The sequence below is a fragment of the Hemicordylus capensis genome, chromosome 3 (genome assembly GCF_027244095.1).
Source record: "Hemicordylus capensis ecotype Gifberg chromosome 3, rHemCap1.1.pri, whole genome shotgun sequence".
Lineage (NCBI taxonomy): Eukaryota > Metazoa > Chordata > Lepidosauria > Squamata > Cordylidae > Hemicordylus > Hemicordylus capensis.
In genome coordinates, this window is record NC_069659.1 from 20461272 (window position 1) to 20573077 (window position 111806).

Consider the following 111806-nt stretch of genomic DNA (forward strand, 5'->3'; position numbering starts at 1 on the left):
GCCACAGAGCAGAGTTCGAAATGGAGACTGCAGATAAGGCACAGCATAAGATCTCCATAGCAAATCTCAGGAGTACTATGGTAAATTTTGTCTCACTTCCACCATTATTCTTCGGGCACAAACCAGCTTCAGATGTCATACTGTTAGCAAAAATATATCACAACGCACAATATAATTCTGGACCCAAGATCTCTGCATTCTCATTCCTAGCTATTCCTCTGTGTGAAATGCCCACAAAGACACCAGCAGTTCCATTATGATAAGGTTGTCATTGCAGGGGGGGAAATGGAAGACTCTGAAGTTTATTAAAGCGACTCAGGAAAAAAATAAGATAACGTTTACATCTGTCAGAGGCTTTTTCTTCCCTTCACAGACCTGGAATGGATAGAATCTTTAATAGGAGATGAGCAGTTTCAGTGAAATGGCAACAGACAAGGAAACAGCATGACGTCTGGAAACCAGAAGGAATGAAATCCCCAGCCTCGAGCTCATCTCCCTTTGCCACTATCATCAGTGCTTTCTTTTAAAGACCTCAGTGCAAGGAGATAAAAACTGTCTTTGTCACTTGCCAAATAATTAGGAAGCCCCAGGGTTCTGGCGGTCTGGAGCTCACACATTAAATATTCTTTATTTCATCAACAAATAAACTCCAAAGCAAGGATTCACAACTGACAGAGAACCCATACAGGCCACCATTTTGCCACTGCAGACCAAAGTACATGTACATGCAAACTTGTGTGCTTTTAACCAGAAGTGCCTCTTTTATTGTCAAAAACAGCCACACTCAATGCTGCACAAGCGCAGGGAAGCGGTTCACCTGCTCCAGGCCTGGCCAGGGCCAGCCCAGGCCCAGTGCCTTAGCCGCTGCGGAAACAGGTGGGTGCAGGCTGGCTGCAGGCACCCTCTTGCCGGCTGCACATGACCGGAGATTGGCAGGCAGGCCACAGTTCCCCTCAAATACCCTCAGTCATGCAGTCAGTTGTCCAGCATGGGTTGGTACACAGCCACCCTGGACCCCGGCAGGACATTTTTTGGGGGGCGGGTCAGATCTAACCCAGGCCCACTGCAGACTGCATATTTCAGTGGCAGGACTGTCCATGCCAAATGTGGTATGTACAGGTCAATGGGAAGTACCATATTTATAATTGCTTCTTTAAAAAAATAAATGTTTCCAACTTTCCCTGAGCACGTTCTGGTGTAAAAAAAAAAAGTTCATTCAGGTAATTTAAGGGACAGGACTGTCCATGCAAAATATAGCTTGTGCAGGTCAGTGGGAATTACCTTATTCATAGTTTCTTCTAAAAATAAATATTCCCAGCTTTCCCTAAGCATGTTCTGGTGTAAGAAATAGTGAATTGCAGCTTATCTTGTGGCGGTGGGGCGGGGGGGGAGGCCTTTAGGTTCAGGCTCCAAAATGACCTAGAAGCACGTGTGCATGTGTGTATGTGCATGCATACGTGCGCGCACACACATATCCACACACCAAATATTTATATACCACTTTTCAGCAAAAGTTCCAAACACGGTTTACATTGGTATAAATGAATGAATGAATGAATGAAATGGCTCTCTGTCGCCAAAGAGCTCACAATCTGAAAAAGAAACATAAGCTAGACAACAGCAACAACCCCTGGAATGATGCTGTGCTAGGGATGGATAGGGCCAGTTACTCTCTCCTTGCTAAATAAAGAGAATCACCACTTTTAAAAGCTGCCTCTTTGCCCAGTTAGCAGGGGATGTGCTAAATGGGATGTGCAGAGTATGTGTGTGAGCATGCTTCATCATGCGTTTGGGTGGACCAGTCAGGTGGTATCATTCAAACAGGTTTTTAAGTGGCAGTTGGGAAAGGGAGAGGCTACTTCAGCTAAAACAGGGATTCCCAACTTGTGGTACTCCAGATGGTGCTGAGCTACAACTCCTGTCATCCCCAGTCATGATAAATTGTAGCTGACAATGATGGGAGTTGTAGTTCAGCAACAACTGGAGTACCACAGGTTGGGAACCCCTGAGCTAAAACAACTGGGAGCTGGGTGATATTGAATATGTGAGGTCAGCAGCACATACCAAATGTCTTCTAGTAACTCAACTATTTATTGCTTACAAGTTTCAGTAACCAGAGCATACAAACAATTGTGCCGTGGAGGGGGGGGCAGAAACAAAACAATCACAGCTTTTGTGAGGCCTGTCATGGACCCTTTAGGGAACAGTGGCCACAGTGCAATCAAATTCAGCATACATGCAGGGAGAGAAGCGCCAAGGAAGTCTAACACAGACTCTGTGAATTTCAGAAGAGGAAACTTCTCCCAAATGAGGAGTATGGTGAACAGAAAACTGAAAGGGAAAATCAGGAGAGTCACTTCGCCCCAGAATGCATGGAGTTTACTTAAAATCCACAATACTAGAAGCCCAGTTAAGGTACCACCAAGACCGGGAGGGTACCAGCATGGCTAACAGTTAAGGTCAAGGAAGCTATAAAGGGGAAGAAGCCTTCCTTCAGAAATTGGATGGCCTGTCCAAATGAAGAGAACAGAAAGGAACACAAAAAGATAGTGAAAAGAGAGTTTGAGGAATATTTAGCTGAAAGCATCAAGGGGAATAACAAAACATTCTTTAAATACATCAGAAGCAGGAAGTACCAGTTGCAGGGGAGTAATGGCAGGAGAGAGGGCACGCCCTCAACTCCTGTCTGTGGCTTCCAGCGGCATCTGGTGGGCCACTGTGCGAAACAGGATGCTGGACTAGATGGGCCTTGGGCTTGATCCAGCAGGGCTGTTCTTATGTCTGTCTTCACGGCAGAGGATACTGAGCATATACCTGTTCCTGAACCAGGCTTTTCAGGGACAGAGCAGAGGCTAAAGAATTGAGTCAGGTAGAAGTGACAAGAGATGATGTTCTAAACTGTCTGGAAAAATTGAAAAGTAGCAAATTGCCAGGGCCAGATGGCATCCATCCAAGAGTCCTTAAAGAACTCAAATGTGAAATTGCCGACCTCCTTGCTAAAATATATAACTTATCCCTACAATCAGGCTCTGTACTGGAGGACTGGAAAGTAGCAAAGGTAACACTGATTTTCAAAAAGGGATCGAGGGGTGATGCGGGAAATTAGAAGGCTGGCTAGTTTAACTTCTGTTCCAGGCAAATTGATGGAAAGCATTGTCAAGGATAAAATTGTAAAGCACATAGAAGAAGAGGCCCTACTGGGAGAGAACCAGCATGGCTTCTGCAAAGGTATATCTTGCCTCACAAACATTTTGGAGTTCTTTGAGGGTATCAACAGGTGTGTGGATAAAGGTGATCCGGTTGACATAATATACCTGGACTTCCAAAAAGCTTTTGACAAAGTTCCCCATGAAAGACTCTTGAGTAAACTTAGCAGTCATGGGGAACTGGGACAAGTACATGTGTGGATTGCTAACTGGTTGAAGAAAAGGAAAAAGAGGGTAGGTATAAATGGAGAGTTTTCCCAATGGAAGTAAGTAAGAAGTGGGATCCCCCAAGGGTCTGTACTTGGACCGATGCTTTTTTGTGTATTCAAAAATGATCGAGAAGTTGGGGTAAGCAGTGAGGTGGCCAAATTTGTGGATGATACCAAACTCTTTTGGGTCGTGAAATCCAAAACAGATTGTGAAGAGCTCCAAAAGGATCTTTCCAAACCGGGTGAGTGGGCGACAAAATGGCAAATGCGGTTCAGTGTTGGCAAATGTAAAGTGATGCACATTGAGATGAAAAACCCCAACTTCAAATATACGCTGATGAGATCTGAGCTGTCAGTGACTGACCAGGAGAGGGATCTTGGGGTCAGGGTGGACAGCTCATTGAAAGTGACGACTCAATGTGCAGCAGCTATGAAAAAGGCCATTTCCATGCTAGAGATAATTGGGAAGGGGATTGAAAATAATACTGCTAATATCATAATACCGTTATACAAAACTAGTATACAGGTGTGACCATACCTGGAGTACTGCGTGCAATTCTGGTCACATCTAAAAAAGGACACTGTAGAACTGGAAAAGGTACAGAAGAGGGCAACCAAGACGATCAGGGGCCTAGAGCACCTTCCTTATGAGGCAAGGCTACACCACCTTTTTAGTGTAGAAAAAAGATGAATGTGGGGAGACAAGATAGAGGTCTATAAAATCATGCATGGTGTGGAGAAAGTGGAGAGAGAGAGAAATTCTTCTCCCTCTTACATAACACTAGTACCAGGGGTCATCCCATGAAATTAATTGCAAGAATTTTAGGACCTACAAATGGAAGCTGTGTTTTTCACACAAGGCATAATCAACTTGTGGAATTCTCTGCCACAAGATGTGGTGACAGCCAACGATCTGGATGGCTTTAAGAGGGATTTGGATAAATTCATGCAGGAGAGATCTATCTACGACTACTAGTCTGAGGGCTATAGGCCACCTCCAGCCTCAAAGGCATGATGCCTCTGAGTACCAGTTATAGGGGAGGAACAGCAGGAGAGAGGGCATGCCCTCAACTCCTGCTTGTGGCTTCCAGTGGTATCTGGTGGGCCACTGTGTGAAACAGGATGCTGGACTAGATGGGCCTTGGGCCTGATCCAGCAGAGCTGTTCTTATGACTATTCATGCCCTAAAAAACATCAGGACCGAATAGGCTGCTGCTGAAAAACTGAAACTCTTCTTCCGAGTTCTCTCTCACATGGCCATTCTCATCCTGAAGTCTTCTGTGTCTGGCTCTTAAAGAAGCAGTACAGAATAGATGCTGAGCAGTTCATAAGGCTGTTCTGTCTTCACTCTCCTTCCTTCAGGGCAGATGGTTCTTCAGTAGCCCCATGTCACAATTTCATGTAGTAGGGCTGGGGATTTCACTTGATGTCTCAAGGAACCACTGGCTGTTAGACCAGTCAATACTAGATTAGATGGGCCAACAATATGATTCTGATTATGGCAATTTCATGTGACCAGAAAGCCTAATATCAGCTCTCCACACCCTGAAGAATAATACCCATTAACTGCCCACTGGGAAGGAAAAGGAATATTCGGAGGTCAACCTTTTGTCAGAGAAAGCATTTCATGCAAGCTTTTTGCAATGTCTTATGCTTTCATGTTCAAGGCAAATGTTTTATTCTTCAAAAGTTAGATTTTTCTCCCTATGAAAACTTTCATCTAGAAGGCTAAAAGGAACTCCCAGTAGGTACTTTCTGCAGCATCCTTTCTGCTCTTCTCATCTCGGCCCCCTGTTTCATTGGCCATAATCATTCCTTCATTTTAGGGAGCAGTTCCTTGAAACTTCTTTAGATAACAAATGAGCTTTTTCATAGCCAAGCTGGATTAAAAATAAAATAAAATCTTTGTATTGTGCTCAGATTTGGCTACCCTGGGGGGAACAGTTGTCCTAACGAGTCCTGGTGTGGAGCTGGGTAAAGGACCAATCCAAATGTCAAGCAACTGTCCCAATAATACTTGCCATGGTGAAACCACAAGTCACAGGAATGTGTTAGCTGCTTTCTTAGTGGCAATAGGGCTACTTGCTGAACCCAAGAAAGACAAAATTCTACACACTGTGACAATGGGGTGAAGGAGAGTGGGTTCAGAATGGGTGGGAGCTGAAACACTGAGCTTGGGACTTGAAACACAGAAGTTCATATCCCCCTGTCATGATGAAGTTTACAATCACTCAGCCTACCCTATCTCACAGGGTTGTTGTGAGGTAAAGTCCTTGGAGGGGATGCAAAATCCAAGTATAAATGTCCAACTATTCTATGGAAATGTTCTCTCTTAGACAGTGCTCAAATGGCAGTATTTATTTTTAAATGATGGCCTCCGTAGCTCCTTTTTATTTTTATTTATTTAAGGCTACAGGGAGACATTATTTAGTGAGAATTTAGGGAGTGTCAGCGATCCTTCAGACATTGCTCTTAGATGCATGAAGCAGAAAATCCAAACTGCATCCCTTTTGGGTGATAAAAATATAGTGATAATCTATAGAATTTATAATTTGCATCCCCAAACTCTATAGCCTGAGGCAGGCCTTGCCTAATGGTTGAACCAGCCTTGGCTACATATCAACAGCTAGGGTTGGGAGAAGAAATATATATGTTTGAGAATTACAAATTCTGTATTTAGAAGCCTTTCAAACACAAAACACTAATGTAGGCAATTCCCTAATGTATTTCTGAAGCGCAACGCGCATTCAGTAAATAGCTTACTGTTTTTGTACTTTTTGTGAGCAGCTCTGAGAGTCCTTTTGAGGGTTGAGGAGCAGGATATAAATATTCAAAACAAATAAATTAAAATGACTTAGTTGACATGCAGTGTGATCCTATGCATGTTTACTCAGAAGTCCCACTGTGTTTAATGGGGCTTTCTCCTTGTGTGTAGTCTAAAAACATGACATGTTTCACTTCTGTTTAGGAATGCAAGATTTGGAGCATGAAGAGAAAAGCACAATTCCTTTAACTTTCCATCCACATTTACACAATACCACTGTTTGACCTACCAGAGCCTTCTTTGAGCCCATAAAATGATACCTGTCTATTAAAAACAGTCCTGTCACAGAGGTCATCATAATATCCATTTTACCATAGTGTGTGAGAACATGACTTGTATTACATTATGCAGCTTTTACCTAACTGAGAAGGAATTTGAAGATGAGTCCATTCTTGGGCAGCATTTCTCTTACGATTTAATTTTGTGAGTGTAGGTGCCCAAATATAAGACGTAAACACACTACATCAGTTGTGAAGACAGCTGTGAAGATATGGATAAGCAGTCTAATTTCCCTCACAAGACAGAAACAGAGGACACTTGCTCTTTCCTCAGTCCTCATTTCCATCTATTTTAAAGAGAAACACTATTAATATATGCTGAATCATTCTGGCCTGCATTATTTAACATACCCAAATATTTCCAATTGAGATCAATGTCTGAAAAATGCTTCTTTGATTAAATCATATCCAGTGATAGCTGCAGGATCTGTCCAGTCAGTAATAACAGGGAACTGTATACCATTACTAAGTAAATAAAAGAAGCAGGTACAGCAAGAAGAAGAAAAGGAAGAAAGGAACCTGCCTTATACTGAGTCCATTTGGCCCATTGAACTCAGTATTGTCTACACTGATTGGCAGCATCTCTACAAGGTCAAGTATAGCAGTCTCTCTCAGCCCTATCTGGAGATGCACAGTTGAAATTTAGTAGCCCTTTAGAATAACTCCTAGTAATACTGAGAAACTTAATCTAGATCAGGGGTTCTCAAACTTGGATGATGTTGGACTATAACTCCCATCATCCTCAGCCAAAGGTCATTGCAGCTGGGGATGATGGGAGTCATAGTCAGTGTTCCCTCTAATAGGGGTGTGTAAGGTCCGGAGTCCCCCCCAGTCTGGCACGGGGGGGACTGTTACTTTAAGCGGGGGAGTGGGGTGGTAGTACTTACCCCCCCCCCGCCACTCTTCCCCCTCTGGCACTGGTCCGTTTAAACATCTTCTTGGGGCGGCAGAGTTCCTCCCTGCCACCCCTGCCCCCGTCGTTGTTCCTTAAGGTTTAAAAGAGACAAGAGCTAGCGGCGCGCATGATGTATGTGGTATGTGGCATACATCACATGATGTATGTGGCATGCGCGCGCCAGCGTCAGAAACGAGCGCGCGTGCCGCTAGCACTCGTCTCTTTTAAACCTTAAGGAACAACGACGGGGACGGGGGCAGGGGCAGTGGCAGCAGGGAGGAACTCTGCCGCCCCAAGAAGATGTTTAAACGGACCAGCACCAGAGGGGAAAGAGCGGCGGGGGTGCATGGTTCGGTCCGGGCACACTGTTACAGACCTCCGGACCGGTTCGGCAGTCCGGCGGTTCGGATGGGCGGGGGCATGCCCCCGCCCATCCAAACCTCCAGACTGCCGGACCGGTCCGGAGGTCTGTAACAGTGTGCCCGGACCGAACCATGCACACTACTACCCTCTAACAGAGATTCCCAGATGTTGTTGACTACAACTCCCATAATCCCAAAGAAAAAGCCATTGCAGCTGGGGATTCTGGGAGTTGTAACAACATCTGGGAAGGAATCCCTGTTAGAGGGAACACTGGTAGTCCAACATCTGGGGAGGACCCACGTCTGAGCACCGCTGGTCTAGATGTCAGCCAGTGGGATTTACTTCCGAGTAAACTTGCAAAGGACTGAGTGGCACAAAACAGTCACAACAAATCAGCACAACTAGAATCGGGTTTGTTTCTGATAATCTAATACTAAACTGGAACATTTAGATGTAATGGGAAGCCAGATGATGCCGCTGATTAACAGCCATACTTTCAAGCACAGCTGGGCAGTTAAATCGCAGCAGGTCGAACATGGGTGCTGTGGCCAGGGGCGGATTAAGCTATTTGCCGCCCCAGCAAGGGTTCTCTTTTACAAGTAAAGGGCTTGCGGGGAGGGGGGAATACATCTATTTTTAAAACTTTTTCAGCCCATTTCGGGCCTCAGGTGTGTGTGTGTGCGCGCCGTGGCCCAAAAAACCTGACCTGTCTTTTGGGAGGCAGGTGGGTCTGTGGGAAGAGCTCTCGCCTCCGTCTGGCCACCATCTCGTCCTGCCACGTGCTATTACGCCCGACGACCCATGATTTGGAAGAGGAGGCAGGCTAGGAGCTCTCGCTGCCTTCGCACAGGGTGGTTTTAAAAGTTTTCGAAGTAGGTTTAACTCCCCCCTGCCCCCCAAGTGCAAGTAGCGGATTAATGCACACAGGCAAATTTGCGGCCGTAGGCAAGTGCCTACTTTTTTTTTGCCTGTGCGTTAATCCACCAAAGAGCTGCGGCCAGCACAAAAAGGAAAGCAACTTGCAAGCAGCATCGGCCCTCAAATAGCCAAGACTCCCCAGTGCCCACCCACATCCCGCCCCCCCCCCCGCGCCCGACGACTGCGAAGGACCGATTGTATCTTGGCGGTTTGGGACACACACGTGTGTGGCCTGGCTCTCTTCTGCTGCCTGCCTTGTAGCTGCACAGCGACCAGGCAGCCCCTGCCAGTAGGACGGGATGCCGCTGCTGCTCTGGCCCAGACTCCCTCACCCGCTGCCTGCCGGGTTCCCTTCCTCCTCCGAGGAAGGCCACCGGGCAACCTGGCACATGCCCAACGTGCCCCTCGCCCGTGCGGCGGCCCTCGTCGAGGACCAACTGTCTTGTCTCGGAGGGAGCAGAGAAGAGGGCGGGCCCCCAAGCCTTCCCTTCCCTGTCGTCTGCCGCCGCCGGTCGACCGTGGTCCGCCCGCTGCGGCTCCAGTCTCCGCTCTCCCCAATCACACCCCGCGAGAGAATCACACCTCGCCCGCCCCGTCCCTTGCAGCCCGCTCAGGCCCCGCCCCCTCGCCCCCAGCCCCGCCCCCGGGCTCCCCCTCGGCCGACTCGCCGCAAGGCCCCTTCGCAGCGGCTGCCCGTTGCCCTGGCAACGAGAGACGCCTGCAGGCCTCTCCTGCAACGGCCGCCGGGCCGAGGAGGAGGAGGAGGAGGGCGGGATGTGGGGGAAGGCGGCCGCCGCGGCGGGAGAACCAGAGGGCTGAGCGGGCAGCCAAGAGCGCTCGCCTGCGCCCCGACGGAGCGTGCGGAGCCGCAGCGCGCGACCGGTGCAGGGGAGTCCCCAGAGCCCAGCAGGTAACCCCCTCCCCTCCTCCCCAGAGACTCTTGGGGCTCACACGCCTTCCTGTAAGGAACGCCCACTGGCCTCAATCTCAGAAGTGTGGGAGGGTCCCTGCAGTGGGTGACAGTAGAAGAGAACTCTGCATGTGCTCAGGGGCTCTCTTTCCCTCAGTGGGTGACAGTAGGAGAGAACTCTGCATGTGCTCAGAGGCTCTCTTTCTATCCATGGGTGACAGTAGAGAGCCTCTCTGCATGTGCTCAGGGGCTCTCTTTCCCTCCCTGAGTGACAGTAGACAGAACTTCTCTCACTCTTTCCCTCTTCTGTTATTGTTCCACGTATTTCAGGAGGAGCTTGGGCACCGGAAAGGTCCTAAGGCTCAAATCTAGTACTTTAAACCTACACTTCCTCCTTCTTCCTTCTGTTCAATAGTGGCAGCACCCTGGAGAAATAGTGGTACAGAAAGGGCAAAGTTCATGGCAGAAAGGGAAAAAGAGGCACAATTTTTTTTTCATATGGGAGATTTCTGCAAGATAAATAATAGTGTCTTTTGCATTAATGCTCCTACCCTAATTGATTTTTCCCCCTGAAGAAAGGTCCATTTGGTTTTGATAGAGTTGATTTCCAAGTAAACATGTTTAGAACTGCAGTCTTATTTTAATACCAGTTTATGATCCAGCAGCTGGGTCCAATAATGATGGTGGGAGCAGAGGGGAATGAGCTATTTGTCAGAATGGCATTTGCCTCCCCTCTGGTGTCACTTAAGCCTTTCCCAGCAAAAATAACAAAGTTTCATGGCTCTTTAAAGACTTACACATTTATTGTGTCATGAGAGTTCACAGGTCCACTTTGGCAGATGCTTAAAGTTGTAACATCAATTTCTTTGTGTGTTTCCGTTTGTATTGAATGTGATGAGGGGAAAATGTGGAGGGGACTGATAAGTTTTTACAAAGTTAGGCCAAAAAGGACAAGCAATGCAAGAGATTCCTTTGCAGAACATAAATGAATCCAGTCAAAAAACAAAAGAAAAAGATCCAATGAGAGTGAGTACAACAACCCTCTCCCACTAGTGATGAATTGGCAAAGCAAGATGAGCTGTTTACCCTGGCACGCCAGGAATGAACAAAGTGAAATCTGAAACTGGACACTGCTCCTCACTTTCATATAATCTCACTTTGTCTTCATCTCTAAACATCACTTTGAGCGAGGATCAGAGAGAGGAACAAGAGAATATCTGTATGTGAGAATATAATTATTTCGGAGGAGTAGCTGCATTAGTCTGTTGCATCGAAAACAAGAAAAAGTCTTTAAGGTGCTGCTGCATGACAGTTGCATTATGATCAGTATCATGATTAACCCCAGAGAGCTTCTGCCACTTCCAATGTTTCTATTGCTTCTTTTCCCATAACACAAATTCAGGAGCAACAAAAACTATCTGTCCTAAAAAGGGTGTGTACTAACCACCCTGGATAGTACAAAAGGGTGTTTAAAATGTGTAAAAAGGTAATTAATCCTTATTAAGTGACCATGATTAGACTATGTTAGTAATTTTGTTATCTGTATAATTTGCTCCCTGTCCATTCTGCTTGATGAAGAACCCGCTATTACTTGAAAACTTGCATATCATTATGCTAAGGTATCAGCTTTTTTCCTGCTTTGAGTCAAAGAAAAGGTGTTTTGACAGCAGGATATACCTGCAGTACAAACTTAAATCAGTTGTATATCATTTTAAGTCTCCAGTCCTATTTATGTTTACTGGGACTGTGCGTTCAGTGGAACTTAGTCCTAGGTTTGTGTGCAAAGAATTGCAGCTTAAGGAGTCATGGATTCCCCCAAAGAATCCTGGAAATTGTAGTTTGTAGCCCCCTATGAACAATTGCAATTCCCAGGTTTCATGAGGAGAGAGGTTGATTATTAAATCATGTTAAGTATTTAGTTTAAATCTGCCTTCATTAGAGTTTCATACTTTGCAAAACAGATGGTATATACTCAACGGAACTTACCTTGAATCTGTTGTTTCCCTTTATATTTTTCACCACCCTTGGCTTTCTCGGTTTTTCTTTGTTTGCATAAGATGGCAAAGCAAATTTTGAATTGTTCTTTAGACAAATTCTTGTTGGTGGAGGAAGTTTTAAAATGTATTAGTGATTGTAGATATGGAACTAGGAGTAAAAGTGACTGATCAGTATACATCAGTGACATCCTACCTGGTAGCATATTTACTCAGAGGTATACCCCTTTGGTCCTCTGGGATTTACCCCTAGGTAAATTGCACAGAATTGCAGCCTTCCCCATACATCTGGTTATCCTACTCTTTATCCTCAGCTTTGTTAAATAGGGGAGAAGAAGTTTAAAATACAAGTCAGCATTTCCCCCCGCAATACTAGTAAAGCTGTAAAGAGAGCAAGTGTGGTGTAGTGGTTAGAGTGCTGGACTAGGACCGGGGAGTCCAGAGTTCAAATGCCCATTCAGCCAGGTGACTCTGGGCCAGTCACTTCTCTCAGCCTAACCTACTTCACAGGGTTGTTGTGAGGAGAAACTTAAGTATGTAGTACACCGCTCTGGGCTCCTTGGAGGAAGAGTGGGATATAAAATGTAAAATTTAAAAAAAAATCCAGACCTTTCTTCAAACTGTTGGACAGGATGCAAGGCACATTCTTTCAGCAATGGGAAATAAATATCACTCTAGAACTGCTTCACTTTCTGTTAGATTTACCTTGACATAATTATTTGTCTTCAGAATGAGTTGTTGAGTCTAATCATTATGGCTGTTAAATTTACTATTGGGCAGACCTGTAAAAATAAAGGTCATATCTCAATTAGGTGTTGTTTTTTTAAAAAATCTGATCTATTTTGATAATGGACAAAATTTCTTCGTTGTTGAAAACTAATCAGTCATATGATCAAAAATATTTTTATATTGTAATATATGAGTTCCTTTTTGGTCTTACATAGAATTTTAAATACCTCTTATTAAAGCCTCTTTAAATTTTATCTATTCATTATAACAAAACCTGTTGTTACCATTGTCAGTGTAATAAGCATGTACCTTAACCTGACACACAGTATTTTTCTAAATTCTAAAGATCATTTACTATGTAAATAAGCAGTTCATTGGTGGAAATAATTTTCAATATACAAGTTGTTATGATGTTGAAAATACTTAATACATTAAAAAAAAAAATTTTTTTTTAAATTGCAGCCTTCCCACAACTGCAACAGTACTGCCTGGGTTAATTAAATCATGGGTTTAGAACAGTCTTGAAGCGTTTTGCCAAGAAAGCAGGACACTCTGTCACAAACTCTTGCAGATCAGGTTGATCATACATCAAACAAAAACAGTATAACATGTGAATGTAGCCACATGGTATACTGCTTGTCTGTAATCTTCTGCAAAGTGGCAAGGAACATTGCTTTGTCAGTCCCCTGCTTCCTTGGATTTCTGATCTGGTACAGATGTATGCCTAAATTCTCCTCGGCTGGATGTTGCAGATGACCAGTTTAACCAATTATGTGCACTCTGCTGTTTACTACTTAGTAAACGATTGTCATGTGCTATAAACAGAGAAAAGATGCTGGTGGAATAAATAGCTATTTATTCCACTACTGATCCACTGATCTTCACCACCTAATCCAGGCTTATTTATATTGACCATCCTTCACCATAGTCTCTAAACAGCCTCTAGCATTAATTATGACTCTGTTGTACAAACAAGAAAATGACATTTTCTCTCTCCCTTTTAACAGATGGAATAAATTCTAAAATGGAAAAAAGGTTAGAGGTGCTGCAAGAACAAATGATATCTAGGTACGTTGATAGTTAATCCTCATTAGTTCTCAATATGTGTGTATGTATGTTCAAAAATTATGTAGAACATAAAGCCTTATTATTCAAAATGTCAGCATTCTTTGACCTTCAGTTCTGCTTCTACCATAAAGAAACATATGGCGTGGTTTTATTTATTTATTTATTCAATTTATATACTGCCCTTCCTAAAGTGGTTCACAGTGGTTTACATTAAAATCAAAAACACATAATAAAACAATTAAAATCAGAAAACGTTTAAACCAGATTAAAACTCATTAAAATTAAAATTCAAGCTAGATATTAAAAGCCAGGCTAAAAAGATAGGTCCTTAAGGCTCTCCTGAAGGCCTCCAAGGAAGTTAATCCTCTCATATCCATGGGGAGCATATCCCACAACCTAGGGGTGACAACTGAGAGGACCCGATCCCAGGTCGCCACCAGATGAACTGGTGGCACCTGAAGACAAACCCTCCTGATGATCCTAATGAGTGGTGGGGATATTGTAGAGAAAGGTGCTCTCTCAGGTAAACGGGACCTAATGGTCTGGTTAATGGTCTAGGGACCATTCAGGGCTTTAAAGGTAATAACTAGCACTTTGTACTTTGCCCAGAAACATATGTGGTCTATAAGAATACCAACTCCCTTACCAGGATCCCTGTCAAGGAATTGGCTTATGTTGAATGTGTGTACCTAAGTCTAGAGACCAAGGATAGACTGGGACTTCTGTTGGTGTACCGATTAACCCGCTGCCCAACGGAGTGCCTAACTATGCCAACGGACCTGATTGTGGAGTTGACATTTTGGAGTTGACATGCCCAGGTTGTTGATAGTAGGGGACTTCAGTGTTCATTTCAAGACCAGGTTGTCGGGAGCAGCTCAGGCTTTCATAGCAGCCATGATGACTATGGACCTATCTCAGTTTATCTCTGGACTGACGTGTGATGCTGGTCACACTCTCGATTAGGTCTTTTGCTCTGTTTAGGGTGGTGTTCTGTGGGTTGTTGCCTATTATGATCTTCTGGAGAGGTCTGGTTACGGTTGCCACTGGCTTGTTTCATTCATTCATTCATTCATTCATTCGATTTCTATACCACCCATCCAAAAATGGCTCAGGGCGGTTTACACAGAGAAATAATAAATAAATAAATGGATTCCTGTCCTCTAAGGGCTCACAATCTAAAAAGAAACATAATTTAGACACCAGCAACAGTCACTGGAAGTACTGTGCTGGGGTGGATAGGGCCAGTTACTCTCCCCCTGCTAAATAAAGAGAATCACCACATTAAAAGGTGCCTCTTTGCCAGGTTAGCAGGGTGGCGACTCGGGACCAGGCCTTCTCTATGGCTGCCCCAGGGCTTTGGAATATGCTCCCTGTTGAAATAAGAGCATCTCCTTCTCTGTTTGCTTTTTGGAAGACCCTCAAAACAAACCTGTTTTTGCAAATTTTTAACTGAAATTAATTTTGAACTGTTTAGTTTGTTTTTATTAGACTGTTTTTATAGTATTTTGTGAAATTTTAACTGTTTTTACTCTGTTTTATATTGTCTTTTAAATTTTGTACACTGCCTGGAGTTGTATATATCAGGAGATATAAAACTATGATAAATAATATTGGTGGCCAGTGCAACTGTTTAAGAACAGGCATAATGTGGTCTCTCTGGGATACCCCAGAGACCAATGTGGCTGCCACATTTTGAACTAACTGAAGTTTCCAGACTATGTACAGAGGCAGCCCTACATAGAGCGCATTGTAGTAGTCCAACCTGGAGGTTACCAGCTAGTGTATCACTGTTTTCAGGTCATTCTCTTGAAGAAACAGGCGGAGTTGTCAAATCAATCCTAGCTGGTCAAAAGCGCCCCTGGCCACAGCCTCAACCTGAGACACCAGGGTGTGACCTAGATCCAAGAGCACTCCCAAGCTACAAACCTGTTCTTTCTGGGGGAGTGTAACCTTGTCCAGAAAATGATGTTCTATCCTGTCTTGCAGATTACCATGCCTCCCTTAGTTGCTTTTTTTTTCTGAACTAAAAAGCGACAACTGTTGTAGCCTTGCCTCATAAGGAAGGTTCTCCAGGTGTTCTGCTGTAATATCATGAATGCTGTAATATCATGAAATGTAGCTAATGTACCCAAACTCAGCTCTTTAGCAAAGCTGTGTCCCAGTTGCCTCTCCTCCATACACACATCTGTATAATCACTGACCCTTCTATGCCCTATCAAAATTACTTCTTTATTACTCCTTTATCAATACACAGTCTTTGGGACTCTACACATGATCAGTGTGTAGAGCCTGCAGGGCTTCTGCAGGGAGAGCAGGATTGCAGATGAGCATCTGGCCATACCTGAGTGGCTGCACTGGTCGCCCACACGATTACTGACTCCGTGATGGAGCTGGTGGGGTGGTGGGAATTGGGGGCTTCCCGGTCCCCAGAAGGCCTAGAATGCTCTGCGCGAGTGCGCGGGGCATTCTGGTGAGACCCCCAAGGCTGGGAGGCTTGTTAGAGCCTCCAGGTCGGGGGGGGGTCTCCTCGTGAGTTGCTGTGGTGTGGAGTCGCACCGTGGTGACTCATGATTGCCAAAATGGGGTTAGCGGAGTGCTCGTTCCACTAACCTCATTTAAAGGGCGTGGAACCTAAGCGGGCTACCCCCCGGGGGCTGCCCAGCTCCCGGAGGTTCTCACAACTGCTCGAAAGCAGGCTGGGCTCCCTTAGCCTGCTTTTGAGAGGTCATGTGAATAGCTTCCACATTCTGTTACCTGTTTCTGACCAGGTCCTTTGCATTTTCCCTGCATGATGGGTGTTGGAAAGCCTCAGATTGGCCATCCCTGATATACTTGTAACAAATGGTCACTGCTGAACACTGTCTTTACCATCTGTTAAATTTATTCCACTTGTCTCTAAATAGGATGCAGTCTTTAAAAGTCTCTCTGTGGACTAAGCATGAAAAGTGGTTTAGAAGGTTGAATAAAATCAAATATGCACAGCTCTATTGATTAATCTAAACTGTATTTTCATGATCTGCAATCTTATTAACCTCAGTGGCATTGCATAGGTTTAGCCGCTGTCTGTGAGAAAAGCTAAATAGGAACAAACGAGAAGAGAATGTGAAATAGCCCAGTGTAATACCTTAAGCAGCCCCTTAGGAATCAAGCATCAGGAATCCTGGGGAGATTCCAGACAACTAGAAGGAAGGAACATCGTGCTACTATTTCAAATGAATAAGTAAAATAAATCTGTTATCTATAGCCATAATGCTTGACACTGATGAGTTTAAGATTCCGTTTATTAGTCAAGCCATGAAGTCATAATGTGACTTACTGCTTTTAATGAAGAGTGCATTCCTAATTGACCCACATTTCTTGCTGAAATTACTTTTCAAGCCTGGACAAAGTAGAAGAGGCTTCTTTTGTTTAAAACCTTTGCCATGAATAACCTTCCTAATTAGGAAATGTTATGATCTGGAAATTGCACTGTAAAACGCTCACCCTGTCAAAAGAATCTTGTTGAAAATAACCCCCCCCCATATCATCACCTAATTAGAGTACTTCAGAAGCTTTAACGCAAATGGAATAAGATTAGTGCATCATAAAGACACCCTCCTCACACCCAAGAATTCCTTTTAAAGACGTTTTCTGTAAAGGTGATTTCACTGGCTTCTTGCTTCTGCTTCTTTTTAGCTTTATTTGTAACTAGCTGGGTCGGGTGCAGAGCATCTGTGCCTCCGGCTGGCCCACCCGCCACCACTGTCCCCACCACCACCACGCCCAGCTTTATGGATGGCCAGCTGGCTGCTCCCGCCCCCTCTCTCCGCACGCTACCCCGCCCCCCCCGCTTTCTGACTTCCACCTCCTCCCAGCAGCCGGGCCAGGCCAGCCCGCCACCACTTCCTCTGGCTGACCGGCAGCCGGGCCAGGTCAGCCCACCGCCACCATTGTCTCTCATCCCCAGTGCTATCCCTAGGCAGCTACCCTCGCGAGAGCTGCCACGCATGGGATTCGCGACCTGTACATTTAGAAGAATTAAATATATAGATAGATATTTATTGACCGTTCAGAGTAAGTACACCTGAGCTCAGTGGTATTTGCTTTTGAGTAAACAGAATGTAAGTAGGGCTGTCACCCAATAAAAGAAATCTCAGTCAATTACATGGGTGGGTTTTAGATAATTCATCAAATAATTAATCAATTACATTTGCATATGGGTAAAAGCAATAGTTCTGAAGCATGCTTTCTCGGTTGGTGCTGTCAAGGCATCTCATGAAGATGGTTATCCCTGTCACGTGCTCCTAGGCAGGACTATGCAAATTAGTTTAGAAAGGCAGTCCTATATAGCTCTGACGGGGATAACCCCGCCCCAGTTCTTCTAGTCCTGTTGCTCCTGGCAGGCTGTGTTCCTCGGCTCGTCCAGTTCAGGCCTGTATTGCTTCTGCTTCTTACCTTTTCCCCGTGGTTCCTATTGTTTCGTGTACTTTTTTCACTCCAGATATATATTTAAAAAAAAAAAAATAACTGTCAGTACTTTTCGGCGCTTTTCACTCCAATCTTGGTTTGTTGGTTCCCCCGGTTAGCCCCTTCCCCTCCTCCCCCCTCTCCTCTTTCAATTAGACAGCTTTTTATGGGAGATCCCTCCAGGGGCTCAGAAAGTAGGAGGAGGGTATTGCATGTGCTAGTGCCCGCTGGGCGTCCGTCTGAGCGTTTCCCGGGGCACACTAGAAAACTTGGCGATCCAGCACCCCAACCCAGCCCAATCGCCACAGTTCAGTGCACAATTGTCCTCCCTGCCCCAGCCCCGGCTGACTCTGTTCTGTCCGGGCAGGCAGTGGGAGCGTTCCTGCATTTGATCGCCCCTTCGGGAGGCGAGTCCTCAGGAAGAACGGAGGGCGGAGAGAGCTTAAATCACCCGAGGCGCTTGACGCGTAGCTCGGCCCTCGCAGGCGACTTTAATCTAGTTGAGCCTACGTTCGGCACATTAAACGAGGCCATCAGGGTGGGCAGGGTTAGACCGATCTCCAACCCCCCCACACACACACACAAGCAGAGATCCGCGCCTTGTGCTCTCTACCTAAAATGGCCGCCTCCACTAGCGACGCTCTACCGCCACTAAATGGCGCCGCACCAGAAATGGCGGGAACGGCTTCGGCTGCTCCCTCTACATCCTCAGCTAGTATTACAGCGAGAGTGTCCCGATCGGAGGGGCGGGAGGGTTCCCCCCTATCGGAATCTGTAGCTAATCTGCCAATGCCTTCCCAAATGCCCACGGAATGGCAAAATTGGTTTAAATCAACAATGAAAGAGGCCCTGGGTCTGCTGAGGGATTATAACAAGCGTAAACGCTCTAAGAGGCCCACAAAATCATCTTCCTCTTCTGATGAGGAATCTTCCTCCTCCTCCTCTTCCTCCTCTCCCTCCCCTAGGAGGTCCAAGCGCAGAAGGAAACACACAAAGAGGCATAAAAAGCATAAAAAGACTGCTAGGGCCATTACCTCAGTACACTCATCTGAGGGATCTGGGCAAGAATCTGGGGACCCCACGGCAAATGACATCCGCCCAGTAGGAAATAAAGCTCCACATATTCCACCCCCCCTTCTGGAGGAGGAGGCGGAAGACACCACAGCTGATATCAGGGGAGCTGATATGGCCTGCGAGGGTGACCAGGGACTAGAGAGAGATGAGGGAGACTGGTCAGGGGCAGAGGAGATCGAGCAAGCACAAACTTCCCAACGCCTTTTCTCCCCGGAAGATTTTAACCCCCTCATGACCAAGGTGTTAACTACCATTGGTCTACAGGCTAAGCCCACGCCTGAACCGGGCCAAAATCCCAAAGGCGATCTGGTCTTTCCGAAGCCACAGCCTCGAGAGCTTCCCTTACCCATGCCCACCTATTTTTCAGAAGTTATCAAGTCGGAATGGGCGGTGCCAAGTGTCCCGAAAAAAGCTTCCACTTCTTCCACTAGATTCTACACGTTCCAACAAGAACCTACCACACTTCTCCAAACGCCGACCACCGATGCACCTATTTCACAACTAAGCAGCGGATCCCTGGTACCGAGAGATGGGGAAGGGTTCCTCAAAGAACCATCCGATAAGAAGGCGGAGTTCTCGTTCCGACGGGTCCACGACAACGCCTCACTGGCTACACGATCAGCTGCAGTGGCCTCCATGACGGCCAGGGCCAGTCTTCTGTGGATCAACGACCTCATCAACGAGACTCCACCGGAATCTACGCGCCTAAGACAGCAGCTGTTGAAACTACAGCGAGCACAGGCACTCATCGCCGATACTTCCCTCGACACTATACGTTACTCGGCAAGATCCTCGGCAGCTTCAGTGATCGGTAGAAGGCATCTCTGGCTGAAGGCGTGGCAAGCAGACTCCGTATCCAAGAACAACCTATGTGCTCTGCCTTATGAGGGGTCCAAGCTCTTCGGCGATTCAGCCCTAGAGAACATACTAGTCGAATCGAAAGATAAAAAGAAAACCATGCCTTCGGCCCCCAGGAAGCCCGATAAACCAGCTTTCAGAAGAAGCTAGCAACAGCCTTTTTGTTCCTTTTGCCCCGCCTTTAGGGGCAGAGACAGAGACTTCCGCGGCTCCAGAGCCTCCTGGCCCCGCCAGCGATTCACCAGCAGGAACCCCAACTTCCGCAACCCCGGCAACCAGGGGAAACCTCAGGCAAAGAATCAGTTCTGACACAGGCTTCCTCAGCCTGGGGGGTCGCCTATCCAACTTCCTCCCAACATGGCTACGCGATATATCGGATGCATGGGCTCTGGAGGTCATTCGTTTCAGTTACAGGATCGAGCTGGGCTCCTCCCCTCATCCACGATTTCTCTCTACTCCCCGCTCTCACTCCGCTTCAAAGCACGCGGAAATGTCCACAGCTATCCTACACCTGCGAGACATCGGAGCCATAGAGCTTGTTCCCAGGGGGCAGGAGGGGAGAGGAGTCTACTCCATCCTGTTTACGGTACCCAAAAAGGACGGGTCCCGCAGAGCGGTTCTAGACCTAAAATATTTGAACTCCTTCGTCAGAACACGCAAGTTTCGCATGGAGTCCCTCCGCTCCATTTTAGAATCTCTGCAGCAAGGAGACTTTCTGTCCTCAATAGATTTACGGGAGGCCTATCTGCACATCCCCATACATCCCGACAGCAGGCCGCTACTCCGCTTCAAATACGCAGGGCTGGACTATCAATTCAAGGCCCTCCCCTTCGGCCTCGCCTCTGCACCCAGGACGTTCACCAAGATCCTCGCCCCGGTCCTCGCTCTGCTTCGTATTCAGGGGGTACACATAGTGGGGTACCTCAACGATCTACTCCTAAAATCGGAGTCCTGGGATTCAGCAGTAAGGGATCTGGAAAGGACCATGACAACAAATCAACACGGTTTCCTAATCAACATAGAAAAGAGTCACCTCTCCCCGATGCAGAGAATTCGCCACCTCGGGGTAATAATCGACACTCTATTGTGCAAGGTCTTCCTCCCGGAAGACAGAGCCCTGGTGCTTACATCAGAAACAAAGGAGGTCCTGGCGAGGCTGAAGTCGCCTTTACTGTCCTTGGCTCAACTCCTGGGGCTAATGGTGTCAACGCTGGAAGCGGTCCCGTGGGCAAGGCTACACCTTCGGGTCCTCCAATGGTACCTCCTGAAATTCCAAGCGTACATAACCATGAGGCGCAACATCCTAGTCATTCCGCCTCCACAGGTGATAATGTCCCTGACCTGGTGGACCAGGTCTCGGAATCTCCAAACAGGCAAGTGCTTCCTCGAACTTCCGAAACTCATTATCACAACAGACGCAAGCAACAGAGGCTGGGGGGCACACTTCCTACAACACTCAGTCCAAGGACGATGGGAGAGCCTAGAAAGATCCCATTCTATAAACTGGCTCGAGCTGAGAGCCATCCGTCTGGCCCTCTTACATTTCCAACCCCTGGTCGAGGGGAAGGATGTCCTAGTGAAAACGGACAACACCACAGCCAAGGCACACGTAAACAGACAGGGAGGAACTCGATCGCGTTCTCTGTTCCAGGAATCAGTCCTCCTCCTATCTTGGGCCAAGAAGCACCTCAATTCCATCACAGCTCACCATGTCAAGGGAGATCTGAATTCAGTCGCGGATTGGTTGAGCAGGGAGGACCTCCTCCCGGGGGAGTGGTCCCTCAACACGGAAGTGTTCGATCAGTTGGCGTACAAGTGGGGGCGGCCACAAGCAGACTTGTTCGCCACTCCCCTCAACGCAAAGACAGAGATATTCATCACCAGGTTCCACTGTCATGCAGCATGGGGAACGGATGCCCTGTCTTGCAGATGGCCCCAGGGTCTCCTGTACGCCTTCCCCCCGATACCACTTCTGACCAGAGTACTCCGCAGGATACGGAATCTGAGAGCAGAGGTCGTCATGGTGGCCCCGTTCTGGCCCAGACGTCACTGGTTCACGGACCTCGTAGGCATGGCAATAGACCAGCCTTGGCACCTCCCCACGAGACCAGTCCTCCTTCTCCAGGGGCCAGTTCACCATCCCAATCCGGGCTGGTTTCAACTAGCCTCCTGGAGACTGAGCGGATCCGATTGCGAGCGCAGGGACTTCCTCCCAAAGTGACTGAAACCATCCTGGCTTCTAGGGAAAATTCCACTAATCGAATCTACCAGTATACATGGAGGATGTTTCTGCGTTGGCTCCACAGGAAAAAACTCCCTAGTGACGAGGCGACGCCACTACATCTCCTACAATTCCTCCAGGATGGGCTTGATAAAAGACTGAAGCCCAACACCCTCAAGAGGCAAGCTGCCGCATTATTGCCAATGCTGAAGGGGAAGGCTAACTCACAGTATTGTTCTCTCCTAAAAAGGTTTCTCAGGGGGGCCACCCTATTGTCTCCCCCAGTTATACATCGTTTCCCTTCATGGGATCTGAATTTGGTGCTTCAAGCATTACAAGGCCCTTCTTTCGAACCGATCCGTACCATACCACTACGCCTCCTGTTTCAGAAGTTGGCTTTCCTGGTGGCACTCACCTCTGCTAGAAGAGTTTCAGAGCTGAGAGCGCTCTCAGTCCACAAGTCGTTCTGCGTCTTCTCTGAGGACTCGGTCAGGCTGATCCCGGACCCCTTCTTCCAACCAAAGGTGGTATCTCATTTCCATGCATCACAAGACATCTTCCTTCCTTCCTTCTGCCCGCATCCAAAGCACCCCAGAGAGAAACTGTGGCACAAGCTGGACTTACGTAGATGCTTGAGATGCTACATAAAACGCACGGCCAGTTTCCGTAAGACCGAATCTATGTTTGTCTCTTACCTGCCCACCTCTATGGGAGAGGCAGTATCTGCAAGAACTATTGCTAAATGGATTAGAGCATGCATTACCTTAGCTTATGAGACACAAAAGGTCCCTCCTCCGGCCAATATTTGGGCACACTCCACCAGGTTGGCAGCTGCCTCGGCCGCCTTCTCCACTAACGCTTCAGTACAGGAGATTTGTAAGGCAGCGGTATGGAAAAATCCATCCACCTTTATAAAACATTATAAACTGGACACATACGCTGCTGCCCAAGCGGCATTCGGTAGGAGAGCACTCCAGAGGGTTCTTCCCCAGGAATGAGCAGCGTTATCCCTCCCTGACTTGGAAAGTTTGCTTTGGTAAGTCCCATCTTCATGAGATGCCTTGACAGCACCAACCGAGAATGAAGCATTGGTTACTCACCGTGAAGGCTTCTTCTGGTTGCTGCTGTCAAGGCATCTCAGCCCACCCTTGTGGCTCGCTGTCTTCTCTAGGGGAAGAACCCTCCTGGGACCAAGTAATACGCCCCCACACATATCTGTTCCTTGCAGGGCGTATGCATCCGATTCTGTGTTATAGGGACATGTCTGTATGTTTCCTCTCTCTTGTATTGTTCTCTCCATGATTTCGCTTACTTCTGGTTCGTTCGGCCTAGAAGAACTGGGGCGGGGTTATCCCCGTCAGAGCTATATAGGACTGCCTTTCTAAACTAATTTGCATAGTCCTGCCTAGGAGCACGTGACAGGGATAACCATCTTCATGAGATGCCTTGACAGCAGCAACCAGAAGAAGCCTTCACGGTGAGTAACCAATGCTTCATTCTTTGTAGGTGATGAATGCCTGTGTTGTAGTGGGCATTCCCTCTGTGTCCGAATGAAAGATGTTGGAATGCCTCTTTTGAGATGGTGCTTGCCATCTACAGTTTGTTTGTTTGACGTATGTGTATACCGCCCAAAACTTACATCTCTGGGCGGTTTACAACAAAACAAAACAAAACACAAAGGTTTAAAAAAATTACAATAATTTAGAATTTAATACAATGTTAAAAACTATTAAAACAAGTACTTCTAAAAATCTGCTGCCCTTTTAATCAGGGACACCTTTTTAGAAGTTTTAAATTTAATAGTTGTAGTCCTACAAGTAAGTGTGTTACTTTATTATTTATTTATTTATTATTAAAACTTTTATACCACCCTTCCAAAAGGCTCAGGGCGGTTTACATTAAAACACCTTAAAATCAGTTAATAATTAAAATAAACATTATAAAACATAACAATGATTAACAATTAAAAACATCATAAAACTACAATTAAACAATCAAAACAATTTAAAAACAAATTTTTAAAAAGCTGAGAAAGCCTGGCTGAAGAGATGTGTTTTCAGGTGTTTTCTGAAAATTGCCAGAGATGGGGAGGATCGTATCTCAGCAGGGAGCGCATTCCACAATCTCGGGGCAGAAGCCGAAAAGGCCCGTCTCTGTGTAGCCACCAAACGAGTTGGTGGCAACTGGAGACGGACCTCCTCAAGTGACCTCAGCGGCCGGTGGGGCTCATAGCGAAGAAGACGCTCTCTTAGATACCCGGGGCCTAAGCCGTTTAGGGCTTTATAAGTAATAACTAGTACTTTGTATTTTGCCCGGAAACCTACTGGCAGCCAGTGTAACTCCATCAACAAAGGAGTAATGTGGTCTCTCCGAGATGACCCAGAGACCAACCTGGCTGCCGCATTCTGGACCAACGGAAGTTTCCGGACTATGTACAAAGGAAGCCCCACGTAGAGCGCATTACAGAAGTCCAGTCTGGAGGTTACCAACAAATGTACCACTCTTCTGAGGTCACTGATCTCGAGAAATGGGCGCAGCTGGCGTATCAGCCGAAGCTGATAGAAGGCACTCCTGGCCACCGCCTCAGCCTGAGAAACCAAGGAGAGACGTTGATCCAGAAGTACTCCCAGACTGCGAACCTGTTCCTTTTGGGGAAGTGTGACCCCATCTAGAACAGGCAGATCAAAATCGTCTCTAGAGTTCTGACCCCGCGCAATAAGTACCTCCGTCTTATCTGGATTCAGCTTCAGTTTATTCTCCCTCATCCAGCCCATTACTGCTTCCAGGCAGGCATTTAGGGAGGATATGCCAACTCCTGAAGAAGTTGACATGGAGAAGTAGATCTGGGTGTCATCAGCATACTGGTAACACCCAGCTCCAAATCCCCTGATGATCTCTCCCAGCGGTTTCATGTAGATGTTAAAAAGCATTGGAGAGAGTATGGAGCCTTGAGGAACACCATACCTAAGCTCAGATTTTGAAGAGCAACAATCTCCAATCAACACCATCTGGAATCTGTCCAAGAGGTAGGAGCGGAACCACTGAAAAACAGTGCCTCCCACCCCCAACCCCCTCAGACGTTCCAGAAGGATACTATGGTTGATAGTATCGAAAGTCGCCGAGAGATCCAAGAGGACCAACAGAGTCACACTTCCTCTGTCCATTGCCAATTGGAGATCATCCATCAGGCCGACCAAGGCAGTCTCCACCCCATAGCCCGCCCGAAAACCGCTTTGAAATGGGTCTAGATAATCAGTTTCCTCCAGGACCGCCTGGAGCTGAGAGGCCACCACCCTCTCAATTACCTTGCCCAGCCATGGGAGATTGGAAACTGGCCTATAATTGCTCAACTCTGAGGGATCTAATGCAGGCTTCTTTAGAAGAGGTCTAATAATTGCCTCCTTAAGACAAGGAGGCATCCTGCCCTCCCTCAGAGAAGCATTTATGATTTCTACCAGGCCGCCTACAACAGCCTCCCTGCTAGATAGAACAAGCCATGTTGTACAAGGGTCAAGAGGACAAGTGGTAGGCCTCACCGCTCCAAGCAGCTTGTCCACATCGTCAGGAGTCACAAACTGAAATTGATCCAGCCGAATCGTATAAGAGGAGTTGTCGGACACCTCCAGTTCAGACATCAGATTAATTGTGGAGTCTCCATCTAGGTCGGCCCGAATCCAAGAGATTTTGTCTGCGAAAAATTCATTAAACACACCACAGCAGGTAACTGATGCCTCCAAATTCTGGTTCAAGGGAGAGGGAGCAGATACTAGTCCCCTGACAACCCTGAACAACTCCGCTGGATGTGAACTCGCAGAGGCAATACGGGCAGAAAAGAACCACTTCTTTGCCGCACGTATCGCCTGAGCATAGATCTTTAAATGTGCTCCATGTCGTAATCTGTCGGATTCGAGTTGAGTTTTTCTCCACTTGCACTCCAGTCGCCTACCTTGCCGCTTCAGCCCCCGTAGATCTTCCGTATACCAAGGGGCCAATTTTGAAGCAGGTCGGAGGGGACGCTTAGGAGCAATCGTGTCTACTGCCCTGGTGAGCAAGTTGTTCCAGTTTTCAACCAGGGCATCAACAGGATCACCTGCAGAGCCAACATTAAATCCCTCCAAGGCTTCTTGGAATCCTACTGGATCCAGTAACCTCTTCGGGCGGACCATTCTAATAGGCCCCTCGCCCCTGCAGAGGTGGGAAGTGGTTGTAAGTCCAACCTTAACCAGATGGTGGTCTGTCCATGACAACGGGGAGATCGAAGGAGTCCCCACCCACGGAGCACCACCCTGATCAGAATAAAAGACCAAATCAAGCGTGTGACCTGCAATATGCGTCGATCCAGAGACTGCTTGGGATAGGCCCATAGTCGTCATGGCCGCTATGAACTCCTGAGCTGCCCCGGACAAATTGGTCCCAAAATGAACATTGAAGTCCCCCAGCACTAAAAGTCTGGGAGACTCCAACGCAAGTTCTGTAACCAAGTCTGTGAGCTCAGTAAGGGATTCAGTTGGGCAGCGGGGCGATCGGTACACCAACAGAAGTCCCAATCTATCCCTGGTCCCCAAACTCAAGTACACACATTCAATATGGTCCGATACCCTAACAGGGACCCTGGTAAGGGAGATGTTATCCTTATAGACCACAGCCACTCCACCTCCCCGCCCACGTCCCCTCACCTGCCTTTCTACAGAATATCCTGGCGGGAGAAGCTGGGACCAAACTGGACCACTAGCCTCCCCCAACCAAGTCTTAGTAATACACATCAGGTCGGCCCCTTCATCCATGATCAAATCATGGATGAGTTCTGATTTATTTTGGACCAACCTGGCATTGCAGAGAAGCAAGGTAAGGTTATGTGGGATGTTGGCAGTGCTCCCCGAGATCAAAGAGCTGGCAGGAGAGCCGGAAAGGGGGACAGCTATTAGATTTCTGACCACCCTTCCCCCGGAACAGCCTGCTGACCTGCCAGCGTTTCTTCTTCTATTCCCCACCACCACAGGAATAGCTGCCCCACCTTCAACGAAGGCACTCCCTGGCTCCCCATCTCCAGACAAACCAGCAATATAACATCTATCTATATTATTAATTCTCCATGATGGGCCATGTGTGGGGATGTGGTAGAAAGGAGGCGATTGGCTGATAGAGTTTGCAAGCAGAAGCACCTGATTGGACAGTGGGGATTCCATATGCAGATAGGGAGAAGGAACCTGTGAGAGCAGAAGCACCATGGTGATTGGGCAGTGGGGATTCCATATGCAGATAAGAAGGAGGAGCCTGTGATGGTTAAGGTCAGTTGTAATGCAACTGTTACTGGTCGGAAGATGTTCTTGATTGTAGAGGAGAGGAATCTCTCTGTATAAAAGGATAGCAAGCAGGGGTCTGCAAAAAGACAGGTCGTGAGGGAGGAAAGAGCCCCTTCAGGAGAAGGAGGATGCCGTTATGTAAATTAAACAACTCAGGGAAGGAGGGAGGGAGAAAGAGAAAAAATATGAAGGGAGGGGAAAGAAAGAGTGGGGAAGAGCAAGTGGAGGAGAGAGAACGAGAAAAAGAAGGGAGGGGGGAGAGAGACAGAAGGAATGGCAAGGGATGGGCCTGAGCCTGTCAGCAGCCTGAGGGGAATGAGCAGCCATGGCAGCACTAGCAGCAAGGAAGGGCCCAGTCAACCACTGCTGCTGTTTAGGGCTACCAAGGTCATTGTCAGAGGGAGGCAGGCAGGCAAGGGACAGGCCTGGGCCTGGGCCTGTCAGCGGCCTGAGGGGAACGAGCGGTCATGGTGGTGGCAGCAGTGAGGAAGGGCCCAGTCAACCACTGCTGCTGCTACTCCTGTGGGGACAAGCAGGAGCAGGGCACAGGTGAGGGTGGAGAGGTCTCTGGGGATAGGGGGCTGCAGCTTGGCCAATAGGCAGCAGCAATGCTGCAGCCACAACCAAGAAGGGTGAGGGGGATGGAAGCAACAGGATGGAGAAGGAGCAGAAGTGCAGCTCAGGTGAGGGTGGGGAGATCTCTGAGGTGAGGGGAGCAATCAAGTACTAACGCGCAGATGCTCTAGAGCGTGCAAGAGTTCCAGCATTGAAGCAGAGAGAAATAATGGTGGCGGCCAGGATGCAGAGGTGGAGGGCCAGCAGGCAAAGCCCCTCTGGCCAGACAGAGGAGGCGGTGGCGGGGAGAAATAATGGCGGCGGTGAGGAGGTGGGCAGACGGCAGGCAAAGCCCTACTAGCCGGGAGGAGGAAAAGGGAGGTGGTGGCGGGATGGCCTGGCCCTGGCCCGCCCAATGGGGAGAGCTGTGGGGGGGGGAGAGCAAGCGAGCTGTGGGGGCGAGCGAGCAAGCAGTGGGGGGAGGGAGCGAGAGCGCTGCGGGGGAATGCCACAGGCTCAGTGCACAACTGCACAGATGCTCTGTGCGGGGTCAGCTAGTAGTAATAGAATGCAGTGGGAATCCTGAACCCAAAGATGTTGCTGGTTATTTGCAAATCAGTGTGCAAGAACACTGCAGTTCCTGATCATGTGGGCATCTCCTCGCTGCCCATGCTGTCTTCCACTCCCCCTTTCTTCCCAGCCACCCCCTTGACTCTCATCTAACATCCTCTTCTTCTCTCCTTTTCACTGGACCATTTCCTCTTGCTACTCTCCTTTCCTTTCTTCCCAGCCACCCCCTTGACTCTCATCTAACATCCTCTTCTTCTCTCCTTTTCACTGGACCATTTCCTCTTGCTACTCTCCTTTCCTAGTCTCTCCAGTTTTCCCTGGCCCGTTACATCCTCTTTTTCTAGGCCTGTACCTCTTCAGCCCCTACGTTCCCTTGAACCATCTGCCTGCCCTGCCGCCCTGTAAGAGGACAGAACCCTTCTACCTGCCTGGCCCCTCTTTATCATTAGCCAGTCACTGCCAGAGGCTTCACCACCACCAAACCACATAGTGGGCTTGTCCATACAGCCGTTAAGTGACCTTGGGTTAGGGAGGTATAAAAATGTGCTAAATAAATAAATAAGTGGGTAGGGCAAGCATCCTACCCACCTTTGGTCACTACCCTGTTTCCCTGAAAGTAAGACCTACCCCGAAAGTAAGACCTAGCAGTAATTTCTGATGTACCGCTAATATGCCCTAGTGCATTTTGGGGGGCTAAAATTAATATAAGACACTGTCTTATTTTTGGGGAAACACGGTATGTGTGCTCCTGATTTTTGGTTGTGTCTGAATTAAAAACTTTAAAGGTTGGAGAAGGAGGGGAAAGTGCTTGTTTGGGAGGTGAATGCAGGTTCCAGCAGTGTCTCCACTTACCTTGGTAATATGCGTGTAGGACGATCCATCTCCCTCACAATCACTTTCCTCTCCTCTGACCTAGCTTTTAACTCACGCCTGACTCAAAATCAGGAGCATGCACAGCTCCTGAAGGTGAGTAGTGCACTTGTCCTACCCACTTAAAGGTCATGTGAACAAAACCAGAATATAACAAAGAACAATGTCTCAAATCCAGCAGCTGAAGATACCACCAAAAAGGCATAAATCTTGTGGCTGGTGTGGAAAGTGCTGCAGCAGCTTGTTCTGACCCTGGAGTAGATTTCCTGTGTGAGTAGGGAAATCACAGAAGCAACTCTGGGTGCAATGGGATAGTTTTAGCAATTATATTTTCCTCAGGGAAGAGATCCCCCCCCCTTTTTTTTTTTTTTGCATGCTTGAGTGCTTTCATTCATTTCCTTCAGCATTTGCGCTGTCAGGTTTTCACAGCAGGACTTTGCCTGTGCACAGCTTGCTTGCTGAGCTGGTGTGCAAACCAAGCCCCCCTGTAGCTGTTAAAAGCATAGTTCAAGAGCACTGAGGAAGATATGACAAAAAGTTCTTGGCAGAAGGGCACAGCACTGTTTCATTCCTCTCTTCACTGCATGTCTCTCGAACAGATGATGTCAGGCCTGTCAGTCTAGGCACAAGGCTGGTCACCAACATGCAGACTAACTATGGAAGATGAAGCTGAGTAGGCAGGCAGACCGGTGACTGGACATACGCAGTCTGACAGCAGCTTGGTCTTGCTGTATACCAGGGTAGACAACCTAAGGCTTTCTGTCCATTGTTGGACTACAACTTCCATCATTCCCTGCTGCAACTGGAGGGGCGGGGTATAAATATTTAAAATAAATAAACCAGGGGACTGTGGGTGCTGTAGCCAACTATAGGTGGAAAACCTACGTTGACCATCCCTATTGTAGATAAATCACTTAGACCAAAGAGCCAGACTGGAGTCAGAGACTTTATAGGAACAGGTGATCTCCCACTGATCATATTTCATCTAAAAACCACTTACTCAGAAAGCTGCTGTTCTTCCTTCTAGCCTTCCGTGATGGTGGCAGCCAAATTCAATAGACAGCAGGCTTGAAACACTTCTGCCAAGCCGCTATAGTGATGCAGAATATAAGGGTCAAATTACATGTTAAGCATATTCTTGATGCTGATATACTTTATTTTAAAAGAACTATTTAGTTCAAAATACCAGGATCAGGCCCCTGGTGGATCAGGTTCACAGTGTGGACAAGCTGTAATCCTACATCCACCGTGGTTCCATCCAGATTGTAGCCCACTTTCTGCCATGGGGGAAAGAAGCTCCCCTTGCTGCCAAGGAAAGCAGCCATGAAGGATCCATATTGGTACTCAATATGGTGCAGGGTGCAGAGTTCTCTGCAAGTCATGGTCCCCATCAGTGTAGGGACTGTTCTGACTGCTATTTAGTTTAAAAGAAGTACATCATTGTTAAGCATGTGCTTAATGTAACATGCACTTTAGGGCAGGTGAGTCTAGCTGCCTTGTTCCCTGATTCAGGCCCCTTGTGCCTCACATGTGGATCCACCAAACTGCACAGCATTACACATACTCTTGTAGAAAGACTGGAGGAGACAAAGAAACTTTAAGAAAAAAACATAAACTAGCATTTTATGAAAAGGAACATTTTCACCTATTCTGAAGGTAAAACCAACTCATTTGGGGGGAAGTGGTTCTGTGAACCAGATTACATTTATGTGAACTCTGTGCTATACATTTTTAAAATATTAAATGCATTTCTTTTTTAGATCGGTCCCATGTGATACTGAGCTCCAAGAACTAATGTATCAAATTGACATAATGGTAAGCAACAAGAAACTAGAATGGGAAAAGAAGATGCAGGCTTTAGAAGCAAGGATGACTGTCCGGGATCAAGAACTAGCAAATGCCCAAAGCAAGTTAGACCAGAAAGGTCAAGAGGTATAGTATACTATCTCTCACATTAATTCAGCACTGAACTGGAGGAGCTACTTAATAGTATGCTGTATGAATACACTATAGATTCTCAGATTGCAAAAAAGGCCACAGTCCTGTTCCCAGTAATGCATACTAACTCCCTTTTGAAATTAGTGGAGCCTAAGTGTGCATAATCTTACTCCCCCTAGAACTTCTATATGCAATGAAGTCAGATTTGCATATCCAGCTCATGTGCATCCCCACTGTGCATAGAATGTAATGTCTCAACTGGGAGATACCACATTTATTTGAAGATTGGATTTCCCTAATCCCATCCTATGTTTGAAAGAGTGATATACAGGAGAACCCCGTTATTTGTGGGGTTCCATTCCTTGGGGGGCTGCAGATAGCGAATCCGTGGGTGATGGAGCATTAGGACTATGGGGATCAGGAGCTTAGGTTCCCAGACGGCCCAAAATCCACCAGAATTTGCTGTTTTCTCCCTAAATTACCCCCCAAAGTGCCCTACCATGCTCTAGTATAGTCCACAGTGCTGAAAAATGCCCCAAAATTGCAGTTTTTGCCACATTTTGAAAAGTAAATAAGCCATAAAATGGCTCCCGAACACAAAATGGCAGCTGGAGATGACCTCCGAGGTCCTTTGTGGCCACCTCGACCCACAGATAAGCGACTTTAACCCTCTTGCCAATTACCTCCCCCCCCCATGCACGTTTACCGACTTTGGGTGCTAATTACCCAAACGCAGATACATGCAACCATGAGTGCTGGACCTACAATTAACGAGGTCCTCCTGGGCACTTTCCAGATTATCTGCTTAACAGCAGCAAAATTCTTCCGTTCAGGCAAATCACATTTGAAACGTAAACAGGGGGAGCACTCTAGCGGAAACTAACAACCCCCCAAAACAGCAACCTTTTTACACCAGCTATACGACGTCATAGCACTATATTGCAGTGATTAAATTCGAAACAAGGCATTGGAAATGTGAACGGAGAAGAGAGCCAGTATGAAATGATCGGTGTGATCTATGGTGTGGTTTGGGCACAGCGCCATGCATAACCAGCTTATGTTCTGACTGAGGGCTCCTCCCCCTTTATTGTATTGGTATTATAAAGGATATTGAAGCACATTTAATATTACATACTAAGACATATTTGAGACATACATTTGAGATACATTTAAAATTACATATCTATTTTAGAGTTCTTATTAGCAGGATTGAATTCATGAATTCCATTTAGATTCCTTCATCATTTATAACATTGAAATTCAAGTGAAAATAGGTGCAACTGAACTTTATAGCATTTTGCTGGTGAAGTCTGCTGCTGAGATTCCTGTCGTAAACCTGTTACACCCTTGTTTTGATAGAACAAGGATTTTAAAATTCACTGAACTCATTTTTTGGTTTTGCTGATTCATGGATGTTTTTTGATCATTATAGATTCTTTCTGTTCATCAGCTTAATATATAAGATAATATACTATATTTTTCATTTAATGCAGTCCGGACAGAAAAGATCAGAAGATCCAAGACTTTTTAGAAATCTCCTCTTTGTTTAGTATCGGAGAATAATACATAATAAAACATATTTTATTAAACATATACATTATAAGATTCAATTAATTCACCTAATGAAAGTTTTTGAATGAATTTTAGGTTTTCTTACTCCTATTTATACAGGTTTCAAATCAGATGTAGGACAAAATTGGAGCAAGGGAACTTATACTTTTTCCTATAGAATATAGAAACTAATCATTAATGCTCGACAACATATTTGAGCTTGTGGGTTTGTGGGGTGGAGCCCATACAGCAGAGCATTGGGGGTGTCTGGTTCTGTGCTTAAATTATTCGCATTATTTCTATTTTGTATGTCATAGCTGGGTTGGTTCTCTCCTCTTTAGACTGCCTGACAGTATGATGACCAATCAGGTAAGGGGAGTTTTTTTTCTTTGTGGGGTTCAAGATTCTTTATTGATAGCTATTGATGCCTAGTTTGGGATCTTTTAGACACAATTAATACTATTGTATTTTTCTTATGTTTTGGTTTTGATGGATAAGATCTTGTATGTAAACTTGTATGGTTTTGTTGGACTCTCAGAGATGTAACCTTTCTGTTTCTACCTATAATACTAATAAAAGCATTTATTTAATTTTAAAAATTTTTTAAAAAACAGCACCCTGCTGTCAGCGTAGGGACTATGATATCACAACACAAGAAGCGTGGAAGCACACTTCCTGGATCTGCCGTGACCCCTGCAGGGTGTAATTTGCAAAGCACCCTGTATATAAACCTGATCCAATCTTACTGCACAGAGGTTCATGGGATGCAGGAATTAGGCAGACCTCTTATGCTTCATGTATGTTTATGCATGTGTTGTGTGTGTGCATACACCTGTTTCCAGCATTCAGTCACACTATTCCCTGAAAACTGAGCAAAGAGACACTCTTTAAAGTGATGATTCTGTTCTATTCAGCAGGGTGAGAGCAACTGTTCAGATTGTCAAGGGCTGATGGGGCGGATCCACCACTGGGCCAATGGGTTCAAAGAACCTGGGCCACACCCAATCAGGGGCCACACTTTGTGGCCCCGACACCCCCCCCGTCTGACATCAGACACGGGGATGCAGGTTTAGCTCCCGGGCGAGGGCCGCGCAGCCCCCATTCGGGAGTTAAAGGGCCGCTGCGTTCGTGACGTAGCCAGGAGCAGCTCTTCCCTGCAGGGAAGAGCCGTTCCTGACTGTGCTGAGAACACAGCCCCAGCAGAAGTTTAACTCCTGAAGGGGCCATGTGGGAAGAGCCACTCTGGGACGCACTGCGAACGCAGCGCCAGCCCGAGTCTAGCTCCCAAAGGGGCCGCGGCCCCTTCAGGAGTTAAACGGCCAGCCCTGCGCCGGCCTGACTCGCCCCCGAACAGAGCTGCGGGGCTCCATTCAGGAGCCAGGTCATGCCCCCCGTGTGTGACATCAGATGCAGGGGCGGGGTGAGCCGGGCCGCCGCCGCACACAGGCCGCTGGCGGGCAGGTTCCACCACTGAGGGCTGACTTTCAGTAGATCGCAGCGAGGGAGCTGCTCTGCTACATACAAAACCCTGACCCAGAATCAGTCCCAGCACATCAATCCTCCTGTTTGTTGCCTTTGGGTGAGCTCCCAAAGGGCTCACAGTCTAAAAGGAAACACTTTATTTATTTATTTATTTTTCTATTTTTCTATATAACATTTAGTCAAAAAGCAGTATCTAAATATTTGTAGTAATAGTTAAACAAGAACCCAGGATAGGGTTTTGCAAGATGACTCCAGACAGGAAGGAAGGAAGGAAGGAAGGAAGGAAGGAAGGAAGGAAGGAAGGAAAGATATCTGCAGAAACACATCAATTGCAGTAATAATTATAATATAATATAATCTATATATTTAATTCTCTTAGCCAGCATGCGTGTCCTGGATTTGGTGGCGGAATTATCGTGACACGTTGTGAGAGTTCCGCCACCAAAGGGCGAGAGTTGCAGGCAAGAAAAATGACAGTGGGCGGTATCGGTGGCGGGCCGCAAAATGGCCTGAGGAGGCAGGCTCGGCTGGCTGCCGGGAGGCAGCAGCCCAGCCTAGCCTGGCCACGGGGAGTGAGAGGCGGCACCGGCAGCAGGACTGCCAGAGTAGGTGCCGGCGAGAAGGGTGAGTGGGAAACATGCGACGGAGCGAAGCTCCGGCTCCCGTTGGAGGCTGGGGTGGGACAGAAACAGGTGGTGGGACTTCGCCTCCCGGGAGGAGGTTCCCTGTTCGCCACCCACTGAGGTAAGATGCACAGTGCAGGTGGAGGGGAAGGAGGAGAGGAACGGAAGGGGAGGGAGGACAAGAGAGAGTTTAGGGCAGGAGGGGCAGTGGGCAAGAGAGTGTGGTGTGGGAGGGGGAGGGGGCAAGAGAGGGAGCAGGAGGGAGGAGGAGAAGGGCGGTAGAGGAGGTCAGGGAGCAAGAGAGAGGGGAGCAGGAGGGAAGGGAAGGGGAGGGAGGGAAAGAGTGGGGCAGGAGGGGGGAGCTGGAAAGAGAGAGGGGTGGGAGGGAGGGGAGAGGGGTGGGAGGGGAGGGCAGGGAGCAAGACAGAGTGGTGCAGGAGGGAGGGGGCAGGGGGAGGGAGAGGTCAGGGGAGGGAGGACAAGAGAGTGGGGCAGGAGAGAAGGGGAGGGAGGGCAAGAGAGAGTGGGGCAGGAGGAAGGGGGAGGGAGGGCAAGAAAGTCTGGTGCAGGAGGGAGGGGAGGGGAAAGGAAAGTAAGATAGTGTGGGACAGGAGGGAGGGGAAGGGAGGGCAAGAGAGAGTGGGGCAGGAGGGAGCAGCCAGTCCACGGAGGGAGGGGGAGAGAGGCAGGAGGGAGGGGGAGAAGGGCAGGAGGGGAGGGCAGGGGCAAGAGAGAGAGGAGCAGGAGGGAGGGGGAAGGGAGGGCAAAAGAGTGTGGGGCAGGAGGGAACAGCTGGCCCCAAAAAGTGCACAGATGCTCTGTGCGGGTAGGCTAATATAATATAATCCTATATAATAAAACCCTAAGGTACCTGCGTCCGTGTCTCTTGAGGGTGTTCTGCGCATGCGTGGCACACGCGTAAAGGCGTCCGGCGAGGAGGCGGTGGGGGAAGCCGGGCGAGGCAGCAGTGGGCCCAGCCGGAGCCGCGGGCGGCGGCGGGTGGCGGGCCCGGCTGGAGCTGCGGGCAACTCTTCTAGCTCCCGTTAATGTAACGGGCCTAATGTCGACTAGTATAATATAATATAATATAATATAATATAATATAATATTATATTATATTATATTATATTATATTATATTATATTATATTATATTATATTATATTATATTATATTATAAATTAATAAAAACAGCTGACAGTTTGACGATCCTTATTTATGGCAGATGTTCCCAATGTGTTTCGATTTAAGAAATCTTTCTCAAAGGAATTTTCAAATTTTAAGGAGCAATTCAGTGCAACTCCATACAATCTTTAAAAAAATGCAAGTGTTGTAGTTTGCATGGAGTTGTCTTGTATTGCTTTTTAAGCTTTCAAAATTCCCTTGGGAAAGAGTTGGAAATAGAAACAACAAACACCAATCCTGTGGGAGAGGGATAGCTTGGCCCTCCTTCTCTCAGAAATATGTGCACATACCCTCAGTGCCTTGAGGTGCCTCTTTGATCCCTTTGCATTGTGCACTATATAGTCATATATTCCTTTAGGATGTGGCTTGCATATTGCTCATGCCTGCATATGTTATATGAAATGAAGCCCCATTTCAGAGCTTCACGATCACTCTGAGGCAGGGACAGAGACAGTCATACATGCAGCGGATTTCTTGTTCATTCCAATGCTAAAGGCAGCTGTGTGTGTGAATAAGAGTTTCTACATACACAAGGAGACTTTGCATCAGGTTGCAGGACTACAGATCTAATTTGGATTTATTAAGTCCTTTGAAATAGAATACATCCCTTTGGCTATTTAACTCGGTAGCATTAATCAAAGTAAAGAGGAGTGCTAATTCATTTTTGTAACTAGTAAAATTGATGGCATTTTTATTGTCACCTAAAAAGAAGATATAACATATGTTTACTCGAATTGTGGCCCCCTCTTGCCATTCATATAATCTTATTCATACTCTTACATCTTCTCAATATATCAGTATGTGCCTTTAGAATAAAAACCTCAAGCCGCTTATTGAAGAATCATCTCTTTGACTATGGACAGCTTCAGAGTAATGATTTTGGCCTTAATCACATATAAAAGGGTTTTATAATCACATATAAAAAGAAATGCAACATTTTGGGACAGTTGCCTTTTATGATCAAGAGGCACTCAGACTCCCACTCAGATAATGGGATCCCATTTTCTGCCTGTTGGCAACAGTTTATGCTCATATGACTTCTCATGAACAAAGCAGTATATCTTGTGCCTAAGATAAATCTAAATTTTACATGTAGAATAAAACACCTTTAACATCATTTTTCTGGCTTCCAAGACAGAGGTTCTTTAACAAGAAAAATCCAAGCGGCAAGAGAAAGTCATGGGCATTGCCTCTGATCCAACAGAGCATTTGTGAAGCATTGGGGCGGTTAGAGGTTTTTAAAAAGCATAAACCTGCCAATGAGTTGATTGGCATGGAAGGTGAATACAGCGGGGAACACTGAATGCTGCCCCCTACTCCACTTTTGAACTGTTGGGATTTCAGTTCTGCATTAAAGGGCTATACCTGCATAGTCATAGCTTTTGTATCAAGCTAGAGAAGTTGTGTGCACAGCACTCATTTCTGTGTGCATTTTCCCATCCAGCCAAGGAGATCCAAGTGGAAAACTGCTTCCACTGGTTTCAGGGCAATTGTGGAGAGTGCCAGCATAGGTGCAGAGAATGCACACAAAGAGGGAGCCATATAACACAACAACATTCTTCACCACCTCTCTACAAATAGAAGCTGTGCACAGTGCCATTCTAACTCCTAAGCTTTGCCTACATGTTTCCAACTTGTCTGTTTTGTCCTGCCTTTTCATGGTATAGCTTACAAGATGGCTAACAGTTTTAGATGCAACTCTAAACAAAAATGTAAAGTGCATTAATACCAGAATAAAATAACCACGAAGTACCTATAACATGCTAACAAGAGAACAAGCTACCTAGACTTGTTCTGCTACAAGCTACCTGGGTCTGCTCCCAGTGGCTGATGGAATCTGTTTTGAGAGTTTCCAGCTGGCATGGTTGGCACACCTGTCGAAACCCGAGTCTCCCTATGGGAAATGGAGATGGCTCCAGTGGTTGACATAATAGCTCCCAATTGACCTCTCCCGTCAGAGTCTATTCAGCAATTTGGATCACCAGGGAGTTGAAGGCAATGAAGCAAATAGGAAGATGGCGTGAATCCAAATGGATTCAAAACTCAATGCAAATCTGACTGAACACAGGTAAGAACTCATCATCGAGCCTATTCTGTGACAGGGCAACAAAGAAGCAATGCTTCTCCACAATCATTGTGTCCTCATAGTGCCATCCAGAAGAGCTTTCCTGACTGGTTTCAAGCCTCTTCAGTTTGGGCCACAAAATGATATAAAACAACCCTGGATGGTCTGCTGTGACTTGTTTGCTAAGCATTTCAAGGATCTAGTCACTCATATCCACACTGACCTTTACAGCATAAGTTCTATATGACTGTGTGCAAGGCATTGTCTGGTCCACCTTTACTGGATGATCTTCAGATCTGGATTGTGATCCATTGGCCATCCATAAGTCTGGGGTGAAGGACTGCATGGATGGAATGCTCTATCTGCTCGTGGCACCTGTGTTCCATCTCACGCACTCAGTGCATCGGTTATTTAGGGTGGTTAGTGCGCCATTTTGCCTATGACCACCAAAGCATTAAGACCTTGTTTTTTTGCTGCTCCTTGGTTCGGACTGGTTCTTCAGTAAGTTTTTTAGAAAAGAAAAGTAGTGTTTGTTTTATTATTTGGCATTGACTCGGACAGTTTAAACATTTATTCTATCATTCTAATGGAAATAAAGACTCTTAAAAGGTGCATGGAGTGCAGCGCGAAGTTGCATTTGACCGCCACGATTCTTGCTTATTATTTCTTGGCAAGGAACATAACACTTCAACCTGCAAGATATGTACTTCATTTTCAAAGCAAACTATGAAGAATTGGGCATTTCGATTACAGGCGGCCCTTTACGATGAAGCGTTAATGGCCACCAATGCCCAGACCAAAAACTACATAGATATCCACATCGGGGGCTGCAGCCATTGCACAGTCGAAACCCTTGGTGTCAAGTGCCCCACGAACTTCAGGTGCTGTATTTAAGGAGCCACCACCTCCAAAAGGTTCAATGTCTACTCATCATAAACATAAAAAGAAAAAATGATATTTGGATGAAGAGCCTTCAACTCATGCTCCAAAAAAAGCATAGAGATCGAACCCCATCTCGACAAAAAACCTCAGACAAAACTCCCACTCTGACAGGACTCCAGCATCTGAACTCCTATAATGGACATCCAAAGCCATCGACATCAAAACAGTCTGGGATTCATGACTCAACAACGCACCACAATCTCTTGACTCCAGTGGCTTCTTTGATATCAGCATCTAAGGCTTCACAGCGTTCTTCGAGATAGTCATCAGCACCGACTATGATGACTGCTGTTCCTTCACTACCGACATCAATATCGACAGTGCTTCAATATTCAACATAAATCTTTCCAGCAACTACACCTCTTCAGTCACCTTCGCTGCCATCAACAACCAGGATTCTTTTCTCCCTTCTAGATTCAGATGAAAGTACTCCTTCGGCATCAGCATTCAAGAGGTTCCTAAGCCAAGGATTGGATAAAGACCCCAATGCCGAAGAGATACCTGTCACAGTACCCAAGACACCATCTATGTCTCCTATGTGTACCTTCAGTTCTACACAGGGGCTTACATACACGTCTGCAACTTTCACGCAAAGAACAACTGTACCGTATGTAGGCTCAAGTCAATGGCACTCCTGAGGTTTTCCACACACCACTGCTGCACCAAGTAATTTGAGTGCACCTAGAAGTGTGTTTGGGGTGCTCTCTCCAGGACTACCCTATGACTACCATGAATACCACCTCTGAAAGGCCTAACAAACTAGGCCTGCACTGTGAACCTGCCAGCTACCATCACTCATCCTATGCATATTGTCACTCAGGCTGTGGGTGAAGCTACAGCAAAGTCGTCTTTAACAGTGCCTAAAACTATAACCATTCTGATGCTGCTTCTGATGCTGCTGTAACTACAATTTCAAATTCATTACCTTCACCACTCTTAAATCACTCCTAGTGACATCAACTGCTCAGACAGCTGCTTCTGTGAGTGAGTGTCCAAAAGCACCTTCCACAACCTCAAAAAGCACTACTGTAGTTTCCTCAGAAGAGGATTGTGACTCATCTCCTGACTCTGGTTCTCCAGATGTACCCATTACCTCACCAACAGAGGAACTTAAATCTTGTCACCTTCCAGTGAAAGAAATGGCAGAGACCTTGGGCCTTGAGTTGAAAACAGGTCACAAACATAAAAGACCCTGTCTATGATTTTCTGTCCAAATCACAATCAGCACAACCTGTGGCATTGCCAATATTGCCCATAAACTTCAGAGCTGCACAATCAGCGTAGGAAATAATTAATACTTCCACCCCGACATCTAAATGCCCAGAGGGACTATATTACATCCAAGAAGAGGAGTGTGCCTACCTTTTGTAACATCCAGTGCCTAATTCCTTGGTTATTGACTGTGCCACTTCCTCGAAGTCAGGGTGATGCCACACTCCTTCAGATAAAGAGAGGAGGAAACGAGACATTATGGGCAGGAAAGTTTATTCAACTGCTTGTCTGTCAGTTAAGATTGCAGACTATGCTGCCTGTATGGAGAAAAACAACCATTCCCAGGGATATGATTCAATGCCTCCTGAAGAGTTTAAAAAATGCTTCGCTGAAACAATGGCAAAATCTACAGCAATCACTTGACAGCAGTTGAGTAACGCAGAGCATTTGGCAGAGACGTAGTCTAGGACCATGACTATTGCAATCTTCATCCACAGACATGCCTGGCTCCGCTTTGCTAGCTTACAGACAGATATGAAGGAGAAGATAGAGGGTTTACTGTTTGATGGGAAAGGTCGGTGATGACATTGATAATATCACAGAGAAGCTAAAAAAAAAAAAAAAAACCCCACAAAACTTATCACAGTCATTCACTGCATCTTCTTCTTCCAGTTACTCTGCCTCCAGATACAAGCCATACAGTAGGCAATTGCTCTTCATATAAGCCAACAGAGCGAAAACAATTCTGTAAGCCCTACCAGCCATATCAGAAGTGACGCTACGGGCGTAAGGGAAAGAACAACCAAGGTTCCCATAATAAACAACAGGAGGCATCTAAGCAGCACCTTTGATGCTTTGGTCAGTCCACTGCCAATTCCACAATCCATTGCCGATTCTATCTCACTGGTGCCACAAATACCATCTATAATTGTCAATACCATCAAACTGGAAAGCTATGAGCAAGCATGACACCACATAATCAGACTGTTGGGTCCTTCAAATTGTTTTGGTGGGATCTGCAATAGAGTTCAAGACTCTGCCGGTTTTTACAGGCACCAAGTACATCCCTGCTACGCCAGCCTTGATGGAAAAAGTGAAGGATCTTTAGGGAAAGGGAGCAATTGCCCCTGTGCAGTGGACATATTGAAGGGACGGCTTCTACTCCCATTACTTTCAGATATCCAGACAGGGTGGAGGAATGCATCCCACTGTGGACTTGAGACAGCCCAACAAGTTTGTCAGTGTGAAGAAATTTGGCATGATAATGTTGCAAGACATTCTACAACTTCTATTCCTGGAACAGTGGCTTGCAACGTTGGATCTCAAGGATGCATATTTCCACATAGGCATCAGAGAAGACCACCGGAAGCATCTAAGGTTAACTGTGGGAGACACAGTGTACCAATACAAAGTGCTACCAATTGGATTATCAATGGCACCAAGGGTCTCTTCTTAAGCTCAAATGGGTGGTGACATTGCAGCTCCAGGCTCAGAGGGGTGAGACTGATTATCTGGATCCATTTCAATGTGGTTTCAGGCCTGATTTAGGTATAAAAACAGCCTTCGTCTCCATGTTGAATGATCTGTACCAGGAGAGGGACAGAGTGAGTGCATCTCTGTATCCTGTTCTAGGCCACTGTCTGCCCCATCCCAAGGTCAGAGTCTTGCTGGGAAGGGATGGGCTTCAGCCAGACAGGGAAACAAGCAGGGGGAAAGGAACCCAGATAACATCCAAGGCCAGATTCAGGTACAGGACAGCACACTGCAGAGCTGTGTACGGGCATCTACCATAGGTATAGCAGATGTTGCTTCAGGAGAGGTCTGTAGCTGACTGAGATCTTGCCTGCTTGCTGGCTTTGATTACACACGTCTGGCAGGATTTGTCAGCATTAAAGGACCAGTGTCTGGGTCTGCAGGCGCTTGCTTCTACAGCATTGTGGGGCCTCCACTGTGGTGGGCTGGTCCTTTAAGGATCCCTCTAAATTAGGGCTGCTCAACTTCAGCCCTCCAGCAGTTTTTGGACTATAACTCCCATAATCCCCAAATGCAGCAGTCTTTAGCCAGGGATTATGGGAATTGTAGGCCAACATTTGCAGGAGGGCCGAAGCTGAGCAGCTCTGCTCTAAATCCAAGGACAAGGGGGTATCTTCTAGCCATGGTGGAGGGACTGGGTCCATTTCCCCTGGGAATGCATCTACTAGTATGGAGGCTTCTCTGCTGGACTCATCCCTGGAACTCTCCTCCTCATTCCCCAGTCAGAGGGATCCCGGGGCCTGGGTCATGACACTTTTATTAATGGGGGAAGACAAAATGTTCACTCCTGGGGGGAAAGGTAGCTAGCCAATTTATCCACACCCTTGCAATATCTAGACAATATTACTATGAAGTGTTATTAACATGCACTTTGTTATTGTTCAGTGTTGGTACTTGTTTCATTACTTTGTACTTGTTTCATTATTTTGTGGTTGGATGATCCAAAACATGTCAATTTCAAATGCAGGTCGGACTGCTAAGACAGAAGCTGGACAGCTTGCAAAAGACAAAACATGAGATGGCTCAGAACTATGATGAACAACTTCAAGCTTTGAAAACCCAAGTAAGGAAAATAGTCAGATTCCTATTGATGGTTCCAAATTATGATTCAAGGGAGGTGGGGCATATACTAGCCCTCTAATGGCCCTAAGCAACTCTGCTGGACATGAGCTTGCAGATGCAATATGGGCTGAAAAGAATTGTTTCTTTGCTACATGTAATGCCTGAGCATAGGTCTTCAAATGTGCTCTATGTTGTAATCTGTCGGATTCGAGTCTTTTCCCACTTGTGCTCCAATAGTCTATCTTGCAGCTTCAGCTCCCGTAGTTCTTCCCCATACCAAGGGGCCAATTTTGAATGGAGTCAGAGAGGATGCCTAGGAGCAATCATGTCTACTGCCCTGGTGAATGTGCTGTTCCAGTTATCCACCAGGACATCAACAGAGTCACCAGCAGAGCCAACACTAAATACTTTCAAGGATTCTTGGAATCCTATTGTATCTAATAACTTTCTTGGGTGGACCATCCTAATAGTTCCCTCACCCCTGCGTAGGTGGTGCGTGATTGTGAGTCCAACCTTAACTAGATGGTAGCCCGTCCAAGATAATGAGGAAATCACAAGCGTCCCCACCCACGGAACACCACCCTGATAAAAGAACAGATCAAGCATGTATCCAGCAACATGCATCGGTCCCAAAACTGTTTGGGATAGGCCCATAGTTGTTATGGCCTCTATGAACTCCTGAGCTGCCCCAAACAAATTGGTCTCGAAGTGAACAAGTCTTGAATTCCTGGGAGATTCCAACACCAAGCCCGAGACCAAGTCTGTCAGCTCAGTTAGGGACTCTGTTGGGCAGTGGGATGTTTGGTACACCAACAAAATTACCAGTCTATCCCTGGTCCTCCAATTTAAGTACTGTACACACATCCGATATTTTCAGACACTTTGACAGGGATGCTGGTAAGGGAGTTGTTACTCTTATATACCACAGCCATGCCACACCTCTCCATCCACATCCTCTCACCTGCTCCTCAACAGAGTACCCTGGAGGGAGAAGCTGGAACCAGACTGGGCCACCAGCCTCCCCCAACCAAATCTCTGTGATACATACGGTAACAGGTTGGCCCTTTTATTGATAATTAGATCATGGATGATTTCAGATTTATTCTGGACTGATCTGGCATTAAAAAGGAGCAAGGTGAGGCTCTGTGGTAGTTGGCACTGCTCCCCAAGGAGCTAGCAGGACAGCCAGAAGGGGAAACCGCTATTAAATTTCTGATTTCCATTCCCTGTAACAGCCTGCTGAATTGTTAATGTTACTTCTTCTCTTCCCCGCCACCACAATAACCACCACATAATCAATGGACATGCCCCCTGTCTCCCCATCTCTAGACAAGACTAGACACATTGTAGACTAATCTCACCCAAAACTCAGACAACAGAAGCTATCTAAAATTTACAACAGCTTCTGTTTCTAAAACAGCCCTAAAAGAATATATGTCCCAGCCCTCAGTCCCACGCTGAAGGCCCGGCACCAAAGGCTGGCCTCTTTTGGCAGCTGGTTTTGGCAGCTATCTGCAGACTGCCTGCCTACTACTGGCCACGCTGCCAGCTGTGCCTCTGGCACGCCTCCTTCCTTATAAGCTCCAGAAACCCACAACATGTTTATTCATGATCATGTCAGGATTACCATGCCCAGATTGTGAGTGGACTTCCTGTAAGCCTGCCCACAATCTGGACATGTTAATGAACAAACACTATTATTTGTGGAAATGAAGTATTGTCATAGAATGTTTTTTTTTTAACCTACCCAGCTTTGTTCCATTTCCATTGATTAGATTATCCCTGGCCTCCCACTAGTATCCACCACAGGAACATAGGAAGCTGCCTTATACCAAGTCAGACCATTGGTCCATCTAGCTCTGTGTTGACTGGCAGCAGTTCTCCAAGGTTTCAGGCAGAAGCCTTTCCCAGTCCTACCTGAAGAGGCCAGGAAGTGATCCTGGAACCTTCTGCATGCAGGCATGCAGATGCTCTTCCACTGAGCTGTGGCCCCATCCCCTAAAGAGAATATCTTGCAGTGCTTCCATGTAGTTTCCCTTCCAAATGCAAATCAAGATGGACCCTGCTCAGCAAATAGGACAATTCATGCTCACTTCCTATATCGGGCAGCAGTGATAAAGGAAGATGCTAAAAGGCATCATCTCATACTGCGCGGAGGAGGCAATCCTGTTTCGCACAGTGGCCCACCAGATGCCTCTGGAAGCCACAGGCGAGTCAAAACTGACTCGATGGCACACTTTACTTTTTTACCATAAGGCCAGCTCTTCTTCCCCTCATAAATGCCCCATAATCATCTGATTTACCTTCTTCTACTTTGTGCAGTTATCTTTATTCACCTTGGCTGACATTCAGACTGAGTTACTCAGTAGTACTACTCAGAAATTACTCTGCAGGACTACTCAATTTCAGTAGGACTATTCAGGAGTAACTTTCCTTTTGTCAATGATTCCAATAATTTGACTTCCATGAACAATGGAAGAGTTTGGTGTCTCTTAAGCCAAAAATAATGAAGTTATTGTGTCCCTAATATTGTTCCCATTTTCATTTAACTGAATGCTGTTGTTAATCTACATGATGTTTTCAAGAACATTGGTGGAATATAAACTTGTTAATCCAGCTCTCTAATTCTGAATAACTGTTAAACTGTCAACACAAGATGGCACTAAACAAATGCAAAACAATTCATACAAACATTGGGCAAGAAATCGCTTTACATAGCACTGTGAAACAGCTATCAACTCAATCTGTGTTTAACTGTGCAGTTAATTAACACCACAAGCTATATGAAAGCTCAGCCTTGTTCATCCTTAACCGTTTAGTTGTAATAACTGGTGCTTTCCCCCGCTTTTTTCAGATTGGCTAATTAGAATGTTTAGGCTTAACTGCCTTTGCCAACCATGCCTTAAGTACTAAGGGTGAAATAAGATACTGCCTGACATTCATTTCATTTTTAGTTTGCCAGGCTGACACAGAGCTATGAAAAACTGCAGCTGCATCAGTTGAAACAAAACAAAGCTCATGGCAAAGGAAAATGTGCAGAAGAACCACCTTTTCAACTGAGCAGTTTAAACCAGAAATTGGAAGTAGGTATATTTTATCTAAAAGAGCATCTTCTCCGTGACATGTTCTTCCCTGTGCTTTGAGATCATCCAAGAATGCACTGCTCTGAGTGCCCCCCATCATCAAAAGTACACCATGTGGCTACAAGGTGTAAGGCCTTCTTGGCTGTGGCACCCATGCATTTGTGCAACTCTTTGCCCAGATAGGCCTGCCTGGCCAGGTCTCCCTTCACCTCCTGCAAATCTCAAAGACAGTGGCTGACATGCTGTGCAGTCTTCCATCAGTGTTTCTGATCAGACTGTGCTGCTACAGGCATTGAAGGAGAAGCTGAATGTGGCACTGAAGGAAGCACAAATACCTAAAGTTGAGCACATGCACTTTAGGAACTCAACTTCCATTGCTTTCCATGGAAGTTGTGTTCCTGAAGCGCATGTGCAAAATGTTAGATATTTTCTCAAGAGCAGTTGTGCTCTATCAGTTAAACTCTTGCACAAGACCATTGGTTCTTCCTTCAGTGTCACAGCAGCGCAGGCTGATCAGAAAGGCTAACAAGACTGTGCAGCATGTCTGCTCATGCTCTTCTGCAAAGCATGCGTGCTTTGGGAGTGAACGTAACAATTATTTTATTTTGTGGCAAAACTGTGCAGAGATTTGGAACAGAGAGATGCTTTTATTGTGGTAATGTTTGGCATGGTGATTTTATTTTAAGTTGCATTGAGGCTATCTAATAAATAGACATTTCACTAATGTATGGGCAGCCAACCTGTGGCACAAGCAACTAGCTTGTTGCACTTATAACAAAGAGCAAAAGGGCCCCTTGGTCTGGCCATAGCATAAAATCAGGTCTCTACTTGTGCTTGTCTCTCTCACAAAGTTCTGCTGCCTGCACACTGTCTCAGTACGGAATTGGCAAAACCACAAGAAGGCACTGCAGAGGACAGTGCGGGCAGCTACACACAACATGCTGAAAGCCAAACCTCTGGTTTCCAGCAAGTGCATGCTCCCAGCGCAGGCAGCAAGGTCCAGTCCTGGCGTGATTAAAAATGTCGAGTTGCCAATGTTGGGTTCCCTCCACCACCTGACATTTGCCACCTAACTTCAAAATGCTGGGTGGAGGGAACATGACATTGGCGACCCAAAATTTCTGGGTTCAGACAACTTGTCGGGACTGGAACTTGCACCCTGTGCCAACAACATGCACTTGCTGGGAACCAGAGATTCCACTTTGGGCATGTCGTGTGAAGCCACTCCAATTGAGGCCTCCTCTTGAACTGGATATAAAAGTGGCACTTTTGAACAATTTAAGGTAGTCCATTTGCCAAAACAGTTTGGTCACTATGGCACGGATGTCACATACTGATTGGGGCTTAAGGTGGAGATAGACAACCGTTCCTAAGAGAGTTGAACATGGTTCAAGAGCAACGTTGCTTCCATGATATGCACACATTACTTTTGTCCTGCTGTCACCTCTGCTCAAACAGAAGCAATACAAAAATCTGCCAGACCTGTTTACCAGAGGCAAAAGTGGAATGAGCGTAGGCGCCACAAGCAGCAAATGTCCATTCAGCCTGCCTTTGACTCTCTGGAAATATATCATCTGTCTCCAACCTTAGTTTGCAGCAGCAAGCTATAAATATCTGAGAATCAAGAATTGCTTCATGTGCAGTCTTTATTTTTCTGATATTTTATTGGGACCATCCAGTTTAAGCATGTTTATGAATTATTGCTCTGAGGTTACATGTGGACTGGCATTTAATTGCCAGTTTATTGATGGATCCTTCCCTGGATTTGCCTTTGTTGTAGAATTTGCATTTGGCCTGCAGGAGTTTGTCGCTGCCCCCACCACACCACCCCCAGCCTGCTTAAAAGAGACAATGGTTTTGAAGTAGTGGGGAGCTATTTCTGTCCTCCCAGGCAGAGATAGTTGAAAACAGTTACCTTTCAAAGGCAGCATCCTCCTTTACTCAATACAAGGGAAGAGGAAATAGCCACCACTTTTTCTCCATTTATAAATAAAGCAGAGAAGAACAGCTGTTGTTTATTTTCCCCTCTGAAGTGGTCATGGAAGAGTACAGAAGTGAAGAACAGTGCTGGTGGTATTAATGCGAGAGTATGCTATTGCTGCTATAAAAGAGAGATTCACACACACTCTGTGTTTCACAAAATTTATGTATTTATTTCCTGCTCTATCCCATAGACTCGGAGCAGCAGATTACAGCTTATATATACATACACACAGAGAGATATAATCACACACACAGCCCCCGCCACCACCACCCGACACACACATACACACAGACATCCTATATAATAAAAGGCTAAGTGAGTGGCCGTGGCTTTGGAACGTTGGGGATCTGCGTCCCTGCCTCCCTGGGCTGTTCTGGGCCTGCGCGAAGCGCAGGCCCAGAAGAGCCCAAGGGACACAGGACCTCAGACACCAGTGTCCCACAGCCATGGGCGGCCATTAGCCGGTGTGTGGCGGCGGGGGAAAGTGGCCGAGGCGGCGGCAGAGCCGCCGCCTCGGCCATGAGCTGCGGCACGGCGAGAGGAGGCCGAGGCAACCAGAAGCGGCCGCCCTGAAAAAGGCGAGGGCAATGGCGACGGGGGAAGACCGAGACGGGGGACAGGGAAGCTGGGCGAGATGGTGGCGAAGCCGCCAACGAGGCCCCCGCCCGCTCACAGCCGCCGCCCCCGCCTGCTCACCCGCCCTCCCAGCTGCCCAAAATCACCTTCCCCGCTCCCCCCAAAAAAAGATTAAGGGCCAAAATGGCCCATGAGAAGGTCGCCGCCCCCGCCTATCACCCTCCCAGCTGTTGAAGACCACCTTACCCGCTCCAGCCCGAGGGAAAAGAGAGGAGCTCACGAGCAGAGCTCCTCTCTGTGCTAAGTCACTGCTCAAACTGCCGCTATGGACGCAAAGGACGCCTATTGCATCCATTGCGACAGTATGGGCAGTAGCTTAACACAGAGAGTAGCTCTGTTCCCGAGTTCCTCTCTTCTCCTTCAGGCTGGAGCGGGTAAGGTGGGCTCCGGCAGCTGGGTGCGCGGGAGGGCGATAGGCGGGGGCGGCCACCTTCTCATGGGCCATGTTGGCCGTTATTCATCCACACACACACACCCCCAAAAAAGTAAAAGCAAAATAAGGAAGAACAAAAACAGAGACAACAACAAAACAAAAAACAAAGAGAGGGGACAAGGGGGGGAAAAAGAGACAGAAAGAGAGAGAGACAGAAAAGACGGGATAGAAAGCTAGCGCCCGTTATCATAACGGGCTTAAAAATACTAGTATTCAAATATATAATTTCCCAATTATAATTTGCTCTCATGTATTCTATGTAGTGCTAACTTCTAAGAGAAAATGGAGGAAAATCATTGTTCCAATTTGTTATGCTAGCAGACTTGGACTTGTTTCTCTTCCCCTTTTTTGCCCCTGAGTTACCTGGACAAGGAGAGCTACTGCTAGTTAGTACAAATTCCATAACTTGCTGTGACAGGAAGGAGGAAACAGGAAACAGTTTTCTTGCTGGCAGGGTTAATAACTTACACTCTATGGTACACAGTACATTGACATAGGGAGGCAGGCAGATCACTGACTGGAATGATTATCAAGGCATTCATAGCTGATTTGAACCCAGTGGTTTGGGGAGACGAGAGGGCGGGAGCATGTGGCTGAGGGGCAGAGAAAGAAGCAGCTATGTGAAGCAGGTATTGTTTGTAAAAATGCCTCATTTCCCCCTGAAATTTATATTTCTATGTATCATGGACTGAGGTGGTTATTAAGTGCGGGGGAAATGCATTATAACTGGAAGATTATGGTGTGGTGTGTGTGTGTGTGTTTTATATATTTATATATGAGAACAGCCCTGCTGGATCATGCCCAAAGCCCATCGAGTCCAGCATCCTGTTTCACATAGTGGTGCACCAGATGCTGCTGGAAGCACACAGGCAGGAGCTGAGGGCATGTCCTACCTCCTGCTGTTACTCCCCTGCAACTGGTACTCAGAGGCATCCTGCCTTTGAGGCTGGAGGTGGCCTATAGCCCTCCGACTAGTAGCCAATGATAGACCTCTCCTCCATGAAGTTATCCAAAACCCTCTTAAAGCCATCCAGATTGTTGGCTGTCAACACATCTCGTGGCAGAGAATTCCACAAGTTGATTATGCATTGTGAGAAAAAGTACTTCCGTTTGTTGGTCGGAGATTTTGTGGCAATTGATTTCATGGGATGACCCCTGGTTCTAGTGTTATGTGAGAGGGATAAGAATTTCTCTCTATCCGCTTTCTCCACACCATGCATGATTTTGTAGACCTCTATCATGTCTCCCCATAGTCGTCTGTTTTCTAAACTAAATAGCCCCAAGTGTTGTAGCCTTGCCTCATAAGAAAGGTGCTCTAGGCCCCTGATCATCTTGGTTGCCCTCTTCTGCACCTTTTCTAGTTCTACAATGTCCTTTTTTAGATGTGGTGACCGGAATTGTATGCAGTACTCCAGGTGTGGCGGCACCATCGTTTTGTATAAGGGCATTATAATATTAGCCGTTTTATTTTCAATCCCCTTCCTAATGATCCCTAGCATGGAATTGGCCTTTTTCACAGCTGCCTCACATTGGGTTGACACTTTCAACGACCTGTCCATCACGACCCCAAGATCCCACTCCTGGTCAGTCACCGACAGCTCAGATCCCATCAGCATATACTTGAAGTTGGAGTTTTACGTCCCAATGTGCATCACTTTACACTTGCCAACACTGAACTGCATTTGCCATTTTGTCGCCCACTCACCCAGTTTGGAGAGATCCTTTTGGAGCTCCTCACAATCCGTTTTGGATTTCACTACTCAAAAGAGTTTGGTATCATCTGCAAATTTGGTCACGTTGCTGCTTATCCCTACTTCTAGATCATTTATGAATAAATTAAAAAGCACTGGTCCCAGTACAGATCCCTGGCGGACCCCACTTCTTACTTCCCTCCATTGCTGAAAATTCTCCATTTATCCCTACCCTCTGTTTCCTGTCCTTCAACCAGTTAGCAATCCACACATGTAGTTGTCCTCCTATCTCATGACTGCGAAGTTTTCTCAGGAGTCTTTGATGAGGAGCACAATTGCTGGCACTCTCAAAAAACTACAAAAGTTTTGTGAGGCAAGATTTACCTTTGCAGAAGCCATGCTGGTTCTCTCCCAGTAGGGCCTCTTCTTCTATGTGCTTTACAATTTTATGTTTGACAATGCTTTCCATCAGTTTGCTAGGAACAGAAGTTAAACTAACCGACCTTCTAATTTCCTGGATCACCCTTGGATCCCTTTTTGAAAATCAGTATTACATTGGCTACTTTCCAGTCCTCCAGTACAGAGCCTGATTGCAGGGTTAAGTTATATATTTTAGCAAGGAGGTCAGCAATTTCACATTTGAGTTCTTTGAGGACTCTTGGATGGATGCCATCTGGTGATTTGCTAGTTTTCAGTTTTTCCAGACAGTTCAGAACATCATCTCTTGTCACTTCTATCTCATTAGCCTCCATCCCTGAAAAGCCTGTTTCGGGAACAGGTATATGCTCAGTATCCTCTGCCATGAAGACCGACGCAAAGAACTCATTTAGCTTTTCTGCAACCTCCATATCCTCCTTAATAATCCCTTTCATTCCCTCATTGTCTAATTCCAACCGCCTGCCTGGCAGGTTTCCTGCTTCTGATGTATTTAAAGATATATTTGTTATTCCCCTTGATGTTTGTAGCTAAATGTTCCTCAAACTCTCTTTTTGCCTCCCATATTGTCACTTTGCATTTCTTTTGCCAGAGTTTGTGTTCCTTTCTGTTCTTTTCATTTGGACAGGCCTTCCAATTGCGGAAGGAAGTCTTCTTCCCTTTTATGGCTTCCTTGATGTTACCTGTTAGCTATGCTGGCATCCTCCTGGACTTAGTGGTACCTTTCCTCCTTTTAGGTATACAGTCTAACTGGGCTTCTAGAATTGTGGTTTTGAGTAAACTCCGTGCATTCTGGAGTGAAGTGACTCTCCTGATTTTCCCTTTCAGCTTTCTTTTCAGCATACTCCTCATTTTGGAGGTTTCCTCTTCTGAAATTCAAAGTGAAGTTCTGAACCAGCATGGTGTAGTGGTTAAAGTGCTGGACTAGAACCAGGGAGACCCGAGTTCAAATCCCCATTCAGCCATGATACTAGCTGGGTGACTCTGGGCCAGTCACTTCTCTTTCAGCCTAACCTACTTCACAGGGTTGTTGTGAGGAGAAACTCAAGTATGTAGTACACCGCTCTGGGCTCCTTGGAGGAAGAGTGGGATATAAATGTAAAAATAAAATAAATAAAAAATAAAGTGTCTGTGTTAGACTTCCTTTGTGATTCTCTCCCTGCATGCATGCTGAATTTGATCGCACTATAGTCACTGTTCCCTAAAGCGTTGATGACACTGACTGACCTCATGCACCAAGTCCTGGGTGCCACTCGGGATTAAGTCCAAGGTCACCTTCTCTCTGGTTGGTTCCAAGACCAACTGTTCTAGGGCACAGTCATTCAGCGTATCTAGAAATCTGACCTCTTTGTCATTACCTGACTGTGAATTTACCCAGTCTGTGTGTGGGCAATTGAAGTCACTCATTATTACAGCCCTGCCTCTCCTTGACGCCACACACACACACACACACACACACAAATAATTATTTTTATTTCTTTATTTTTATTTTATATTAATATAAAATAATATATGTTTTTTTTCTGGGAAGTGCACCAACAGGACATGTAGAGTTTGTCCTTAACATCTAGTATTCAGATAGTGTGAACACGGGAGTTCCATTTAGCTATTCTGGCTAATCGCTGTTGGTAGACTTATCCTCCATGATTTATTTATACACACACACACACACTGTATATTTATTAGGCTGACATCCAGACTAATGCTTTTCCATGGAAAAGCATATGCTTTGTATCTGGAGCATTTTAAGCACTTATATACTAAATATTCCTAATGGCTATTAAAGTGCTTTTTGCTTTGCAGGTACTATAAACAAAATACTAATAACATCTAATGTAAGAAATTTTAAGTGCTCCCAGCTTTTCACATTAATAAGTACATATATTGACAAACTTTCCTAAAACATGTTTTTCAAGTTCTTTTCTCCCCTTTCCTGGTGTTCCCTCTACCTTCACCTCCCTCAACCCTTTCTTCTTCCCCCAACCCCATCTCAGTTGATGAGATGACTGCCCTGTTGTCCTCACTGAATCCCTCCACATTTCCCCACAAACAATACTGTCCTCTTCTGACTCCTGGTCACCATCTCCACAGACATTATCTCTTCTTTCTACCACATCACCAACCTCTCTCTGTCCTCTTGCTCCTTCCCTGCAGAATTCAAACATTCTGCTGTCTCCTCTATTCTCAAAAACTCACCCTCCCTTTCTGCCCAGTTTCCCTTCTACCTTTTATTATGTATTTTTCCACTTTGAATACCACCCCAAACTTGCATCTCTGGGTAGTTTACAACAACATAAACAAGTTAAAACATAAAAGTAAAAACTTTAGAACACAGTTAAATTAAAAGGTTTGGGTCAAAAGATAAGTCTTTAGGGACTTTTGCTTCCAGACTGGAATATGCTGGTTACTCCTGCAGCTTGGATTTTAGTTCCTCCAGCTCTGTTCTTGACCCTTCCAAACTGGCTTCTGCCCCCTGCACTCCAGTGAAACTGCCCTCACAACATTCACCAATGGTCTTCTCAATCAAAAGGTCTCTATTCTGTACTCATCCTTCTAGACCTCTCTACTGTTTTCAATACAGTTGATCACTTTCTTTTGCTTGACTCCTGTTCTGTAGGTCTCTGTGAGTCTGTCCACAAATGGTTCTCTTCCTATCTTATTGTTCTTTCAAAAATTTTACAGCAGGAAGTTGTTCTTCCTCTTTCCATGGGGCCCCCTCAGGCAGGCTTTACCCCTGAACATTTGCCCTCCATCCAGTCCCACTTCTCCAAATGTCTGTCTGACATGAGTTTGGATGCTTCATTGTCGTCTCAAGCTTAAGATGTCCAAAACTGAACTCCTCATCTTTCCTCCCAAGCCATCCTCTCCTTGTCCATTGACAATACCACTATCCACCCTGTTGAACAAACTCAAGGCCTTGACTTTATCTTCAACTCCTCTCTCTGCTTTATTCTTTGTATTCAGTCTGTCACCAAATCATGTCACATCTCCCTTTACAATATCACGATAATACAGCCCTTCCTCTCTACCCCCTCGACAAAACTCTAGCCTAGTTTTTAGACCGTGAGCCCCTTTGAAACCTGGAACTTTTGTCTCTTCATTTCTCTGCTATGTAAACTACTTTGTGAAGTGTTTGATTGAAAAGTGGTATATAAATAAATAAAAGGATGCCCTGGTCATCTCTTACCTTTGACCATTCAAGCACCTCCTCTCTGATCTTCTCATTGGTTCATCTCAGCCCCCTCATCTCCATCCTGCACTCTGTTGCTAAAATCATTCACTTCTCTCTTCCCTCCAAGCACATCACACCCCCTTGCTACTATAAATCAATTGATTGATTTCCAAATCCAGCACTATGCTCCAAATCCAGCACAAGCTCCTTGCCATTACCTCCCTGGCTTTGCCCTTCCCTACCTCTCCAACCTCATATCCCATTATATTCCCGACCTTCATTCCTTCAAATCTACCACCTTCAGCAATCCCAAGAGTTCCTGTTCCCCCCCAGAACTCCCTCTTTTCAACCTTTCTGTACCTTATGCTTGGAATTGTCTCCTGGAACATTTGCACAATGCCTTTTCTCTTCTTTTCTTCAGATCCCTTCTTAAAACCTACCTTTGTAATAAATCTTTGGCATTCTGGCTGACATGATGCACAGTTCACTGTCGGCATTTCCAGCCCATCAGGGCTGCTGCCCACATGTAAGGCAACTCTAGGGATGTTGCAGAGGCAGGCAATTGCATAGTTACTTAAAGCAGTGCACGGCACTTATGTCACATTACTTATTTTTATTATTATAAGTAATAATAAATGAGTTATTCTATATTATTACTTTGCTATTATATTTATTTTATTGTAATTTATTATAAATTGTTTATTATAAATTACTTAGTTATATAATAAGTAACAATATATTACTTATAATTATATATTTATAATGTTTATTATTACAAATATTTATATACCTGGGTTTTTTTACTTAATTTATTTAATGCATTTATATACCTCCCTATATAAAAGCTCAAGGCAGTTTACAGTTCAAACAAATAGCAACTAAAACTTAAGAATAATTAAAAACAGATTAAAATTACCATAAATCTAATTTTGAAACATCATAGACTAAAAGCCTGATGAAACAGGTGTGTTTTCAAAAGTCGTTTAAAAACAACCAGAGATGGGGAGATTCTTATTTCATTTGAGAGTCTTTTCCAGAGCTTCGGAGCAACCCTAGAGAAGGCCCAGCTTTAGGTTGCCACCAAGATAGCTGGTGGCAACCACAACTGAACCTCCCCCAATGATCTTTATTGAAAAATAGAAATTTCAATTTAAAAATATCTTAAAGGAGTTTCCATAGGAAAAGAAAATGGAAGGTGGTTCCTGTCCCAAAAGGGCTCACAACCTTAAAAACACACACAAAGAAATAGAAAACCGCCACCACAAGAGAGCCTCTTCAGAACTCCTGAAGATGTTATGATGGGTTCAGTAGGGTCAGTTGCTCTCCTCCTGTTTCCAAAGGTGGCAGAAGTTTTAATGTGTGAACCGCCTTCAGATTGTTTTAATGAAAGGCGGTATACAAATTTAACCATAAATAAATAAATAAATAAATTCCTATGTGCTATTTTAAGCAGTTCTGCAACTGCACAGCTCTGCAACACCCCTGGAGCTGCCTTTCATGTGCACAACTGCCCTGGCAGAAGATACCAGTGTTGTATGTGTCATGTTGAGCAAAACCTTGTCCCCATTTGCAACTGTAGCTAAGCTCAAGTTTGTATAACTGAAACTTCTGCATATGTTCTTTGTTGCATTTTTACCACCTTTCTGCATTGACCAAGGCATCCAAAGTGGTTTGCAATATTAAAAATAAACAAATCACATAAGATTTACAAAGCAGCATTGCCTTGGGCTATTGATGGTCTTCAGGAGTGGAGGACAAGAGTTCCCTGGACTGGGTGTCTCAATTCTTGCCTTCCTCTCAGGGCACATGGTTCTTTCAGAACTGCTGGGAAGTTGGGAGAGAGGCGCTGCCCCCATAGTACTCACAAGCCAGTGCTGGGCTCTGTGGGAACCCATGATATGTCCCCCCCTTGCCTGGGCACCTCCTTTCTTGCCACCTTCTCAGGGTACATAGGTCTTTCATTACTGCTGGGAGAGGGTTGCCTCAATAGTCCTCACAGAACAGTGGTGGTCTCTGTGGGAACCCATGTTATGCACTCCACTTAGCCTGGACTTCTTTACCTTCGTCTTGGGGCACACAGGTCTTTCACTACTGCTGGGGAGTCCCCCCCTGACTCAGTTTCACACCCCTTCCTCTACTGTTTCCCCTATGTTGATATCTAGTGTATAAGTCCTTCAGGGTAGGGACATAACCTCTTAATCCTTATGCAGTCCCCTGTACATTGATGGCATTATATAACTAATAATAATAATAACTCCCCCTCCCTACCCCCAGATTTGCCTCTTGCTGTGAATAATAAATACATATGAGGGAGGTTTGGTTGTCGAGCATGCAGGACAGGGCCTTCTCAGTCATTGCCTCCTGGCTTTGGAATGCTCTCCCAGATGAAATCCACTCCTCAGTCTCCTTGACATTTTTAGGAGAAAAGTAAAGATGTGGCTCTTCACCCTGGCTTTTGAATGAGAATATGTTTTTTTACTCCTGCTGCTTTGTGTTATGTATTATTATTTTATGTATTATTAAATTTTTATATAAAATTATTTTAATATTTATATTATCTGTACTTTTGTATTATGTATTTTAATTTTTGAGATCATCTGTACCTTTGTATTTTAATTATGCATTGTTTTAATTATATTATAAACTGCTTTGAGATTATTTTAATGAAAAGCGGTATATAAATTGAACAATAAATAAATAAATATTGTTAATTACAGAAACATTTTTCTACTTGAAATGGCACCACTCCTTGTAAGAATACATAATCAGAATGTAGATAATCTGTAATGTTATTAGTTACTTTCTTCTGTTTTATTTTTTAGGAATTTAAAGCAAAATCTAGAGAATGGGATAAACAAGAAACACTATATCAAAACCATCTAGTTTCCTTAGATGCTCAACGAAAATTGTTGTCTGAGAAATGTAATCTGTTTCAGGTACTGTTATTTCTCTTTTGAAAAGCAAATTAAATGAAGCATGTGAGGTCTGGACAAACGCTTAACTAAAGTCACACAGTTTTCTAAATAGTTTCTAAGTCTTAAAAATGATTACATGGATTTCATTGCAGATTTATGTTCTAAATTATAAGTATTTGAATATTATTCAAGGATTTTCCTATGTTAAATGACAAAACATTAAATAAAGTATCTCTTGGCAGGTCTGGCTCTAGCTTCGGGGGCCATAGTAGTGGGCTTCTGGTGGACCCCCTTCTTCCTCAGTGGGCACCCTCCAACCTTGTTGCAGCCCCCTCCCTTACCTTGACAGTGCAGTGAGGTTTGATTTACTCTGCCACTGCAGAAATAGAAACTATTGTGTTCTAGCCAGGAGTCCTAACAAACTGTATCAGTTGAAGATGGGGGTGTGGAAAGGATGCAAAGTGCTTTCCAATGGAAACAAAATTGTTTCTATTTCTGCCACTGCAGCAGCCAATGAGATGAAGCACATGTCACAGAGGTATGTAAGGAAAGGGAGGTTCACCTGTCTACCTCACGGGCTCAGTACTCTCGGGGAGGGAGCCGAGTGAGGCGGGAGTCAAGGGCAGTTCCAGATGGAGGCAAAGAGGGGCAAATGCCCCCTCAGAAAAGTCATAGTAATTGTAGACCTCAGAAAAGTAGTTCCCTCCCCCACTTGCCCCACTTATTTCAGTTTCAGAAATTTTAACATTACTACTCATACACACATGGAAAGGAAACATTTTGTGGGGTCAGAAGTTTGAAGTCTGCCTTCAGCTGTAATTCGGCAGCGAGGGAGAGTGTGTTTGTGTTTGGGAAACACTGGTACAAGTGTTCTGTTGGTTACGGGGACAGGGTATCAAAGGAAACCCTGAGAGGAAAAACTCATACAAGCATAATCTTTGAACACTCTAAACTGTCTTTAGATGCCTATGATACTTGAGCTCAATGAAATGCAACCATACTTTTTCTCAATGCACCAAGTAACGGTTACTGAAATTGATAACTAAAGTAGAAGAACAAGCTAGAGAATAATGGACTGGGTCACTCGCATGTTCATGTTTAATGGACTCTGCTTTTGATGTGAAGAATGCAGATGCCTAATGTTCTCAGAGAAGTATAATTGCCATAGTAACATCCCTTTTATTTGTTTGTTGAGTGTTAATCAGCTAGTCAACGGTGCATTTCTGTCCTTCAAGGCACACAAAGAATTCTCGGTGAAATGAAACATAATCAAATTAAACAATGTTAAGAGATGCCCTAGAATCCTTTTTATGTAGCTATATTATATACCTACCTGTATTATAGTATATATCCAACTGCATTATTATTATCTATTGTACCTTTATTATAGTGTTTGTGTGTGTTTATTTTATTTTATTTTTATTTATTTAAAATATTTACATCCTGCCCCTCCAGCACACTACTGCTCGGGGCAGCTCACAACATTAATAAAATAGATACAACTAGTGGGCCCGTTGGGCCCAGCCATTTTCTCCCACACGCCCACTTACCTGTCAGCCGCCTCCGGCCGGCCGGCCAGCCACCTCCTCCAGTTGGCTCTCCGGCCGGCCACCTCCTCCAGTTGGCTCCAGCTCCGCCGGCCAGCCGCCTCCTCCCACCAGCCCTTTTTCTCCTGCCTCCTCCCACCAGTGTGGCTCTGCCACTGGCCTCCCCCTCCAGCCAGCCGCTTCCTCCCACTGGCCACCTCTGCCCACTGGCGTGGCTCTGCCTACTGCCTCCATCCGTCAGCAGCCTCCGCCCGCTGTCTCCAGCCATCAGCCGCCTCCGCCCACTGGTGCAGCTCCACTGGCCACCGTTGCTATTTTCTGTCCTGCTCGCGAATTCTCGCAAGATTTCTGCCACACATTTCTGTCTTGCACGTGAATTCTCGTAGGATTTCTGCCACGCATTTCTTCCGGCACATCTTGGAAAATTAAATATATAGATGTAAAATAAGATGTAAAATAGTAACGTTAACCAAATTAAGTTAAACAAGTTAAAAGACCAGGCTAAAACCACAATTAAAATTACATTTTTTTAAAAGTTGCAAATTAAAAGTTATTTTAAAAGCTAAAAACTGAGAGCTATAAAACTAAAGAACCTACCAGATATAAGCAGCAGATGAAACATTAAAAGCCTCTTTTAAAAGATGCATTTTAAATTGTTTTTTAAAAACACCGAGGGAGCATGGTGAAGCTCTTTCGAGAGGGCGCTCCAAAGCCAAGGGGCTACAATGGACAGAAGCGTATCTAGGGAAAATAGCACCTAGGGCAAGCACTGAAATTGTGCCCCCTGTCCAAACATCTGACACCCATCTTTCAGATAACTTTACCATAATATCAGCTCAAAAATACAAGTCAAGCTCGTTAATCTTTTAAAATTTCAAAAACTACTTAGCAGTGGACGTAGCCAGACCAAAAAATGCCAGAAAACTACAAATTTCAGTATGCTGGGGCTCATGAAATACCAACATACTATGTGGAGGTATCCTGGGAAAACTAAACAGAAGTGCCTGTCTAATTCTCTACTATGCATTGTAGCATCACTATTACATAAGTTTTAAAAATAAATGGAGTATTTTGCTTTTCCCAGATACTCTGAAAATAATTAAAGGATATGCGGAGTAAACGGTGTCACTGCTTGGAATATATTCTAGTATTTCAGAAAGACAGTTAAAATGAGAGAAAGAGAGTAAGAAACTCCCAGTGGCCTTAATACTAAGGATTTCACACTGATTCAAAGACAAACTCACCATAAACAGCCATATTATTAAGACATCACATTTAACTCACTTATCACAAGAAGCAAAGTAAGAGCAATTAAATACAATCCTAGCTCACAAGCTTCATCTCCTTATTCACAAGCCCTGATTCTCTGTACATAGTGCCAAATTGAATATGTGTACAGTGACTTATATTATATTAAATTTTTTTAAAAAATACCTGTAGCCCCTTTGGGGGGCTTCCTAAAGGCTGGGGGGGGGTGTCTGCAAAAGTTTTCCCTCCCCCCGCCAGCCTCTTAATTCACCGCCACAGCCCATCCCAGGCTGATTTTCAGGCCTGTTTGTGCCTGCAAAGATTGGCGTGGTGGCCATTTTGGAGGTTGCCATGCATGTTCAAATGGCCTCTGCGAGGCCTGGCATAGCCTAGGGTCTCATAGAAGCCATTTGAGCATGCGTGGTGGCCATTTTGTTTTCGGTGGCCTTTTTTTTCTTTCATTTTTTCATTTTTAAAAATGGCGCCCCCCTTCAAGTGACGCCCAGGGCATGTGCCCTGCCCTAGATACGCCCCTGACAATGGAAAAGGCCCTGCCTCTAATCCCTGCCAACCAGATTTCTGTTAGTGGCGGGACCATGAGAAGGGCCTGAGATGATGATGATATTTTATTAGGCAGCTTTGCACAATAACCTGTAAATAAGTAGGAGAGAATAGGAGGATTCCACAGCATGTGAGTTTCTAGTGGGCGTGTTACCTGAATCCACTGATGTTCCCGATTACTTACTTCCACTCAAGATTGTATTAAGCATCTCCACTCAACTTCAGATCTAAGTGTCAAGTTGGGCAGAGATTCCCAGAAGAATGTGGGTGAGGGGGAGAAAAGCGGGAGTCAGTAACCAAATGTGTTGGCAGGTTCAGACAACACGCCCACCAGGAGTGCACTCAGAGCAGAAACCTACGATTCACTCCTACTTACTGAGGCTCTCCACACGAGCAGTGTAGAGAGCAGTAAGGGATTTTGCAAGGAGAGCGGGCTTGACCCTCTCTTCCCGCACACAAGCAGGCAGCTTGCCCTGGGTGGCCAGATTGGCCGCCCACATGATTACTGGCTCCGTCATGGAGCCAATTCGGGCAGTGGGGATCGGGGGCCTCCTGCCCCCCGGGAGTCCCAGAATGCCCAATGCGAGTGCACGGGGCATTCTGGGGAGCCCCCAAACACCAGGAGGCTTGTAGCCTCCCGGTCAAGGGTCTCCTCGTGAGTTGCCGTGGCACAGAGCTGCAACACACAATCAAGAGAAATGGGGTTAGCAGAGCACTCGCTCATCTAACCTCGTTTGGTGTGTGTGTGTGGGGGGGGGGAATTAAGCAGGCTTGTTGCCAGGAGCCACGCAGCTCCCGGCAGTTCACACGGACAGTGGAACTGCCGGGACGCACAATGGAACTGCCAGCCCACGATGGCTGAGCTCCCTTAGCTCGGTTTCCACCACACGTGAGAATAGCCTCACTTTGTTTTTACTTGCAGGTAATTGTTTAGAGCTGCTAATTGGCACATCAACCCATAAATGCAGATATCATGCAGAATCATGGCTTAATCCTGGTTCAGCACAGCATCCCCTAGCCTCAGGCATGTGCATTTCCCTTCAGATACAAGGGGAGGAAGGAATCTACTTCCAATTCAAGCTTAGAGCACCCAGGATTTGAACAAAGTAAATCCTGGCTTCTTCTAAACAGAATTTGCAAACAAGCCAAACCTGAAGCTGAGATACAGACCTAGGCTAGGATTTTCTCTGGCTACTTCTGGAGAGCCTCACCTGGAGGAAAACTGTTGTTTAAAAAAAAAGCATTTGAGAGGGAAACACAGGCAAGTGTTATTTTTCATGCTCAGACTGCATTTTAAATCTCCACGTCAACCTTGCTTTATAGATAATTAGTGGCGATCCAGTCCTGACCCACAAGCCTGCCACTGTCACACCTAATTTGTCCCAAGTGCACCATAATTAAAGCACCTTTGGGCCTCTGGTCACATCCAGGCAGGAACCTGGACTAGGCCTCAGGGAGGGTGCATGTCTGAAACCACACCAATAACATCTTGTGTACCAACCTTCTGGTAAAAATTTGCTTTAAACACAAATTTTAAAAACCTCTGGTTCTCAGGTGTAAGATTTCTGCAGCAGTCTAAATTCCTGCATTGCTGCATGGTTTCATGTTGGAGATGAAGTTGCAGTGCATTGACCTTTTGCACCAACTGTCCTAATGACCACTAGGGGCATTGGGAGTAGAGACAGTGAGTCAAGGTCTCCCTGTTTGTCCCTACTCTATGACGCCTGAACTGACTCTGCAGCACTTCCTGTGCTGAGTCACAATCCTTCCTTTCCTCCTAGAGAGCAGATGGAAACATCTCTCTCTCTCCCTCTCCTTACCTATCCACTATGTAGTCCTTTAGATTAGATATAGGTCTTTCCTATCCAAGTGTATTTAACCAATAAATATTTAGTTTTTAGCTCTACAAGGACCTCCATGTGTTTTCCCTAAACAGCTGCAATATCCAAACCATCCTCTGCTACCTACTCTGTAACTGGAGTGTGTGCTCATTCCTTAGTGCTCTGCTGTTTTACCTATTGTGGGTAAAAATCAACAACCTCTAACATTTCATGGGATAGGAGATACTCTTTGCCGAAAGAAATGAATTCCAGGCAGTCTGCTTCCTTGTTTTCCAGAAACAAGCTCAGAATTGTCAAATCCAGATAGGTTGTCAAAAGCTAAAATGGAAAGAGGGTGGTACCTGCAGCCAGTGCAAAACAGAGCACCTCAGCCTTCAGCACAATGTTTTTGCTGAGCCCACCGACAGGAAGGAACACTTTATGGAAAAACTGAGGTCAACTGTGAGCGAAATCGCAGTGAACAGGAACAGATTGCAAGAGGAAAACCTAAAGCTTCAGCAGGAAGTGAAAATGTACCAAAGGAAGTGCCAGGTAACGAGCCAGTTCCTAGAAAAGTTGCTGTCTATGAGAAAGTTGCTTTGAATTCTTATGTGTGAACAATGGGTAACACAGCTGTCTATAGTCAGGCATGGAACATCTGGTGTTACTTATGAGTCCTGGGCATTATTGGGCTTGGTACTTGTTCAGATGTATGAACTTGGCAGGATCAAGAAGTGGGGTGGAAAACAGAAGCTTACTGTCTCTTACAGGTGGTTTTAATGCAACATTCCCCCAAGCCCAAAAGTTTACCCTGAAGTAAAAAACACATAGGGAAATAATAATGTTTGAATGAAAATGTATTCAGCTTTTCCAGAAATGATCTATGAGCAGGTATAGGAAGCTGGTCTCCTGACCGGAAATCGTTTTTGTGGAGCGATATAGGCTTTGCATTTCGACCTACAAGGCTTTTCATAAATATTCTGTGGAGGAAAATAGGCATGTTGGAATCAGCCTATTGTCCGGGTTGTTCCTGGTTTGTGCCTTTCTTTTAAATAACAAAAAACTGTCCCTTTGTCTCTCATTACTCTTGATTTGTACCATCTGCCTCATTTTCTTCTGTATTTCCGGCAACTGTGTGAAATGTCTCCTAAAGATCGCTGTGCTGCCTGCCAAGCTTTCAGCAAAAGGGTCTTTGCTCAGCTGTTTCATGCATAGAATAGAAGGAGCAGCAGAGGGAGAGGTAACAGCAGCTGCCCAATATACTCTCTCCAGCACAGTTGGTAGGAGATGCTGAGACTGCAGCTAGACATGACGACAGACCCAAAGCTTCCCCCACAGAAAGCAGCGACCTGCCTCCTCTTTTCACCATACTGTCTAGGAATATAAAACTTGTGGCATGATGTCATGGCATTGCCAGTTTTGTCACTTTGTTTCACTGTTTGATGTTTCCAGGGCTGGAAAACTTGATCAGGATTTACACCAAATCATTAGTGCTAACTGAACTGAAACTTTTGCCCCTCAGCAAATCTTAGCCGCAAGGAGGCCCAAGTATCAATCAGGACCAAAGCAGTTAAAGCCCCTGTACCCTGCTTGTATGTTTCCCAGACTATGGGAAATACCTATATCGGGCAGCAGCAATATAGGGAGATGCTGAAAGGCATCATCTCATACTGATGATGGCAATGGTAAACCCCTCCTGTATTCTACCAAAGAAAACCACAGGGCTCTGTGGTCACCAAGAGTCGACACTGACTTGACAGCTCACTTTACTTTACCCCCTTCCAGTGTTCCCTCTAACAGGGATTCACAGATGATGTTGAGTACAACTCCCATAATCCTCAAGCAAAAGCCATTGCAGGTGGGGATTCTGAGAGTTGTGGTCAACAACATCTGGGAATCCCTCTTAGAGGGAACACCGCCCCCTTCTGGTGTTCTGATCCACAGGGCCCCCCAATCTAGCTTCTGTTTTTAAAAGGAAAGCCCATCAGCACTAATGATGGGCTTAAGAGTTTGAATTCCCAGATGTTGAAGTACATCTGGGGATGTAGTCCAACATCTTCAGCCATTGTGGCTGGTGATGATGGGAATCGTAGTCTGATAACATCTGGAGTCTCAAGTTTGAGAACTCCTGGATTACTATATATTATAGTTTGGCCCCTGGAGTTCAAGATACTTTCCAGATAATATTTGAGACAGTTGTTGAGGAGAATCCAGGTGTGTTTTCCCCCACACCAAGAAAATCCAACTGAAATTATTTTTCAGTGGGACTGAAAAATGGGACTGGGATTGGGCTTTATGCAGTGTGACTTACTTCCAAGTAAGTATGCATAGGATTGCATATTTAAGTGTTTTATTTCTAAGTGACTTTTCTGCAGAGTTGACTTGTGAGAAACCACCAAAAGAAGTGAAGAGTGGAATCAAATTTAAAGCTGCTTTTCAAATAAAAGAATCAGAATTAGTGTCCATGCCGGAAATTTTAATGCTATACAACCATGTATTATCAAGCAACTGCTGGATGAATTATTTCAAAGTCAGTCTTTGAATTTGTTTAGAACATTGAAGCCAGGCTTACAGAAGTGAAGAATGAACTGCAGTCACGTGAAGATCTCTTGAATATGGTTGAACTAGAATGCCAACAGCTGTATAAAGAAGTAGCCAAACTTGAAGAGTATAAAAATAAGGAAGAAAATGAAGTGAAGTACGTATTAGAAACACAGGTCTGCACTGTGGGAGACTGTAACAGTGGCTGACTTTCTGTGCAGCCTCCTGAGAGCTTTTATAACACCATGGGAGCTGCTGCATACTCTTTTAAAAGTGTTCTTGCAATTGTACAAGAGCACTGTTGCAGAACACTGGAATTGCACAGAGTTGCACAACGCATTGATTGATTGATTGATTGATTGATTGATTGTTAGATTTATATACCACTTTTCATTAAAACAATCCCGAGGCGGTTTACAGCAAAATTTAAAAACAAGATGGTAAAAAAGACACAATTAAAATATTAAGTGAAAAATATTAAACAAATCTGATTAAAAATTTAAAACAAAAGCATAAAAGCAATACAGAGTACAAAGTATGACCATTATTTCCAGTTCCTGTATATCAGATCTGCTCAACTTTGGCCTCCCAGCTGTTTTTGGACTACAATTCCCATAATTCCCAGCCACAGTGGCTAATAGCTAGGGATTATGGGAGTTGTAGACCAGTATCTGCAGGAGGGCCAAAGTTGAGCAGCCCTGCTGTACATCATGCAACTGCATTTGCGCTGTCCCAGAGTTTGCTCAAGAATGCTCTTGCTCAATTGCGTGAACTCAGAAGCTCCCACAGTACTAACTACTACACTTGCAGAAAGCTGTATAGCATATCAGCCATCATTCCTCCCCACCCACTGCCGCATCTGGTAGATCTAGAATGCCATCCAGATACATTTTTAATGTAGGTGTTGAAATAAATAAAAGCTCTTTCCTCTGTGCTTATGCACATTTATTTTAGTGGGGTTTCCCTTTGTTTGGGCTGCACCCCTGGTGTACTAAAAGCTATTCTGGAATAGCTTGTTGAATTATTTTCCATTTTGGAAGCAATATTTCCAGTTGTATATAGAAGGGGCGTCTGCTAATTTCCCTATATCGAGCATGGGAATGGAAAAAAAGACCTCCAAGGTCCCTTCCAATTTTATGGGGCTACACATGCTTTTGGTGCATAAGAAGTTCCGCTGAAATGAATGGGAACTGTGCAAGAACTTCTGCACTCTTGCTTAGATCTCAATCATTTATCATTGCATAATTTTTTGCCATCTGGAAGAATGTGTGCCTCCCCCGGCATGTGTGCATTCTTAGTTTCTTTTTCTGCCAACACTTCTAATAGTATATGAGCCAGCTGGAGTGGTCAGTACCATCTGGGGGATGATTGCCTGTTGTGATTTTTGACAAGGTTTACACCGCTAGAAATGGAAAACAGGTGATAGCGTTGCTGTACTTTCAGTGTGTTCTCATGCTTTTATTACCATGACCAACAGGTCTTCAGCGGCAACATTTGCAATGGTGTTTTAGAAGCTTTTAGGGCTTTTAAAAACACAAAAACTACTATAAAAATGTTTCAATGTTGTCAGAAGAATAGAAATGAAAATTGGCAGGAGTGTCCCCCAAAGATTACTCCATGGAAAGAGTACAACCATTTGTTACCATAACCTTGATCCTAACCCTTTTCTTCCATGCAAAAATGACAGCAATTTTACTCTAATCATTTAGGGGTAGAGATAAAGGAGTGATAAACAAAGAAAGCTGTCGGTACAACAGTGCAATTGCCTCTTTTCCATCTCTAGAAGGGGTAGACATTGCCAAAAACTACAGTGACTATTCGTCCCCTGAGATGATCCCAATGGCCAAAATGTGTGGGCCTGGCTCATGGAATATAATATTTTGTTTCTGATAAACCTTAGGCTAGTGTTTCTCACACTACTGTTGGCAAGCAAGGCATTGGTTCCTTTTGACTTAAAACTGGAAGCGGCTTTCACTATTAATAACCCAAATGGTTTACTTTTAGAGTATTTTGTCAGAATTACCCACCCTTAAAAGAATACATGCCCTGTGTTTTGGTGGGCATCAGCATTTTTTCATGTCTTTCACATACTACTATGTGCTGCCAGACAGTTCAGGCCTAGTCAAAAAGTCCTTGTACTAGTTTGCAACAATAATTTAAAATCTTCCATACAATAAAAAATAAAATGGGATTAAAAATGATAAATAAAATCTACAATATAAAAACATTGCAGTCGTAGACAGGCAATAGCTTCTAAAACCATCACAGGGAATTAATTCAATAGCTCCAGTTAAATTAAAACCAGTCAACAGAGGAGTTCTGAACATCTGGCAGTGCAGCAGATGCCTTCCTAAATTAGATCTTAGGCTTAAACTACGTGTTGTGTGTAAGCTGATAGACTGTAGCTTAGTGGCAGAGCTAAGATCCCAGGATCAGTTCCTGGCATCTCCAAGTCAGGCTGGGAAGGACCTGTTTCTGTAATCTTGGAGAACCATTGTCAGTCAGTGTAGACAGTACTGAGCTAGACTGAAGATGGATCAGTGGTCTGGCTCTGTAGCAGGCAGTGTCATATGTTCTTAATATGCGATCTCTCCCTCTCTTTTAAACCCAAAGCTGCCTGGGGGTGCCGCATCGGAGCAGGAGTTGAATAGGAGAAGCTGCTTAACTCTACCCCCTCCCCCCGTCAATTTTCAGTTTAAAATCATCCTCCCACAACTGTTTTTGTTTCATCTGCAGGGTTTATTTATTTTATTTATTTATTGTTAGATTTATAGACTGCCTTTCATAAAGTATCTCAAGGTAGTTTCCAGTAGAAATATTAAAACAATAATAAAATAAATGGCTAATATACTGCACAATGATATGTCAATCTAGTAATGTGTGCACACAAGTTGCATTGCATTAGAGTATTCCCATTCGAAATTGTGGGCTGCTTAAGTGGCACAGCGGGGAAATGCTTGACTATCAAGCAGAAGGTTGCCGGTTTGAATCCCCGCTGGTGATTTTTCCCACCTATATCAGGCAGCAGCAATCTACGATCGTCTCACACTGCGCAGGAGGAGGCAATGGCAATCGGTTTGACTACTGCAATGCGCTCTACGTGGGGCTGCCTTTGTACGTAGTCCGGAAACTTCAGTTAGTTCAGAATGCAGCAGCCAGATTGGTCTCTGGGGCAAGCCGGAGAGACCATATGATGCCTGTTTTGAAACAGTTACACTGGCTGCTGATATGTTTCCAGGCAAAATACAAAGTGCTGGTTATAACCTTTAAAGCCCTGAACGGCTTGGGCCCAAGATATCTTAAAGAGCACCTTCTTTTACATGATCCCCACCGTACATTAAGGTCATCTGAGGAGGTCCATCTCCAGTCACCACCGGTTCGTTTGGTGGCGACTCAGAGGCGGACCTTCTCTGTAGCTGCTCCCAGGCTGTGGAATGCACTCCCAGCAGAAATTCGTAATCTTAATTCTTTAGTGACCTTCAGGAGAGCCCTTAAAACCCATCTGTTTGGCCTGGCATTTCAGAGTTTTTAATTTGTTTTAACTGTTTTAATGTTTGCCCTGGTTCTCCAGGGTTTTCAGCTGTTTGAATGTTTTAATTGGTTTTATTCTGTTTTTATAGTTTTGATTTTAATTGTTAACTGGTTTTACTTGTTTTTATTCTGTTGTAAACCACCCTGAGCCATTTTGGAATGGCAGTACATAAATCAAATTAATATTATTAATAATAATAATAATAATAATAAATAAACCCCTCCTGTATTCTACCAAGAGAAAACCACAGGGCGCTGTGGGCGCCAGGAGTCGAAATCGACTTGACAGCACACTTTAATATAATTTGCAGTCACCTAATGGCACAGCGGAGAAGTAACTTGCCTAGGGAACAAGAGGTTGCTGGTTTGAATCCCCGCTGGTAGACTATGGGAAACACCTATACTGGGCAGCAGCGACATAGGAAGATGCTGAAAGGCATCATCTCATACTGCGCGGGAGATGGCATTGGTAAACCCCTCCTGTATTCTACCAAAAAATCCACATGGCTCTGTGGTTGCCAGGAGTCGACACCGATACGACAGCACAACTTTACTTTACTAATATCATTTGTACAATTATGGCATTTGTGCAGCATTACTAAGCTGATGTACTGTTGTGCAGTATGTCAGCCAATAACAATTAAAAGCACACCACAGTGTGGTAAAGATTTTACCTTCCCCGTATGTGCCCCTTGCCCCTGCTTTGGGTGAAAAAGCAGCTTGGGGAGGATGATGTTGAGCTAGAGATGACAAAGGTGGGTCAAAGAGTTGAATAGCCTCTCTCCACCATCCTTATGCTATTTAGACAAAGCCTGCCCAAGGCTGTTTTGTGTTAAAGAAAAGAAACAAGAAGAAGGGAAGGACTTATGGAATTCTGCTTAAAATATAGTTGGAACCTTACCCACGTTCCTAAGTGATATGCTACATCGTGGTCCATGCTGTTCTGCTTGCAAGATAGCCTGGATGGTAAGGGCTAATTTTAAGAGTTTTCTCTAGTACCAAAACAAATCATAAAATACGCTTCTAGGTACACTCCCCATGATGTATCAATAGTGGGGAGAAGGAATATCATGAGAAGAAATTTGAAGCAGAGCAACTGCTCCAAGAGCGAAGATTTGTTTTAATCCAGAAACGGGAGTTTGTAAGGACAATTCCCGAGAGTCTTGCTTAGTAGACTACATCACTTTTGTTTTCTGTGACAGAAAGATATATTCTCTGTAATGGTATTTTTCTGTCCAGTTGGGATTTTTTGTTTTTAAGGGAGCATCTGGGCTTGTAATATTTTAATGATTCTTGTTTTAAAGGCTTCGGTCAGCTTATGCAAAATGTATCATGGAGTTGGAAACCAAAAAAGCTCAGATACTCGTCTTGGAACAACAGCAGGAAAATCAACAGAAAGAGCTAAACCAGGTATTCCCTTTAGAAATGTTTCAAAACCTGATCATTACTAAACACATACAAACACACACACCTGGGAACACAATGAGGGCAAAATGTTGACCCAAGCTATAAAACCACACTAGAATTATATACTTGGAGATGAGATTGGAAAGAGGCTTCCTATGCTAACTGTGTGCCTGGGATATCTTTGGTAAGTTTATGCCCGTTCCTGCAGGTGCTCTAAATCAGTTGTTGTCAAACTTCCTATCCTCAGGGAAACCTAACCAGGGCAGACAATTAATTCACATAGGCTGTCAGTCAGGTGTATTGGCCTTTGTCCTATGTGAATATGGAGAATGAACTCTAGAACATACTCAGTACTCACCTGCAGCTCTAAATTGTGTGCAAAGACTGATGAGAGTGAACAAGCTATTTTTCAGGGATGCTTCACTGCTGTTGGTTTCAGGTTTTGAAGCTTTGATGAAAATATGGATTGAAGAACTTATGGTTCAGCATCTGACCCCTAGAAACCACAGCTTGAAGAGTTAAATTGTGGATTCTGAAACCTAAGAAGAGGCTCTCAGAATCTGACACAGATACTGTAGCTCAGTTCACAAATGATGATCAGGGTTTGACTGTCAGGATCATATCTCACATGTGCATGCTCCCACCCTATTTAATTTAATTTAATTTAATTTAATTTAATGGATTTCTATTCCACCTGAACTCATGTCTCTAGGCAGTTTACATCCTAAAACATCATAAAAGGTTAAAACCAGTAATACAATTTCAAAACAACAATAAATGGTTTTAAAACAATTCAATTTAAAACAATTTTAAAACAATTTATAAATTTTGTGGAATTGTATGTGAAATTAATTCATTCACAAACATGCTCTGAGGCTCTTCCTGGTTCAGGCAAATAAAAGTTTGTTTTTACATTCAAGTCTGCCAAAGCAAAACTAGAAACCATGATATGAGGTGCCAAATATATATGCCTGATATTGATGTGCAGTACTGACAAACTATAGTTTGCCTGATCTAAGTAGTAAGAGAGGAAACTGAAATATGCTGCAGCAGGAGGAAGAACCATAGCCAAAGCATGATTTATTTATTTTTTGCTGTTTAAAATTTTTATTGGTTTTTACAATATCTTAACAATCTTGTTACATCTAATTAAGTAAATATTGACTTCCCGCTCACCAATCTGCGCGATTCATTAACTATACAAGTCAACCATTGCTATAGTAATTCAAAACATATATCCTACACATTGCAAACTCGATTTTACTCTACCCAACCTGCTATTATTACTAAATTTCAAACCCTGCTGAAAGGTCCATATTAGAAAAATAGTTCTTTAAGTATAGTAAGAATGGTTTCCAATCTTCTTTAAAACATTCCAAGTTTTCATCCCTTATCAGTGCTGTAAGTTTTGCCATCTCAGCATATTCCAAAATTTTTATCAACCAATCTTCTTTTGAGGGCATTTCATTGTCTTTCCATTTCTGTGCATATACTATTCTGGCCGCTGTGGTTGCATACATAAAAAATGTTAAGTTTCTTCTGGAAAACTCTCCTTGCATTATTCCCAGCAGGTAGGATTCTGGCCTCTTAGGAAATGTCATTTAAAATTTTTTCTTTAACTCATTCCATATCATATCCCAAAAGGCCTTTGCCTTCCAACAAGACCACCACATATGAAAAAAAGTTCCTTCACAATGTCCACATTTCCAACATTTGTTTGGAACATTTTTATACATTAATGCTAATTTTTGGGGTGTCAAATACCACCTGTACATCATCTTATAATAATTTTCTTTTAAAGTATAACAAGCAGTGAACTTTAAATCCTATTACCATAATTCTCCCCAAGCTGCCATATCTATATTATGACCCACATCTTGAGCCCATTTTATCATAGTCGTTTTAACCACTTCATCTCTTGTCTCCTCCAAAAGCAACAGCTTATACATCTTAGAAACTAATTTTTCATCGTTTTCACACAGCTTCTTCTCAAATCTCGACATTTGATCCTCAAATCCAACTTTAAGATCCTTCTTATAGATTTCATTTAACTGATGGTACTGAAACCAGTTACTAACCAAATTTGTACTTCGATTAGGTTTTTTAATTTACAGCCTTTTTCTTGGAAACATAACAACTCCCTATAGGTACCCCATTCAGATTTCATATTTGTCTCTTTATGTGCTAAAGCTTCAATCGGGGATAGCCATAATGGAGTTTTAGATTCCAACCATTTTTTATATTTTACCCACACTCTCATTAGATTCCTTCTTACATAGTGATTAAGAAAATCTTTATGCACTTTACTTTTATCGTACCACAGATATGAATGCCATCCAAACCTTCTATCAAATCCTTCCAGATCAAGTATTCTGGGATTTCTTAATGTTATCCATTCTTTTAACCATGTCAAACAAACAGCATCAAAGCATGATTTGGGTGTTACATGTGACAGACAAATCGCGGTTTGGCCAGAGATGGTATTTTGGGCTTATGTGCTTCCTCCTCCCTATCCCCCTGCATGCTCCTATTCCTATTAGATTCTCATCAGGATCTAAGCCACAATTCTTAGAGCAGAACCACAATATCTTGCTGGGCATCTCTTTGTGGGGGGAAGGTAGCTGGTCCTCCAAGACCCAACAACCATTCTCTATTACGGCTCTTTTATGACACAACATCCACACACATGATACCATCCATCAATCACAGAGCTTATAAATTACTTAATCACTTCTGGCAATACTTAATTGCACTTGGGTTATTAAGTATGTGATGTAGGATAGCTTGCTGTTAGCATGTTCAGTCCCTGCAGAATGTCCTGTCCTCCTTATATAAATCAAAGACTGAGCCTTACTTCTATGACATGTGTGACCTGTTTTCTGCATGCAATAGGTGGGATAGGCAACAAACTGGAAGTGGAAAATGTAAATGATACCTATATACCCCTCAATCAGTAGCAGTCCGTACTGGCAGAAAGGGGCGGTGGGGGAGGACAGCAAATGAGTCACAGGTGCAGTTCATTCCCATTCTCCTCTCCCCACCCTGGCAGAGAGGGGAGCAGTAAACAGCTGCAGATGTAGTTCATTCCCACACTCCTCTACACATATAAGAACAGCCCTGCTGGATCAGGCCCAAGGCCCATCTAGTCCAGCATCCTGTTTCTCACAGTGGCCCACCAGATGCTGCTGGAAGCCACAAGCAGGAGTTGAGGGCATGCCCTCTCTCCTGCCATTTCTCCCCTACAACTGGTTCTCAGAGCCATCCTGCCTTTTGAGACTGGAGGTGGCCCACAGCCCTCCGACTAGTAGCCATTGATGGACCTCTCCTCCATGAAGTCATCCAAACCCCTCTTAAAGCCATCCAGGTTGTTGGCTGTCACTACGTCCTGTGGCAGAGAGTTCCGCAAGTGGATCACGCGTTGTGTGAAAAAGTACTTCTGTTTGTTGGTCCTAGACCTCCTGGCAATCAATTTCATGGAGTGACCCCTGGTTCTAGTGTTATGTGAGAGGGAAAAGAATTTCTCTCTCTCCAAATTCTCCAAACCATGCATGATTTTGTAGACCTCTATCAGGTCTCCCCGCAGTCATCTGTTTTCTAAGCTAAAAAGCCCCAGGTGTTGTAGTCTTGCCTCATAAGAAAGGTGATCTAGGCCCCTGATCATCTTGGTTGCCCTCTTCTGCACCTTTTCCAGTTCAACAATATCCTTTTTAAGATGTGGTGACCAGAATTGTACGCAGTACTCCAAGTGTGGTTGCACCATAGTTTTGTATACACGCCAGCTGCCTCATTCTGCCTCGCCTCCCCGCCACCATTTTAACCCCAGGTGCACAGGCTGGTCATTGGCCCAGTTCCCCACCCCAGGCAAATAACCAGCCCATGCGCCTGAGATTAACATGGGGCAGGGGAGGTGAGGCACAACAAGGCAGCTGGGGCAGGGAGAGGAAAATTGGGACGAGCTGCACCTTCAGCTAGTTTACTGCCCCCCACCCCCACTCTGCCCATAAAGGCCACTACAGCTCTCACTATATCTGCCATTACTGATCTTTTCACTATATCTGCCATTAGTGATCTTCTCCTTGAGGAACTCTGATAATCCCCCAAGAAGCCTCAGGGCTCTTAAATGGTTGAGCACATTGCATTGCACCAGGTATAGAAAAACTTTCACAATCTGTTGAGGAGGCCAGAGACTTCCAGATCTAGACTTCCTACATTACCTTTGCTGTGTAGTGGTTGGGGATGTGCACGGAACCGGTTTGGAGGCCCTTTATGGGCCTCCAAACTGGTCCGACCGGCAGGTGGTTCTGCTGGTTCAAAGGCGGAGGGTGCAGCTTAAAGGGTGCAGGAGGGTGCACTGATCCCTCCTGCCACTTTCCGCCCACCGGCGTCTGATTTCAGTAAAGCCTGTCGGGGTGGCCACATATCTCACTGCCACCCCATTGCCCCCATTTACCGGAACTACCTGGAAGTATTTGGCACACCTGCACGCACACGTCATGCAAGCACACGCCCATGTGGGTGCAACGTGCCTGCGCCAGCACGCACAGGTATGCCAAATACTTCCGGGTAGTTCCGGTAAACGGAGGCAACGGGCCAGCAGAGAGTTATGCTGCCACCCCGACGGGCTTTACTAAAATCAGATGCCAGTGATGAAATCAAATGCCGACAGCATCAGGATAATCATGTGGGGGAAAGTAGGTATACTCCTGCCTTCCCCCTAGCCACCAGGGATTTTGGTCCTGTGATGAGCAACCTTTTTATTTTGTTGTGAGTGGCTTAGAATTGCAGTCCCAGTGTGCACTCTCCCTATGAGGCATGTACAGTACATAATACTGCTTCATTCTAATATTTACTATCCTCCGACTTTCCAGTGATCGTAAAGGAGCAAATTGTATGTAATCATAAAAAATGCAACAAAAGGGTCAATATAATGGGGTAAGAAATCAAAACACAGTTGAGGGTAATTCTGCTGGCTTTTTTTATTTTAGCATCCGGAAGGGTAATATTGTTCTAAGTAATATGAGAATGTATTGGCATCTCACCATTTGTTATTGGCAGAAAAATTATGGAAACCCACAATCTTCTTTAAACTCTCAGGAGCGAGCCAGAACAATGAGGGGGAAATGACCTTCAAGGTTATGTCTAACAGTATAGAACAGCCCATTAAGTGACACTGGTAACAAGCTTCTTTTCTCTGAGGGCAATTTTTTTAATCCCATATCAAAGTTTTATTTATTTTTGTTGTATCTTCTCTTCTGTGAGCTTCTAAGCATCATTTTCTGATTGTAGCTAGTGCTTTAACTATAGACCACTTTTCTTAGAAAGATGGTATGCAGCAGCACCTCTCACTAGGTATAATATGGGTCTAACACTGTTGTGAGATGACTCTAGCACTGAGCTTGTTTGGCAATCCTGCCCCTCTGGATTCTCCTCAGGGAAAGACTAGGAACAGGCCTCAGGCTGCCCCGTGTGATTCCCTGTCCTTCCCCAGTCCCATCTCTACAAGGATAGTTGCATGCCTTGAATTGTGTTTAATGTCATAGGGCCAAGGGAGATCCTGCATTCAAATACTTGCAGAATCTCCCTGTTCCTGTGTTCCCCAGCAAGGAAGAGGGTACTCACATCAGCACAAGCCTGAGGCCCACAGCCTTATTTCTTCAGAGAATAGATCCCAAAGAGGGAGGGAAAGCAGTATCCAAACAGGTTCGCTGGTATAATGTTATGTTTTGTAACTTTGCCTCAGTGCAGCCATTGGTACAGCTCACCATAATCATTTCTTTGCTCTCCATAATCATTTCTTTGCTGACAGAGTAGTCCTTTTATACCTTTCTTTTGTGTTTTTGAATACCAAGAATGGTATCTTGCAAGCCATTGCAAAACTGATCTGCTAACTGGGCAAAGGGACACCTTGGGAAATGATGGCTCCCTTATATTTAGCAGGGGGAGAGCAGCTGTCCCTATTCAAGACAGCATAGCATCCCTACATTTGTTGTTGCTTGTACCTCCCTTGTACTATAACCCCCAAATCCATAATTTTTGGATTATGAATCCCATTTGGACAGTGAACAACTTTATTATTTTTTAAATCTGTTTGCCATGTGAACTACTTTGTGACCTTTTAAAAAAAGTGGTATACTACTACAAATATTATATACTGCTTTTTAACAAAAGTTCTCAAAGTGGTTTACACAGTAAACAACAAACAAACATTCTTCCCTGTCCTCAAAAAGGCTCACAATCTAAAGAGAAACATAGGGTAGACACCAGCAACAGTCACTAAATTGTTGCTGTGCTGGAGTTGGAAAAATTGCTCTGCCTCTGCTAAATATGAGAGTCGCAACATTAAAAGGTGCCCCTTTGCTCATTTAGCTTGCCACATATAGCTAGTATATAATCCTTAATTAACAAATTGTGATCCTCCGTTCCATATGCTATGTGGTAATCACACTGCAGTAAAGGAGGCTAGGATACAGAGCATGCAGGTAGGTTTCCACCATACCAACCACTTTCTCCTAACTATTAATCTCAATACAAACTATCACATGTTGAACGCCTGGTAGCTCTGAAGTTGATAAACCATTTGGCTTTAACTTTTTTTCTGTTGATATTTCACTCCCAACAGCCATTTGCATGTGGCAATTAAGCAGGAAGACAGATGAGTGGAAGCTGAAACAAGCAGCAAAGCTGCTTGTTCTAATTATAAGACACTTTAAATCTCTCTGCCATCATATAGTTGGAAGTGTTGCTGTATTGGAACCAGAGACCCCAAAAGGTCAATGGTAGGTGAAAAAAGATAATATCTGAAATGCAGGCTCTCATTCTCTGCTTTTGGGGCCATATTTGCTGCAGATAAGGGACCGTCTTTATCAGGAAGAGCAGTCTCATCGCTCTGAGGTGGAAAGAATGAAGACAGAAATCTCTGGCCTGACAGAGGAGCTTCATCGGAAGGAGATCACTATAGCAACTATCACAGAGAAAGCTGCTCTTCTGGACAGGCAGTTACAAATGGAGCTAGAGATAAAAGAGAAAATGTTGGGGAAACAGGTATGCAAACAGAATGAAAAGTGGACCCGGTCATTTGGTCACTGCAGAGATTAGTACCTATTGATGGCTAAGAAAGCTATTACCTCACAGAATATAGGGGGAAACAACCTGACCAGAGCAGAAAATAAGACAGTTTGGCATAACACTAATCTTACCATATACCAAGTCAAATAATCAGGACTTTGTATTATTACAATACGTGAAAAGCTTACCAACTTTCTAGCCCATGGCTGACATACAGAGCAATGCACATGTATATCAAGAGAAACAGCCTAACAGGACTTCCTAACCAACTGCCCAGGAGCTGCGGGGAAGCAGCACCAATTTCTGATGTTCCCCAGGAATAGGGTTGCCATATTCAAGGCTCCCAAATCTGGTGTCCTAATTTGAATATTATGCAAATCATGCAGCAACTAATTTGCATATTTGTATACTTTTTCCCTCCTCCTCTGCCCTCCCGTGATCAGATCCAGAGTAAAATCCAGGCAATCTGGGCAGCGCATTTGAAATCCGTGTAAATCCAGGTGGAATTTAGCAGCCAGGTGGAGGAGCCAACTACCCTAAATTCCTCGGGGACATGGCAACCCTACCCAGAAAGCCCTCTGTGCCACCTGAAAAGATGTCCCCAAGGGCTGCACAACCCTCAGGGACTTTGTGGGAGAAAGCTGTTAACAGTCTAAAACTGGTATGTTAGCTTTCTATGCGGAAAAAGATTTTGTTTTTGTTTTTTACACAGAGCAAGATTTAAACATGTGACCTCTCACCTGAAGTACCAAAGTGCTACTTCTGCATATTTGAGATGGCCTTCACATGCAAACCCAGCAGAGTGGAGCTGCTTCAACACGGGGCAATCCCATGCTGCACAAGCATACACATGAGCAGGGCTGGCCTAAGGCAGTGGCCAAAATGCCCCCGACCAAGGGCGCAGAGGTTTAATGGGCACCAAAAACAGCCATGGCATGTCCAAAGCCAGGGCACCCACTTGCTTCCTCCTGCACCCAGCCAGCTGGGAGTGCGCACCCCTCTTCTCCCCAGCCAGTGTTTCAATCGAACGCTGACTGGGGAGGGATGGGAGAGGGTCCGAATGGACCCTCTCCTGGGCAGTGGCACCGTGCCCTGAATCTGACGTCAGGTGCAGGGGTGGGGCCAATACGGAGGATAGGACCCACCTGCCCCTCAGTGCATCCCAGTCAGTTGTTCATGGAATTGCTGACCAGGAGCTGCTTTCCCTCCCTGCCTCCTCACAAGGCAGGGAAAGCAGCTCGTAGTCAGTCATTCCACAAACCACTGACTGGGAAGTGCTGAGGAGCTTGCAGGCCCCGCCCCCTGTATTGCCCCCGCCCCCTGCGTCTGATGCCAGGCCCAGGGGGCGAGGCTTATGGCCGTGCAGGCTTTGCACACACATTTTAAAACACTAGGGCATGGTGGACTATTTTGGCCGAGGGCGCCACAACCCCTTGAGCCGGCACTGCACATGAGTAATGTGACTGGGAGCAGAGTGGACCACTTTCTTCACAGGCCAGGAGCCGTGGTCTGGAGGCACATGATGCAGCCACCTTGCTGAAGCTAAACTGAGCTGGGTCTGGACAGTGCTTGGATGGAAGCTTTGGGGGAAGCTATGAGTCTATACTAGCATCTATACATCCAGAAAAATCAGGAATGAATCTTTATCCCTCCCTGTCAGATTACCATTATGCCCCCCCGCCCCATACACAGCTACCAGGGGTCCAACCTGTGATAGTTTGTATTGAGATTAATAGTTAGGAGAAAGTGGTTGGTATGGTAGAAAGCTACTTGCATAGCCTTCTTTACACACACACACACACACACTTAACTACCTCTAATGCAGATTGCAAAATTGTTTCGAAATGCCACTTTTGCGAATCATAATAATACACATCGACAGAGGGTTATCTTTAAAGTAAACAGCTTATGGGAGCTGAAGTCCAGCAACATCTGGCGACCCAAGTTTGAGAGCCCTGGTTTATGTATTATTGTGGCCATAGTTGAATCAGAATACTTCAGCCAGAAATAAAAGTTTTCCTGGGCTAACCTCTGTAGATGGCAACTTTTTATCATGAGGGAGAAATGCAAACTCAAAATATTATGTTTGTCCTTTGAAGTCAGTAATAAAAGCTTTGGAAAGCACACTGGCATTCATGTTTGTCAGTCTATTATGTGATAAAACCGCCACTGATCAGATAAAATACAAGAATCTGCCAAAAAAAATATATTTTTTAATCTGAAGTGCATTTTTGATTAACATAACTAATATAACTCTCTTGCTCTAAAGAATGACAAGCCCATTATGAAGGAGACTTTCGATCTGAAGTAAATGAGATTAAATCAGCTTTTATTCAAGTAATCCAGTTTAAAAGTGGTGGATTAGGCTGTATGTTATGCAAACTGCTTGAAGTTCAGATCCAGCATTTTATTGTAATTGAATGATAATGGGGCATGTGAGCCCAGAATTCATGCTATTTTCTCTTTAACTTCCACAGAGGTATGATAAGTCCATTGCATTGCACAATAAATGCATACAGGTGCCCAACACTTATTTTATATCCCATTCTATGAAAGATAATTCCTAGCTATACTGCACCCTTGCACTGATTTTCTACTGATTTATTGGCCATGGCTTCCCCCAAAGAATCTTGTGAATAGTAATTTGTTTAAAGTGGTGAGAATCAGCACTGGCACTGCCCAAGATGAGACCTCTTCGCCTCTGGCCTCAGCCTCTAATGCAGCGTCAGGGGACGGCACCAACCCCAGCTCCCTTGTGACCCCCTCCACCCTTTCCTACCACTGCAGGGGCACATCTTTAACTTCAGGTTTGCCAGTGAGCGGGGAAGGAGCTTCCTTCTCGCCAACATTGCTGCCCTTGATTGATTGATTAAGTGCCGTCAAGTCAGTGTCAACTCTTATTTATTTATTTATTTATTTATTTATTTATTTAACATATTTGTATACTGCCCAAATCTTACATCTCTGGGCAGTTTACAACAAAATAAAAACAACATTAAAACATTAGTTAAAAACAAAAACAAGAAATTTAAAACACAACCATTTAAAATTTTTAAAGCAATATTCTAAAACAACATTAAAAACAATCAAAACAGTATCAGTTAAAAGCCTGGGTGAACAGATGTGTCTTTAAAGACTTTTTAAAAATTGTCAGAGAAGGGGAGGCTCTTATTTCACTAGGGAGCGCATTCCAAAGCCTCGAGTCAGCAACGGAGAAGGCCTGTCCCTGAGTAGTCACCAAAATGAGCCAGTGGCAAATGCAGATGGACCTCTCCTGATGATCTCAGTGGGCGGTGGGGTTCATAACAAAGAAGACGTTCTCTTAAATACCCAGGGCTCAAGCTATTTAGGGCTGTATAGGTTATAACTAACACCTTTTATTTTGCCCAGAACCATACGGGCAGCCAGTGTAACTCATTCAATACAGGAGTAGTATGGGCTCTCCTAGATGACCCAGAGACCAGTCTTAGTGACCACATTGCTACCGTACCTGAAGTTTAAGGGCAGCCAGAAGCAGCAAGTAGGTGAGCTGATGCTAAGGCAGTGGGGAGTGGGGGAGGCGGCATGCCTGCACTCATCATCCATCATGGAGGCACTGCCTGAAGCCTTTACATCACCTCATTAAAGTCACTCCGGAGAGAATTGTCTGTTAAAGCCCTCTGCCAACTGAATTAGAGAACTGTCTAATTCAGCAGTTGTAAAATGTATAAGGGCTTCAGCATGAAGGTGAAGCTCCCACCCTGACCCTCAAAGTGGTTTGCTTTGCATTTCAGTCGAAGGAGCCAATCCATATGGGCATTTCTTTATGCACCTGGAAGGTTCAGCTTCCTCCATCACAATGAATGGGGACCTCTCTGCCAATATAGCAACTCTGTTGGTACACCCTGCACCCAATTAACCCCTGCTAACTTGGCAAAGAGGCACCTTTTAATGTGGTGGTTCTCTTTATTTAGCAGGGGGAGAGTAACTGGCCCTGTCCACCCCCAGCACAGGACCTCTAGTGACTGTTGCTGGTGTCTACATTATGTTTCATTTTAGATTGAGAGCCCTGTGGGGACAGGGATCCATCTTATTTATTTATTATTTCTCTGTGTAAACCACCCTGAGCCGAAGGGCGGTATAGAAAAAGATGGGGGGGGAGATAGAAATCGAATTATGCCCACTTAAATACTATTGATTTCTGTGAGAAAGATGGCCAAATTGTATGTTCTGTTAAGCAAGTCATTAGCACTAATGTGCTTAATGTTTCTGTACTGAATAGGAGCTGTGGGACCCCTAATCTGGATGAGGACCATGACATGGGGAAAGGTTAATCCTTTGCCTCTCCCATGGTTCTGATTTAGATCCCCTCCCCACCCCCTGGAAGCTGTTCCTCTTACCTTGCTTCCACACAACCAAAATTTGGGAGCACACACAGCTCCCAAACTTGGGTAGAACGGAGCTTTTGATTGTGTGAATGACTTTATAAACTTGTAAACTGATTTATTTTATAGTAGATTTTATTCAGCCCTTTTCTGAAGGCAGCATTAGAATAGGATTTCAGCCTCGCCTAGTGTTTCCCCAACCCCAATGCATCCTTTTAAAGCCCAGGAAATAAAAAAATTAAGCATTTCTAATGGGAGAGTGAAATGAGTGATTACTACTACTACTATAATATTTATATACCGCTCGTCAACCAAAGTCTGCCCCAATTAAACTCAGCTTTGGCTGGATCATGTCCCTTATTCACTTTTGAACAGCATATTTGGCTTCGCATTGGTCACACTCTTTTTGTCAGTATTGTGTCAAGAATTTTTAAAAACACATTTTCTCTTTGCTACCCACTATATTGTAATTTGATATACAAAGGTTGTGAAAGAATAATGTGGTGACCAGCATTTTCCTTTTGTGGAAACATGACTTGAGGGAGCACTATGATGAAAATATTTATAACTTTGGCAGCTAAGGATCTTTGTTATTCTCCTGTAATACTTCTAGGGCAAGTAATTCAAATGTGCTGAGTGATTTTTAAAAAAAACAAGTTACTGCCTTGAATGCAGGGTTCATTGAGCAATTGTAATATGATGTTTTTGTGTTATATAGGCTATTATCATTTCTTGGCCATTTGTCTTGTTTGCTGGTTCTAGAGGCAATTCCACTGGCATTATCATCATTTACTATAAATGCTGTATAATTACATATGGTAAACAAGTAACACAAAACGTTGCTTTGTGCCTGTTGTATTGTATGAATTCAATTATGGCAAAGTTGTGCATAGACTCCTTTTTTTAACATTTTCTTCAGCAAACAATAAATTTGTCTGGAAAAGAACACAAGACCTGTACAGATTCCACAGACACGCTAGAGCATGAGAATGAAAGGTTATTCAGTGAACTTGTCAGATTGCCAAAGGACACAGAAATACCTTTGCTGGTGAAGTCTATTACATACTTTGGAACAAATCGTGCCAACCAAGCCTCAGTAAAAAATCAAGAAAAGGAAGAGAGGTATATGACTGTGTACAAATAATTATCTTTCTCTCTTCTTTGCTATTTTTCTGATGTCTTCTTAGAGAGTGGAGAGAGTTCTATAACATAAGAAATTACGTTTTTGGATGAAACCAAACAGTCCATCCAGTCCGGCATTCAGTTTCCAATAAGGACCAGTCAAATGTCTCTGGGAAGTTTACAAACAGAGCATGAATGCAACAGCCCTCCCCAGTTTGTCCCAACATCTGGTAGGAGCATAGGAAACTGCCTTAATTTGGTTCATCTAGGTCAGTGCTGACTGGCAGCAACTCTCCAAGGTTTCAGGCAGGATTCTTTCCCAGCCCTGCCTGGAGATGCCAGGGATTGAACCAGAGCCCTTCTGCATGCAAAGTAGGTGCTCTACCACTGAGCAATGGCCCCGCCATAGGTGGCATACATGGGACTCAAAGGTGGCATACATGGGTCTCCCATCCAGCATTGAGCACACCAGGACTTGCTTAGCTTCAGCAAGGTGACTATATTGTGTGCCTTCAGACCATCCTCTGGGACCCAAAGGTATATTGCCTTTGGAAGTTCATTTATTTATCATCATGGCTAATAGCTTATGGTTCTACATGAATTTATCTAGTCCATTTTAAAAACTATTAAGTCTAGTGACCATCAACATACCTTGTGGTAGTGAATTCCAGTCCTTAATGTGCATTGTGTGAATGCATGTTGTGTGAATGCACAAATATTTTCTTTTGTGTATCTCAGATTTGTAAAGGATAAATGTACTATATATTTTATAGTTCACAAAATTATTAAAGAAAAGAATCAGAGGGCCCAAGACTGCTAAAGGATTATTCAGTCCTGGGTTTAGTACTGGTTTGGGGGTTCTGGATAGAGTCTGGTACTGGGCCATGCTGCCTCCCATTTCATTGTTGTAAACCACCCAGAGACGTGAGTTTTGGGAGGTATAAAAATATCTTAAATAAATAAATATCCTTCTTATTTCACCTGGCATACCTGCATCAAAATAGCTGCAAGATTTGACCACCCAGCAAAATTATGAAAGGAGCACAATCCACTTGGAATTTCTCCTGCATACGTTTCATTGAAATAAATAGGGGCTGCACAAGAGCCCATAAATGGGATATGTCCGTTCCCATTCATTTCCATATTTGCTCAAGATTATGGGATGGGCACAGTGGCCCAAACCTTAACACTGAGGCTGCACATCATTTGTCTATACATTTGCTAGCTATTTATTTTAATTTTTTATTCTGCTAAGAAGCAAGACAAACTTCTGGGTGGTAATTTTTCCTACCAAAAATAAAATAGAAGATTAAATCAAGTATGTTAAACTTCATGGTTTTTTTGGTAGAGGCATGTTAAAAGAGTCACATGTTTAGATGATCATAAAGCTTAATCAGAAAACGTCAGTATCTATAACTTGGGCTATCTAGAGCTGATGTAATGAATATGTCTTCCATTGTGTGTTCTTTTGTTTGCTTTGGCATTTTGTGATGTTCCTCAGCTGCTGAAATAACATACATAAAGACATCATGCTTTGCAGTTTAGTATGAGAGCTGCAGTTCTGTTCTGTGAGGAGGAGAGCTGGTCTTGTGGTAGCAAGCATGTTTTTTTTTCCCTTTATGAAGCCTGATCCACCTTGGTTTGCATTTTGATGGGAGACTATTTGTGAGAGCTGTAAGAGATTCCCTTAGGGGATGGGGCCATAGTTTGGTGGAAGAGCATCTGCATGTTTGCATACAGAAGGTCCCAGGTTCACTCCTTGACATCTTCAGGTAGAGCTGGGAGAGACTCCTGCCTGAGATCTTGGAGAGCTCCTGCCAGTCAGTGTAGATAATACTGAGCTAGATGGTCTGACTCGGTATAAGACAACTTCCTATGTTCTATATAGCTCTGTAAGACATAGGCATCTACAGGACTTTTTCCAGTGGGGCGGGGGGAGGCTGAATTCAATGGAGTTGGCTCATTCTGGTGGAAGGACGACCACCTCCCCTTACCCCCACCCCCTGACAGCCATGCTGTAAAGCCTTTGGTTTGATATTAGTGCCCACTGATTGTGTCTTGCTTGGGACCTGCACAATCCTGGAATTTGGCCTGTTAACTTGCAGGAAGCCATTTTGACAAGGCATAATTACAAGCCCAGGAGTGGCTTTTCAGATGATATGAGAGGCTGCACTGGGAAATGGGATTGGAAGAGCCCTGGTGCATACATTGGACACTGCACATCACCTTTTGGATCTCGGCCATTGTCAACAAATTCCACAGAGACAACTTACCTTGAAGCAGAATCCACAAAATCTGGGCTGAAAACATGAGGATGAGCATTTGGGTATATGACTGATACTTTAGAAATAGGTCTTAATCTTCAGAAAGTTAAGAAACAATTGCTTCACCAGTGGTGGGGCATTTAAGTATAAATGGTATCCTCGCAACATGAAGAATACCCAATACACAGAGGGATTATAAAGACTCTGTCCGGGAGTGACAGGTCTTATGTGACTACAAGTTTTCAAACTCTTTTTTTCATCCCTGTAGCTCTGGGAATGGCAGCTTATTCAAAGTTAGCTCAACCCCAGTTGGTTTTCTGAAATGACACTTTAGGGCACTGCAGTTTATTAGAGGCTCTTTCTGACAATGCAGTTGCAATTATATCAATTATAGCAAGGAGCAAACCAATGAAGCTGAGCATGCTATTCTTCATGTATTAACCGAGGGAGCAGACTGTTCTATAATCATCCAGGAACAATTATAATGTGGCCGTAATGGGTTTCATGACCTGAAAGAAAATGCATCTTTGATGGGATTGCTTAGCTGTAGACCTCTGCCAAGGAGAAAAAGAGGCCTTGTCCCTAATAAACTGCTCTCCATTAATGGGATCAGAAGGGCCCAGGTAGGTGTAAAAGAGAGATTGTGAATCCTACAGTAATGCAATGATACTTCCATGCATAGTACTGATATTTTCACAACTCCATTAAAGTCGGATTCATGGGAGGTAATCTGTATAGGAACTGGTTAATAAAGAGAGGTGGGGGCATACCTCGTGAGATGTAGATGTATAGATGAAAGGGCTTACAGAAAATGTCATACACAAAACAACCGAGAAACCAAATTGTGAAACTCCTCTTCTAACCCTTGACGAAGAGCAGATACACTCAAAATACAATGTTTTATTTTAATTGTTCAATTACCTTTTGTGCTGGAGAAATATTTTGTGGCATAATTTCAAGCAGTTATTGAAATGCTAAGGACACAGGAATGGTTTCCTGGTTTTGCAAACTCTTAATGAAAAATCTTTTTAAAAAACCAAACTCTTATTTTCCATTTGTGCATGGAGGAAGCAGGGATACCAGTACCACAGGCAATAGAACCATAGACCTCACTGAGGCTTAATAAGGCTGAACTTATTAATAGGGCGTAGGTAGTTGCCCCTTCCTGTTGTCTTACCAAGTCCAATTTTTTTCTGTGTTTCCTCAATTAGTCTAGGACCTTATATACCCCACTCCTTGCTGATGAACTCAGCTAGGGGACAATCTTTGGCACATCCTGTTTCCTGGTGAGCCCATGCCATCCTCCTCCCCTCCATTTCCTTAAGTTCTCCGTTTTCAAAAGATGGAATGAGAAAAAATGCTACCAACAAAACTGCCCATGAATTTAACTTAGTTGAAACTCAAACCTTTCTTTAACTTAAGCAGGTTTGTTAAGAGGATTTCTAAAGACACCATCTTAGGAAGAATGTTTTTTATACGTATCTAAAATTGTTGGTCATTACACATTCTAACTAACTCTAGACAGTTAACTCTTGTGTAACAGAAGCAACAGTTTATCCAGGCTGAATATTATTATTTTTTATTATTAACGAATATTTATATACCGCTCTTCAACCAAAGTTCCCAAAGCGGTTTACATAGAAAAATAAACAAGACATAAATAAGATGGTCCCCTGTCCCCAAAGGGCTCACAATCAAAAAAGAAACATAAGGCACATACCAGCAACAGCCACTGGAGGGATGCAATGCTAGGATTGGATAGGGCCATATTGTGCTTTATGATAGAATATCTTAAAGATTCCATCCCTCCCCTAGTCATGTCATGAATTTTACAGAAAAGCAGAGTATAAATTTAATAACAATAATAATGGCCGATAGGCATTGCCTAATGTTTTAATTTTAATGGGACTACTTTGAGTAATTTTCCTCATGTCAGCCAATGCCTGATGTTCTAGATCTGCCCATTTTTCTTAAAAGCTTTTGGCTGACATTTAGCAGCCTAACGACAGGTGATGCTAATTGCCTAGCGTGCGTTGGACTCACAGCGAAGCACAGGTGGTCTTGAGCTTTTGTGCAAGAGCACAACTGGAAGTACTCTGTAGATCAGTAAGACAGCGCAAATAGTCAAGGAGGATCTAAATAGTCAAGGAGGATCTAAGGAGGATCTAAGGAGGATCTAAATAGTCAAGGAGGATCTAAGGAGCGCTTACAGAGTGCAGGCACAGTACTCACAGTACTTTGCTTTGAGCCCTCAGCAGTGCAGGAGGATTAGTGCTGCCCATGTTATGCTGCTCAACATCAGCGGCAGCACCAGGAAAGAAGGGGGGGGGGCGCAGGCACAGAAGGGACAAAATGCATTCCTGGGTGAGTGAGCTGTATCCCACATATTAGATTTCTGAAACAGGAATGGTGGGCAGGTGGGGAGGCGACTACTTTTCTGAGGGAGCGCTCCCCGCTCCCGGCCCTTTAACATGTCAGCCATTATAAATAAGTCTTGTGTCCGGAACTGTGCATGGGATTTCAGAGGAGGCCTTATTTATAGCGGGTCTAGTGGCCTTACGTCTTTCTAAATCTACGAAAGATGTTCCTGTTCATAAAATCGACGTTTGTGCCACAAATTCAGATTTTTCCCTGTGTGCCATTTTGGTTCTTTTGCTCTTCATGTTACAAGCCATACAAAATATGTTAATCCTGACTAAGAAAATATAGTAAGAGGAGGAATGGAGACACCAGTATGAGACATAAACTGCTCAGCAGGAGATTATTTTAATAAGCATTTTGAACTACACCTTCCATCTCATCTCTTTCTCTCCTGCCAGTTGCAATTTTTAGCAGTTTCATTAAAAGTGTTTCAGCGCTTTTTGTGATTTTGCTGTTCTTCATTGACTCGGTATGAAAAGATGTAGCATTCAAATGGTAATGAATAAATTAATCTCACATTAAACTCAAGTGTGAGGGGAAAGAACAGTATGAGATGTAAAGATATCTTAAGCTCAGTAGAAAGAAATAATTTGTAAATATATCTCTAGCTCCCAGTCATGTTTAGGTAGGCACATACTGAATTACCACAAATCTATATTACTAGCCGACCCTGCACAGAGCATCTGTGCGCTCTTTGGGGCCGGCGGTTACCTCTTCTCCCCAGTCTCCAGCTATCTCCGCAGCTGGGCCCAGGCTGCCGGGCCGAGTGCCACCTCCACAGATGGGCCCGCTGCTGGGCCAAGTGCCTCCTCCACGGATGTGCCCGCCGCTGCTGTCGCTTTCCTCCATGGACGGGCCCGCCTGCCACTTGCCTCCCCGGCCATGCCAGCTGCCGCCTCCGGTCTCCTGGGTGTGCTGGCGCCCAGCCAATCAGCTGGGAGCCAGGATGCACATTCCATGGCACACCCAGGAGAATTAATATCTTATCTATATATATAATTATCCTGGGTGTGCCTTGGAATGTGCATCCCAGCACCCAGCTGATTGGCTGGGCAGTGGATACACCTGATTGGCTGAGGCACACCCAGGCGGATTGGTCACCACCGCGGCGGGCCCGGCCACGGAGGCCAGAGGCGGCGGCGGGCCCGGCCCAGCCCTGAAGGCAAGGCCCAGGAGGGGGGAAAGAAAGTGGGGGGGGCAGAAGTGGCGGTGGGGAGAAGATGAGGCTGGGCCCAGAAGCGGAGACTGGGGCAGAAGTGGGGGGAGAGAGGTAACCGCCGGCCCCAAAGAGCGCACAGATGCTCTGTGCAGGGTCAGCTAGTCTATACAGTGGTCCCTCGACTTACGAACTACTCGACATAAGTATTTTTCGAGTTACAAACGGCAGTTTTAGATCCGGTTTTAGATGCGGTTTTTTCGACTTACAAATTTTTAGATGGGGTTTCCTCGACTTACAAATTTTACATGCGGTTTCCTTGACTTGCCTGCCTGTTTACTGCCTGTTTATTCTTGAAAAGAAATGTTCCTGTGCAGTTTGCAAGCCTTACTGGGGGTCTGGGTCTTTTTTCTAGGCTCTGGAACGCATTAATCCGTTCCCAATGCATTCCTATGGGAAACTGCTTTTTGACTTACGAATTTTTCGACTTACAAATGTGCATTCGGAACGGATTAATTTCGTAAGTAGAGGGACCACTGTACTAGTCTATCTATATGTATAATTCTCCTGGGTGTGCCCAGGAGAAATGCGTCCCGGCAGCCCAGCTGATTGGCTGGGCTGCAGGGGGCGCCCGATTGGTTGGCAGCACACCCAGGAGAATTCGCTTGCTGGGCGGCTGCGGAGGCAAGGCGGCGGGCCCAGGGCCGCGGCGGCGGAGCCCAGCAAGGTGGTGGCGGCGGCCCCGGCCGTGAGGCGGGGTGAGGCGGCAGGCCCAGAGCGATGGCGGCGGGCCAGGCCATGGTGGCGGGGCCCAGCGAGCGGCGGGCCCAGCGAGGCGGGGCAAGGCGGCGCGGCCCAGCGAGGCGGCGGGGCCGGGCCCGGCCGTGGAAGCGAGGCGGCGGGACTGGCCGGGCCACGGAGGCGAGGCGGCGGGACTGGCCGGGCTGGGCCCGGCCGCGGAGGCAAGGCGGCAGGCCTGATGGTGGCACTCTGGGGCCGGCCGTGGCATCGGCGGCAGCACTCTGGGGCCGGCCAGGCCCGCTGGCGGCGGCGGCCGCACTCTGCCCCGCCGGAGACGGGGGGCGGGAGGAAAGAGAGAGGTAGCCTGGCCTGGCCGGGCCCGGCCACGGAAGCGAGGCGGCGGGACTGGCCGGGCCGCGGAGGCGAGGCGGCGGGACTGGCCAGACCCGGCCGCGGAGGCGAGGCGGCGGCGGCCGCACGGGTCAGCTAGTATATCTATAATACTCCTGGGTGTGCCTGGGAATGTGCGTCCCAGCACCCAGCTGATTGGCTGGGCGGCGGACATGCCTGATTGGCTGAGGCGCACTCAGGAGGATTGGTTCCCGCGGTGGCAGACCTGGCCGCGGAGGCCAGATGTGGTGGTGGGCCCGGCCCAAACACGGAGGCAAGGCCCAGGAGGGGGGAAAGAAAGTGGGGCACAAGTGGCAGTGGGGAGGAGAGGCGGCTGGGCCTGGAAGCAGAGACTGGGTCAGAAGGTGGGGGGAAGAGTTAATTGCCGGCTCCAAAGAGCATACAGATGCTCTGTGCGGGGTCATCTAGTAATAGATTAATTCTCCTGGGTGTGCCTTGGAATGTGCGTCCCAGTGCCCAGCTGATTGGCTGAGCGGCGGACGTGCCTGATTGGCTGAGGCGCACCCAGGAGGATTGGTTGCCGTGGCAGTGGCAGCCGGCTGCGGAGGCCAGAGGCGGAAGCAGGCCCAGCCTGGCTGTGGAGTCAAGGCCTGGGGGGTGGGAGAGAAAGTGGGGAGGGGAGAAGTGGCGGTGGGGAGGAGAGAGGTCTGGGCCTGGCACGGGCCAGCTGTGGTTAGGAAGCGGAGACTGGGGCAGAAGGGAGAGAAAGAGGTAACCGCTGGCCCCAAAGAGTGCACAGATGCTCTGTGCGGGGTCGGTTAGTATATTATAAAAAGTGACATGCAATGTTTTAAAAGAATCTTGAATCATTTACATGGTAGAGAGAACCAGCATGGCAGAGGCCCAACTACAGTTCAGGTCAAATGAAATATTTTAAATGATCGTATTAAGAACTTGCACACTGGCACATTTAGACAGTAGCTTCTGGGAAGAAGGTCTTGGATGCAGTCCAAGATTTTGTAATAATTATTTTGATACTTGCAGATTTACCTTTTTGGTCAATGGAAACTTCTTTCAAAGATAACAGATTATTAAATTAAATGATAAAGGGGGCCTTTTGCCTCCTATTTAATTGCTACATATGGTTAGACGCTTTAAGGGCCAAACTCATTACATGGGAGAGCCATAATTGGATTTCAGAATATTTTGAGGTAGGTGTGTGTTAGATAGAGAAAATGGGGCAGGGGAAGAGTGAAACATGTGCCTCCCCCAGGAACCACTGGAGAGGAGAAAGTTGCTGCCCCCATCTCCACCCCGCAATCCTCCACACTGCAGTACTCTGGAAGCTCTTTGCAGCACAGTCTCAACTTCCTGGCACATGTCCACTTTATTAGTTAGGATATCAGCCTTTGTAACTGCCCTAGATAATCCACTTGAGCTTTTCCACCACACAGATCCTCTTATTGCTGTCAATCAGCTCCAACTATTTCTTGCCCTCCATGTTTGCCTAACTTCCTGGTCCTCCTCCCTTCCTCGTTGGCACCAATGGCAACTTCCCTCCAGGATAAATAGTGGCCACAGGGGGCCCTGATCTGGACTGGGTCCCTGGTGGAGCAAAGATTTAAAATAAATTCCCCTCCCTCCATGCCACAGTCCCAATCTGGAAGCTATTTACAACAAAACAATGCAATCACAAAGAACCAAATGACTGTGTTTGAAGTCACATCCTAGTCTGGTGCTTAGTGCCATCTCTGTGCTTGAAATGATGTGTTAGTTCCCAAAGGTATCCACTACCTTTATGCAAAATCAAACTGTTCCTTGTTTTCTAAGCACAAGCTGACGCCCAGCTAATCTTGTCGGAATATTTTTTTAAACTTTGCTTGAATTTCCTACAGATATATTCCACTGGAACCGGACCCTCCAAAACTCTGTAGCAAAATATGTTAAACAGCTGTCAAAAAATCTCTACATTACATGATCTCCTATGGGGACTCCTAACTCCTCCTTTGTTCTAAGGATTGAAAAACTAGATAGGAATGGATGCAATTGTGCCAACATAATTAGTAGGCAGAAATAGCTTAAGTGTCAGAATCTTTTTTACCTGAACCATTAGCTCCATCTCTGGTCTAGGGTTGGCAAAATATTTTGACTCATCATCAGCATAGCTGTCTTCTAAGCGGGACTACGAATCCCTTTTGCTATTCTATGAACTGCATTGTGAGCTGAGTTGTTTGAATAGTTGGCTTGGAGAGCTATGAAGTGAATATAATGTCAGAACCAGCTGCTGGCAACTAGTTCCTGATGTGATTGTTTAAAACCACAGAAAAAATGAATGGGCAAATGTGAATTTGAGGAGCACTGTCTGCGCTGCTGCATGTGTGTCAACATTGTCGATGGTGTTGCACCCCAGGACAGTTCTGCTCCAGTGTAACATTGCCTACCAAAGCAGTTGCACAGTGGGATGCCCGCTATTTCCAGTGGGTGTCCTGTTGCGCAGCTACATTTGCGCAACATTCCACAAGAGTGGACGTGCCCTGAAGCACAACACCATCAATGGAGCTGACACACAACAGTATGGGCATTTTGTACATAGTTTTAGGCACGTGCTAAATATAAAAAGGATCAGATCCATTGGATGGTGCAGGCTTTGACTTTGTGGGACAGGAAAGACATCAACATTTTCCCAGTGAACCACTGCTAGATTAGCAAACATCAAGCAGAAGCAGATGAGCCAAGCTATTGTTGCTTGCTTATTTTGACTCGGGGGTATATTTTATTTTATTGTGAATGTAAACTATGTTTTTTTAATTTGCTGTTCTGTTTCCATGGCAATTATGCCAAGGGATGAAGGGCAAACGGATATCTTTTGAGATAGTAAAAATAGAAAAACATGTGGTGGTGTGTTTTTCTCCCCCTTTTCTTTTTCGGTAACTGGCAATTTCCAGATGCCATGCTAATGTGTCTTTGCTATTTATGTTCATGAGCCTTGGCATATTTGCCTAGTGAGAAGAAGAAAAACACCAAATGAATGCAAGTAACTACTTCACCTTGGTTTGCTCCAGATTGTGGCTGCTTAGAATTTAAAAATGTGTAACTGCCAGAAAAGCCCCAGTATGAGAGATGTGTTGCTAAGCAAGGAAGTGTCTGGCTTTGCTGCAGGCTGCTTCTTACCCAATGAAATGGATCAGCAGTCAGCTGTGGCTTGTCCTAACAAGCCAGGGGGGCACCAAACAAAGTGCAGCTGCCTCTGGTTCCCGTCAGCCTGATTGCACCTGTTTCTCCCACCCCACCCCTGCCTGCAGGCTGGCCATTCATCAGGTAGAGCTGTGCAGGCCCACACAATTCTACATGATGAATGGCCAGCCTGCAGTTAGCGTGTTTCTCATTAACCCACAGGCAGTGTAGGAGAAACAGTCGGATAGCTGCGCCTCACCCACCCACCCACCCACCCCCATCTTGTTAGGACAAGCCACTGATGTTGGCAGTAGGTCCAGGAACAGCAAAAAGAAAGCACTTCTTCACGAAACACAGTTAATGGAATTATTAGCACGAGCTGTGGTGATGGCCACTGGTTTGCATGCTTTTTATAAGGAATTGGATAAATTAATAGAGAGTAGATCTTTGATTACTATTAACCAGAATAGCTAATTAGAACTTGCATGTTCAGACACAGACTGACCCCCTGATGCTGGGGAGAAACAGGAGGGTTGGACTAGATGGTGCCTCTGGTCTGATCCAGCAAAGCTCTGGTTGTGGTTTTGTGTTAAAAGTTCTGAGGTGCATGGTCACAAAACTCACCTATATATGAAATTTGGCGGGGTGGGGGGAGACAGAGACAAGAAAAACAGTCTAAGCAACTGCCAGAGGCCAGGACTCCTGAGCACATGCTAGCTGCTAGAGGTGGCAACATTTGTGGTCTTCTGTTAGGAATGTAGGAAGTTGCCTTATACTGAGTCAGACCATTGCTCCATCTAGCTCAGTGTCGTCTACACTGAGGCTATTCCCTTAATCACTGGGAAATGGGCTAAGGGAGCTTAGCCCGCTTTCCAAGGAGTGTGGGAACTACCAGGCCCGCAGGCAAGCCCAGTGCTCCCAAGGCAGCTTGCCCGCCTAATTCCCCCTCCCCTTAAATGAGGTTAATGGAGTGAGCGCTCCGTTAAACTCATTTGGTTGCTCGTGTGTTGCCGCAACGCACAGCGGCACACGAGTAGACCCCCAACCTCTCCAGGATGCCCCATGTGCTCAAAGGGGGCATCCTGGAACTTCCAGGGGCCATGACGGAGCTGGCAGCCATGTGGGCGGTCGATTCGGCCACCCAGATATGAGTGGCTGCTCATCTGTGGGGAGAGCAGGCTAAGCCCGCTCTCCCCGCAGACCACATTGAGGCGCTTCACAGCAATCGTGTGAAGCGCCTTACTGACTGGTAGCGGCTCTCCAAGGTTTCAGGCAGGATTCTTCCCAAGTTCTACCTGGAGATGCCAGGGATTGAAGCTGGAACCCTCTGCATGCAAAGCAAATGCTCTACCACTGAGCTACAGCCTCATCCATGAGAATGTGAGGCCCAACCTCTTCCCTGTGAATTCTCATATTTTATTTTGCACAGCACGATTTCCCCATATCTGTTCAATCATTTCCAATAACATGATGTGCTATACACAATCCACAATTACATGTGGATTCCACATGTAATTTGTTGGGTGGAAGGGACAGGGGACTAGTGTAGCCATAAGGAAAGGTCCTTAAAAAGGCAGACAAACAGAAAAGCAGTGGTGGCATTAAACAACCCATGTTGCCAAGAGGAACCAAGAGTTACATCTTCAATCACTGGCAAATATTTCCCAACCTTTTCAGCGTTGCTGGTTAAAACTCATCCTTTTATTTTTATTTATTTTTTACAAATCTGTTAACAGGGTTTTTTTTCCCATTTTTACTTAGATTCAAAACTGTTTGTAAAACTATAGATATAAAAGCCTCCTAAAATCCATACGATCAACCAACCAACCGTCCCTAAAATATGTAAAAAGACAACAGAATGCAAATTTAAGAGCTCATAAGATATCTTGGAAAGGCTGCCTAAGCCAGGCAGCCTGCATAACTTACGTAAGCCTGCATAACTTACTTCTTACCAACCTAGGAGAGAAATAATTTTTTAAAAGAATCAAATAAGTTGCTTCAGAAACATTCACACATCTGTGACACCATTGGTTACATTTGTCTTAACAAATTTCACTAACGTCAGTAAAAAGAAATGATAGCTCTTTTCATTATCCTAAGGCCATTACTGAAAAGCAAGTAATCTCTCTTTTGAAGAGCGGACCATTTATGACCTGTCTTTGAGAAGTCAGCAAGGTATTTCCCTGCCATGCCCCAAGTTAATGGACAATGAAAAAAATAGGGAAGATCCTTAACTTGACCTGTACCAGAAAAACAAAGATTTTAGTTATATGGAAACTTAGATCATCTGCCCTCTAAAACTGCAGATGGTACTCGCTGAAAATTAGCAAAAGAACTCACCAAGGAAAATGAAGTTCAGCAGTTGTGCATGGTGACCCATGAGGACCCTTAAACTATTATTTAGTTCAAATTCTTAAACAATTAAAGTCGAAGTCCCCTAACTCTATACATTTCTTTGCGACTGCTCTATTTTAATTATTGCCTTCGGCTTCATTTCTGTTATTTTAGAGGTTGTGCTTTACTGTGGGTTTTTAAAATGCGTTTTGTTGTAAGCCGCCATGAATTCATTTATGAAGAATGGCAGCATATACATCTTTTAATCAAATAAATACTGTAAATAATAAATAATTCCCCTAAGGTTCTTTTAGCCGTGGTGGAGAAACTTGCAAGAACAAAAGGTGTCCACAAGTTTTCCCTTCTGTGGCCCATAGCACCACTGCGGGGAGACTGAAGTCAGGCAATAGTGCAGGTATAGGGAGGGGTAGCTCCCCCTCCCCCACCTAGCTGGAAATCTTGAAGCAGAGGCTGGAGAGTCACCTCTTGAGGACGCTCTAGCTCTGGATAGTCTGCAACGAGCAGGGGTTGGCCGAGATGGGGATGCTGGCCAGGCTACTTTTGGAGGGATTTTAGCACAGTGGGTAGAACACCTGCAGATGGTTCCAGATTCAGTTCTTGGTATCTTCAGTTTTTAAAAGGGTCAGATGATGGGATAGGATTCTCACTGAGACCCTAGAAAGCAGCTCTATTTTGAGGGTCGAGGCTGTAGCTCAGTAGTAGAGCATTTGCTTAGCATGCAGAAGGTCCCAGGCTTGATCCCTGACATCTCAAGTAGGGCTGAGAAAAACTCCTGTCTGACCCACTGCCAGTCAGAGGAGGCAATCTGAGTTAGAGGGACCAACAGCCTGACTCAGTAGAAGCTTCCTATCTTACCCAAATGTCTCATGCCATTCCATGTGTCCTACTTCATACAGCGGGAAACTGCTGCCAGGAATGAAATTCCTGTGGAGGTTATTTTATGGGAACTGCCCTGTTTGTTGTAATCCACCCTAGGGATCATTTCAATTGAAAAGAGAACTCCTCTAAATCTTCTTAATTACCCTGCTTGTTGATCTTGTAGACCTGTACAGAATGAAGGTGATTGGCCAGCTCAATCTGCAATATATGAAAACGTTGTGCGCTACAGGACCCGAATTCCTGTCTGGCAAGGCCAAGGCGGTCTTGTCAGCAGTGAAAGCAGGGACAATTGGCCTCCTCAGAGACCTAGCAGAGATCGTGAACCTGTAGCAGATGGTAGGTCTCCGTCACCACTAGAGGTGCATACAACACGTTACAGCAGCTGCTTTCCTGAAAGGAATAAATCTGATACACTACTGAGTCATATCAGTGTTGTGGAAGAAAGTCAGATGGTAAGTAACTATGGATTGGAAGTTTTTTAACACTGTGGTCAGAATTGAGTTTATGAGCTATGTTATGGCTCAAATAATTATTATGGGGTGAAGAGCCAGTCTTACCAGTAGTGGGCATGAGTAGTCCCCTTTGCTAAGCAGAGTTGTTCTTGATTTGCATTTGGATGACTGACCACACGTGAGAATTGTCTGCTGTAAGATCTTCTCCTTGGGGGGTGGGGACATAGCTCAGTGGTAGAGCATCTGCTTGCATGCAGAAGCTCCTAGATCCACGCCCTGGCATCTCCAAGTGGAGCTGGGAGAGACTCTTCCCTAGAACCTTGGAGAGCTGCTTCCAGTCAATGTAGTAGACAATACTGAGCTGGATTCAGCAGGACGGTGTGGGTGCTGCCAATAGCCAGCAGCACGGCGCCCACCACTCAGCAGGCGGAGGCCATTTGCGTGACCATCAAAGGGCCTCCATGCATGTGCAGAGGCCAGCTGAGTGGCGGAGCTGATCCTCCGCCTCAGTGGGTGTTGGGCAGCATGGCACTGCTCTGAAAAGCTTTCAGGTGCGGCGAGAGGAGAGGTAAGCACCTACTAATTGACCGTCAAAGGTGTCTCCCGCCACCCGACTCCACCTGATGGTGCCCACACTGGCCACCACTGGCTGGCTGGACCAGTGATCTGACTCAGTATGGCAGCTTTATGAGTTCCTATTCCATTTCCTGCCCTAATACCATCATCATCCCTTCCCTACAATCTGCCCTCCTCATGTGACAGCACAGCACAGCATGCAGGATAACCTGCTGCAGACACCAGTCTCAGAAGCAAACTCCTGCTACTTAGTTGTTGCGGCCTTGCTTAGTGGCCTTGCAAGTCTATGGTATGGAACCTTGAGTCCAGCTAGAGTTGTCATGCTTCACCTGGATTTTAAGCATTTCACCCAGATTGCTTAGCCCTCCCAGATTTGTCTGGATTTCAACTTTCTTTGCTTTGCTTTGCTTTTTTAAAGCTGTGCTCTAGCCCTTGTGGAAATGGAGTTATGGAGCAAAACATGCAGTCACTATTCTGCTCAAAAATGGTTTTCAAGCCAATTTACATAATATGCAAATTAGGCACCCGGATTTTGACCGCCAGAATATGGCAACCCTAGGTCCAGTAGCCCCTGGAAGTTTATTCCCAAAGGCAGGAGCGCTGCAAGAGTGAAGATGCACAGCTTAGTGAGCATGCAGCAGCCCCTGTCCCACTAGCAGAGGGGACGGACTCTTGGCTCCTGCAGAAGCTGCACACATGCATCTCCCTTCCATGGTATGCAAGCCGCCTTCTAAAAAGAAATAAACTATGTTTTTTTCTTCCAAATGAGTGTTGCATTCATATGCAAGTTTATGCAAATTTAATCAATTAAAATTCATTTGATTCATCAACTAAGACTTGAATCCTATGGCACAGTGGAGAAATAACTTGCCTAGGGAGCAAGAGGTTGTTGGTTCAAATCATACCTATATTGGGCAGCAGTGATATAGGAAGATGCTGAAAGGCATCGTCTCATACTGTGCGGGAGATGGCAATGGTAAACCCCTCCTGTATTCTACCAAAGACAACCCACAGGGCTCTGTGGGCACCAGGAATTGACACCGACTTGATGGTACAACTTTACTTTACTTGAGAGAAGCCCCCGCTGAATGCAGTGGGACTTACTTCCAAGTAAACATGCATAGGATTGTATTGCAAGATTCCTTTAATCAGATGACAGCCCTGGTTAAAACACTGCTGTACTTCCATTTCTGGTCTAAGGAAATTTATATCACGGGCCCCCAAACATTTCTTGCTGTAGCTTTCCTTCTTCAAACTTGAGGGCAGTGATGTTTCAATAAAGTCCTGGATTCAGTTCAACTCAGTGCAATACCACTGAGCAGCTAACTACTCTGGGTATTCAAGCAAAAGAGAGGATTATTCCACAAGTGGAAAATTGCCTGCACGGTAACTAGTAAGAAAAGCTGGCTAATTATACACATTCTAATTGTGCCCGTTCTTTGTATTGTTCAGCCTTCCCCAGGGACCCTGTTTCCTGCAACTGCAACAGAGAAGTTCCTACAAGAGGAAGAGAAGCGAGCGAGAGACTTTGAAAAGGTTTTAAACGCTCACATTGAAGAACTGCAAAGGCAGTCAGAGAAAACCCTGAAGAAATACGGCCGTCTCAAGCAAAGCCGACACAGATGATCCTGGAAAAGAAAGCTAACAAAAATGTAGTGACAATCCCAGGACCAATCATCAGCTACTATTTTAAAAAAAAAAAAAAGATTTGCCCACACAGGCCATTGGCAAAGAAGTGTTTGTAACAGGAGATTTTTTTTTTAATATATATATAGTTTGGCTGTGGGTTTCATTTCAATATAAATTAGAATATTCCATTTTGCAGAGTGTATGAGGTCAAAACATATCTGGAAATTAAATATGAACTCTTTTTAAATCTGAAATGTACAACAAATGTCCATATATCTTATTTGAAATGCACCCTTTGTTATAAAAAGCCCATCCCACCGTAGTGGATGATAGAAATGAAATGTGGAAACTAAAATCTGGAAGTTCAAGAGGGTCCTAGACCTTATCCTTCCTCACTTTGGATTATTTTCTCTCCCTCTTTACACCAGAAAGCAAGTATTCAGAGAGAGTAAATGCAACTAGCTATCTCCTTTATTTCTTACAGTACTTGCATTTGTATCCCACTCCTTCAACAATCTCAGAGCTATACTTTAGTTTATCATCAACCCTGTAAGGTAGTCTGGCTGAGAAATAGGTTATCCAATAGCAAAGCAGGAATTTTATCTTAGGTTTTCAACACCCACTCCCAACATTGCAGCAAACTGGCATGCTCTCTCTCTCTCCTTACAGTAGTTTGGAGACTGATGCAGCTTTGGGGCTAACACTGCCAACAGACGTATCTACTTGCTACCTGCTCAACCTGTTTATTTTCAATAAGCAGCTGTTACAAAACACTATTTCCTTCCCCAGTATTTTCTCCTGCAGAAGAAATGGATCCTCTTAAGCTGCCATGGAGCTTCCAATTACTTCGGGAAACAGGGTAAACAAAAACTGTCTTTAGAATCAGGGTGCCAAGTTACATTGCTCCCAGTGTGCATTGTATTGGCACTATAATGCCAACTTAGGTGATCAGAGGAACTCTGGGAAACAAAGAATCGCTCTAAAAGTTTAATTCATATTTAAATTGCCAAAACAAAGTCTTCATGCAAAAATGACTATTTCATGAAAGGAGAGTTTGTATTTGAAGAAGGATGCAGACCTGCTTAAGAATACTGAGAATGTGGTGTGGAGTTATTGATTGATTGACTGATTGATGACACTTGTATACCGCCCCAAACTCACGTCTCTGGGTGATTTACAATATAAAACAGTTAAAAACACATATAAAAACAGATGAAAACAAATAAAAACTAACAATTTAAAAATCAATCACAGAATTAAAACCTATAAATTATCAAGAAGCTGGAAAAGCCTGAGTAAAAAGATGGGTTTTTAAATATATTTTTTAAATTGTCAGAGATGGGGAGTATCATATCTCAATAAGGAGCGCATTCCACAGTCTCAGGGCAGCAACCAAGAAGGCCCATCTCCATGTGGCCACCAGATGAACTGGCAGCAACTAGAGATGGACCTCCATAGATGACCACAATAGATGGTGGGCCTCATAATGAAGAAGACGTTCTCTCAAATACCCAGGGCCTAAGCCATTTAGGGCTTAGGCCTAACTAGCACTTTTATTTTGCCCCGAAATCTACAGGCAGCCAGTGTAACTCCATCAGCAGAGGTGTAATGTGGTCTCTCCAAGATGACCCAGAGACCAGCCTGGCCGCCGCATTCTGAACCAACTGACTATGTACAAAGGCAACCCCACATAGAGCGCATTACAGAAGTCAAGTCTGGAGGTTACCAACAAATGTACTACTGTTTTGAGGTCATTGATCTCGAGAAACGGGCACAGCTGGCGTATCAGCCAAAGCTGATAGAAAGCACCCCTGGCCACCACCTCAGCCTGAGAAACCAGGGAGAGGTGTGAATCCAGAAGTACTCCCTGACTGCGAACCTGTGCCTTTTGGAGAAGTGTGACCACATCTAGAACAGATAGATCAAAATCGTCTCTGGAGTTCTGACCCCGCACAATAAGTACTTCCGTCTTATCTGGATTCAGTCTCAGTTTATTCTCCCTCATCCAGCCCATTACTGCTTCTAGGCAGGCATTTAGGGAGGATATGCCATCTCCTGAAGAAGTTGACATGGAGAAGTAGATCTGGGAATCATCAGCGTAATGGTAACACCCAGCTCCAAATCCCCTGATGATCTCTCCCAGTGGTTTCATGTAGATGTTAAAAAGCATTGGAGAAAGTATGGAGCCTTGAGGGACGTCATACTTAAGCTCAGATTTCGAAGAGCAACAGTCTCCAATCGACACCATCTGGAATCTGTCCGAGAGGTAGGAGCGGAACCACTGTAAAACAGTGCCTCCCACCGACAACACTCTCAGACGTTCCAGAAGGATACTATGGTTGTTAGTATTGAAAGCCGCCGAGAGATCCAAAAGGATCAACAGAGTCACACTTCCTCTGTCAATTCCCAATTGGAGATCATCCATCAGGTTGAACAAGGCTGTCTCCAAACCATAGCCCGCCCGAAAACCAGTTTGAAATGGGTCTAGATAATCAGTTTCCTCCAAGAGCTCCTGGAGCTGAGAGGCCACCACCCTCTCAATTACCTTGCCCAGACATGGGAGGTTGGAAACAGGCCTATAATTGCTCAACTTTGAGGGATCTAATGCAGGCTTCTTTAAAAGAGGTCCTTAAGACAAGGAGGCATCCTGCCCTCCCTCAGAGAAGCATTTATGATTTCGACCAGGCTGCCTACAACAGCCTCCTTCTAGATAGAACAAGCCATGTTGGACGAGGGTCAAGAGAACAAGTGGTAGGCCTCACCGCTCCAAGCAGCTTGTCCACATCCTCAGGAGTCACAAACTGAAACCGATCCAGTCGAATAGCATAAGAGGAGTTGTTGGACACCTCCAGTTCAGACATCAAATTATCTGTGGAGTCGCCATCTAAGTCGGCCCGAATCCGAGATTTTTTTTTTTTAATATGCGAGAGATTTTATCTATGTACTCTTAATTATTATAAAAACTGTTGTACATACCTTATGGAAAAGTTCTTGGGCATAAGGGAATGGGGCTGTAACTTAGTGGTAGAACATCTGCTTGGCATACAGAAGGTCCCAGGTTCAATCCCTGGCATTTCCTGCTGCCATGGAGAGCCACTACTAGCCAATGCAAACAATATTGAGCTAGATGAACCAATGGTCTGATTCAATATAAGGCAGCTTCCTATGTTCCTATTATGTTTTCTACCTCCAGAGAAGATTTGCCTAGAACAGAGATTCTCAGCCTGTAATCCATGGATGACTAGTGGTCCACAAACTGTATCCAGGGCGCTTTCCAGCTTAGCTGCTTAAAAGCGGCTAAATGCCTCGTTCAGGCAAATCGCAATCAAAATGTAAAACCTGCAGGGAGAGCATTCTAACAACCGAGAAAAATGAAACCATTTTTACGCCGGATAAACGACGTCATATCGCTAAATCTCAGTGATTAAATTCGAAGCAAGGCATCCGACATATGAATGGCACTCTGCAGTCAGCATGGGGACTGTGGTATCACAACACAGGGAGTGTGGAAGCACACTTCAGACGTTTGTCCTGACCCTGTTTTAGGGTCTAATCTAGAAAGCGCTCAGGTGGTTTCAGGAAAGAGTGCAGAACAATTGATAAAATTCAGTCAGTCAAGTATGGGTAACTCACCCTGCACTTGATTTTTTTTTTTTAATGTGAGTTGTGTGCTTTGATTTGTAGAAAAGCAATTTAAATGGTCTGCCCTCAAGCAATTTTAAAGAGGTCTGTGAAAAAGAGTTTGAGAGTCTGACCTAGAGTCCATTGTTGACCACTCCAGGCCTCTCCAAGTTAAATGACGTTCAGTTCAGTTCAGTTGTGCAGTTTCTTCAGTTCAGCTCACACTGAGAAAGAGAGATTGGAACATACATGCACTTCTGGGCATGCTGTGTCCTGAGTATCACAGCAAGAATTAACCTTCCTCATGACCCCTCTTTGCAGAGATACCTCCGGAGAAGTCTCACAAAGCCTGTATATACTGGGAGACCTGTACACACTGGGAGCAGGCGCGTAACAATGATAGGGCAAGGGGAGACAGTTGTCTGGGGGCCCCACTGCCTGGAGGGGCACCCCAGAGGCACCTCACGTGACTCCCCATTGCCCCCTGCCCAGCCCCATAGCCTCTCAGCCACTTGCCCTCTTCGCCGTCTCTCCTGCTTGTTCTGCTGGCCCGCAATCGAAGCAGCAGGCAAGCTGCAAAGAGCTCCTTTTCTCCCGCCTCTCAGCTGATCGGCGGGTGGGCGGGGCTTCCAGGCCTCCTTGTAGGCCGCAGTGAAGCCTGAACTCCAGTAGGGCCCAAGCCAGCCAGGAAGGAGGAGGCAGCCAGAGTGTTCTCTGCAGCAGAAGATCCCTTGCTGCACTGCTTAACCCAGACCAGCATTTGCCAGGTAGAGTGTGAACTCCTTTTTGTGGTTACCTTTCCCGCCCCCCCCCCATATATAGGGATCTGCTTGCCATAGGGCTTGGATATGGGGGGGGGGGAGGAGGGACCGAGAAGTCTCTGAATATTTATTTTGAAACAGCTTGGAAAATTTGCTGACTTAAAAAAAACTATCTAAAAAGTCCTATAAGTGGCTTGTTTCATGGCAGAAAATTGCAAAAACTTCTGGAACAGTATTTTATTAATTTTATTTATTCATTCATTCATTCATAAATGCACTTATGTTCAAGTTGTTTTGCAACCCAGAAGGTCTGAGTGAGAACTGTGAAGCATGTGTGGTGCTTTTATTTTATTTTTCTTGTGTGTGAACTGCTCCCCAATAACTTGCAGGGACTTCAGGGTCAATCTGGCCAACATGTGAATGCAGCACCTTCATTCCAGAGGAGATGTGTCTTAAAGGGCTTTAAAAGCCTCCTGTGAAAAACCTCCTGCAATCAAACTTGACTGAATTTGTTCAGAATTCTGAGAAAACAAACATAGGTTCACCCTGCATGGTTGAAAGTCTCCTTTGCTAATCTGCAGCGAGGGGCCCATTTTAATAATTCATCTTTCTAGTGTGTTCTAGGCATTAAAAGTAATACAAATGTATAGTACTCAATGTATATCACTATATATTGTGATGTGTGTGTGTGTATTCAGTGAAATGTATTTGCAGGCAGCATACTTATTTTGGAATATCAGACTTAAATCCTTGGGGGCCTGGGGTGTGCGGAGGCCCTGGACTTTGGGGGGGGGGCCCATTTTAAAATCTTGTCTCTGGGCCCACTCCAACCTTGCTACGCCCCTGACTGGGAGGACATTCACACACACACACACACCATGTCTATAGACTGCTAAAGTTCTCTCAGATCCATTTCACCAAAATCTAAATTTTGAAAGCTGTCCAAATTCAGCATTTTAGGTAGAATTTAGTTGAAGGGTTATAGAAGTTACAAAGGGAGGGCCCTCAGCTCCAGGATAGAGCGCATGTTTTAGCTACAGAAGGCCCAAGCTCCCATTCCTGGCACCTCTAGTTAAAGGATCAGATAAAAGGCAATGGAAAAATAATCTGCCCCAAACCACAGAGAGCCATTGTTAGCTGATACTTCAGATTATTTTTATTTATTTATTTATTTATTTATTTATTTATTACATTTATATCCCGCTCTTCCTCCAAGGAGCCCAGAGCAGTGTACTACATACTTGAGTTTCTCCTCACAACAACCCTGTGAAGTAGATTAGGCTGAGAGAGAAGTGAATGGTCCAGAGTCACCCAGCTAGTATCATGGCTGAATGGGGATTTGAACTCGGGTCTCCCCAGTTCTAGTCCAGCACTCTAACCACTACACCACACTGGCTCTCATTCAGATACAGAAGGTGCCAGTTTCAGTCCCTGACATCTTCAGTTAAAGGATCAAGTAACAGGTGATGGGGAAAGCCTTTGAACAAGAGCATACTGGGACTTTTTCCGGTGTGTGTGTGTGTGTGCACATGCAAAGCCAGCAATTCAATAACCCCCTCCTTGGGAGTATGCCCCACTGAATTCAATGGGACCTGGCTCAATGCAGGGGAGGCAAGTGCCCCCTCTTGCCCACACCACTCCAGACACCTATGTTTGAGATCACAGAGCCACAGAGATGCAAGTTTTGGGCGGTATACAAATATGTTAAATAAATCAATAGCCAGAAGAGATGGTCCTGGTCTGTGTGGACCAATGGGCTGACTCAGTCCAGGGCCAAACTCGACATGACCCAAAGGATCCATAATTAAGGAGGGAGTATTGAATCCCATCCTCTCATATTTCCCCCACCCCCAATGCAAACCCTGGCCTCCAACAAGGCCGCCATTTTGTTCAGAAGGTGGAGACAGGAACAGCCGTCATGTTTCCTGTTTCCTGTTTCCCCATGGAGCTAATAGCAACTTCAGTGGGGCAAGGTTTATATTGAGGGAAGGGTGTGATAGAAAAATGGCTCAACCCTGTTTCTCTGGGCACCCCTTCCACAATCAGGTGCTGTGCTGGTCCAGATGAACTGCTCCCCTCACCGTCTCCTCACAGGGCCATTTTAACACCAATTTTCCTGTGCGGGAGGAGGAGGAGGAGGCAGGTGAAGATGTCAGACACCTGCTCTGCTCCATTGGAACTGTTCCCTCTCCCCCACAGGGCCAAATTAGATCAACTACCCCATGAAGGAGAAGAATTTTATTGAACAGCTGGCATTATTATTTCTTGTTTACACAGTCAGACAGGTGTTATTGACTGGTTTGTTTGATCCAGACATCGAGTCCTTCCCAAGGACCTGGGATGGCTGAATTTTATCATCAATACTGTTGGTTATTGTAGATATTGTCGCAAAATATAGGCTGTTCCCAGTAAAGCTGCTTTTTGGCTGATGGTGATTTCTGTGGCCCCTATGGTATTGAGGTGCTCTTCAAGGTCTTTTGGAACTGCACCCAGGGCGCCAATTACCACTGGGATTATTTTGGTCTTTTTCTGCCACAGCCTTTCCATTTCCATTTGTAGATCTTTGTATTTTGTGATTTTTTCTATTTCTTTTTCTTCTATTCTGCTATCACCTGGTATTGCTATGTCGATTATTTTGACTTGTTTTTCTTTCTTCTCGACTACAGTTATATCTGATGCATTGTGTGGCTTCTTCTTCTTCTTATTATTATTATTATTACTACTACTACATTTATATCCCGCTCTTCCTCCAAGGAGCCCAGAGCGGTGTACTACATACTTGAGTTTCTCTTTCACAACAAACCTGTGAAGTAGATTAGGTTTAGAGAGAAGTGACTGACCCAGAGTCAACCAGCTAGTTTCATGGCTGAATGGGGATTTGAACTCGGGTCTCCCCAGTCCTAGTCCAGCAATCTAACCACTACACCACACTGGCTCTCTCATTAGTCATTATGACTAATGGTGAGGAAACGCAGAATACAAATTGCCTCCACTGTGATTAGTAATACAGAATTGTGCGCAGCGGGGACAATTTTTGCTAGTTTCCCCTCCCCCAGAAGCACCCCTTATGTCCCAGAAGTAGATCCCTGAAGGTCACGCAGCTCTCAGGGACCTATTTCTGGTTGCAGGGAGCGCTTTTGGGAGGAGGAGGAGGAGGAGCAGGAGGGATTGATGAAAGCAGCTCACCCCCATGCACACAGCACAACTCTGCACTGCTAGAAGTTATGGAGGCGGTTTGCACACTGCACCATTAGGATGTTAGCCATTTTGTTTTTATTATTGGCAGGGTACACACATCTTGAATTTTACATAAAATTCATGATCTGTAAAGAGGTCACCTGGAGCTGTTAATTAGTTTCAGGGAGGATCTGTAAGAGCTCCATGAGTAACCCAATTACATATTCCGTTAAGTTTATCATTAGCACTGATGGATTTAGCTTTCTTTCAAGAATAAGGATGGGGACCAAGAAGGGTGGGGCTGAACCCTTTGCCCTGGCCATGGTCCCAATCCAAATCCCCCTGTCCTGCAGCTGCCCTTTGGCAAAGTTAAATGCCCACTCCCCCCTTCCATGATTTGGACCTAACTTTTTAAAAAGCAAAATCAATTATGTCAGCATGAATTACAGGCTTACCTTCTAGTCTGGCTCCCAGATCTCCTATGTCAAATCTAGTTTGGCCTTCAGGTAGCTTCAAATAGCTATGTCTGTAAAATTCTTTTAGCAAAATATAAAATATGAAGCATTAATAAGATATTATCCTCTGCAACATTCAGGGAAGGAAGTTCAAAAGAATGCCACTATATCAAGCAGGCAGGTTTTCAAAATAAGAGGGGGAGAAGTCTTTTCATCGGCACTTACAATTTTTGCCATGTGTTCCAAGTTTCTTATGGACTCTGGGAAAGTTTCAACTCTGTGTAGTTTTTTTTACAAAATGAACTGCAGTAATGAGGACATCAAAGACCTTCACATAGGAAGACTCCAGGAGGTAATTAGGAAGCAGTGGAGAGGAACAGAAGTCCAGGGGAAACGAAAATGAACAAGTTTCTGAACATTGTGAAGCCAAAAATCTTCATATGAAGACATAATACATCTGGGAGTTTTCCGTGAACTTGCTCAGAAATTTAGGAACACTTTTTGTAAATTAAGGAAGATCCCAGGAGGCTGGCTTTATGTAAGATTTCATTAGGGCACAACTTCTTGAAGAAGAGCAGGAAATGAAAACTGGAAAGCTATTATTCCAATGTACGAATTATACACGCAGAATTGCCAGTCAGCTAAGTTGATTTGCAAATGCTTTTTAAAAGCGGCTGACATACTATGTAATGTCATGTGCATGTTGCAATGAAGTGTTCATGCAGTCATGCAAGAATGCTTTTGAGAAAGTGCAAAAATTAGCAAATACAAAAACACCGTTCCATGATAGTGCTGCTGAACAACTGCATGACCTTTACATTGAAATGCTCACATAATATCGCATTGTATGTCAGGAAATACTATCTGGTTTGCCATTAGGCTGACCACCTTGTTTTTCCTGACAGGAATCCAGTGCCTAAGGCTGCAACTTGTTTTCACGACACCTTTAGAACAGCACACAAAAATGCAATGGGTTTTAATGTCCCCATGATCAATGGTGTAGCAGATTAAAGCCTTTGTCTCAGAGCAAGCTCACATAAGGGAAAGAAATGCTGAATCATCCCTGCTGAGCTTTCTGGCCAAGGTTACTCCTAAAACTCTTCTGTATTTCTTTAGGTTCAAAAATAGCTGCCGCTGCCACCTATATCTTTTACAGAACTTGAACCTCCCTGGGCTTGGGGTGGAATTCCCTGGGAAAACTCTCTTTATTTACTATTGGAAAAGTACAAAAATCTTTCACATGCAAGCCTACACGTGGTGAGAAAACTGGTAGTTGCTTAACGTCTGAGGACCTGATTGCAGCAGAGTAAGACCCCCTTCCGCCCTTCCTTTCTCCTGAGTTAAAAATCCACTCAGAGAGGCTTGTAAAAGAAAAGAACAAAAAGAAAAAAAGTTTTATTCAAATGCTACAGACTGCTTCCATCTGGGACTCTCTCAGCTTTCAGTTACAGGTAAAAATACTCAGTAGGTTACAAGAATACTTCAAAAAAGCTTGTTTTGGCTTGTGGCTGTAACATTAAAGAACTTGAACTACTTCAAAAAGTACCCCAAATGATGTTGGGGTGGCACGCTTAAAAAATCGTGGTTACCTAGTTGTAAGGAACAGGTATGTAGGAAACTACAAAAGCACTTTTAAAAGCTTACAGAGTCTTTTGCAATGCCCTGGCTGGATGGGCGAAGGCTAGTGTTTCTTAGTTTAGTTACGTTACAGGTAAACAATAATAGATCAGTATCAGGGATATATAAAGCACACACAAAAGAAACAGAAAGCCTAATGCAAAATCTGACTAAACAAACTCCCTCGCTGCAATCCCAGCCTGCTTCTTCTCACAAATAAGTCTTCTCTTCCTCCCAACAGCTTTCTAGGTCCCACCCACCTGTTGTGCTGATTGGCTGAGCTCTGAAGTTCACCAGCCTGTCAGTTAGGACAGAGTTCACTTCCGGTTCACTCTTTAGGGGAGGGGTGGCTGATCACTACAGATGTGGTGTTTCACCATTGATTGTCTACCTGGCTTACAGAAGTTTGCTGCAAGGAGCAATGCAAAGAAGAAGACCGCCAACTTTAGTTACAATCAAAACATTATTAAAAAGCATTTTCCTTCCCTGTCTCCAGGACTGACTGTATTATGTCCCACAAGCATTACTCCCCCTCTCTTGGGAGAGGACCAAAGACTCAAAGGTGGAGTGCCTAGTTTGTGAGCAGAAGGCCATTTGTTTTTATCCCCTCACATCTACAGTTAAAGGATCTTTGGTAGCAGATTTAGGAAAGACCTCTGCCTAAGGGCATGGAGATAAGTCACAGTACTGGGCTAGATTGACCATTGAGCCCATCTATGTTGATATTCATATTTATTTATTTATATTTAAAGCATTTATATACCACCCTATATAAAATAGAGCTTGGTGACAGTTGCTCCTCACAAGAGGAGCTGTTATATGGAGTACTCAGGGTTCCCTTCTGTCACCAATGCTTTTTAATATCTACATGAAACCACTGGGTGAGGTCATCAGGAGATTTGGTGCAGGGTCAAATCTATTTCTCCTTGTCATCTTCATCATCATCAGGAAATGGCATTCATTCCCTAAATAACTCAGACGGCTTAGGTCCAAGTTATCTAAGAGAGCTCCTTCTTTTACATGATACCCACCGTACCTGAAGATCATCTGAGGATGTCCGTCTCCAGTTGTCACCGGTTCGTCTGGTGGCAACGCAGAGGCGAGCCTTCTCTGTAGCTGCTCCTGGGCTGTGGAATGCACTCCCTGCAGAAATTTGTAAATTGAGATCATTGCTGTCCTTCAGGAGAGCCCTTAAAACCTACCTATTTGGCCTGGCCTTCCAGGGTTTTAAATGATTAACTGTTTTAAATTGTTTTAAATTGTTGCCCTGATTTTCAGGGCTTTTAGCGGTTTTATTGGTTTTATTGTGTTTTAATAGTTGATTTTAATTGTTAATTTGTTTTAATTGTTTTTATCATGCTGTGAACCGCCTTAGCCATTTTAGAAGGGTGATATATAAATCAAATAAATAAATAAATAAATAAAGCCTGCCTACAGGCAGTAATGGGTTGGATGAGGGATAACAAATTGAAACTGAATCCAAGCAAGATGGAGGTACTCATTGTAGGGGCTCAGAATTTGCGGGATGTGTTAGATCTTCCTGTGCTGGACAGAGGTTACTCTTCCCCGGATAGGGTACACAGGTACGCAGCTTGGGAGTACTCTTGGACCCAGGCCTCAACCTAGTATCTCAGGTGGAGATTATGTCCAGGAGTGCTTTCCTCCAGCTTTGGCTGATTTAACAGCTGTGTCCATTCCTTGAAGACAACGACCTCAAAACAGTGGTGCATCAGCTGGTAATCTCCAGGCTTGACTATTGCAATGCGCTCTACTTGGGGCTGCCTTTGTATGTAGTCCAGAAACTTCAGTTAGTTCAAAATGCAGAAGCCAGACTGGTCTCTGGGGTAACCCGGAGAGACCATATTATGCCTGTTTTATAACAGTTGTACTGGCTGCCAATATGTTTCCGGGCAAAATACAAAGTGCTGGTTATCACCTTTAAAGCCCTGAACAACTTAGGTCCTGGTTACCTTAGAGAGCACCTTCTTCTGCATGATCCCCACCGCACGTCAAGGTCATCTGAAGAGTTCTGTCTCCAGTTACCACAGGTATGTCTGGTGGCAACTCAGAGATGGGACATCTCTATAGCTGCTCCTGGGCTGTGGCACGCACTCCCGGCAGAAATCTGTAGCTTTAGTTCATTGTTGGCCTTCAGGAGAGCCCTTAAAGCCTATTTGTTTGGTCTGGCCTTCCAGGGTTTTTTAACTGTTTTAAATGTTTTAATTGTTAATGGTTTTAAACTGTTTTTAAATTGTTTTGCAATGATTGTTTTTTGCTGCTATATACCACCCAGAGCTGTTTGGATGGGAAGGTATATAAATGGAATGAATGGATGGATGGATGGATGGATGGATGGATGAAGAAACTTTAAAACACCATAAACTAAAAAGCCTTAAGAAATAGGTGTGTTTTCAAAAGTCATTTTTAAAAGAGATGGGGAAATTCTGATTTCATTTGGGAGTGTGTTCCAGAGCTTTGGGGCAACGCTAGAGACTTTTGGGTCGCCATCAAGAGAGCCAGTAGCAACTGCAACCAGACCTTCCCTGATTATCTTAATAGGCGGCAGGTTTCATGAGGAAGACGGCGCTCGCTTAAATACCTAGGGCCCAAGCTATTCAGGGTTTTATAGGTAATAGCCAGCACTTTGTATTTCACCCAGAAACTAATTGGCAGCCAGTTTAGTTCTTTAATCAAAGGAGTAATGTGGTCTCTATGAACAGCCCCGGAGATCAACCTGGCTCCCACGTTCTGCACCAGTTGCAGTTTCCAAACTATGTACAAAGGCAGTTCAAATATGAGATGATTTAGTTTATTGATATCATAAAATTATAGGATGTTAGAGATGGAAGGGGCCTTGGAGGCCTTCTAGCCCAGCTCTTTGTTTAGTGCAGGAAACTGCTACAGCAGCCCGGACAGACGGCCATCCAGCCTGTGACTGAACGCGTCTAGAGAAAGAGGGAGCCACCCACTGCATGAGGCAGGCTGTATGCTGTTTTTCAACAAAAGTTCTCAAAGCGGTTTACACAGCAAAAACAAACAAAATGGTTCACGTCCCTAAAAGCCTCACAATCTTCTTACTCTTTCTTTTAAGCGGCAGCAGTGATAGCTGCCACCTGGTTTTTGTGTGAATTTACACACTGTTGTGAACTATACCTGGTTTTGCACTCTGTACATGTTCAGAGGGAAAGAGGCAAAGTCACATCATACACAAACTGAGTTGGTTCTTGGAGATGATGACCATGTAGGATCTGGGCGGGCAAACAGAGATAGAGAGAGACACACTCAGAAAGTTCAATGGGCTTTATTATAAAGAGTTGCTCATTAGGATAAAATAATCCACATTAAAAACATGTTTCCAATTCAAGGTGTAGTGTAATGTGCCTAACTAACATATGTGTGTGCATTAAATCTTCCTAAAGCCTAATACAATTCAGATACAGGCAGAAAAAGCGGGGGGGAGGTAGGCTGAGGGCTGGCATGGTTTGGGGGGAGATTCAGGAATTAGTAGGGGGACAAGGGGAAGGGAGCAGGAGAAGGGGAAGGGATGAAGGAATTCCAGGCTTGTAGAAGCAGCATATTTACCCAGGACCAGAGACTTGAGAACGGTGAATCTCGTCAGCTGAAGGAGTGAGGCACTTGGCTGGAGACAGGAGTTGTTGCAGTTGCTTCAGATCATGGCTGAGAGCCGGAGCACCATGGCTGGGGAGTCTTGACTTCTCACTGCGCAGTAGAAGTCACA

The 111806-nt window shown here is 44.9% G+C and overlaps 1 protein-coding gene across 5 annotated transcripts; it reads left to right on the top strand.

Annotated features, from left to right (window-relative positions):
• The first annotated feature begins 8628 nt into the window (after positions 1–8628).
• On the top strand, positions 8629–98690 carry DEUP1 (deuterosome assembly protein 1). 5 transcript variants are annotated; one of them, XM_053308207.1, is made up of 14 exons: positions 9395–9603; positions 11182–11222; positions 13334–13394; positions 31052–31223; positions 42789–42884; positions 45838–45966; positions 57140–57253; positions 62706–62960; positions 64961–65106; positions 69785–69890; positions 76734–76928; positions 82236–82438; positions 95943–96231; positions 98260–98690. In XM_053308207.1, the coding sequence occupies exons 3-14, from the start codon at positions 13351–13353 to the stop codon at positions 98431–98433; spliced, it is 1923 nt and encodes a 640-aa protein (XP_053164182.1). In that variant the 5' UTR covers positions 9395–9603; positions 11182–11222; positions 13334–13350; the 3' UTR covers positions 98434–98690. The 5 variants fall into 5 exon arrangements, with proteins under 5 accessions (XP_053164183.1, XP_053164185.1, XP_053164184.1 ...); XM_053308208.1 differs by lacking the exons at positions 9395–9603; positions 11182–11222 and adding an exon at positions 8629–8647; XM_053308206.1 differs by lacking the exon at positions 11182–11222 and having other exon boundaries at positions 9396–9603.
• Positions 98691–111806: the final 13116 nt, after the last annotated feature.

What these genes read in the sequence shown, in the direction of transcription:
- DEUP1 (XM_053308208.1), top strand. Translation starts at nt 13,351, where the DNA reads ATGGAAAAAAGGTTAGAGGTGCTGCAAGAACAAATGATATCTAG. An exon ending in TAGACCAGAAAGGTCAAGAG is followed by an intron (nt 31,224 to 42,788) that starts GTATAGTATACT and finishes TTTCAAATGCAG; the next exon opens with GTCGGACTGCTAAGACAGAA. An exon ending in GTTTAAACCAGAAATTGGAA is followed by an intron (nt 45,967 to 57,139) that starts GTAGGTATATTT and finishes TTTATTTTTTAG; the next exon opens with GAATTTAAAGCAAAATCTAG.